The sequence below is a fragment of the Dama dama genome, chromosome 1 (assembly GCF_033118175.1).
Source record: "Dama dama isolate Ldn47 chromosome 1, ASM3311817v1, whole genome shotgun sequence".
NCBI classification, from domain to species: Eukaryota; Metazoa; Chordata; class Mammalia; order Artiodactyla; family Cervidae; genus Dama; species Dama dama.
In genome coordinates, this window is record NC_083681.1 from 77,787,162 (window position 1) to 77,931,340 (window position 144,179).

The 144,179-nt window shown below is 40.7% G+C and overlaps 2 protein-coding genes and 1 pseudogene across 3 annotated transcripts in view; 1 reads left to right on the plus strand and 2 right to left on the minus strand.

Annotated features, from left to right (window-relative positions):
* Nucleotides 1–129, plus strand: part of LOC133055940 (olfactory receptor 4C3-like) — an 861-nt gene extending 732 nt beyond the window's left edge. The window contains exon 1 of the mRNA XM_061141022.1: nt 1–129. This exon is cut by the window's left edge and continues 732 nt beyond it. Within this exon, the coding sequence (XP_060997005.1) occupies nt 1–129 (129 nt within the window).
* A 4,679-nt stretch (nt 130–4,808) lies between these two features.
* LOC133055949 (fatty acid desaturase 2-like protein FADS2B) lies at nt 4,809–47,343 on the minus strand. 2 transcript variants are annotated; one of them, XM_061141040.1, is made up of 12 exons: nt 47,023–47,343; nt 34,673–34,783; nt 24,217–24,414; nt 22,396–22,497; nt 18,907–19,032; nt 14,924–14,984; nt 12,132–12,208; nt 11,873–11,970; nt 10,154–10,250; nt 7,817–7,896; nt 6,262–6,387; nt 4,809–4,879 (listed from the first exon to the last, which is right to left on the minus strand). In XM_061141040.1, the coding sequence occupies exons 1-12, from the start codon at nt 47,341–47,343 to the stop codon at nt 4,819–4,821; spliced, it is 1,458 nt and encodes a 485-aa protein (XP_060997023.1). In that variant the 3' UTR covers nt 4,809–4,818. The 2 variants fall into 2 exon arrangements, with proteins under 2 accessions (XP_060997023.1, XP_060997015.1); XM_061141032.1 differs by having other exon boundaries at nt 11,873–11,985.
* A 6,704-nt stretch (nt 47,344–54,047) lies between these two features.
* On the minus strand, nt 54,048–111,617 carry LOC133066544 (fatty acid desaturase 2-like protein FADS2B; annotated as a pseudogene).
* Between the last annotated feature and the right edge of the window lie 32,562 nt (nt 111,618–144,179).

A 144,179-nucleotide genomic window follows, 5' to 3' on the forward strand; every position in this document is an offset into this window, starting at 1 on the left:
GTTGCCTTGTTCTTCGTGCCCTGTATGTTTACCTACATGCGTCCATCATCTACTTTGTCTATAAACAAAAACATGGCAGTGTTTCAGGGTATCCTGACTCCTATGTTGAATCCACTCATTACGCTCTGAGAAATGAAGAGGTAAAGAATGCCTTGACAAAGTTCTTCACACAGTAAGATCTTAAATGTAGCTAATAAGTTGGAAAGTAGGAAATAAAGTGACTTTACTTTGGAAAGAGGAACAAACCAAAACCTGTTCCTTATTGCCATATACATCTTAATCCATCTTATCCATTCTTTCATCTTCACAGACTTTATGATTTACTTAGACCTTCATATGAATGGCCTAATTTGATAATAAAACAACTATATGAAATGCATATGGCATGAATGATTATTATTCCTGTTTTAGAAATGAAGAAACCATATCTATTGATGTGGTTAATTGATTCATTAAAATTATCTAGGTTTGAACTGCCTGAAACAAAACTCAGAATCAGTTATTTTTGATCTGTCTTACCGATCTTTAAATGGCAATCTATGCTGACATCATTGGAGTTTGTGTGATAATCAATTGAGTTATAGAAATGAGAGGCAAAACCCTTAAAGCAAATAACTTCACTCACAGCCATATGTAGTAGTCTGTGTGCATGCAAGTCTGGCTTCTCTTCCTTCTCATCACCATTTACAGCGTCAGCAGTACAGTTACTACAATACAGCAGAGGGTGAGATCTCAGTTCTGGAGACAGACCCACCTGAGTTTGAGTCTCATTTCCCATACTTCTTCACGGCACAAACTAGAGCAAGTGACAAAACCTTTATAAGCCTCTGGTGCTTGTCTTGAAAATAGACATAAAATAAACATGCCCAAAGAATTATCATAAGAATTAAATTAAACAATCTATGTAAAGTTTTTAATCCAATTTATGGCACATATGGCCCCCTAAATTTAGCTGCTATTTCTACTTCAACCTTCTGTAACCTTCCATAAAGAGGCTGCTTTCTTTCACTTTTCTGTATCTATTTAAAGTTTGAAATACATACTTCATTTAGAACAGAAGGGCTTATTTTTCAACAAATGATGGAAAGTGACATTTCCTTATATATTTACTGACTCTTTCTCTTTCAAACTCTAAGGGATCCTAGTGTTCTGAAGTTTAAAACATGTACCCATGTTCATTTCATTCCTTTCGTGGAATGAGAGGAATGAAACTCTGACCATATCCATCCCAAGCTGCACCCTTTAGAAGTGTGGACTCCTATTGTTCTGCCCATAGTCCGGATCCCGATCGGGAAAGAAGACTCCTCGAGACAATGCAACTTGCAGTAGGGGAATTTATTTCTGACTCGAGCCAGGGCCTCCCGCCCTCACCAAGGGTGTGAGGGCGAAAAGGCCCTGAGCCCCAGTTCTCTCGGGTATTTATTGGGTACAATCGGGTAGTTGGCGCAAGTGGATTGGTTACACAGTTGCAAGGCAATTTTTATTGGCCCAATCCTTGTGGGCTTTCAGCTTTCCCCTGATAGGTTCCCTTTTTCTTGCTAGGCACATGTTGATTGGCTGGCTCCAGGTGGCCTGATAATTATGTTACCCCGGAAAACCAGGCCTACTCCTAATCTAGGCTGCCTGTCATGGCGTTAGCCGTGACAGCCTCACAATAGTCAAGAAAATCCTTTACAATATATTGTGTAAGCAACAAGTGATAGATTTGGCATGGTTTCCACTAAAGAGTTGTGCACTCACATGGTTAATTGGAAGTTAGTAAACTGGAGCCCACGGCTCACTATTCCTCTGGCTTGAGATCTGGCTGCTGGTTCCAGGGGACTGCGTAAAGTCAGAAGTGGAAGGTGACTCCCAGGTGTTACCTGTTGTGATAGGAGAAATCATGGTCTCACTTGTGCTCATAATCCTCTCATCGAAGGAAATGTGCCCTCTTCACCATTAAGATGGTTCAGTGTCTTTCTGTCCTGTGAATCTGCTTGACCTCGAAATTGCTCTTGATTTTGATGGTCCAGGATGGGAGGAACCCTCATTACATTAATAATAACAACCAGCATTTGAATGAGTGTTCCTGGCTTATGCAAGTATTCTATTTACCTTACTTTATTTGTCTGTCCAAACAATGCATTGATGCAAATAGGCCAGATAATATTATACACTCACCTATTTTAAGGATCGAGGCAATGTGTGACAGCCATGGCTAATTTCATGGTAGGGTACTGAGGAGCTGAAATTTGGACTGAGGTTCCTGACTTCTAATCCAATCATTCACCCTTATCTAATGCCGGACTGAAAATGTAAGCAATTTTTTTACTACATGATTTTATCGAAAGGAGGGAGGCTTTCAAGGAAATAGAGTATCAGAGAAAAGCCATAGGGAAAGTGAACTTTTCCCAGGTTGAATTCATGCTATGTTATCCCCAAATCTCAAATCCACTTCTCGATTCTGCTGAACAACAGCAACACTTACACACAGCTTTTTCTTCCTGCCTCCTCCCTCCCTCCCTCCCTCCCTTCCTCCTGTAGACTGAAAGAAAGGTGCAACATGAGAGCTGTGAGTTAAGTTTTGTTGGGGTAAAATGAGGACTTCATCCTGGGAGACAGCATTTCTGATAGCTCTGAGAAACTGCTCCAAAGAGCAACTGCTGCCTGACTTTCAGTTTTGTTCTTTTATCTCTGAAAACATTTCAGTGTCTTGTTAGGGGATAAGGTAAGTGTCATATATGATTTTAGTGAAGAGGGACCTGCAGCCATGCACACATTTTGGCAGAGGTTTGCTGCTAGTCATGAGGAGCAAATTCACCATTAATGAGTTTAGTGCTTTTCTGGATATGAACAGATGTAATAACTGGGCTCATAAAATCTCCTCCTGAAAATATCTAACTATCTGAAGACTTTTCCTGCAAGTTTTTCCAAGAGCACAGAGTGCCTTATTCCTGTTCTCCACTCTTAATTCCTTTCAGAGGGTATTGCATGTCAGCAGCTGCAGCAGCACTTGATTTATTCCTTGCAGAGTAGCTGTCACATGCCAATTTGTAGTTGACAAATTCCTTCTTTCCTTCTTTCCTTTCTCCCCTCCAGCTCCCTCCCTCCCTCCCTTCCTTTTTCATGTCTTCATTGAGTGTCTCTATAATGTCAGGCAGTCTCTACTCTTACGGATATTGCAAGTTACAGTGGAAGACTAAGGAATCACACAGATAGATGCAAAAATATACCTCTAGTAATTACTACAGAGTATATCACAAGGACACCCCACTCCAGTACTCTTGCCTGGAAAATCCCATGGACGGAGGAGTCTGGTAGGCTACAGTCCATGGGGTCGCTAAGAGTCGGACACGAATGAGCGACTTCACTTTCACTTTTCACTGGAAATGGTAACCCACTCCAGTGTTCTTGCCTGGAGAATCCCATGGATGGTGGAGCCTGGTGGGCTGCTGTGTATGGGGTCGCACAGAGTCGGACACGACTGAAGCGACTTAGCAGCAGCAGTAGCAGCATATCACAAGGAGGCCTTGAATTAACAGAGAGGCTTCCTTGAAATCTTTACCAAGCAAAGGGCTCACTGCTTGAAGCATGTAGAAACCAATACTATGGCAGCAGCTTTTGAGAAGAGTGTTTTGAGGCCAACTGGCAAGGAGATGCGGGAAGGGCTCAATCTGTGTCTTTGATCTGGGATTCGATCAAACATTATGAGTTGTGGAGGATGTATTAGTTGGCAGAAATGTTGGTGGAGCAGGTTTCAATTAGTGGGCTTTGGAACCTGTCCTTTTAGGATAAGATATGGTTGAAGCTTCAACATGGGATCTTCTAGGACGGAGAACCCTTCGCTTCTAAAAGGATTCTGGCATTCAAGTTCTAGTCACGTCCTGATCTTTTAGTTCCCTGAAGGTGGTATGGGGACTTAGTTTTTGGGTGTTATTTGAGGTCAGACATTCTTCCCTTGTGCCTGCTTTGGCTGCCTGGGCCTGAAGCTGAGGGAGGGAGTGGCACAAGGAGGGAGAGGGTTCTCGGAGGAAGGCCGGTGCTGGTAGTCTGCTGGCAATCACCAGGTTGCAGATTGCAACTTTATTCCAAGGGCAATGGGAATCCATTGAAGAATTTCAGGTGGAACTGTAACATAACTCTCATGAGTCATTTAGCTTAAATGGAAGTCTACCCAATTAAGCCGTCTTTATTCATGTGGCCAGTGAGCAGAGGTCAGACATGATCCACAGGATTGATCATCTGAATTCTAACGCCATGCTCAGTGATCTGGGAAATTGTGAAAGTAATAGACCTTGGTATCCTCCTATGGGAAGCTTATTGAACAAGCTATTAAACAAAAATTCAACAGAGTAAATTTAAAGATTTCATTGGCTTTATTCAATGACCTCTGAATCAAGCAATATCCCAGTTAGCAAGCAGAGGGGAATTCTGAGGGGTTGTGCAAATGGAAGGTTTTTATAGGAAGAAAGGAGGGGCAAGGAAGCCATCAGCAAAGTATATTGAGGGCAGACACCTTCTTTTTTTTGGGGGGGGGAGGAATTACAAGGGTTCTATCATGCAGATATATATATATATATATATATATATATATATATATATATATATATATATCTTCTTTCTCAGGGCAAGGGGCAGGAATGGAGAAGGAGTAAAACACAACAAATTGCCACCACGTCACCTACCCCAAAATTCCAGACTAGATGATTAAGATTACATTTCTGGGGAAGGCTGTAACTGCAATTATGTCAGGTATTGTAGAGGTTTGGTACCATGGGCTTTAGCACAAGTGACACTTTTGGGGCCTGTGGTTTTCTCTTTAGCACATGCACATCTGCATTATGTTTGTGGATGCATGCAGTATGCCTCCTTCCAGAGGGCTCCGTACTTCTTCAGGGCCCTGCAAGAGGAGCAGACAAAATCATGAGCGGGTGAGACTCAGGTCAAAGGAGCTACTTCATGGAACATTTGCTCTTTTACTTAATACTTTACAACATTGTCATTTTCAGCTATATCTGAAAAACCTCTTTCTATCTTGTCTGGCGGAGGGAGTCAAATACACTGATTTATATTTTAGAAGGCAAGCTCACATTTTCTATATGAAGGAGACTGATATTTTGTTTTATGCTTTTCTGTACTCCAAAGCATCACTTTCCTTTTCTCCAGTATTAAAAGAAAAAGCTCTGCTGAATCTCTGTAAGATAAACCATATGACTATAAACCAACTCATCCTGTAGCCACCTACCTCTCCTACTTTATAAAGTGAAACATTTTTCTAGGCTCTGGTGATACAGCACTGAATGGGAGTGATGAGAGTCTTGTCCACCTGGAGTTCCTGGTCTGCACTGGGAGACACATATTATCCAATATGCTATTTAATCATGATTGTGATAAAAGTCAGACATGAAGAGAAGCAAGCATGTGACAGGTTTAGTCTTGGGGGCAAGGGAGGACTGAGATGAAGAAAAGACCTTTCAGGTGAGCTTTGGAGAGGGAATGGAACTTGAGAAGGTGACAGGAGGGGGAAGGCAGGTTGGCAGATTATTCTAGGTAGAAGAAAAAGTGACCAAGGATGTGTCACGGGCAAGGGATAGGGAGTTATGTAGCAAGTGAAGTGAGGTCAGATATCGGGAGGGCAGGAAAGGAGGAGGGCAGTGGTAGAAAGTGAAGATGGATCACTGCTCAGGGGTCAGATCTGACCAGGTCTAGCCTTGATGGCTTATTTATTCATATTAATAAGGTACTGTTTTTCTTTTTCCTAATCTGAAAATAAAAAAAAATCAGCCAAGGTTTTGGCTGTTAATTTGATGGGCACAGGATTCTCTAGGGAGCTGTGCAAACTTTAGGATGAGTATGGATTCTCAGTACCTACAGGAAGAGTCACCCCTGCCTGTTCCAGCAGACCCTGCAAGAATCTTAGTTTTCAACCCCGATCCAGATGAATGGAGAGTCCTTCCAACTGGTTAAATTCTAAAGCATGTCAAGGTTTGTGGATGATACAAAGACAAATAATACAGAACCCTGGTTTATAAGAAGCTTGTAATTAAGTTTGGCACCAAGGTATTTTCACTAAGAAGTACCTAGAAGGCAGCAGGTAAATGGTAGGAATGACTGTTATCATTTCTCTGTTAGTGTTGTTCCTTATAGAGCCTCCTGTCCATGCTGGGCACATGAATGTTCCTTAATAAATAGCTATTGACTGTATGATTTATAAAGCTGTGAAGAGTCTGGGGACCAGCAGTGAAGGGAAATGAGAGCTGTGGGTTGGGGGACTGTTATTACCTGAGAGTATCTCCAAATGCCTTCAACATGGGCTTATTCACATACGGCAGTCCATGCTTGGCACACAGTGACTTCACCAGAGGTGCCACCTTGTGGTAATTATGGCGTGGCATTGTGGGAAACAGACTAGGGAAAAAGAGGATATATAAAACTTTTCAGACCTAAAGAGAAACCCAAAGCTCCCTTTCCCCTTTAACAAAATAAAATGGGATCAGCCACGCAGACCCAACCTTGACCTTGCACAATACTTTTGTTCTGGGAAGTTAAAGACTTGCTGGCAGACTCATCTTATCCCTTCAGTTCAGTTCAGTTCAGTCGCTCAGTCATGTCTGAGTCTTTCTGACCCCATGAACAGCAGCACGCCCGGCCTCCCTGTGCATCACCAACTCCCGGAGTTTACCCAAACTCATGTTATTGAATCGGTGACGCCATTTAACCATCTCATCCTCTACTGTCCCCTTCCCTCTTGACTTCAGTCTTTCCCAACATCAGGGTCTTTTCAAATGAGTCAGCTCTTAACCCTCTACAAGCCTTGTGGGTGGCAGGTGTTTAGGAAGAATTAAGAGAATATGTTTTAGCTCCATCAACTGTTGATTTTTGGCCTGATCAAATGAAAGTGTACCATTTAGAACTTTCTACCATTTAGAACTACCCAGAGATCTGGAGATACTCAATCTCCCACCTTGCCCCTACTAATCTCTGTCTTAGATTCTGTCTTTCTAACTTCCTTAGCAAGAATAGATGAATGTATATTAAGTCATGGTAAAGAGCTAACAGTCCCAAGAAAGGAATAAGAAGTGAGGAGAGATGGATTTTTAATCCCAAGTTTTCATTAGTCAGCCAGATGACAGTCTTGGATGTAAACCTCTCCTTTAACAAAACTATGAGGAGTAATTTTTTGCTGAAATTGTCGAGCCCTAATATGACAAATAGAATGAAAACAATTCCTTGGACAAATAAGGTCTTGTTCCTTCTTTGACTATCATAGACTCACATGGCTTAGACAAAGAGAATGTGCAAAGCCTCTCCCCTGATACTCTGGAGAAACTGACTCTCAATGTTTTAACTTGCATCAAGGCGTGAACTACCCATTTCCTCTGTGTAACTGGCCCATGGGTAAAGGATTTCCAGATACCATTTAGAAATTGCAGCAGGGACTCCACTTCATTTATTTTGTAACCTTGGCTCTAAAGACACAGATAAGTAAATATTTGAATTATAGCATAGTTAAGTTTGAACACAAGTTGGTTACCCAAGTGTCCTGATTTCTCTTAGGTTTTGCCAAGAAAGCAAATGCAAAGAGATTCCTAAGCCCATCGGATTCTGGAAACTGAGTCACTGATACTTTTCCAAGATTTCACTCCATGTACTCGCAATTGTGACACTTCCTTCATTTCTTTCTTCCTTTCCTTAACATTGTTGTTAATCCTTTAGAGAATCCTGGTTCATTTTTTTCCCTTAAGATTGTGGGTCTATTGCTCCGCTCTGGACTATATGGAGGGCAGTTACAAGTAACAGCCCTTGCCCTTTATCGTGAACTATTTCTCTTACTCACTGGTGCTCAATTTGGAAGTTCAAGTGCCCAGTGAACCAGTCGTTGAAAAAGGACTGTTCAACGTTACAGGTGGCCAAGACCTGCAAAGAAAAAGCTTACATTAGATGTAAATGAACTCATGATAAACAAGGGATTTAGTTACTCTGTTATTCATCCATCATTCAGCAAGTGCTGATGGAGTAAGCATTTTGTGTAACAAACCATGAGGGATAGAAATAAGTCCCAGGTCTCAGGGACCTGACAATTATAAAGGAAATAAGTCATTTTGCTAAGAAGTATAGATAAGGCAATAGATATGAAGAAGTAAATAGGATTTGAGAGGACTAAGTCACTATTTGCCCTCAAAATCAGAAGACTAAGCTGTCATGAGTAAGGAGTTTGGCAGATGGAAGTGGGATTGTAGGACTCTGGTAGAAATTATAGGAGTTTGAATGTTATTACCACAGAATAGACTTAAAGGACTTCTAAATGAGGAATAAAGCATACAAGGGCTTTAATCAAGGGTTTTGTGCATAGAAATACATTTATTAATATATACAAGTAGCTTCCTTTTTAATCTCATGTATTTTATTTTATTCAAAGACAGACTGAGAAGAAGTTCATAGGATTCTCCAGACTACTTAGAATGCTTATGAATGTGATTTTATTCAGTGCCTTTCTAAGATTTAATCCTTGTTAGGGTTGTTGCCATTTTGGATGTTATTTTTGCAGTTATTCTAAGTCACGGTTCCTCGAAGTATACTTTAGAGAACCTTGGGGTTCCCTAGGACACTTTCAGGGGATCTTTAAGGTCAAAATGATCCCCATAATACTTCTGAGACAGTATTTGCCTTTTTCATTCTCATTCATACATGCTTATAGCATGGGTTTTACCAGAGGCTATTAAACATGGGATGATGTCATCACTCTGATGTTAACCTTTATTGGCTTTATCTTGTTATTTTAAAATTAATAGATATTTTAAAACTCTCAGATTCAGTTTCAAATACAGTAAGTATCAGTGGATATAACTTCCACAAATGAAAGCTCTTTGATGTTCTCAATAAGTTTTAAGAGTAGTTTCTTGACCAAAAAGATTGAGAAGCACTACCGTGTGGAATGTCCACTGAATATGGAACTGGGCATGGAGGAGGAAGCAGTATGATGCCTGGATTCTCCACTTAATCATGGCACAGCCAGTGTTAGGCTTAGGAGGCAGTTGTATTTGCATGGGTCACCAATCTTTTAATCGTTAACAGCATGCTTGCAGAGAAGGCAGTCTCCTCTCTGGGCCCCAGCACCTATACAATGAAATGAGGGGGATTCCAGGGTTCTTCCTTCTGTTATTCTAGGAGTGTGAGATTCATTGAAAGACTGAAAGATTCATTGAAAGATTCATGTTGAGGCAGGTTTAGTAAACCTTGCCTGTAAAGTGCTACCCAGTAAATGTTTTAATTGTGCATCACAGCTATGCAGTTCTACTGTTTAAGAATGAAAGCTATCATAGAGAATAGGTAATGTATTAGTGTGACTGTGCTCTAATAAGACTACCAAAACACACACTGGGCTAGACTGGCCCTTTGGCTGTAGTTTATTAAGACTTGGTTAAGAGCAAAAACTCTTGAGAGTCTCTTGGACTGCAAGGAGATCCAACCAGTTCATCCTAAAAGACATCAGTCCTGGGTGTTCTTTGGAAGGACTGATGTTGAAGTTGAAATTCCAATACTTTGGCCATCTGATGCGAAGAGTTGACTCATTGGAAAAGACCCTGATGCTGGGAAAGATTGAGGGCAGGAGGAGAAGGGGACGACAGAGAATGAGATGGTTGGATGGCATCACCGACTAAATGGACATGGGTTTGGGTAAACTCCAGGAGTTCGTGATGGACAGGGAGGCCTGGCGTGCTGTGGTTCATGGGATCGCAGAGAGTTGGACATGACTGAGTGACTGAACTGAACTGAAGTGAAGAGCAAAGGTTCTGAAATCAAACTGCTGAGGTTTAAAACCTGCTTCTACGGAACTCCCGCTGGTCCACAGGTTAAGACTGTGTACTAAACACAGGTTTGATCCCTGGTAGGAGAACTAACACCCTGCATGCCACACAGTGTGGCCAAATAAATAACTAAAACCTGCTTCTACCAGTTAGCTGTGTGATCTTACACAAGTTATATAACTTATTCTACCTCAGTTTTATAATTTTTAAAGTGGGAATACTCTGAGCACATAGCTACATGTAGCTACATGCAAAAGAGTTGACAGTGCCTGGCCCCTGGCAAGCCTCTAATAAATATTATTTGAGGTAAGCAGATGGCAATCAGGATGCTTTGGTGGATGCTTTCCCAAGAACTGCATTATTACCTGAGTGCTGAACCAGTCCTGGTTCTCCTCGTTGCTCATTTTCATTGGTATGTGGCTCATCTGGGTAACATATGCCATCCACGGACCCTCAAGAAACCTTTAAGAGAATAAAAGGAAGATGTGATCACTCCTTGGGGAGTTTCAGTTCCAGTCACTGGGCTTGCATACCCACTTGCAGATCTGGCTGAGCATTAGAGGAAATGGCAGTAACTCAAAAGATCCAATAAAGTGGTGGTTATTTGTTTTCCATCTTTGTAGACTTTTAATATCTAAAGATGGCACACTAGGTAATCAGTCACAGTCCCTGTCTTGCAGCCTACTGTACCAGAGCAGTGTCCCCAGTATTTTCTGAAGGCGTTGGTGCAAGGCTCAGAAAATACCTAGATAACTGAAGGTCAGGCTTCCCTGCTGGTTCAGTGGTCAAGATTCCATCTGCCAATGTAGGAGATCTGGGTTTGATTCCTGGGTCAGGAAGATCCCCTGGACAAAGAACTGGCAACAAACTCCAGTATTCTTGCCTGTGAAACCCCCAGAGCAGAGGAGCCTGGCAGGCTACAGTCCATGGGGTCGCAAAAGAGTCAGACATGACTTGGCGACTAAAGCAACAACAACTTAAGCATATATGCAATGTGATTAAGAGCTTGGCTGTTGTCATCAGATAGAACTGGGTACAAGTTGTGATTTGGCACTGCTACTGGCCCTTATTTGCTCTTGAGTAAGTGATTTCATTCCTCTGAACTTTAGTTCTCTTACCAGAAAAATGAAATTGGTACTATCTACATTGCCTGGTTGTGCATTTTTTGATTACATCAAATAAGGTAATGCATGTAGAGTGAGTGAAATCGCTCAGTCGTGCCTGACTCTTTGCGACCCCGTGGACTGTAGCCCACCAGCTCCTGCATCCATGGAATTTTCCAGGCAAGAATACCGGCGCGGGTTGCCGTTTCCTTCTCCGGGGGATCTCCCCCACCCAGGGATGGAACCCGGGTCTCCCACAAGGCAGGCGGGCGCGTTGCTGTCTGAGCCAGCAGGGAGGCCCACCGTGAGCCCTCAGCAGCGGAGGTCCTGCAGCTGCTATGAGCAGGGACGCGAGTGATGAGGGAGGGATGCATCGCTAGGTGAATGGGGTGATTCAGTTTAAAGTGCTTTTGATGTGGGGAAAATCTCTAGTCATAAAATAACTTTTTAAAAAACTGGGCTCCTCTCCTACTATCTTTGGTAAGAATTATGATGTCCAGCTGGATTACAGTTTGAAGGACTTGGTGATCAGGCAGAATGCAATTGTCCTTTGAGAATCATGCAGGTCCACTTAAATGTGAATATTTTTAAGTAAACACACAGTACTACAAGATTAGTGCTTTCCTGAATCCACAGTTGAGGAACCACATACTGGATAGATGACTATGGAGCCTGAATATCTTTGGATTTCGGTGACTGAGGTGGGTCTAGGGACTAATCCTCCTCAGATGCTGAGGGATTACTATACTGCAATTGGGAATTAATCACGTGGGAAAAAAAGGCATTATTGGGAAATTCAGTTTCCAAGAAACTCAACTACTTCAGCTGCTTTACCCCACATTTTCTTGGAAACGTTTCAGTTACAAGAATGTGGTCTGGTGTCATAATCTGCTAATCATTGCTAATCATAAATAGCTCAGTTAAGGAAGGTAAGAGGACCATCCAGGTAATAAGAGTAGGAGAATATTAATGTTTCCTTACTTGATTAAATATATGAGCACCATGGTTCCGAAGATTCCATAGAAAGGGCCAAATGTGATGAAATAGCGGATATAAAAGCTGCTGACCCAGGCAATGTCCTGCGGAAAGAAGTGCTTGAAAGTTAAGCTAGTGGAAATAAAACTGGCTAAATCTTATATCCTGATACTCAGGGAAGCTACATCTGGAAAGAACCAAGCATTTATATTTTCCCTTTTCTCCCAGCCTGATCTAGCTTTAGAGAAGGAATCGAGTTACTCACCTTCCAGGCCCTTCTGCGGTACATTGCTAGAATCGATTTCATGTTGATATACACCAGCATGAAAAGGGGGGCCCCAACTGAAAACAAACAAACAAACAAAAAGTTCATAAACAAATGAGCTGATATGATTCCTGTGAAAGTTAATGGGAGTCGATCTCCTTAACATGTGAACAAATGAGCAGATATGATTCCTATGCAAGCTAGTGGGAGTTGATCTCCTTAACATGCTACCCCTGGAATATTGCCCCTGAGAAGGGATGCAAGGTGGAGATCCACAACCACATCCTGGATGCTGTTGGGCTTTTAGAGTCTCTGAGGCTGAACCAGGACTTTGGTTCAAGCTCCCTTAAGGAGACTAGGGAAGCTTTGAAGATCTGAGTCAATCCTGATGAAGGTATCCTGGAAGGGCTTCTGCTCTGAGCTTTCAAGTTTTCTCAAGGTCTCTGGAATCCTTCAGTCCTTCACACTCCTTCGTGTTGGGCCCTGTCACAATATGTCGAGGTGGCAGATGTAGAGCAGGCATACTGAGTCTGGCCAGATAGTTATTTACCTGCCCTTCCCCCAGGACCAGTGAAGTTGCCTGGAGCACATAGGAGTCATATGGAGACCCTTCAGACTTTCACAACTCTCTCCTTGATCAAACTTGAGTCAGATGCTCTGGATCCCTTTCCTGACTAGGCTTCACACTTGACCTGTAAACTTTCAAAGTCTGTGAATTGTCAGCCCAGATGATTTTGTCCACCCTACACACTAAGAGACTCGCACAAATGCTAGAAATAGTTTCTAAGAACAATTCAGGGCCATGCTCCTGGGATGACTCCAGCCCCCTTAAAATTCTTGCATGAGAAAGTTCAAGACTGTCCAAAGAACTTACTGCTTGTTCAGTAGGCTTCTGACCTCCTTTTTCTTTGATCATTTGTTAGAAAACTTACAATTATAAAATTCTTACTCTGTCCCTCTGGAATGGATTGTCCCTGATCCAGAAATGTCTTTCTCAAGGACTTGGGAGTCATCCCTTTGAAGTACAATCTTGCAGGATCGGGCTCTGTCCTGCAGCCTTTGGGAAGGTAAGGAGTTTGACTTTGATAAGCGCCAGTGAGGAGACACACATGGCTTAACCACACGACCAGCTTCCCCTCCCTTTATCCTCTTTCCCTAATTTCTTTTAGCATATCTCAGTGTTTTAAAAGTCTCCCAACTTTCTTTTCTGAGAGTTGAGCTCAGCTTGTAGTGAAGTACCTTTCCCTACTACAGGAATCTGCATGAAAGCTGTCTCCCCATCTTTATGAAATGTCAAGCTTCATCTCTCTTTGACGGGTTGAGTACGACTCATATGTACCTGTCATACTAAGTTGAAGACATTTGAAAGAAAATGACAAAATGAAACAGCTCCTGAGGACGATGTGGTTTGTAAGCTGGGCATTCTGCAGTGAAGTTACAATATTCACCCATTTGTCATAAGCTAAGGCTGTATTGTTTTACTACACACAGGAGGAGAGTTCAGACAAAAGACCCCAACAGTTTTTTCTTATGTGAATACACATCTGTCTGGGTTGGAGTAGTTCCCTTTCAAACAGGGGCACCAATGTCCTCCACACCCTTTTTGGTCCTGAAAGAGAATAACCGCATTAGGAGAAGTCCTCAGAATTCTAGCACTGGAAGAGGCTGCAGTGGTGGTTGAGCCTCGTGTCTCAGAAAATGGACTCACAGGCCATCCCGGTCAGGCAGGAGACAGATGACCACTGGTGGCCAGTGTTTGGGCGAGCCAGATCATCTGCAACCGCTTCTCAATCTTAACACTGTTGGCATCTTAGGGTCAGATAATTCTTTACTGTTCAGGGCTGTTCTGTGTCCTGTAAGGCATTTCATGACATCCCTGGCTTCTGCCCCGTGGATGTCAGTACCATTCTCCTGCTTTGTTGTGATAATCAAAAAAGTATCTATACGGTGTCAAACGTCCCACTGGGGGCAACTATGCTCTTAGGTGAGCACCACTGATCTACGGGAAATGTTTGGAATCTTCCTTCATTTGGGTTTCTTTTCAAAATGAGTAAGCATGTTTCAGACGAGCATATTTTGGGGTCCTAAACTTTTCTTTGTGAGCTCTCATAAATTTGACTTGGTTTAGAGCAAAACATTTTGCTTCTAATATTTTCATTGGTATTAGCATTATTCAGCTACCCTATTTTCTGTCAAGCCTAGAATATATCCAGATCTATCTTTCTATCTTATATGTGTATGTGTATGTGTGTGTGTGTGTGTGTGTGTGTGTGTGTGTATGTGTCCACTAAAATACCTTCTCCAGCTGTATGTAAGCTGTGGGAACAGTCAACTTTCTTCCACACAGAAGCTCTGCAGGTGACTTTTATTCATGAGGCTCTGCTTTTTCTGGCACCTATTGTCAGTGCTTGTGCATTCTTTTCCTGTTTTTCCTCCCTATCCATATGCCACTATCCTTTTCTTCTTCATAAGTATTGTATTTTTCCAGGACGAGAGTCACAGTTTCCAGACCCCTTGATTGGCATCCTGCCTCCCATCCTTCTTGGAACATCTCCTTCCCTGTACAGTAGCCAGAGTGATGAGATGCCCAATAAGAATGCCTAATTGCTTTTCTATTTTCCTTTTCAGATTTCACCCAGGTAAGTCTGAAATAAAGCATGCTGCTTTTCTGAGGCACAACTAGACATGGGATCGTCTCTCTGTGGGAGGATTTCAGTCATGCCCTCTGGTTTGACAACAGTTTGCTTCAAGGAAATGGGATGATAAGGATTGTGGCTCCCTGTGTGACTCACCCATGCAGAAGTACAGGTGCTGCTTCTCGTAGTTGATGAATTTGATTTTGTTCTTGCCATACTGAATGAAGAGAGAATAAAACTAAAGTAAGAACGATATAGACTTCTGTTATTATACTCAAGGTTGTGTGTGTGTGTGTGTGTGTGTGTGTGTAGAATCTCTATAGAAGAAGCCATCTTGTCAGAGTTCATTTACTGTCAAACTGAAGCCACTGAAGAACCAGAACTGAAGGGGGAGGACATATTGTGGTGCCTTTTTCTTTATTTCAGTTCACTTGTGTTCAGTTGCTCAGTCATGTCCAACTCTTTGCAACCCCAAGAATCACAGCACACCGGGCCTCCCTGTCTATCACCAGCTCCCGGAGTCTACTCAAACCCATGTCCATCGAGTCGGTGATGCCGTCCAGCCATCTCATCCTCTGTCGTCCCCTTCTCCCCCTGCCCCCAATCCCTCCCAGCATCAGGGTCTTTTCCAGTGAGTCAACTCTTCACATGAGGTGGCCAAAGTACTGGCGTTTCAGCTTCAGCATCAGTCCTTCCAATGAACACCCAGGACTGATCTCCTTTGCGATGGACTGGTTGGATTGCCTTGCAGTCCAAGGGACTCTTAATAGTCTTCTCCAACACCACAGTTCAAAAGCATCAATTTTTCAGTGCTCAGCTTTATTCACAGTCCAACTCTCACATCCATACATGACCCCTGGAAAAACCATAGCCTCGACCAGACACACCTTTGCTGACAAAGTAATGTCTCTGCTTTTTAATATACTGTCTAGGTTGGTAATAACTTTCCTTCCAAGGAGTAAGCGTCTTTTAATTTCAGGGCTGCAATCAGCATCTGCCGTGATTTTGGAGCCCAAAAAAATAAAGTCTGACACTGTTTCCACTGTCTCCCCATCTATTTCCCATGAAGTGATGGGACCAGATGCCATGATCTTAGTTTTCTGAATGTTGAGCTTTAAGCCAACTTTTTCACTCTCCTCTTTCACTTTCATCAAGAGGCTTTTTAGTTCCTCTTCACTTTCTGCCATAAGGGTGGTGTCATCTGCATGTCTGAGGTTATTGATATTTCTCCCAGCAATCTTAATTCCAGCTTGTGCTTCTTCCAGCCCAGTGTTTCTCATGATGTCTGTGCATATAAGTTAAATAAGCAGGGTGACAATATAGACCTTGGCATACTCCTTTTCCTATTTGGAACTAGTCTGTTTTTCCATGTCCAGTTCTAACTGTTGCATCCTGACCTGCATACAGGTTTCTCAAGAGACAGGTCAGGTGGTCTGGTATCCCATCTCTTTCAGAATTTTCCACAGTTTATTGTTGATCCACACAGTCAAAGGCTTTGGCGTAGTCAATAAAGCAGAAATAGATGCTTTTCTGGAACTCTCTTGCTTTTTTGATGATCCAGTGGATGTTGGCAATTTGATCTCTGGTTCCTCTGCCTTTTCTAAAACCAGCTTGAACATCTGGAAGTTCTCAGTTCACGTATTGCTGAAGGCTGGCTTGGAGAATTTTAAGCATTACTTTACTAGCATGTGAGATGAGTGCAATTGTGCAGTAGTTTCTTTATTTAAATGTGGGCAATTCTTGCAGGGATGGTTCATTCCATTTGACTTCAGGGATTGTTATCATTTATTATTATACCCATGGGAGCCATTTTGAGATTTGTCCTGGTGTGGAATGGAGTGATAATGGAGGAGAAATATTTCTGATAAGTTTTTAAGGTCTTCTTCAACCTATGTGCTTAGAATTCTGCTTGAAGCACAGTCTGCTTGTATCCATTCATCCATTTAACAGATATATGTTGAATGGTTGTGTTATAAAACACATAGTCATAACCTCTAGTATCTACTTCATCTTTCCTCCTTTAATTCCATCGTGGATCTCATGCTGTGATGTACTCATTTTAAGGCTTGATAATATATAATCTTACCACCGGGAATTTGAGTCATTTCCTAGGGGTCTTCTTAGTTAATTTAGTCTGTGCCCAAATGCAGAAAGGCAGCAAATATCTTGAGAGGAGGCATAGACGTAATGGTTTATCTGTATTACCTAAGAGACACTTAATAAATGTTTGGTTGAAGAGATTAATGAATGAATGATAATTCAGATCTCCTCTATAATTTTACCATATGTTCAGTCAGTTAAAACACTGTGAGCACTGTTTAATTTTTTGCTTTTCCCATTCTTTTGATACCTTCCCTTCTACATATTTCTTCTGTTCTTTGGATATTAGACTTGACCCTTCTATCTCTTACTATCATAAATCAAAATAAATGTCGCGGTGATAAAGTAATGATAGTTATTTGCAGTTACTCCCAAGCTTCTGGATATTTAAGTGGTAGGAAACTTGAAAGAGGGAGGCGGTGGGAAATTTTGGAGAGTTGGCAAATGTAGGTGAAGGATTGACTTTTGAGTATGGCTCTAAAGGAGAAGTCTAACTTTTCCAGAGTATGAGAACAGGACCTGGCCCTAGAGGATTTAATTAATACTTGTTAAAGGGATGAGTGTTTGAAGAAAGTGGTAGAAAGACTGACAGTAAAATAGGAAGAACAGAAACATTTAAGGCTTATCAGAATTAGTTTTGTTGCAAAACAATGAATTTTAGAGATTTAATGATTTTAAGTAATGTGCAGTTGCCTTGAAATTATAGTATACAGAACCTAAGGCTCGAGGGATATGTCTCTAGAATGTTGGAGAAGTGATGATGTCTCCATCCTCTGTGAAGAGGCAGCATGTGAACTGGATACAATTCTACAGAAAGCATTTCTGGAGGGGGTCAGGCTGCCTCATGAACTCCAGTGAGACAAATCTCCATTGCTGTGAGGGAATGAGGAGAGAAGTCAAAATGTCACAAGTTTAATGATCAGCTGAGTTCACAGGGATTCCCTGGTGGCTCAGACTGTAGAGAGTCTGCCTGAAATGTGAGAGACCCTGGTTGGATCCCTGGAGAAGGAAATGACAACCCACTCCAGTATTCTTGCCTGGAAAATCCCATGGGTGGAGGAGCCTGGTGATCTACATTCCATAGCGCCTCAAAGAGTCAGACATGACTGAGCGACTTCACTGCAGGAGTTTGCAAACTTCAGAGAGCTCTGACTTGTTTGTGGAGTCATTGTGAAGAACAACTGACTGAAGACTACAAGGTTTCTTTCTTTCTTTTTTTCTTTATATCTCGGCAGGAGACTTTTTCTCCTAATTGGAAGAAGGTTGTCTTCCCAAACTGGGAAAACGTATTTTGAGAAAGTTGAACAATTCTGGTTACCACAAAGTCCACACAGCAACTGACCAAGCTACACTCCTTTGTTTTTAGAAAGCTCCTAAATTCTTCCAGAAGCAGATAGAGCCTCTTCCTAAGCACTTAATTCTCAGGATCCATCATTTCCTCTCGAGGAAAGATACCTTTCTGTGGTTATCCTTATACCTTCTATGTTGAAAGCAGACTCAGAAAATCTTAATAATCCTTACATGCTGGTTTTTAAGCTGAGGTTTAAGAAAGTCAACAGCTGGGACATCCTGGAGTTTGCCATCCTTTTTCAGTTGCTTAAGAAGTCTGAGTTAGAGGCGAGGTCCTAAGTGTATTATGAGGCATTTGAGCTGAGTTTCATGTGTAAATGAACCAAAATGAACCTAAACTAAAAATAGCAGCTTAGTTTCTTCCAACAGCTAGAATTAGTTGACATAACTAGATAGGTAGGTGTTTCATGATTTAGCACTTGTTGAATGTTCTGCCATGCCTTCTATGAGTGATTTAGCCTGAATGACTTTTAAGATCATTTAGTCATTCATTCCACATTATTTTTTTTCTTACAACACCAGATTTACTTATTTCAAATCTATATCCTGGACTTAAAAGAAGAAGAGATGCTCTGAAAACATGCTTGAAGCCAGTATCTCCAGCCTGATGTCCTCAAGACAAAGGTGTAGACCTTTCCAAGAACAACTTGCTGAAACATTTCTCTAGTGCTTAGTATTTCTGAACATACCTTGACAGGTTGTAAATCTCCCATAACAAGAAATGGGCCTAGATTAACATCTGGGTCTTTGAGGTAGATGTTTGTTTTGACATGGTGTTGGAAGTGCTGCATATTCCACCATTTTGCAGATAGGCCCTGAGGAGAAGAGAACATTCATTAGCTGCAAGATTTCTCTCCTGAAATATCTTTCATTATCAGAGTTTTCCAAAACTAAAGAAAATCAACTGAAAATCATCTGAATATTCACTGGAAGGACTGAGGCTGAAGCTGAAGCTCCAGTACTGACCACCTGATGTGAAGAGCCAACTCACTGGAAAAGACCCTGATGCTGGGAAAGATTGAGGGCAGGAGGAAAAGGGGATGACGGAGGGTGAGATAGTTGGATGGCATCACCGACTCAACGGACATGAGTTTGAGCAAACTTTATGAATTGGTGAAGGACAGGGAAGCCTGGTGTGCTGTGTTCATGGGGTCGCAGTGAGTTGGACATGACTGGTGCCTGCATAGTAACAATCAGAGTTTTCTGCCTACATCTCCAAAGTTTAATTAGGATATGGATTCCTGGAACATGCCGTCCCCCATGCCTGGGTCACAGAATGATTTATTGGCTAGAGGCTCTAAAAGCCTACCAGCAAATAATTATCTTATCCAGGAGCACAAATTCCAGGCTAAAACAACTCCTGATAATGAAGAAGATTAAAAACCGTTTAAATGAAATGTTTTTGCATCTTTTTTCCCTTTTTTATTTTTTTGTCCTCCTTTTAAAAAGAAACATGAAATAGGTAAAGCAGAGAGTATACTTCTTATTTTATAAATAAAGAAACTTCAGTTCTAAAACTAGATATTTCTCGGGGAAAATGGCCCCAGGGTTCCTACTTCAATGAATATTTTAAAGAGTCATGGATCTGAAGTCATCTCCTATGGGGGCTTGCCTCTGATCATCACATTTTCAGGTTTCAATGATCTTTTTAAATATAAATGAGAATAAACATATTTTAGTTGATGCTGAGCTCATATAATCTCTGATTAAGTTGTTTGGGATTATTTTTTTCTCTTTCAGTGAGAATCTGAAAGTTTTAACAGAAAAAGATTTGGAAGTGCATCAACTTAGTTGCATCCACTGGATGTATAAACGCTCCTGTGTGGTTTAGGAAAATTATCTACCCTTTGATGTTTAATTTCATCTTCAGTAAATATAGTATAATATGATGACATTTACCTGCATGGGTTATTTGAGGAGACATGAGATGTTGTATGTAGAATGCTGGCATATTGAGATATTCAATTTCTTTTCCCTTCCCATATTACATTAATCATTATTAGAAGAATAAGCAATAGTCATAGCTTTTACTGCATTTTTAATATCTCTCAAATTGATTAATATGTATTTTAGATCTGCAGTGTTCAATAGAGTAGCCATTGTCTATGTGTGGCCACTGAGCACTTAATATGTGACCAGTCAAATTGAGGCAGGCTGTGTAAGTATATAATACATACTAGATTCAAAGCCTCAGAATGAAAAAAGAAATGTAAAATATATTAATAATTTTTATATTTCTTTCATGTAAAAATGAAAATATTTGGAATATATACAGGAGTGATAAAGTTGGAAGAGGGTGTTTGCTGTGACCAGTGTGTTCTCTTGGCAAAATTCTGTTGGCCTTTGCCCTGCTTCATCTTGTTCTCCAAGGCTAAACTTGCCTGTTACTCCAGGTGTCTCTTGATTTCCTACTTTTGCATTCCAGTCCCCTATGGTGAAAAGGACATCTTTTTTTGGCATTAGTTCTAGAAGTTCTCGTAGGTCTTCATAGAACCATTCAACGTCAGCTTCTTCAGCATTACTGTTTGGGGCATAGCCTTTGATTACTGTGATATTGAATGGTTTGCCTTGGAAATGAACAGAGATCATTCTTTCATTTTTGAGATTGCATCCAAGACTGTATTTTGGACTCTTTTGTTGATTTTGAGGGCTACTCCATTTCTTCTAACGGATTTTTGCCCACAGTAGCAGATATAATGTTCACCTGAATTAAATTTGCCTATTCTGGTCCATTTTACTTCACTGATTCCTAAAATGTCAATGTTCACTCTTGCCATGTTCTGTTTGACCACTTCCAATTCTCCTTGATTCATGGACCTAACATTCCAGGTTCCTATGCAATATCACTCTTGACAGCATCAGACTTTACTTTCACCACCAGTCACATCCATAGCTCAGCGTTGTTTTCATTTTGGCTCCATCTCTTCATTCTTGCTGGAGTTATTTCTCCACTCTTCTCCAGTAGCATATTGGATACCTACCGACTTAGGAGTTCATCTTTCACTGTCATATCTTTTTGCCTTTCATACTGTTCATGGGGTTATTAAGGCAAGAATACCGAAATGGAGTACAAAATGAAGCAGGGCAAAGGCTAGCAGAGTTAGCTAGACTTGGATTACTGTGATACTGAGTGGTTTGCCTTGGAAATGAACAGAGATCATTCTGTCATTTGGTTTCTCACCAAATCCTAGAACATCATAGAAAAGCTGAGATCCAGCTGAAGTCCTAATTTTAGGGATGAGAACTCTGAGAGCCAGAGATGGAATCTGACTTGTTCGGGGTTGCACAGTGAGCGTTATCAGAGCCAGGGCTGAAACTGGCTGTCATCAATCCTTGTACTGTTATCAGGTTTCCACTCATGGTTCCATTCCTCCATCTATCCCTTCATGCATTCCACACATGCTTATGGATGGCCTACTGCATTTTAGGCACTCTGCTAGGCGCTGCATTTCAGGGGTGCATAGGGCAGTGTGCCTGTCCTCCTGGAGCATATGTGAGGGGGATAAGATCAACTGCCCTGCTTTTTCCAGCAGTCTGGGTTTTGCAACCCTCAACTCTTAAACAGAGCCATCTAACTTTCCTTGATTTCTCTCTTTTGTTAAACTTTTCTCTATTCTGCATCTTTTCTTTTATTTATACATAGTCCTCCCAGGACTAAAACGTTTGGCTCCAAGAAACATATGTCCAGACCCCTACTCATGACTTTATATCCCTACTCATGACTTTATAGGGTATATCTCCTGAGAGGTGGTTCTTTAACCGTGTACCAGGGATTGGGCCAAATAGTTTATTGGCTAAAAAAAAAAAACAAAAAACAAAAACAGAACTTCTTAAATAAAAATAAACCTTTTCTTCTAAACATTTAAAATTCTAATTTTAGCATATATGTTATAATGTCATGTGTGTGTGTGTGTGTGTGTGTATGCTAAAAAAAAAAAAAAACAAACTTCTTAAATAAAAATAAACCTTTTCTTCTAAACATTTAAAATTCTAATTTTAGCATATATGTTATAATGTTATGTGTGTGTGTGTATACATATATGATCACTACATTGTTTGTATATTTACATTTACTTGTGGGGTGTGTAGTAACATTTTTTGCTAAGAAGCATATGTATAAACCACTGCTTAGTGAAATGACTTTCAGAATCCCATCAAACTCCTGGAACATTCTATACCTTGAGATGACCCATCACAAATATTTGCATCAGGTGGTTCCACTTTGCCTTCTTAAACATGGATAGGTGTGCCATGTCATGCTGCAGAAATGAACACTGAGCCTGGAAGAGACAGGGTTGCAGTCAGAGAGGTTGACAAGGAAAGAAGAAAGCAGTAAGTGGGCCCGCTGGTGGGTTCGGGACCCCATGAGAACAGTGGAGATCTCTGTATCTGTCACACTTGCTGAGTGCTTTCCCGTCCCTGCACCTTTGCGCAGGTGGCTCTCAAAGCCTAGAATGTTCTCTCTACTGTCAGAATCGTCCAGTGTGGAATGGAAGGAGGATGCCTTTGGAATCAGACTGACTAGAGCTCTGAACTGTCCTTCACCACTTTACAAGTTATACAACTCTTGCCAAGCTAGTCGGTGGCTCTGAGCTCAGTTCTTTGTCTGAGAAGCAGGGATTATAACATTATACCTTGCTCATTCAGCTGTCTTGCAGCCAAAATACATGTAAAATTCCTGATAATGCTAAGCAGTCAAATATTTGTTTCTTTCTTGATTCCAGAAGTTGCTTTTCAAAGAATAAAGCAAGTTGACTTTTCAAGAAAAAAATTAGCATATAAAATTTTGTAATTACCATTGATGTTAATTCTCCATGAAATCATCCCCAATTGCCTCAATTAGAATTAGATGCCTCTTTCTGCTCCAAGAGCACATGCTCGTTTCTTTCCCTTCTGCCTTATATAATGTCCAGATATTTAAATGACCATCTCCTCCACTGGATGACTGCTGCCCAAGTGCAGGGTCAGGTGCGTTTCCCTTTGTGTCCACAATGCAGTGTTGTGGGCATAGAAGGCCCTCTTCAGAAGTCTGTGCTTCATTCAAAGCATTTATCAATTGCCCTGCTACACACCAGTTGCTGATTGCCATTTCTGCAGAATCCATGATCCTATTATCATGGGATAAATAGACTCTCTTCATAGACTGGTGTATTGATAAGTATTGGTGAAATGAGGCTTTTGGCTAGGGTCTCAGGGAATTTTTTAAAAAAATACATATAACTTCTTTTTAGTAGAATATTTTATTATGGAACAGCATGTATAAATAGTGATATATATGTGTATATGTGTGTGTGTATATATATATAGACACACACACACACATATAGGTATAAACTAATGTGGGTCTTTCTTTCTTAATGGTGGCTAAGAGGGTATAGAATCTGCCTGTAATGTGGGAGATTCGAATTTGATCCCTGGGTCAGGAAGATTCCCTGGTAAAGGGAATGGCAACCTACTCCAGTATTCTTGCCTGAAGAAATCCATGGACAGAGGAGCCAGTTACAGTCCATGGGGTCTAAAAAAATTGGAAACAACTGAGCGATTAAAAAGAAAACAAAATAAGTTCACATATGTGCTTATAGTCTTTGTAAAATCATAAAACAACCATGAAAAATGTTGGTTGGATAATGAATGAAAGATATAGGTAAAGGTTACATGGCCCAGAACGGAACTTCAGTTACTGACATTGTGTGGATACTATTGGGCAAAGGGTAGCAACTGTCAAGGATATTTACCACATGCCAGTCTCTGTTCTAGGTACTCTACAGAGTAACTTGTTTAGTTCTCCTCAGAATATTTTCATAAAAAAAAAAATCATTACCCTGTGTTACAGATGAGAGAACTGGGGCCCAGTGGGTTTTGATAACTTGCTGGTGTCAGACACTGATGAGTAGCTTGCCAGGAAGTGCCAGGCAGCCGCTGACACCAGTGTAAAGAGGGAAGAAAAAATTCTGAGGCTTCCCATAGATCCGCTGCCTGGGCTTAGGACACCTACTTACCTGAGCAACCGTGAGAAGACAAGAAATAAACATTGTGACAAGCCAGCCACTGCCAAAATGCCACACTATTACCCAAGCCAGGGCTTCCAAAACCAAGATCTGGGCAAGGTGAAGGAAGAAGAACCCCAGGTTGGCATTGAACAAATTCATGGTCTCTAATGTCCTCCGCAGTTCTTGGAAATCTTCCACCAACTGGGACTGTGAGATAAACGTACAAGAAAGGAATTAGTTCCCTCAGTGGAGTGGCAGCACAGATGAACATAATTATTAATCCATTTTATCAATGTATGATACCTTAATTTTATGAATAGACATTTATTTATTGAATAAATATAATTAGGCATAATTTAAACAAAAAAATGAAACCTTAAAAAATTAACAAAAAGCAAAATGCTAAAAACAAGTTATGATAAATTTGTTTTCCAGGAGAACAGACAGATGAGTAGTGATTTGTAAATTGTCCTCAAATTGCTATGGGACTTCTAATTTAATTCTTTTTTGGGGGATGGGGGAGGTTCAGTGAACAGATACACAAGTCTAAAAATTCTCTTTTTTAAACTGATTGATTAAATTTTTTCTTTGATGCAGATCATTTCTTTTGAAGTCTGTATTGAATTTGTGGCAATATTGCTTTTATTTTATGTTTTATTTATTTATTGCTGTGAGGCATGTGAGATCTTGGTTCCCTGACGAGGGATCAAACCTGCGCCCCTGCACTGAAAGGAGAAGTCTTAACGGCCGGGCTGCCGGGGAAGCCCCCATAAGAAGTCTCCTCCTTTCAGACAAAGGCCGCGTTGACGTGTGGGCGACGAGCAGCGTCGCACTGCCGTCAGGTGCACAGCACGTGACCCACACGCACTGTTCCCTCAGAGCCCAGTCCCCGGGCGGCCATTGTGAGGTACCGAGTGTAGGTCCCTGCCGAACAGCAGGGCCTTGCTGGTTGTCCGCTTTATGTGTAGACGTGAGTATCTATTCATAACAGTCGCCTTTTTAGATCAATGTGCTGTTTGGTCTCTGATTATACTTTGGGGGACTTTGCTATCTATACGGATCTCTGTTACTTTCTATGTTATCAGCTATTTAGCGTGTGCAAAAGATTCCTTTACAAAAGATAGAGTTCACTTAGATTAGCTCAAATGCTCAGAAACTCTACAGGAATGAGAAATTTGAAATAATAATAAAAAAGAGCTATGAACATAATCCTAGAAGCAAGAAAATTCATTTCAAATTCACTGATACAACTTTTAAATGATTCAGTGCCTTGGAAAGGTTTGGATGGGCTCATCTCTAGAGGCCCCATGAACATCAGAATTCTGGTGGCCATAGATAACTTTAGTAGATCACACAGTGTGCTAGTCCACAAAAGAGTCTGAAATAGAGTACTTGGGTACAAAAATAAAAAATGAAAGATGATCTCTGTTCATTTCCAAGGGAAACCATTCAATATCAGAGTAATCCAAGTCTGTGCTCTGCTCACTAATGCTGAAGAAGCTGAAGTTGGATGGTTTTCTGAAGAATTACAAGACCTTCTAGAACTAATACCAAAAAACGATGTCCTTTTCATCATCAGTTCAGTTCAGTCATTCAGTCATGTCCGACACTTTGCAACCCAAAGGGAAGCATGCTAGGCTTCACTGTCCATCACCAACTCCTGGAGCTTACTCAAACTCATGTCCATTTAGGTGGTGATGCCATCCAACCATCTCATCCTCTGTGATCCCCTTGTCCTCCCACATTCAATCTACCCCAGCATCAGGGTCTTTTCAAATGAGTCAGTTCTTCACAGCAGGTGGCCAAAGTATTGCAGTTTCAGCTTCAGCATCAGTCCTTCCAATGAATACTCAGGACTGATCTCCTTTAGGATGGACTGGTTGGATGTCCTTGCAGTCCAAGGGACTCTCAAGAGTCTTCTCCAACATCACAGTTCAAAAGCATCAATTCTTCAGCGCTTAGATTTCTTTCATCATAGGGGATTAGAATGCAAACGTAGGAAGTCAAAAAGTACCTGGAGGAACAGGCAAGCATAGCCTTGGAGTACAAAGTGAAGCTGGGCAGATGCTAACAGAGTTTTGTGAAGAGAACACACTGGTCATGACAAACACCCTTTTCCAACAACATAATAGATGACTCTACACATGGACATCACCAGATGGTCAATACCAAAATCAGATTGATTATATTCTTTGCAGCCAAAGATAGAGAAGCTCTATACTTCAGCAAAAACAAGACCAGGAGCTGATTATGGCTCAGATCATGAAATCTTTATTGCAAAATTCAGACTTAAATTGAAGAAAGTAGGGGAAACCACTAGGCCATTCAGGTATGACCTAAAGTAAGTCCCTTGCTGTTATACAGTGGAAGTGAGAAATAGATTCAAGGTATAAGATCTGATAGAGTGCCTGAAGAACTATGGACAGAGGTTCATAACATTGTACTGGAGGTGGTGATCAAAATCATCCCCCCAGAAAATAAAGGCAAAATGGCAAAGTGATGCCTGAGGAGGCCTTAGAAATAGCTGAGAAAAGAAGAGATATGAAAAGCAAAGGAGAAGAAGAAAGATATGCACATCTGAATGCAGAGTTCCAAAGAATAGCAAGGAGAGATAAGAAAGCCTTCCTCAGTGATCAGTGCAAAGAAATATAGGAACACAATAGAATGGGAAAGACTGGAGACCTCTTCGAGAAAATTAGAGGTACCAAAGGAAATTTTCATACAAAGATGGGCATAATAAAGGACAGATACCATATGGACCTAACAGAAGCTGAAGATATCAGGAAGAGATGACAAGAATACACAGAAGAACGACACAAAAAAGATCTTAATGACCCAGATAACCATGATGGTGTTGTGATCACTTACCTAGAGCCAGACATGCTGGAGTGTGAAGTCAAGTGGGCCTTAGGAAGCATCACTAACAATAAAGCTAGTGGAGGTGATGGAATTCCAGCAGAGTTGTTTCAAATCCTAAAAGATGATGCTGTGAAAATGCTGCACTCAATACACCAGCAAACCTGGGAAACACAGCAGTGGCCACGGGACTTGAAAAATCAATTTTCATTCCAATCCCAAAGAAAGGCAATACCAAAGGATCTTCAAGCTTCTTCACAACTGCAGTCATTCCACACACTAACAAAGTAATGCTTAAAATTCTCCAAGCTAGGCTTCAACAGTACGTGAACCGAAAATGTACAGATATTCAAGTTGGGTTTAGAAGAGGCACAGGAACCAGCAATCAAATTGCTAACATCTGTTGGATCATAGAGAAAGCAAAGGAATTCCAAAAGACATTTACTTCTGCTTCACTGACTATGCTAAAGCCTTTGACCATGTGGATCACAACAAACTGTGGAAAATTCTTCAATAGCTGGGAATATCAGGCCACCTGACCTGTCTTCTGGGCAACCTGTATGCAGGCCAAGAAGCAACAGTTAGAACTGGACATGGAACAATGGAATGATTCCAAATTGGGAAAGGAGTACATCAAGGCTGTGTGTTGTCACCCTGCTTATTTAACTTCTATGCAGAGTGCATAATGAGAAATGTTGGGCTGGATGAAGCAGAAGCTGGAATCAAGATTGCCGGGAGAAATATCAATAACCTCACATATGCAGATGACACCACCCTTATGGCAGAAAGTGAAGAGGACCTAAAGAGCCTCTTGATGAAGGTGAAAAGGAGAGTGAAAAAGCTGGTTTAAAATGCAATATTCAAAAACTAAGATAATCACAACCGGTCCCATGATTTCATGACCAACAGATGGGGTAAACAATTAAAACAGTGACAGTCCTTATTTTCTTGGGCTACAAAATCACTGCAGATTGTGACTGCAGCCATGAAACTAAACTTTGCTTACTCCTTGGAAGAAAAGCAGTTACAAACCTAGACAGCATATTAAAAAGCAGAGACATTACTTTGCCAACAAATGTCTATCTAGTCAAAGCTATGGTCTTGCTGTAGTCATGTTTGGATGTGAGAACTTGACTATAAAGAAGTCTGAGCAGTGAAGAATTGATGCTTTTGAACCATGGTGTTGCAGAAGACTCTTGAGAGTCCCTTGGACTGCAAGGAGATCCAACCAGTCCATCCTAAAGGAGATCAGTCCTGGGTGTTCTTGGAAGGACTGGTGTTGAAGCTGAAGTTCCAACCTTTGGCCACCTAATAGGAAGAGCTGACTCATTGGAAAATACCCTGATGCTGGGAAAGATTGAAGGTACAAGGAGAAGGGGATGACAGAGAATGAGATGGCTGGATGGGCATCACTGACTCTGTTGATATGAGTTTGAGCAAGCTCTGGGAGATGGTGAAGGATAGAGAAGCGTGTCGTGCTGCAGTCCATGAGGTCACAATGAGTCAGACACAATCTAGTGACTGAACAACAGCAACAGGGCGTTTCCCTGATTTTACCATCACATTCATTAAAGTTCACTGGGTCACTAAAGCCCAGAAGAGAGGTTAATGTGAAATCCTCTGCAAGTATTGGAAGCTGTACTTTAGCCTGTACTACCTGACTTTCAGTTCTGTGCTCAAACAATAATTGTCTACATACGTATCTCTGGGTAATCACAGATGCACAAAGAAAGTTCATATCAGATCTTTACCCTCAGGGATCAGCACTGTTTTAGATAGTGAATAATTATAGCTCTCAGCCATGAATGGGATATTCTTTTCCTTAGAGAAAATATTTAGGAAAAACAACTAAACTCTGCACCATTTCCTCTTTTTAGCCTAGGGCATCCTGTGCTAAATGATTCTGTAAGTTTAGAGCCTTGTAAATTACTTGTGTGACTGTTGAGTTTATGATAATTACAATATCTAAAGTTTATTGGACACTTGCTACATTCCAGACACTGCTCTAAGCACTTTAAATGCCTTTAACTCTTTCAGTAATCGCCCAATAACACTTATGTGGTTGGTTCTATTGTTCCTATTTCACAGAGAGAGAAACTAAACCACAGACAGGTTTGGTAACTGGCCTAGACTCATATCCCACAGTCTCAAGCCTTTCAAAGTCAGGGTCCCAAGATGGAAGGGCCATGGTAGAAAGTTGTGACCAGATGTGGTCAGAAGGGAATGGCAAACAACTTCAGTACTCTTGCCTGAAGAATCCCATGAGCAGTATGAAAAGGCTAAAGCAATGGCACTGAAAGATTAGCCCCCCCGGTAAGTAGATATCCAATATACTTCTGGGGAAGAGTAGAGAAACAGCTCCGGAAAGAATATGAGACTAGGCCATGGCAGAAATGACGCACAGTTATGGATGTGTTTAATGGCAAAAAAGTCCAATGATGTAAACAACAATATTGCATAGGGACCTGGAAAGTTAGGTCCATGAATCAAGGTAAACTGGACGTGGTCAAGCAGGAGATGGCAAGAGTGAATCTCAGCATTTTAGCAATCAGTGAACTATAATGTATGGGAATGGGTGAATTTAATTCATATGACCATTGTATCTACTACTGTGGGCAAGAATCCCTTATGAGAAATGGAGTAGTCATCATAGTCAACAAGAGTCTAAAATGCAGTACTTGGGTGCAGTCTCAAAAATGAGAGTATGATCTCTGTTTGATTCCAAGGCAAACCATTCAGTATCACAGTGATTCAAATCTATGCCCTGAACACTAATGCTAAAGAAGCTGAAGTTGAATGGTTCTCTGAAGACCTACCAGACCTTCTAGGACTACAAGAGGCAACTATACACATGGACATCACCAGATCAATACTGAATCTGTCAATACTGAAATCAGATTGATTATATTCTTTGCAGCCAAAGATGGAGAAGCTCTATACATCAGCAAAGACAAGACAGGGAGCTGATTATGGCTCAGATCATGAACTCCTTATTGCAAAATTCATACTTAAATTGAAGAAAGTAGGGGAAACCACTAGGCCATTCAGGTATGACGTAAAGTAAATCCCTTGTGGTTATACAGTGGAAATGAGAAATATGTTCAAGGGATAAGATCTGATAGAGTGCCTGAAGAACTATGGACAGAGGTTCGGAACATTGTCCTGGAGGTGATGATCAAAATCATCCCCAAGGAAATGCATGGAAAAAGACAAAATGGTATCTGAGGAGGCCTTACAGATAGCTGAGAAAAGAAGACAAGTGAAAGGCGAAGGAGTAAAGGAAAGATATGCCCAACTGAATGCAGTTTTCCAGAGAATAGCAAGTAGAGATAAGAAAGTATTCTTATGTGAACAAAGCAAGAAGTAGAGGAAAATGATAGAATGGAAAAAAAAACTAGAGATCTCTTCAACAAAATTGGAGATGTCAAGGGAATATTTCATGCAAAGATGGGCACAATAAAGGACAGAAATGGTAAAGACCTAACAGAAAAGAAGACATTAAGAAGATGTGGCAAGAATAAATAGAATTATACAAAAAAGCTCTAATGATACAGATAACCACAATGGTATGGACATTCACCTAGAGTCAGATTTTGGAGTGTGAAGTCAAGTGGGCCTTAGAAAGCATTGGTATGATCCATGCTAATGGAGGTGATGTAATGCTAATGAAGGTGGTGGAATTCCAGCTGAATTACTTCAAATTCCAAAAGATAATGCTATTATAGTGCTACACTCGATGTGCCAACAGATTTGGAAAACTCAGCTGTGGTCACAGAACTTGAAAAATCAATTTTCATTCCAATCCCAAAGAAAGGCAATGCCAAAGAACATTCAAAGTACCACATAATTGCTCTCATTTCACATGCTAGAAAGGTAATGCTCAAAATCCTTCAAACTAGGCTTCAACAGTACATGAACTGAAAGCTTCCAGATATACAAGTTGGATTTAGAAAAGGCAGAGGAACCAAAAAGCAAATTACCAATATCTGTTGGATCATAGAAGAAGCAAGAGAATTCCAAAAAATAAAATTTAAAAAAAAAATCTGCTTCACTGACTACTCTACTATTCCTCTGCGTTTACTGTTTCTTCTGATCTTCTGTGGATCACAAGAAGCCATGAAAAATTCTTAACGAGATGGGTGTACTAGACCATCTTACCTGCCTCCTGAGAAACCTGTATGCAGGCCAAGAAGCAACAGTTTGAACCAAACTGGAACAATGGACTGGTTCAAAATTGGGAAAGGAGTACATCATGGCTGTATATTGTCACCCTGCTTATTTAATTTATATGCAGAGTACATCATGTGAAATGCTGTGCTGAATGAAGCAGAAGCTGAATCAAGATTGCTGGGAGAAATATCAACAACTTCAGACATGAAGATCATACCACTCTAATACCAGAAAGTTAACAGGAACTAAAGAGTCTGTTGATGAAGGTGAAAGAGAAGGGTAAAAAAATCTGGCTTCAAACTCAACATTCAAAAAATGAAGATCATGATATTCAGTCCAATCACTTCATTCAAATAGATGGGGAGAAAATAGAAACAGTGACAGACTTTATTTTCTTGGGCTCCAAAAATGACTGCAGCTAGTGACTGCAAGCCATGAAATAAAAAGATGCTTCCTACTTGGAAGGAAAGCAGTGAGAAACCTAGATAGCTTATTAAAAAGCAGAGACATTAATTTGCAAACAAAGGTCCATATAGTCAAAGTTTTGGGTTTTCCAGTAGTCATGTATGGATGTGAGAGTCAGACCAGAAAGAAGAATGAGCACCAAAGAATCATTGCTTTTGAACTGTGGTGTTGAAGAAAACTCTTGAGAGTCCCTTGGACAGCATGGAGATCAAACCTGTCAGTCCTACGGGAAATCAACCCTGGATTAAAGGATAGAAGAATGAAACTAGAACACTTTCTAACACCATACACAAAAATAAACTCAAAATGGATTAAAGATCTAAATGTAAGACCAGAAACTATAAAACTCCTAGAGGAGAACATAGGCAAAACACTCTCTGACATAAATCACAGCAGGATCCTCTATGATCCACCTCCTAGAATATTGGAAATAAAAGCAAAAATAAACAAATGGGACCTAATGAAATTTAAAAGCTTTTGCACAACAAAGGAAACTATAAGCAAGGTGAAAAGACAGCCCTCAGTTTGGGAGAAATTAATAGCAAACGAAACAACAGACAAAGGATTAATCTCAAAAATACACAAGCAGCATCTGCAGCTCAATTCCAGAAAAATAAATGACCCAATCAAAAAATGGGCAAAAGAACTAAACACATTTCTCTAAAGAAGAGAGATGTCTTCTAAAGAAGACATACAGATGGCTAACAAACACATAAAAAGATGCTCAACATCACTCATTATCAGAGAAATGCAAATCAAAACCACAATGATGTACCATGACACGCCAGTCAGGATGGCTGCTATCCAAAAGTCTACAAGCAATAAATGCTGGGGAGGGTGTGGAGGAAAGGGAACCCTCCTTGTTGGTGGGAATGCAAACTAGTACAGCCACTATGGAGAACAGTGTGGAGATTTCTTAAAAAACTGGAACTAGAACTGCCATATGACACAGCAATACCACTTCTGGACACACACATTGAGGAAACCAGATCTGAAAGAGACACGTGCACCCCAGTGTTCATCGCAGTACTGTTTATAACAGCCAGGACGTGGAAGCAACCTAGATGCCTATCAGTAGACGAATGGATAAGGAAGCTGTGGTACATATACACCATGGAATATTACTCAGCCTTTAAAAAGAATTCATTTGAATCAGTTCTAATGAGATGGATGAAACTGGAGCCCATTATACAGAGTGAAGTAAGCCAGAAAGATAAAGAACATTACAGCATACTAACACATATATATGGGATTTAGAAAGATGGTAATGATAACCCTATATGCAAAACAGAAAAAGAGACACAGAAGTACAGAACAGACTTTTGGACTCTGTGGGAGAAGGCGAGGGTGGGATGCTTCGAGAGAACAGCATCGAAACATGTATATTATCTAGGGTGAAACAGATCACCAGCCGAGGTTGGATGCATGAGACAAGTGCTCAGGGCTGGTGCACTGGGAAGACCCAGAGGGATCGGGTAAAGAGGGAGGTGGGAGGGGGGATCGGGATGGGGAATACATGTAACTCCATGGCTGATTCATGTCAGTGTATGACAAAACCCACTACAATATTTTAAAATAATTAGCCTCCAACTAATAAAAATAAATGAAAAAAAAAAAAAAAAAAAGAAATGGCTGATGGTTAAGCTGAAGCTCCAATACATTGGCCACCTGATGGAACAACCAACTCATTGAAAATGACCCTGGTGCCTGGAAAGCTTGAGGGCAGGAAGAGCAGAGGGCGACAGAGGATGAGATGTTTGGATGGCATCATGGACTCAATGGACATGAGTTCGAGCAAACTCTGGGAGATAGTGAGGGAACATGGAGGCCTGGCGTGCTGCAGTTCACAGGGTCACAGAGTCAGACGTGACTTACTGACCGAACAACAGCATCTCGGCTCCTACACCTTGTCACAGGAACCAGGCTCTGTGTCCAGGCTGTCTGCCTGAGGGCCCACTCATCTCAACACAGTGCATTGCTTCCTGAAACACAGCCTTGAGGGATGCACATGGGCCTAATGAGTCAGCCTAAGTATTCATCTTGGGCCTGCACGTAACCAGTCCTGTCTCCTCAGATTCCTTCTATCCCCTTGTGAGTTTGTTTCTTCATTTCTTAAAGTGGAATATACTTTTTTCTTTCTGCTTTACAGTGATATCTGGATCACTATTTTGTACAAAGTATTTCAAATGAATGGTACAATCGTAAGCTGTTGTAAAACATGAAGTGCAAAAAAAAAAAAAAAAAAAAAAATGGAGTGCTTAACATTAGCTAAAATCCCTTTAAGCTTTATGAGCAACCATTCTAGTGAATTCTAGTTTTATGGAGGCGCTGCCCTCTGAAGACAGTTTTTCAGTCAACCAAATTCTTGGTGAAAGAAAAGGGGTGCTTTTCATGGGGAATATCCAAAGGTTTGGAGCCAGAAAGAGGTGAACTGGAGTTCCCGTTCTTTGCTTTTCAGAAGGTAGTTTATTCTCTTGGAACTGTAATTTCTCCAATTGTAAAAAGAACTATAGTTAGGATATAGTCACATCATTGATTCAACAGCTATTTATGGAATTCCTACTACAAGTCCAATCCTGTGCCGGTAGGCACTGAGGACTCAGGGATGAGCAAAATTGACATAGTCTCTGCTCTCATGGAAACTGGTTCAATAGGGAACATCAAGCAATTATAAGCAGACATGGAAAAAGAAAGTTATGTGTAAGCTGCGTGGCAAGAAGTAGGTAGTTAGAAACAGGAATTACTGTTTGGCACAGGGCCAAGCATTTCATTCCTTTGTTTTCCAGAGGTTTAAGAATTCTGAGGATCTAAGAAGGATCACATTATTTTGAAATACTTGGAATCCTCTTATTTAAGCTATTGCAGGCCCTCCCAGACATGATGGCTGGTTTCCCACAGAAAATGATAAGTTGGCCCTGAAATATACCTCGTCCCCATCCCTCTGCATACTCTTGAGTCCTGAGATCTCACTCACATTTTTGTTCCTCTCCTGATTGGGCTCTTCTGGAGCAAGCTCTCCAATGAGCAGTGGTTTAAGGTACAACTGCACAATGTCAGGGTCCGGATGCATGGCTCTGAAGACGTCCTGTGAATCAGAGAGAACTGTTAGAGGCTTAAAAAGACATGCTTACAACACAGATATCTTCCCTTTCTTATTTCATTTTGTACCGACCTTAGGAATCAGCACAGGCTATGTTATAGAGCATTTACTTCTAACCCTAGGTTGACATTTCAAGTTCATTGATCAGAATTACCCTTGAAATTCCTCTATGAAAACCTCACAATGGCGATCCACCCACTGAGTGCATGCCTACTAGGCAAGTCCTGGATGGAAAGTTGATCCCCAAGCATTGGAAGAGATTGTTGTTTATTTTATTGAGCACTAGAAGAAGTAGTTGGCTTTGAGATTATGGGCTATGGCAAGTCTTTAGAGTCAAACCTCAGGCTTGGTGTGGAAGTTGCCCACATTATTTGGAGCATGCAGCAAACAAGACTGCCTATGCAAATCAGATCTGTCAGTGTTTCCCCTTTAGTTCTTGACCAAGGACCAGGGTACAGAGGCTCTTTCATTAAGTTATTTCCAAGGAAAGACAAGTTAAAGTTGATGATGATAACAAATGTCTAAGAGAGCATGGGAGCAAAGCCCTTAAATCCTTAGTTGTCTAAAGTAGCACTTTCTTGGCTAAGTTTATCACTGAAGAAGCCTTAACACTCTTTCTAAAACAAAACAAAACAGAAAAGCAAACAAAAAAACACCATAGCATTCTCTGTAGGGGCTTGAGACAGGCACAAAATAGAGTTGACCCTCTGTATTTTTCCAAATCCATTCCCATTTTAAGTAGTAACTCCAAGTGGCTATGAGAAGCAGTGTTGATTCTCATGTCCTGCTTAAGTTTAGAAATAAGAGATAGAGGTTTTTTTTTTTTTTTATTTTTTTTCTCCAGGAATTTAATTGGTTTGGGGGAAAGGAGGCTTCTCCAAGAGTAAGATACTGCACTTCTTGCTGTTATGACTTTGAGAATAGGAAGGATTTAGTATGAAGAGAAATAATCAAGGTTTTAATGTGAATGTGTGGAATCCATACAAAATACTTTGGAGTGGTGGTGTTGCATGGTGCTGATTAAGAAACTGGATCCCCGAGCAGCCTTCCTCCACCTAAGTTCATTGCTTGTGGTGTAATTGTTGACAAGTCTCTTGACCAGTCCATGCTCCTGTTTTCTCCTCCTTAACATGGGAGTGACAGTAATAGCTACTCAATATATAAAGTTATTATAAAAATTGAGTGAACTGATTAGAATCTGAGTGGCTTATAGTAAATTCTCAGACATATTAGTTCTCTTTCCTATGTGTATACCTCTGGGCTTCCTTGGTGGCCCAGATGGTAAAGAATCTGCCTGCAATGTGGTGGAGCCCTGTTAGATTCCTGGGTTGGGAAGATCCCCTGGAGAAGGGAAAGGCTACCCATTCCAGTATTCTTGCCTGCAGAATTCCATGGACAGAGGAGCCTGGTGGACTATAGTCCATGGCGTTGCAGAGTTGTACATGACTGAACGACTAAGACACACAGGGATAACAGCTACCTGCCTTCCTTCTCTTCGATGAAATATAACAGTTCGGAGATTTTCTTTCCATACTCCACTCAGAGTGAGCTCTGAATTGTTTTAGTGAATACAATGAACCCTCCATCTTCAAAATCTAAAGCAACTTTAGATATATCTAGAACTACATGCAAGCCTACACATAAAGCATTTACATATGTGTAGGTTGTATGTGTGTGTATATATATATATATATATATATATATATATATATTAATGTATATAAATGAATGGGGCTATTCAGAAGGGTGCAATATCAACTCTTTAGATTCACTTTTCTAGATTGACTGATGTAAGAAGGGATTTGTATCTCCTAGAACCAGTCCAGGATCTACTGTTCATTCTACCTTTGCACACATTCTCTGACCCCCTTGGGAAATGCTGCTTTCAAAGATGTGTTTTCGTGTCACATTCAATGACTCTAAAGTTAGTTTACCTAACAGGATGAAAGTCATTCGGTGATTACCAATGTGACTAAATGTTTCAGGATGGCCCATACTGAAAAATCCCATTCTGGCTGTTGTTAAGGAACAGATGAGGGTGAGAAACAGTCTGAGGGATCAAGATCAGAGTGTAGAGGAGGGTGAGGCCCTGGATTTGCATCTCACTCTGAGCAGTCATCCGGAGCCCTGGAACAGTGTGCTGATGCCAGTGTTCCTCTGGGTTCACTGTTTCTTCTGATCGTCAGCAAAATTCACAGGTCAATACTGTGACAACAGAGACTGAAGACCGCAGAGTTTTCCAGAAGAGTAAGAACTGCCTTGCTGTGTGGAACTCTTTTCATTGTATTAGTGGGCAGCACAAAAGTGGCTTAGGCAGTCTTAGAATATTCAATTTGAAGGAATTGCCTATTAGAGTCTAGATACAGAGTAAGTTGTGAGATTTCCTTCTCGAAAAACCATCAAAAATCAGGGTTTTTTTTTTAATTAACATTATTTGGCAAGTATGCTCCTCCTGAAGAAAGTCTGGACTAAATGAAGGGGAGAGGGAGTAACACCTTTCTTTTAGTGTTTTCTGTGTGCAAGGTGCTCTATGGGCCAACTCATCATCATCAACTTAGTTTTGTGAGGTTTCATCATTTTTGTTATACATATAAAGACTCCAGATCTCAGGACATTTCCACAGTAAGTGGGAGAGCCAGGATTTGAACTCAAGTCTATGTGGCTTTAATGCCAGGAAGCCATAAGGTCCATTCCAGCCTTAACATGAACAGTTCTTTTCCTGAAAGAATGGTGACACAAGGTTGTTTTGGGAGGATATTAAGACCAGTACATGCATGCTAGGCAGTTAGTAAAGTTGTTTCCCACCTTAGGTTTTAATCACGTGCATCACTTTGTCTGTGGCCCCAATCTACTTCTCCAGGTTTACCTCTCACCATACCCTTCAGGCCTCATCCTGTCTGATGTAAGTCTCCCTGTTCTATAAACATTCCGTGACCCTGTGTTGTTCTGAAGCTTTGTGATACATACGGCTCCCTTTGCCTTGACTGCTTTCCTCCATTTTTTCAACTTAAAAGTTCCTTCTCATTCTTGAACATCCAGATGAAATATGCCTTCCTAACATAGTCAGGAAAGTTACTTATGATCTCTTCTGGGCTCCCATGACCCTGTGCTCCTAAAGGTTTTCAAATGATGTTGCAGTGAAACTGTGTATTCACACAGGCCTTCTTAGTGGCTTTTGGCTTTTTTGAAGACTGAGACCAGGCACTATTGATTAAATTATACCTGATGTTTTTTTGCTGCTCCTGGAATATGACATGTGATCAAGAGATGTCTCATGAATAAGGGAAAGGGTGAATAAATAGAGCAGTATATGATTTATCTAAAAAGGAGAAAGTTGAGAAGCATTGAGTTCAAGGATATGGGTCTTAAGCACTGCTGTCTCTTCCCAACTCTCAGCATCTCTATTTTCTGACCTCTTAACTACTTTACCATCTCTCATTTTCATCTGGTATCTTTTGATTCACTTCTCAACCATCATCGCTATTTCCCAACCTAGTCATAAATTTACATTGTAGTTCCTCTTAAGACTGATTATTTCCAAAACAGTATCAACACAGAGGAAATGTGTGATTATCTTTGCTTTCACAGTGACTGGAAATCCTGCCGATTTTTTGCTGTTATTTAATGGGGAATGGAAAGCTGTCCTTTATTGGAAGAGCAGTATGATCCCTAGTGGGAGAGACAAGTATGTAAAGTGAGAAGGCCTGAGAAGAATCATGTCCTTACAATTTACCTACTGTATACAGGCTGTGCCCTGCATCAAAGCACTTGGCCTAGAGGGCATGTTTGGGTTAAAATCCAGGAGACACTCCATTTGCCAAATCTTGTTCTGCAATCAATCAAAGTGTGTGCCTATAAAATTTGTACCAAAATACAGTATAGGAAGCAGTGCAGTGTGTTGTTTATATTGGAAAAATTGCTTAATCGCTCAAGATTCAATTTGTTTTCTAACTTTGGATACTACTTAGTCTGTTCCATGGGCTCATTTACTCCTTCACTCATTTATTCAGTCATTATAAAACCTTGCTGAAGAGTTAGCTTAGATCAAAGAGCTTAAGCTTTGCAATCAGATGCCATTAAATGATGATATTTTTATATAATTATTATTTGGTTCATCTGAAGTGGGTTGAAATTTCTGCAAATTCAGGAAAAAAAAAAAAGCTCCCATAGTGAATATATGTACATAGTCACAAAATCAATGTAACTAGAACAAAGATTTTGATTTACTTATCTCAAAAAGCTCACCAGGGGACTTCCCTGTCAGTCTGGTGATTAAGACTCCATGCTTCCAATGGAGGGGTGTGGGGTCCATCCCTGTTGGGCAACTAAGGTCCCCCACGCCTTGCAGCACAGCCAAAAAATAAAAACTCACCAGAATATTCAATACCCAATGGAGGACATCCATTCCTACATCTTTGGGTAATTTCTCTTCTGGTTCCTTCTCAGATCTCACCTGTTTCAAGGCAAATGCTAAATCAAGGTCCCTCGTATTTCTGGGAGATCACCAGTTTTGAGTAGGCTGATATATGGGGAGAAAATACTCTTTGCTTTCGTTCTGGAAAAGAGCCACTTTGGAGTGGAGAATGTTTACATGAAGTCACCAAGATTCCCCCCCACCCACAGGGATAAACAGAGGGCTATTTTTTTTTTCTTTCTTTCTTTCTTTTTTTTTTTGTCATATCTCACTCTATTATTTGAGAACTTTCATTATTTGAGATTTTTTTCCTGTGATATATTTAACTGAGCTCCAGGCCAGACTCTCTCTCTCTCTCCAGTGTCCCCACCAAACCTGTTCAGCTTCCTGGCTTCATTACCTCATAATGGCAATTGCCACCCACTTACCTACATAAGACATCCATCAGACAGTTTAGACTCCTTACTCCTGCTTACTTACCCAGCCACTTATCCCCCATTATAAATTATGTCTCCTGGTTATCCATCCCCTCTTCTTAATTTCTGTTGCCAGTGCCTTATTCAGGACTTCAGCATGTTCCGTAGACTCCTTCCTTTGTTTTGACTCTTTAAAAAAAAGTTTTTTTATATGGGACCATAGCCTGTTGACAAGGCTGTGATAATTTCAGGCAGACAGCAAAGGGACTCAGCCAGACGGATACCTGTATCCATTCTGCTTTGAATAACTCTTCTTGATCTTCAACCTTTACTTAACCTCCAGGCTGGCATTTGAAAGAGTCCGTCTTCATTGTTGTTATCACCCATTAGCACTTTAACTGCACTTGTCTCTTTACTATCGTACCTATTTTTCAACTTGAACCATCATTCAAATGAGAATCAAATTAAAATTTAATTTTAAAGTAAAAAAAAAAATGTTGACAGCCCACAAAAATGCAGTTATTACTGATGACAACTTTCCTTTTACAAACAGCTCAGAATCCTGGTTGATTTCCTTGTAGGACTGGATGTAGGGAGGGATGCTGGGCTAGAGAAGTGTCATTACCTGCAGTGGGAGGAAAGGAAGACCTACAGTGATGGCAAAATCCAGAGTCCTTCACCCAGAGTTCTCCCCCTCCTCCTTCTCTTGTCTCTTTCTTTACCTCCTACACCCTTCATCCTCTCTTCTTCCTTCCCCTCTTCTCATCCTCAAGCCATCATATTGACCAGGATTGTGCTAAGCAAAGGATATGGCCAAGCCGGGACACCTATTCTGCTGGTGCTTACTCACGATGTGAACCTAATCTGTATCCCACCTCTGTACACATCTTCTCTTCCCCTGCCCCAGCCTTGCCTCTATTGATTCCACATGAGTGACTCTTTGGACCTGCACACAGCTCTATCCTCTTCCACCTCACAGTCTCCCAAGCAAATGAAATAAATTTTGCTATATTTCCTCTAGGCTTTTGTCATCTCTTTCCTGTCATATTGGATTGTTATTCTGATGAGGAGTTTGAGTTTCTCAATGTCCCTCTCAGAGCATTATGTTCAGACATAAGAGGGTGGCTGACCATGCACATTGGGAGATAACCCTGACTTCTTTGTTCTGAACATGCTGCTCTTGTGCACACCTCACAAGATTGTGTTTACTTCTGTTGTGGAGCCGAGAAATATTGATGACTTACTGATATAAAACTCGGGACTTCCCAGGAGGCACTAGCAGTAAAGAACCCAACTGCCAATGCAGGAGACATAAGAGATGCAGGTTCGATCCGTGGGTAGGGAAGATTCCCCTGGAGGAGGACAGGACAACCCACTCCAGTATTCTTTCCTGGAGAATCGCCAAGGACAGAGGAGCCTTGGGCTATAGTCCACAGGGTTGCCCAGAGTCAGACATGACTGAAGTAACTTAGCACAACTTAGCATGCAGCATGCTTCATATGGATGTATTGTAATCTATATAATTAATTTTTCTTTTTGGACTTATAAGTTGTTTCTGGCTTTTCATAGGTAAGCTTTTCCAGGTGAGGAAATCTAAGCCCTTATTTTATTTCTTAGCATTGTGGATTAATTTCAAATCATACAATTTGAAAAAAATCAGATAAACAATATGTGCAGTAACAGGAATTCATGCGCCTGTGCCTTGTATAATAGACTTACCCTCTTCCAACAACACAAGAGAAGACTCTACACATGGATATCACCAGATCGTCAACACCACAATCAGATGTATTATATTCTTTGCAGCCAGAGGTTGAGAAGCTCTATAGATCAGCAAAAGTAAGACCGGAAGGTGACTGTGGCTCAGATCATGAAGTCCTTATTGCCAAATTCAGACTTAAATTGAAGAAGTGGGGAAAACCAATAGATCTTTCTGGTATGACCTAAATCAAATCCCTTATAATTATACAGTGGAAGTGAGAAATAGATTCAAGGGCCTAGATCTGACAGAGTGCCTGATGAACTATAGATGTAGGTTCATGACATTGTACAGGAGAAAGGGAGCAAGACCATCCCCAAGAAAAAGAAATGTAAAAAAGCAAAATGGCTGTCTGAGGAGGCCTTACATATAGCTGTGAAAAGAAGAGAAGCGAAAAGCAAAGGAGAAAAGGAGAGACATACCCACTTGAATGCAGGGTTCCAAAGAATAGCAAGGAGAGATAAGAAAGCCTTCCTGAGCGATCAATGAAAAGAAATAGAGGAAAACAATAGAATGGGAAAGACTAGAGATCTCTTCGAGAAAGTTAGAGATACCAAGGGAACATTTCATGCAAAGATGGGCTCAATAAAGGACAGAAATGGTATGGAACAAACAGAAGCAAAAAATATTAAGAAAAGGTGGTAAGGATACATAGAAGAACTATACAAAAAAGATCTTCACAACCCAGATAATCACGATGGTGTGATCACTCACCTAGAGCCAGACATCCTGGAATGTGAAGTCAAGTGGGCCTTAGGAAGCATCATTATGAACAAAGCTAGTGGAGGTGATGGAATTCCAGTTAAGCTATTTCAAATCCTAAAAGATGATGCTGTGAAAGTACTGCACTCAATATGCCAGCAAATTTGGAATACTCAGGAGTGGCCACAGAACTGGAAAAGGTCCATTTTCATTCCAATCCCAAAGAAAGGCAATGCCAAACAATGCTCAGTACTGCACAATTGCACTCATCTCACAGGCTAGTAAATTAATGCTCAAAATTCTCCAAGTCAGGCTTCAATATTGCATGAACCCTGAACTTCCAGATGTTCAAGCTGGAGTCAGAAATGGTATAGGGACCAGAGTCCAAATTGCCAACATCTGCTGGATTATTGAAAAAGTGAGGGAGTTCCAGAAGAACATCTATTTCTGCTTTATTGACTATGCCAAAGCCTTTGAGTCTGTGGATCACAATAAACTGTGGAAAATTCTGAAAGAGTTGGGAATACCAGACCACCTGACCTGCCTCTTGTGAAACCTGTGTGCAGGTCAGGAAGCAACAGTGAGAACTGGACATGGAACAACAGACTGGGTCCAAATATGAAAAGGAGTGTGTCAAGGCTGTATATCATCACCCTGTTTATTTAACATATGCAGAGTACATCAGGAGAAACGGTGGGCTGGATAAAGTGCAAGCTGGAATCGAGATTGCTGAGAGAAATATCAATAACATCAGATATGCAGATAACACCACCCTTATGGCAGATAGTGAAGAAGAACTAAACAGCCTCCTGATGAAAGTGAAAGAGGAGAGTGAAAAAGTTGGCTTAAAGCGCAACATTCAGAAAACGAAGATCATGGCATCTGGTCCCATCAGTTCATGGCAAATAGATGGAGAAACATTGGAAACAGTGGCTGACTTTATTTTTCTGGGCTCCAAAATCACTGCAGATGGTGACAGCAGCCATAAAATTAAAAGACACTTACTCCTTGGGAGAAAAGTTATGACCAACCTAGATAGCATATTAAAAACAGAGACGTTACTTTGCCAATGAAGGTCCGTTTACTCAAGGCTATGGTTTTTTCCCAGTATTCATGTATGGATGTGAGAGTTGGACTATAAAGAAAGCTGAGTGCTGAAGAATTGATGCTTTTGAAATATGGTGTTGGAGAAGACTCTTTAGAGTTCCCTGGACTGCAAGGAGATCCAAGCAGCCCATCCTAAAGGAAATCAGTCCTGGATACTCATTGGAAGGACTATGTTGAAGCTGAATCTCCAATGCTTTTGCCACCTAATGCAAAGAAGTGACCCATTTGATAAGACCCTGATGTTAGGAAAGTTTGTAGCTGGGAGGAGAAGAGGACAACAGAGGATGAGGTGGTTGAATGGCATCACTGACTCAATGGACATGAGTTTAAGTAAACTCTGCAAGTTAGTGATGAACAGGCAGGCCTGTTGTGCTGCAGTCCATGGGATCACAAAGAGTTGGACACAAATGAGTGACTGTACTAGTTATAACTAGTTAGTTATAACTCTAGTAGAAATTCCTTGGAAAAAATGACAACTTATCTCAGAATACCTAAGTAATAATGGAGGTCATTTTTGAGTGTTTCATCTGTGCCAGGTATAAGAAGAAAACCTTTGTTTTATCTCCACTGACTTTGACAACCATACTAAGATAGAAGTATTATTATGCCACTTTCTAGATAAAAGAGCTGAGGTTCCAAGGATTTCAGCAAGGTTCTCAGGACATTCCTGGTAAGTGGTGCAGCCCAGATACAAACCACACCTCTTTCATTCCCAAATTTGTACTCTTAATCATTAGACTGGACACCTCAAAAATTTTTAGAATGATTCACCCCATGAATGAATGAATGAGTGAGTGACCCTATAGAAAAAATCAACTTGGTATCATTATATACTTTTCATGAGAAGGATGGAGGCTTGGCGAAGAGTTTCTATATAAATAAGGAAAGATGCCCCCCTCTGGGCAGGTGCAGCTATGGTCCAGGGCTTGTGCACAGAGATCATATTTGGTGCACATTTGCCTTTCAGGGCACAGCCTGCAAACACTTTTTAGGCTGTAGAGAGACAGCATTTGACCTCAGGTTCTCTGACTTCATGGTCTTCACTCCTTCCCTAGAGAGCATGCCGTTTCTCCACCACGTACTCCTCTGCTCCCAAAGAGTTGGCAACTAACAATCAGGACTTCTAAGCAGGTGGTAAACAGGAAATGTGAGTAATCTCTGAGGCTATGGATGCTGTGATATGAATAACAATAGCTATGGTTTAATGAAAGGTGCATCTGGTATTATGCTAAACCCTTTACAAGCTTTCGTCTCATTTACCAATTAGATGGATAAGGTCGTTCCCATTATGTAGATGATGAAGCTGAGTTCCAGAGCATTTCAGGGACTTTCCCAGGCTTATATAACCAGTGTACCAAAACTCAGACTCCACGTACTCTGAGTAGCCATGGAATACCATGGTTGTTCCAATTCTCCTGGCACCCTTCCATTCTTCTGTAGCCATCATCCCCTGGAGACTTTTCTCTGAACATTCTGGATCTGCCTTCTAAAAGTGTGGGGCACATGACTGACCATGCTCAGGGTGTTCATCCTCAAGACACAAATCCTGAGGTGTTATGCATATTTTCCCATAAGGTTCAATTCTTCCTTGTTGACTAGAATTGGATGCAGAATCGTGGTCTTTCTCTGACTTCTGGGAGATAAAACTCACCAGCAAATGACATATTCATCAGCTGAGCTGCTTGCTGCAAGCTACATCTACCAGTTATATTCAAGGTGGTTGAAGGTACATGTTTTTCTAACACATCCTCTGAGCTGATTCTGTGACTTGTGTTAGAAAAACATTGTCCATATTTTCTTTGTGTTGTGGAGATGAGATCTGTGGTATTTTTTCCTCTTTTTTGCCACTTTATTTTTTTAAGTGAAGTGTAATTTCTTTACAGAATTTTGTGGTTTTCTGTCATACATCAACAAGTATTTTTTCCCTTTATTTTCATTAATCTTTCCCCTGATTCTTGCACAAATGCCTGTCACTTGGCTTCTTCTATCCTCAGCTCTCTGGCTTCCTAGGGTCTTCCTGACACATGTGAGACTCCCATCATGGGCTACAAGCTCATGCACACTTTCCCAGGAAAAGGTTGAACTTTGTTTTAAAAATATCAAATCAGACCGGAGTGGTGGGGATGTGGAAGGGTCTGCTCAGAGAGGAATTCCTCTAACTGCAGAATCAAGACGCAAAGATGGTAGAAGACACTGACCAGACAGAGAAGTTGAGAAATTGGGGGTAAATGAGAATTGGGGAAAGAAGATGTTGCTAGTGTCAAAAAACAAAATCCTTCCTTCTTTGCAAACTTGCTGTGTGCTTCTGTATTCTGTTTTTATCAGTCGGGTAACACAGAACAGAGCTTCATGAATCAATATTTTTAATCCTATGCTTTGAAGCCAGTTGGAAAAATTATATACTAACATGAAAACAACAAGGGTAACATAAAAAAAAAAAAAAAACTTTAAATTTCTACTCTATAATATGCTAATTTTCTGATCTTGAATTAGTTTATTTAACACCTTTTATTCTGCATTTTTTCATGTGTATAATGTGGTGAAAATGTTCCTAATTGGGCTAAAATCAACTTTCTTATAGAATATTTTAGAATGGATTTCTAAATGCATTTAAAGATTGAGAAACCTCCCTCTTCAATATTAAATGGAAATTTTATTTTTAAGATCAGCTGTCAAGGCTTTATAGTAAAAAAAGGAACTATCTGATTTAAAAGTTTGTCACTGTTATTTGTGTGCTCTGAGACACATTATTTTCATGTTTTAGTATTAGTTTTTTCCATCTTTAATATGGGAATACCATTCACTTTCCTGATGATGAGGTTTAAGTGAGGTCATGCATTTGAATGTGTCTATGGTATCTTTGAGCTTCCCAAGTGGTGCTAATGGTAAGAACACTCCTGCCAATGCTCGAGAGGTAAGAGATACAGGTTCAATCCCTGGGTCAGGAAGATCCCCTGGAAAAGAGCATGGCAACCCACTCCAGCATTCATGCCTGGAGAATCCCAAGGACAGAGGTGCCTGGCAGGATGTGGTCCATAGGGTCGCAAAGAGTTGGACGCAGCTGAAGCGACTTAACACACATGATGCGTGGTATTTTAGGCAACCATTGAAAGTCTATTTTTTTCAGCTATTTTGGTGGAGGAGAGTTATGAGGAAAAACAGTGAAGGAAAGTGGTTAAGACTGAAAGTTAAGAAAGATAAGTGTTTTGAATCTGAGATCTGCTTGCTGGGTGAACTTGGGTCAGTCACTTAACCACTCTGATTTCAGTTACTTCTTCCATAAAAGTGGTTGTATTACCTGTATCACATTGAATGAACTACATGACAAAAAAGAACTCTACAAAGTCTAAAAGTCTGTGTCACTGTACGCCTTCAACATCGTTCAACATTTTGATGCTCGAGATGAATTGCTATTTCACGCACTCCAGTTGTAGGAGTCTGAGAAATTTCTACATGAGTGAAGACAATTTTTCCAGATTTTACTCACCTATTTGTAACTTTCTTCTTATAAGACAATGACTCCATTTCAAAACAAAACAAAACAAAAAAACATAATGCCAAGAACAAAAACCAAAACCTGAAATACACATAGTATCTACTGTCAGCACCTGAGCTCACCCCAAAACTAGTGTAAATAATAGCTAGACCTTGAGGCTTAATTAGCTTTTAATTTTTTGCGGGATAGGAATCCTGAAAAAATGGTTTGGGAGGAGATGAGTGATCATGGAGCTTGAACACATACTTGAAATGCTTTTGGAAAGACGGCCAAGGTTCCAGCCACCCAGAAGTTGGAAGAGAGAGAGAGGGCAGACTTTGAGTTCCTTACCGTGGAGTCCTCCCCAGCGTAGTGGCTGAGGACCTTGCGCCCACCGGGATGCCTGTCCGCCCAGCCAGTAACATTGTAGACCTTGCGATTGATCACCAGCCACTGGTCAGTCTCCTGATTGTGTCTCTGGATCTCCTGCCAGGTGTACATGCTGAGGCTTTTTCTGGGCAAGTAGCACTTGTCATTTGCCTCCTGCCTTGCAGAGAACTTGGCTTTCCCACTTGCTCCTGGCTTCCTGTTTGCCTGTTGCTTCACACCTAGGTACAGCTGGTTTTCGTCTATAAGGCTCCCATTGCCCTCAGGCTTTTCTTCAAACATCATTGTCCTGGTACTTTTAGAATTTCTGGCCTGACACCTGGAATTTCTAATTCTCACCTGATTGAACTACGGAATGATCTTTTCGCTATCCTTTTATTCAATGAAGTAAGAAGCCTACACAGAAAACTTTTTAGCCTACTTGACTCTTGGCAAAGCTGACAGTGAGATCTTTCCCAGCGTCTCACTTCTCTGTCCTGAGTCTTTTTTGTCCTGATGAAGACCGTACTACCTTTTCCCCGCACCCAAGAAGATTAGTCTACCTTTCTCTCTTCTCTCTCTCTGCTGGCTGATCGTTTCGCAGCGTTCTTATTCATCATTAAATGTCCCTTAGTCGAGAGCTGGAGCCAATCACAACCCAGAGGATGGTGTGGCCTGAACCCTGGAAGGAGGGGCTGGGCTCCTTCTCTGCTGACTGCCTACACTGGCATCATGCTGGGTCAGGTGCATTAGCTCTCCCCCATTGAAAGGAAGAGTTGTTTTAATTCAACACATTAGCAGAAGCTTTCAAAACCTCTGGGAGGATATGAACGCCTCCTGGAATTGGGAAATGTTCTTTTGTTGTTGTTGTTAAGATTGGAAATTTTCCTTTTATTCTGGTTTTCTCAGATTCCTTTTTTTTTTTTTTTAAACTAATTGAGAAACCTGTATGCAGGTCAGGAAGCAAAAGAACTGGCCATGGGACAACAGACTGGCTCCAAATAGGAAAAGGAGTATGTCAAGGCTGTATATTGTCACCCTGCTTATTTAACTTATATGCAGAGTACATCATGAGAAACTCTGGGCTGGAAGAAGTACAAGCTGGAATCAATATCGCCAGGAGAAATATCAATAACCTCAGACATGCAGATGACACCATCCTTATGGCAGAAAGTGAAGAGGAACTAAAAAGCCTCTTGATGAACATGAAAGAGGAGATTGAAAAAGTTGGCTTAAAACTCAGCATTCAGAAAACTAAGATCATGGCATCCGGTCCCATCACTTCATGGCAAATAGATGGGGAAACAGTGTAAACAGTGGCTTTATTTTTCTGGGCTCCAAAATCACTATAGATGAAATTAAACGGTGCTTGCTCCTTGAAAAGAAAGTTATGAGCAACCTAGACAGCATATTAAAAAGCAGAGGCATTACTTTGCCAACAAACCGGGTGCTGGTAATGGGCAAGGAGCCCTGGTGTGCTGTGGTTCATGGGGTCGCAAGAGTCAGACACGACTGAGTGACTGAACTGAACTGAATCTCCATATGGAACAGAGAGCATCAGGATTACAGCTGGATTCTAGGCAGCAATTACAAGGAGTTTTGGAATGCTTGTTAAGAGAAGAATGATTAATTATTCTTTAAAAATTATTGAATACCTGGTCAATGCCAAACATTGGACTGGGCCTGGTGATAAAATGGTAACAACATACAGGGTGGTCACTACCCTCATGGAGTTTTCAGTTTTCAGTGGTTGCACAGGCAGAAATAAATTGTTTAAGTGAGGCACACAGGACACAGAGCTCATGAAGGGAGATTTACCTAGTCAGTTAAATCTGGGAGAATTTCCCAGAGAAAACTATGCTTGTACAAATAATAGAAAATACTTTTATTATTTTTTATTGAAGTATCATTGATGCACAATATTATTTTTAGTTTCAGGTGTACATCATGATGCTCCAGCATTTTTACAGTTTATACCCCACTAAAATTATTACAAGATAATGGCTATAATTCCCTGTGCTCTATAATTTATCCTTGTTGCTTATCTAGAAAATTATTTTTGAATGACCCTGAAAAGTCAAGGCAAAATACACTGAAGAAATGAAGTTGAAGTAACATTGAGGGAAAAACTGGGACACTATTCCACTGTCATTCAGGCCTCCTGCTGTGTTCTTTGAACAGAAGCTTATTCCTGCCTTAGGGCCTTTGCACTTGGCTGATGCCACTGTTCCTTCGCTGCTCCTTCGAATCTGATTGCAGACTCTTTCATATTCTTCTTATGGTCGCTTTTCCATGACCCTCCTTATTTTGATTAGTCCCTGCTTATCACTCTCAAAACACCCTTTTGTTTTCTTCAGATGTGATGATTTTGGATTTTCTTCCATTTATATATATATATATTTATTTATTTTTTATACTAGATTGTAAGCTTCAAGAACCTGGGCTCCTGGGTCTCTGGGTCACATTAACTGGGCCGAGTCTGACACATGATAAGCGCTCAAAAAATATTGAAGTGCTCAATAAATAATGAAGGATAAATGTTTGCACAAGAAGGTTTGCACTGAATTAATTTATTTTGCACAATATTAACCATGTTATATTCCCTTCACGTTGCAAAACTCCAATAAAACTCCCTTAAAGGTGAAGCTGCTACACAATTCTTTATTGAAGATGAGAAATGAACTTTGTTATTTGCATAATCTGAGGTTTAGTTTCAAAAATAAGCCCCTGGAAATTTACTTTGAAGCACGTAAAAAGGATAGATTAATGGATATATAGACAGGTAGATGGATATATATAAAATAAAACAAGTTTACTAAAATGTAACTTCAAAATTTTGATTATGGCTAAACAGATAGATGTTCACTGGTAAATTCTTTCAACACAACTGTCTTTATGCAAATTTTCATAAATAAGTGTGTGCAAAAAAATGTACCTGGTTATATTCCTCCTCTGAGTAGAGTTAAGTTTAATCTATATTTTGTGTCCTTCAGGTCGATGATTAGCAGGAGAATAGTCAAGAAAATCCTTTACAGTATATTGTTTAAGCAACAAGTGATAGATTTGGTATGATTTCCACTAGAGCGTTGTGCACTCACATGGTTAATTGGAAGTTGGGAAAACTGGAGCTCATGACTCACTGTTCCTTTGGCTTGAGATCTGGCTGCTGGTTCCAGGGGACTGCGTAAAGTCAGAAGTGGAAGGTGACTCCCAGGTGTTACCTGTTGTGATAGGAGAAATCATGGTCTGACTTGTGACTCATAATCCTCTCATTGAAGGAAATGTGCCCTCTTCACCATTAAGATGGTTCAGTGTCTTTCTGTCCTGTGAATCTGCTTGACCTCGAAATTGCTCTTGATTTTGATGGTCCAGGATGGGAGGAACCCTCATTACATTAAAAACAACCAGCATCTGAATGAGTGTTCCTGGCTTATGAAAGTATTCTAATTGCCTTACTTTATTTGGTTGTCCCAGCAATGCTACGTTGCAAATAAGCCAAGTAATATTATGCATCCACGTATTTTACAGATTGAGGCAATGTGTGAGAGACATGGCCAATTTCATAGCAGCGTACTGAGGAGCTGAAATTAGGATTGAGATTCCTGATTTCTAATTCAATCAGTCACCCTTATCTAATGCCCGACTGAAAATGTAGGCAATTTTTTACTACCTGATTTTATTGAAAGGAGGGAAACTTTCAAGGAAATAGAGTGTCAGAGAAAAGCCACAGGGAAAGTGAACTTTTCCCAGGTTGAATTCATGCTATGTTATCCCAAAATCTCGAATCCAATTCTCTGTTCTGTTCTTCCATGCTTTTTGCAGTGTCTGTCCCTTCTGAAAGGTTAAATCTCTGCTTGAATCTCTCCCAGTGAATTCTTCTGAGTTGGATAATACTCTTTAAGGATTGGGGAGTAGAGACTAGCTAACAGGCATTCTTACGATGCTGCTGCTGTGCCTGTCATATGTTTCTTGTATCTTCCCCTCCCCGGGTGGCTCTTCTTAGTGAGGTGGAATGATAACTACTTTAATGCATATTCCATCAGCTCCTGGGAAACTATTAGTTCAAATGTGCCCACTGCTCATGACTTGTAATGCAACTTAATTCCCCTTTACTTTTGGTTTCTTGAATGTTAATGAATGTTGACTACAGAGTCAGACATCCCTGCATCTGAGACTATACTCAACTTACCTGTGCCATCAGGCAAGTTGCTTGGCCTCCCTTAAGTGTCATGTTTTCATTTATAAAATGAGATTAATTATAAAACTTGCCCTTTCTAACTGTGTGAGGACTAAATGGAATAATACTTATGAAGGGTGCAACTCAGTATTTACAGCTTAGGAGATGCTCATAACTGTTGCTAAGAATTTTAATAATTCAGTTAGAATATAGAAATGCTCCTTACAAGTTTGATAAAATTCATCTTACTCTCTAATTAGAAGGAATTACATTTACAGCATTTTGTCAACAAAGGTCCATATAGTCAAAGCTTTGGTTTTTCCAGTAGTTATGTACAGATGTGAGATTTGGACCATTAAGAAGACTGAGCTCCAAAGAATTGATGCTTTTCCATTGTAATGGAGAAGACTCTCAAGAGTCCCTTGGATAGCATGGAGATTAAACCAGTCAATCCTAAAAGAAATCAACCCTGAGTATACACTGGAAGGACTGATGCTGAAGTTGAAACTTCAGGATTTGGCCACCTATTTTGAAGAGCTGACTCATTGGAAAAGACCCTGATGCTACGAGAGACTGAAGAGAAGTGGGCGACAGAGTATGAGATGGTTAGATGGCATCCCTGACTCAATGGACATGAGTTTGAGCAAACCCCGGGAGACAGCGAAGGACAGGGAAGCCTGCCGTGCTGCAGTTCATTGGGTCACAAAGAGTTCAACACAGCTTAGCTACTGAACAACAGCAACACTTACACACAGCTTTTTCTTCCTGCCTCCTCCCTGCCTCCCTCCCTCCCTTCCTCCTGTAGACTGAAAGAAAGGCGCAACATGAGAGCTGTGAGTTAAGTTTTGTTGGAGCAAAATGAGGACTCCAGCCTGGGAGACAGCGTTTCTGATAGCTCTGAGAAACTGCTCCAAAGAGGAACTGCTGCCTGACTTTCAGTTTTGTTCTTTTATCTCTGAAAACATTTCAGTGTCTTGTTAGGGGATGAGGTAAGTGTCATATATGATTTTAGTGAAGAGGGGACCTGCAGCCATGCACACATTGTGGCAGATATTTGCTGCTAGTTATGAGGAGCAGATTCACCATTAATGAGTTTTTCTGGATATGAACAGATGTAATAACTGGGCTGAAAAAATCTTCTCCTGAAAATATCTAACTATCTGAATACCTGTCCTGCCAGTTTTCCCAAGAGCACAGAGTGCCTCGTTCCTGTTCTCCACTCTAAATTTCTTTCAGAGGGTATTGCATGTCAGCAGCTGCAGCAGCACTTGATTTATTCCTTGTAGAGGTAGCTGTCAAGTGCCAATTTATAGTTGACACTTCCTTCTTTCCCTCCTTCATTTCTCCCCTCCAGCTCCCTCCCTGCCTTCCTTCCTTCTGCAGGTCTTCTTTGAGTGTGTCTATCATCTCAGGCGGTCTCTACTCTTATGGATATTGCAGGCTACAGCGGAAGACTAAGGAATCACACAGATGGATGTAAAAATATACCTCTAGTAATTACTACAGATTATATCTCAAGGAGGCCTTGAATTAATGGGGAGGCTTCCCTGAAATCTTTACCAAGCAAAGGGCTCACTGCTTGAAGCACGTAGAAAGCAATACTATGGGACCAGCTCTTGAGAAGAGTGTTATTTTGAGGCCAACTGGCAAGGAGCCATGGCAAGGGCTCAAATCTGTGTCTTTGATCTGGGGTTCGGTCAGACATTATGAGTTTGTGGAGGATGTATTAGTTGGCAGAAATGTTGGTGGAGCAGGTTTCAATTAGTGGGCTTTGGAACTTGTCCATTTATGATAGGATATGGTTGAAGCTTCAACCTGGGATCTTCTAGGATGGACAACCCTTCGCTTCTAAAATGATTCTGGCATTCAAGTTCCAGTCATGTCCTGATGCTTTGGTTCCCAGGGGGTGGTATGGGGACTTATTTTTTGGGTGTTAATTAAGGTCAGACATTCTTCCCTTGTGCCTGCTTTGGCTGCCTGGGCCTGAAGCTGAGGGAGGGAGTGGCACAAGGTGGGAGAGGGTTCCTGGAGGAAGGCCGGTGCTGGGAGTCTGCTGGCAATCACCAGGTTGCAGATTGCAACTTTATTCCAAGGGCAATGGGAATCCACTGAAGAATTTCAGGTAGGACTGTTACATAACTCTCATGAGTCATTTAGTTTAAATGGAAGTCTGCCCAATTAAGCCATTTTTATTCATGTGGCCAGTGAGCAGAGGGCCGACATGATCCACAGGATTGATCATCTGAATTCTAACACCATGCTCAGTGATCTGGGAAATTGTGAAAGTAACAGGCCTTGGTGTACTCCTATGGGAAGCTTATTGAACAAGCTATTAAACAAAAATTCAACTGAGTAAATTTAAAGATTTCTTTGGCTTTATTCAATGACTTCTGAATCAAGCAATATCCCAGTTAGTAAGCAGAAGGGAATTCTGAGGGGTTGTGCAAATGGAAGGTTTTATTAGGAAGAAAGGAGGGGCAAGGAAGCCATCAGCAAAGTATTTTGAGGACAGACACCTTCATTTTTTCTTGGGGCGGGAGGAATTACAAGGGTTTTATCATGTATATATATATAGATATAGATATAGATATATAGATATATATAGATAAATATATATCTTCTTTCTCTGGGCCAGGGGCAGGAATGGAGAAGGAGTAAAACACAACAAATTACCACCACGTCACCTAACCAAAAATTCCAGACTAGATTACATTTCTGGGGAAGGCTGTAACTGCAATTATGTCAGGTATTGTAGAGGTTTGGTATCATGGGCTTTAGCACAAGTGACACTTTTGGGGCCTGTGGTTTTCTCTTTAGCACCTGCACATCTGCCTTATGTTTGTGGATGTGTGCAGCAAGCCTCCTTCCAGAGGGCTCCGGACTTCTTCAGGGCCCTGCAAGAGGAATAGACAAAATCATGAGCGGGTGAGACTCAGGTCAAAGGAGCTACCTCATGGAACATTTGTTCTTTTACTTAATACTTTACAACATTGTCATTTACAGCTATATCTGAAAGACCTCTTTCTATCTTGTCTGGCGGAGGGAGTCAAATACACTGACTTATGGTTTAGAAGGTGAGTTCCCATTTCCTATATGGAGGAGACTGATATTTTGTTTTATGCTTTTCTGTACTCCAAAGCATCACTTTCCTTTTCTCCAGTATTAAAAGAAAAAGCTCTGCTGAATCTCTGTAAGATAAACCATATGACTATAAACCAACTCATCCTGTAGCCACATACCTCTCCTACTTTATAAAGTGAAACATTTTTCTAGGCTCTGGTGATACAGCACTGAATGGGAGTGATGAGAGTCTTGTCCACCTGGAGTTCCTGGTCTGCACTGGGAGACACATATTACCCAATATGCTATTTAATCATGATTGTGATAAAAGTCAGACATCAAGAGAAGCAAGCATGTGACAGGTTTAGTCTTGGGGGCAAGGGAGGACTGAGATGAAGAAAAGACCTTTCAGGTGAGCTTTGGAGAGGGAATGGAACTTGAGAAGGTGACAGGAGGGGGAAGGCAGGTTGGCAGATTATTCTAGGTAGAAGAAAAAGTGACCAAGGATGTGTCACGGGCAAGGGATAGGGAGTTATGTAGCAAGTGAAGTGAGGTCAGATATCTGGAGGGCAGGAGAAGAGGAGGGCAGTGGTAGAAAGTGAAGATGGATCACTGCTCAGGGGTCAGATCTGACCAGGTCTAGCCTTGATGGCTTATTTATTCATATTAATAAGGTACTGTTTTTCTTTTTCCTAATCTGAAAATAAAAAAAAATCAGCCAAGGTTTTGGCTGTAAATTTGATGGGCACAGGATTCTCTAGGGAGCTGTGCAAACTTTAGGATGAGTATGGATTCTCAGTACCTACAGGAAGAGTCACCCCTGCCTGTCCCAGCAGACCCTGCAAGCATCTTAGTTTTCAACCCTGATCCAGATGAATGGAGAGTCCCTCCTACCGGTTAAGTTCTAAAGCATGTCAAGTCTTTGTGGGTGATACAAAGACAAATAATACAGATCCCTGGTTTATAAGAAGCTTGTAATTAAGTTTGGCACCAAGGTATTTTCACTAAGAAGTACCTAGAAGGCAGCAGGTAAATGGTAGGAATGACTGTTATCATTTCTCTGTTAGTGTTGTTCCTTATAGAGCCTCCTGTCCATGCTGGGCACATGAATGTTCCTTAATAAATAGCTATTGACTGTATGATTTATAAAGCAGTGAAGAGTCTGGGGACCAGCAGTGAAGGGAAATGAGAGCTGTGGGTTGGGGGACTGTTATTACCTGAGAGTATCTCCAAATGCCTTCAACATGGGCTTATTCACATATGGCAGTCCATGCTTGGCACACAGTGACTTCACCAGAGGTGCCACCTTGTGGTAATTATGGCGTGGCATTGTGGGAAACAGACTAGGGAAAAAGAGGATATATAAAACTTTTCAGACCTAAAGAGAAACCCAAAGCTCCCTTTCCCCTTTAACAAAATAAAATGGGATCAGCCACGCAGACCCAACCTTGACCTTGCACAATACTTTTGTTCTGGGAAGTTAAAAGACTTGCTGGCAGACTCATCTTATCCCTTCAGTTCAGTTCAGTTCAGTCGCTCAGTCATGTCTGAGTCTTTCTGACCCCATGAACAGCAGCACGCCCGGCCTCCCTGTGCATCACCAACTCCCAGAGTTTACCCAAACTCATGTCATTGAATCGGTGATGCCATCTAACCATCTCATCCTCTACTGTCCCCTTTTCCTCTTGCCTTCAATCTTTCCCAACATCAGGGTCTTTTCAAATGAGTCAGCTCTTAACCCTCTACAAGCCTTGTGGGTGGCAGGTGTTTAGGAAGAATTAAGAGAATATGTTTTAGCTCCATCAACTGTTGATTTTTGGCCTGATCAAATGAAAGTGTACCATTTAGAACTTTCTACCATTTAGAACTACCCAGAGATCTGGAGATACTCAATCTCCCACCTTGCCCCTACTAATCTCTGTCTTAGATTCTGTCTTTCTAACTTCCTTAGCAAGAATAGATGAATGTATATTAAGTCATGGTAAAGAGCTAACAGTCCCAAGAAAGGAATAAGAAGTGAGGAGAGATGGATTTCTAATCCCAAGTTTTCATTAGTCAGCCAGATGACAGTCTTGGATGTAAACCTCTCCTTTAACAAAACTATGAGGAGTAAATTTTTGCTGAAATTGTCGAGCCCTAATATGACAAATAGAATGAAAACAATTCCTTGGACAAATAAGGTCTTGTTCCTTCTTTGACTATCATAGACTCACATGGCTTAGACAAAGAGAATGTGCAAAGCCTCTCCCCTGATACTCTGGAGAAACTGACTCTCAATGTTTTAACTTGCATCAAGGCGTGAACTACCCATTTCCTCTGTGTAACTGGCCCATGGGTAAAGGATTTCCAAATACCATTTAGAAATTGCAGCAGGGACTCCACTTCATTTATTTTGTAACCTTGGCTCTAAAGACACAGATAAGTAAATATTTGAATTATAGCATAGTTAAGTTTGAACATAAGTTGGTTACCCAAGTCTCCTGATTTCTCTTAAGTTTTGCCAAGAAAGCAAATGCAAAGAGATTCCTAAGCCCATCGGATTCTGGAAACTGAGTCACTGATACTTTTCCAAGATTTCACTCCATGTACTCGCAATTGTGACACTTCCTTCATTTCTTTCTTCCTTTCCTTAACATTGTTGTTAATCCTTTAGAGAATCCTGGTTCATTTTTTTCCCTTAAGATTGCGAGTCTACTGCTCCGCTCTGGACTATATGGAGGGCAGTTACTAGTAACAGCCCTTGCCCTTTATCATGAACTATTTCTCTTACTAACTGGTGCTCAATTTGGAAGTTCAAGTGCCCAGTGAACCAGTCGTTGAAAAAGGACTGTTCAACATTACAGGTGGCCAAGACCTGCAAAGAAAAAGCTTACATTAGATGTAAATGAACCCATGACAAACAAAGGATTTAATTACTCTGTTATCCATCCATCATTCAGCAAGTGCTGATGGAGTAAGCATTTTGTGTAACAAACCATGAGGGATAGAAATAAGTCCCAGGTCTCAGGGACCTGACAATTATAAAGGAAATAAGGCATTTTGCTAAGAAGTATAGATAAGGCAATAGATATGAAGAAGTAAATAGGATTTGAGAGGACTAAGTCACTATTTGCCCTCAAAATCAGAAGACTAAGCTGTCATGAGTAAGGAGTTTGGCAGATGGAAGTGGAATTGTAGGACTCTGGTAGAAATTATAGGAGTTTGAATGTTATTACCACAGAATAGACTTAAAGGACTTCTAAGTGAGGAATAAAGCATACAAGGGCTTTAATCAAGGGTTTTGTGCATAGAAATACATTTATTAATATATACAAGTAGCTTCCTTTTTAATCTCATGTATTTTATTTTATTCAAAGACAGACTGAGAAGTTCATAGGATTCTCCAGACTACTTAGAATGCTTATGAATGTGATTTTATTCAGTGCCTTTCTAAGATTTAATCCTTGTTAGGGTTGTTGCCATTTTGGATGTTATTTTTGCAGTTATTCTAAGTCACGGTTCCTCGAAGTATACTTTAGAGAACCTTGGGGTTCCCTAGGACACTTTCAGGGGATCTTCAAGGTGAAAATGATCCCCATAATACTTCTGAAACAGTATTTGCCTTTTTCATTCTCATTCATACATGCTTATAGCATGGGTTTTACCAGAGGCTATTAAACATGGGATGATGTCATCACTCTGATGTTAACCTTTATTGGCTTTATCTTGTTATTTTAAAATTAATAGATATTTTAAAACTCTCAGATTCAGTTTCAAATACAGTAAGTATCAGTGGATATAACTTCCACAAATGAAAGCTCTTTGATGTTCTCAATAAGTTTTAAGAGTAGTTTCTTGACCAAAAAGATTGAGAAGCACTACCGTGTGGAATGTCCACTGAATATGGAACTGGGCATGGAGGAGGAAGCAGTATGATGCCTGGATTCTCCACTTAATCATGGCACAGCCAGTGTTAGGCTTAGGAGGCAGTTGTATTCACATGGGTCACCAATCTTTTAATCGTTAACAGCATGCTTGCAGAGAAGGCAGTCTCCTCTCTGGGCCCCAGCACCTATACACTACCAAAACACACACTGGGCTAGACTGGCCCTTTGGCTGTAGTTTATTAAGACTTGGTTAAGAGCAAAAACTCTTGAGAGTCCCTTGGACTGCAAGGAGATCCACCCAGTTCATCATAAAGGACATCAGTCTTGGGTGTTCATTGGAAGGACTGACGTTGAAGTTGAAATTCCAATATTTTGGCCATCTGATGCGAAGAGTTGACTCATTGGAAAAGACCCTGATGCTGGGAAAGATTGAGGGCAGGAGGAGAAGGGGACGACAGAGAATGAGATGGTTGGATGGCATCACTGACTCAACAGACATGGGTTTGGGTAAACTCCAGGAGTTGGTGATGGACAGAGAGGCCTGGTGTGCTGCAGTTCATGGGGTCGCAGAGAGCTGGACACGACTGAGTGACTGAACTGAACTGAAGTGAAGAGCAAAGGTTCTGAAATCAAACTGCGGAGGTTTAAAACCTGCTTGTAGGGAACTCCCGCTGGTCCACAGGTTAAGGCTGTGTACTAAACACAGGTTTGATTCCTGGTAGGAGAACTAACACCCTGCATGCCACACAGTGTGGCCAAATAAATAACTAAAACCTGCTTCTACCAATTAGCTGTGTGATCTTACACAAGTTATATAACTTATTCTACCTCAATTTCATCATTTTTACAGTGGGAATACTCTGAGCACATAGCTACATGTAGCTACATGCAAAAGAGTTGACAGTGCCTGGCCCCTGGCAAGCCTCTAATAAATATTATTTGAGGTAAGCAGATGGCAATCAGGATGCTTTGGTGGATGCTTTCCCAAGAACTGCATTATTACCTGAGTGCTGAACCAGTCCTGGTTCTCCTCGTTGCTCATTTTCATTGGTATGTGGCTCATCTGGGTAACATATGCCATCCACGGACCCTCAAGAAACCTTTAAGAGAATAAAAGGAAGATGTGATCACTCCTTGGGGAGTTTCAGTTCCAGTCACTGGGCTTGCATACCCACTTGCAGATCTGGCTGAGCATTAGAGGAAATGGCAGTAACTCAAAAAATTCAATAAAGTGGTGGTTATTTGTTTTTCATCTTTGTAGACTTTTAATATCTAAAGATGGCACACTAGGTAATCAGTCACAGTCCCTGTCTTGCAGCCTACTGTACCAGAGCAGTGTCCCCAGTATTTTCTGAAGGCATTGGTGCAAGGCTCAGAAGATCCTAGATAACTGAAGGTCAGGCTTCCCTGCTGGTTCAGTGGTCAAGATTCCATCTGCCAATGCAGGAGATCTGGGTTTGATTCCTGGGTCAGGAAGATCCCCTGGACAAAGAACTGGCAACCGACTCCAGTATTCTTGCCTGTGAAACCCCCAGAGCAGAGGAGCCTGGCAGGCTACAGTCCATGGCGTCACAAAAGAGTCAGACATGACTTGGCGACTAAAGCAACAACAACTTAAGCATATATGCAATGTGATTAAGAGCTTGGCTGTTGTCATCAGATAGAACTGGGGACGAGTTGTGATTTGGCACTGCCACTGGCCCTTATTTGCTCTTGAGTAAGTGATTTCATTCCTCTGAACTTTAGTTCTCTTACCAGAAAAACGAAATTGATACTATCTACATTGCCTGGTTGTGCATTTTTGATTACATCAAATAAGGTAATGCATGTAGAGTGAGTGAAGTCGCTCAGTCGTGCCTGACTCTATGCGACCCCGTGGACTGTAGCCCACCAGCTCCTGCATCCGTGGAATTTTCCAGGCAAGAATACTGGAGCAGGTTGCCGTTTCCTTCTCCGGGGGATCTCCCCCACCCAGGGATGGAGCCCGGGTCTCCCACAATGCAGGCGGGCACGTTGCTGTCTGAGCCAGCAGGGAGGCCCACCGTGAGCCCTCAGCAGCGGAGCCCCTGCAGCTGCTATGAGCAGGGACGCGAGTGATGAGGGAGGGATGCATCGCGAGGTGAACGGGGTGATTCAGTTTAAAGTGCTTTTGATGTGGGGAAAATCTCTAGTCATAAAATAACTTTTTAAAAAACTGGGCTCCTACTATCTTCGGTAAGAATTATGATGTCCAGCTGGATTGCAGTTTGAAGGACTTAGTGATCAGGCAGAATGCAATTGTCCTTTGAGAAACATGCAGGTCCACTTAAATGTGGATATTTTTAAGTAAACAGTACTACAAGATTAGTGCTTGCCTGAATCCACAGTTGAGGAACCACATACTGGATAGATGACTATGGAGCCTGAATATCTTTGGATTTCGGTAACTGAGGTGGGTCTAGGGACTAATCCTCCTCAGACGCTGAGGGATTACTATACTGCAATTGGGAATTAATCACATGGGAAAAAAAAGGCATTATTGGGAAATTCAGTTTCCAAGAAACTCTCAACTACTTCAGCTGCTTTACCCCACATTTTCTTGGAAACGTTTCAGTTACAAGAATGTGGTCTGGTGTCATAATATGCTAATCATTGCTAATGTAAGTGAAGAATAGATATATAACTTTTAAGAGAATCCAAATCTAGGGCTGAAAACTCCACATTGTGTTTTAGGGCAGCATTAACTTTCTCATGTCTTCAGCTCTGCCTATTCCTTCCCCCAAAAATCATGTGTCAGTATACAAATTCAGTTTGTGTGAGTCAGCATTTGGGTCTGTTCCACTGTGACATAGACCCAAGTCACCCTTGTGCAGCCTTTTTCAATTGACTGAGTAAAGGGTTCCGAGTTGCAGGCTTTAACAATTCCTTTCACTTAGGAGTGTTATTACTATTTATTTTTTAAATCTGGAATGTGAAGTAAAGGGGGCTTTAAAAAGCATCACTATGGACAAAGCTAGTGGAGGTGATGGAATCCCAGTTGAGCTAACTCAAATCCTGAAAGATGATGCTGTGAAAGTGCTGCACTCAATATGGCAGCAAATTTGGAAAACTCAACAGTGGCCACAGGACTGGAAAAGGTCAGTTTTCATTCCAATCCCCAAATAGGCAATGCCAAAGAATGCTCAAACTACCACACATTTGCACTCATCTCACACGCTAGTAAAGTAATGCTCAAAATTCTCCAAGCCAGGCTTCAGCAATACGTGAACCGTGAACTTCCAGATGTTCAAGCTGGTTTTAGAAAAGGCAGGGGAACCAGAGATCAAATTGCCAACATCCATTGGATCATTGAAAAAGCAAGAGAGTTCCAGAAAAATATCTATTTCTGCTTTATTGACTATGCCAAAGCTTTTGACTGTGTGGATCACAATAAATTGTGGAAAACTCTGGAAGAGATGGGAATACCAGACCACCTGACCTGCCTCTTGCGAAACCTGTATGCAGGTCAGGAAGAAACAGTCAGAACTGGACATGGAACAACAGACTGGTTCCAAATAGGAAGAGGAGTATGTCAAGGCTGTATATTGTCACCCTGCTTCTTTAACTTATATGCAGAGTACATCATGAGAAATGCTGGGCTGGAAGAAGCACAAGCTGGACTCAAGATTACAGGGAGAAATGTCAATAATCTCAGATATGCAGATGACTCCACGCTTATGGCAGAAAGTGAAGAAGAACTAAAGAGCCTCTTGATGAAAGTGAAAGAGGAGAGTGAAAAAGTTGACTTAAAGCTCAACAGTCAGAAAACTAAGATCAAGGCATCCAGTCCCATCACTTCATGGGAAATGGATTGGGGAAACAATGGAAGACTTTATTTTTTGCAGCTCCCAAATCACTGCAGATGGTGATTGCAGCCATGAAATTAAAAGACTTTTACTCCTTGGAAGGAAAGTTATGATCAACCTAGACGCCATACTAAAAAGCAGAGACATTACTTTGCCAACAAAGGACCGTCTAGTGGAAGCTATAGTTTTTCCAGTGGTCATGTATGGATGTGAGAGTTGGACTACAAAGAAAGCTGAGCACAAAAGAATTGATGCTTTTGAACTGTGGTGTTGGAGAAGACTCTTGAGAGTCCCTTGGACTGAAAGGAGATCCATCCTGTCCATCCTAATGTAGATGAGTCCTGGGTGTTCATTGGAGGGACTGATGCTGAAGCTGAAGCTCCAATACTTTGGCCACCTGATGCAAAAAGCTGACTCATGTGAAAAGACCATGATGCTGGGAAAGACTGAGTGGAGGAAGAGAAGTGGATGACAGAGGATGAGATGGCTGGATGGCAACACCGTCTCGATGGACATGGGTTTGTGTAGACTCCGGGTGCTGGTAACGGACAAGGAGTCCTGGTGTGCTGTGGTTCATGGGGTCGCAAGAGTCAGACACGACTGAGTGACTGAACTGAACTGAATCTCCATATGGAACAGAGAGCATCAGGATTACAGCTGGATTCTAGGCAGCAATTACAAGGAGTTTTGGAATGCTTGTTAAGAGAAGAATGATTAATTATTCTTTAAAAATCATTGAATACCTGGTCAATGCCAAACATTGGACTGGGCCTGGTGATAAAATGGTAACAACATACAGGGTGGTCACTACCCTCATGGAGTTTTCAGTTTTCAGTGGTTGCACAGGCAGAAATAAATTGTTTAAGTGAGGCACACAGGACACAGAGCTCATGAAGGGAGATTTACCTAGTCAGTTAAATCTGGGAGAATTTCCCAGAGAAAACTATGCTTGTACAAATAATAGAAAATACTTTTATTATTTTTTATTGAAGTATCATTGATGCACAATATTATTTTTAGTTTCAGGTGTACATCATGATGCTCCAGCATTTTTACAGTTTATACCCCACTAAAATTATTACAAGATAATGGCTATAATTCCCTGTGCTCTATAATTTATCCTTGTTGCTTATCTAGAAAATTATTTTTGAATGACCCTGAAAAGTCAAGGCAAAATACACTGAAGAAATGAAGTTGAAGTAACATTGAGGGAAAAACTGGGACACTATTCCACTGTCATTCAGGCCTCCTGCTGTGTTCTTTGAACAGAAGCTTATTCCTGCCTTAGGGCCTTTGCACTTGGCTGATGCCACTGTTCCTTCGCTGCTCCTTCGAATCTGATTGCAGACTCTTTCATATTCTTCTTATGGTCGCTTTTCCATGACCCTCCTTATTTTGATTAGTCCCTGCCTATCACTCTCAAAACGCCCTTTTGTTTTCTTCAGATGTGATGATTTTGGATTTTCTTCCATTTATATATATATATATTTATTTATTTTTTATACTAGATTGTAAGCTTCAAGAACCTGGGCTCCTGGGTCTCTGGGTCACATTAACTGGGCCGAGTCTGACACATGATAAGCGCTCAAAAAATATTGAAGTGCTCAATAAATAATGAAGGATAAATGTTTGCACAAGAAGGTTTGTACTGAATTAATTTATTTTGCACAATATTAACCATGTTATATTCCCTTCACGTTGCAAAACTCCAATAAAACTCCCTTAAAGGTGAAGCTGCTACACAATTCTTTATTGAAGATGAGAAATGAACTTTGTTATTTGCATAATCTGAGGTTTAGTTTCAAAAATAAGCCCCTGGAAATTTACTTTGAAGCACGTAAAAAGGATAGATTAATGGATATATAGACAGGTAGATGGATATATATAAAATAAAACAAGTTTACTAAAATGTAACTTCAAAATTTTGATTATGGCTAAACAGATAGATGTTCACTGGTAAATTCTTTCAACACAACTGTCTTTATGCAAATTTTCATAAATAAGTGTGTGCAAAAAAATGTACCTGGTTATATTCCTCCTCTGAGTAGAGTTAAGTTTAATCTATATTTTGTGTCCTTCAGGTCGATGATTAGCAGGAGAATAGTCAAGAAAATCCTTTACAGTATATTGTTTAAGCAACAAGTGATAGATTTGGTATGATTTCCACTAGAGCGTTGTGCACTCACATGGTTAATTGGAAGTTGGGAAAACTGGAGCTCATGACTCACTGTTCCTCTGGCTTGAGATCTGGCTGCTGGTTCCAGGGGACTGCGTAAAGTCAGAAGTGGAAGGTGACTCCCAGGTGTTACCTGTTGTGATAGGAGAAATCATGGTCTGACTTGTGACTCATAATCCTCTCATTGAAGGAAATGTGCCCTCTTCACCATTAAGATGGTTCAGTGTCTTTCTGTCCTGTGAATCTGCTTGACCTCGAAATTGCTCTTGATTTTGATGGTCCAGGATGGGAGGAACCCTCATTACATTAAAAACAACCAGCATCTGAATGAGTGTTCCTGGCTTATGAAAGTATTCTAATTGCCTTACTTTATTTGGTTGTCCCAGCAATGCTACGTTGCAAATAAGCCAAGTAATATTATGCATCCACGTATTTTACAGATTGAGGCAATGTGTGAGAGACATGGCCAATTTCATAGCAGCGTACTGAGGAGCTGAAATTAGGATTGAGATTCCTGATTTCTAATTCAATCAGTCACCCTTATCTAATGCCCGACTGAAAATGTAGGCAATTTTTTACTACCTGATTTTATTGAAAGGAGGGAAACTTTCAAGGAAATAGAGTGTCAGAGAAAAGCCACAGGGAAAGTGAACTTTTCCCAGGTTGAATTCATGCTATGTTATCCCAAAATCTCGAATCCAATTCTCTGTTCTGTTCTTCCATGCTTTTTGCAGTGTCTGTCCCTTCTGAAAGGTTAAATCTCTGCTTGAATCTCTCCCAGTGAATTCTTCTGAGTTGGATAATACTCTTTAAGGATTGGGGAGTAGAGACTAGCTAACAGGCATTCTTACGATGCTGCTGCTGTGCCTGTCATATGTTTCTTGTATCTTCCCCTCCCCAGGTGGCTCTTCTTAGTGAGGTGGAATGATAACTACTTTAATGCATATTCCATCAGCTCCTGGGAAACTATTAGTTCAAATGTGCCCACTGCTCATGACTTGTAATGCAACTTAATTCCCCTTTACTTTTGGTTTCTTGAATGTTAATGAATGTTGACTACAGAGTCAGACATCCCTGCATCTGAGACTATACTCAACTTACCTGTGCCATCAGGCAAGTTGCTTGGCCTCCCTTAAGTGTCATGTTTTCATTTATAAAATGAGATTAATTATAAAACTTGCCCTTTCTAACTGTGTGAGGACTAAATGGAATAATACTTATGAAGGGTGCAACTCAGTATTTACAGCTTAGGAGATGCTCATAACTGTTGCTAAGAATTTTAATAATTCAGTTAGAATATAGAAATGCTCCTTACAAGTTTGATAAAATTCATCTTACTCTCTAATTAGAAGGAATTACATTTACAGCATTTTGTCAACAAAGGTCCATATAGTCAAAGCTTTGGTTTTTCCAGTAGTTATGTACAGATGTGAGATTTGGACCATTAAGAAGACTGAGCTCCAAAGAATTGATGCTTTTCCATTGTAATGGAGAAGACTCTCAAGAGTCCCTTGGATAGCATGGAGATTAAACCAGTCAATCCTAAAAGAAATCAACCCTGAGTATACACTGGAAGGACTGATGCTGAAGTTGAAACTTCAGGATTTGGCCACCTATTTTGAAGAGCTGACTCATTGGAAAAGACCCTGATGCTACGAGAGACTGAAGAGAAGTGGGCGACAGAGTATGAGATGGTTAGATGGCATCCCTGACTCAATGGACATGAGTTTGAGCAAACCCCGGGAGACAGCGAAGGACAGGGAAGCCTGCCGTGCTGCAGTTCATTGGGTCACAAAGAGTTCAACACAGCTTAGCTACTGAACAACAGCAACACTTACACACAGCTTTTTCTTCCTGCCTCCTCCCTGCCTCCCTCCCTCCCTTCCTCCTGTAGACTGAAAGAAAGGCGCAACATGAGAGCTGTGAGTTAAGTTTTGTTGGAGCAAAATGAGGACTCCAGCCTGGGAGACAGCGTTTCTGATAGCTCTGAGAAACTGCTCCAAAGAGGAACTGCTGCCTGACTTTCAGTTTTGTTCTTTTATCTCTGAAAACATTTCAGTGTCTTGTTAGGGGATGAGGTAAGTGTCATATATGATTTTAGTGAAGAGGGGACCTGCAGCCATGCACACATTGTGGCAGATGTTTGCTGCTAGTTATGAGGAGCAGATTCACCATTAATGAGTTTTTCTGGATATGAACAGATGTAATAACTGGGCTGAAAAAATCTTCTCCTGAAAATATCTAACTATCTGAATACCTGTCCTGCCAGTTTTCCCAAGAGCACAGAGTGCCTCATTCCTGTTCTCCACTCTAAATTTCTTTCAGAGGGTATTGCATGTCAGCAGCTGCAGCAGCACTTGATTTATTCCTTGTAGAGGTAGCTGTCATGTGCCAATTTATAGTTGACACTTCCTTCTTTCCCTCCTTCATTTCTCCCCTCCAGCTCCCTCCCTGCCTTCCTTCCTTCTGCATGTCTTCTTTGAGTGTGTCTATCATCTCAGGCGGTCTCTACTCTTATGGATATTGCAGGCTACAGCGGAAGACTAAGGAATCACACAGATGGATGTAAAAATATACCTCTAGTAATTACTACAGATTATATCTCAAGGAGGCCTTGAATTAATGGGGAGGCTTCCCTGAAATCTTTACCAAGCAAAGGGCTCACTGCTTGAAGCACGTAGAAAGCAATACTATGGGACCAGCTCTTGAGAAGAGTGTTATTTTGAGGCCAACTGGCAAGGAGCCATGGCAAGGGCTCAAATCTGTGTCTTTGATCTGGGGTTCGGTCAGACATTATGAGTTTGTGGAGGATGTATTAGTTGGCAGAAATGTTGGTGGAGCAGGTTTCAATTAGTGGGCTTTGGAACTTGTCCTTTTAGGATAGGATATGGTTGAAGCTTCAACCTGGGATCTTCTAGGATGGACAACCCTTCGCTTCTAAAATGATTCTGGCATTCAAGTTCCAGTCATGTCCTGATGCTTTGGTTCCCTGGAGGTGGTATGGAGACTTAGTTATTGGGTGTTATTTGAGGTCAAACATTCTTCCCTTGTGCCTGCCTTGGCTGCCTGGGCCTGAAGCTGAGGGAGGGAGTGGCACAAGGTGGGAGAGGGTTCCTGGAGGAAGGTCAGGGCTGGTAGTCTGCTGGCAATCACCAGGTTGCAGATTGCAACTTTATTCCAAGGGCAATGGGAATCCACTGAAGAATTTCAGGTAGGACTGTTACATAACTCTCATGAATCATTTAGTTTAAATGGAAGTCTGCCCAATTAAGCCATCTTTATTCATGTGGCCAGTGAGCAGAGGTCAGACATGATCCACAGGATTGATCATCTGAATTCTAACACCATGCTCAGTGATCTGCGAAATTGTGAAAGTAATAGACCTTGAATGTCCTCCTCTGGGAATCTTATTGAACAAGCTGCTAAAAATTCAATTGAGTAAATTTGAAGACTTCATTGACTTTATTCAGTGAACATCAACTTTATTCAATGAATCAAGCAACATCCCAGTTAGTAAGCAGAAGGGAATTCTGAGGGGTTGTGCAAATGGAAGGTTTTAATAGGAAGAAAGGAGGGGCAAGGAAGCCATCAGCAAAGTATATTTAGGGCAGACACCTTTTTTCCCTGCCAGGGGTGGGTGGGGAGAGGGATTACAAGTGTTTTATCATGCAGATTTCTCTGGGCCAGGAGCAGGAATGGAGCAGGAGTAAAACACAACAGATAACCACCACATTGCCTACCCAAAAATTCCAGACTCGTTGATTAAGATAACATTTCTGGGGGAAGGCTGTAACTGCAATTATGTCAGGTATTGTAGAGGTTTGGTATCATGGGCTTTAGCACAAGTGACACTTTTGGGGCCTGTGGTTTTCTCTTTAGCACCTGCACATCTGCATTATGTTTGTGGATGTGTGCAGCAAGCCTCCTTCCAGAGGACTCCGGACTTCTTCAGGGCCCTGCAAGAGGAGTAGACAAAATCATGAGCGGGTGAGACTCAGGTCAAAGGAGCTACCTCATGGAACATTTGCTCTTTTACTTAATAGTTTACAACATTGTCATTTACAGCTATATCTGAAAGACCTCTTTCTATCTTGTCCGGCGGAGGGAGTCAAATACACTGACTTATGGTTTAGAAGGTGAGTTCCCATTTCCTATATGGAGGAGACTGATATTTTGTTTTATGCTTTTCTGTACTCCAAAGCATCACTTTCCTTTTCTCCAGTATTAAAAGAAAAAGCTCTGCTGAATCTCTGTAAGATAAACCATATGACTATAAACCAACTCATCCTGTAGCCACCTACCTCTCCTACTTTATAAAGTGAAACATTTTTCTAGGCTCTGGTGATACAGCACTGAATGGGAGTGATGAGAGTCTTGTCCACCTGGAGTTCCTGGTCTGCACTGGGAGACACATATTACCCAATATGCTATTTAATCATGATTGTGATAAAGGTCAGACATGAAGAGAAGCAAGCATATGACAGGTTTAGTCTTGGGGGCAAGGGAGGACTGAGATGAAGAAAAGACCTTTCAGGTGAGCTTTGGAGAGGGAATGGAACTTGAGAAGGTGACAGGAGGGGGAAGGCAGGTTGGCAGATTATTCTAGGTAGAAGAAAAAGTGACCAAGGATGTGCCATGGGCAAGGGGCAGGGAGTTCTGTAGCAAGTGAAGCGAGGTCAGATATCTGGAGGGCAGGAAAGGAAGAGGGAAGTGGTAGAAAGTGAAGATGGATTACTGCTCAGGGATCAGATCTGACCAGGCTTAGCATTGATGGCTTATTTATTTATATTAATAAATATTTTTTTCCTAATCTGAAGATAAAAAAATATTCAACCAAGGTTTTGGCTGTTAATTTGATGAGCACAGGATTTTCTAGGTAACTGTGCATGCTTTAGGGTGAGTATGGCTTCTCAGCTCCTACAGGAATAGTCACCCCTGCCTGTCCCACCAGACCCTGCAAGCATCTTAGTTTTCAACCCTGATCCAGATGAACGGAGAGTCCCTCCTACCGGTTAAGTTCTAAAGCATGTCAAGTCTTTGTGGGTGATACAAAGACAAATAATACAGAACCCTGGTTTATAAGAAGCTTGTAATTAAGTTTGGCACCAAGGTATTTTCACTAAGAAATAGCTAGAAGGCAGCAGGTAAATGGTAGGAATGACTGTTATCCTTTCTCTGTTAGTGTTGTTCCTTATAGAGCCTCCTGTCCATGCTGGGCACAAGAATGTTCCTTAATAAATAGCTATTGACTGAATGATGATTGATAAAGCAGTGAAGAGTCTGGGGACCAGCAGTGAAGAGAAATGAGAGCTGTGGGTTGGGGAACTGTTATTACCTGGCAATATCTCCAAATGCCTTCAACATGGGCTTGTTCACATACGGCAGTCCATGCTTGGCACACAGTGACTTCACCAGAGGTGAAGACTGTGATAATTATGATAATTGTGATAATTATGATAATTGTGATAATTATGGCATGGCATTGTGGGAAACAGACTAGGGAAACAGAGGAGATATACAACTTTTCAGACCTAAGGAGAAACCCAAAGTTCCCTTCCTTCTTTTAGAAAATAAAATGGTGTCAGCCACAGAGACCCAACCTTGACCATGCACAATTCTTTAGTTCTGGAAAGTTAAACAACTTGCTGGCAGACTCATCTCATCCCTTCAGTTCAGTTCAGTTCAGTCACTCATTCATGTCTGAGTCTTTCCAACCCCATGAACAACAGCAGTGAACTACCTGTTTCCTCTCTGTAACTGATCCTTTGGTAAAGTATTTCCAGATACCTTTTAGAAATTGCAGCAGGGACTCCACTTCCTAAGTTATTTTGTAAACTTGGCTCCAAAGACACAGATAAGAAAATATTTGAATTATAACATAGTTAAGTTTGAACACAAGTTGGTTACCCAAGTGTCCTGATATTTCTTAGGTTTTGCCAACAAAGCAAATGCAAAGAAATCACCAATTCCTAAGCCCATAGGAATCTGGAAACTGAGTCACTGATACTTTTCCAAGATTTCACTCCATTTACTCACAATTGTGACACTTCCTTCATTTCTTTCTTCCCTTATCTATCATTGTTGTTAATTGAAAAATAGCATCCTTTAGAGAGCCCTAGTTCACTGTTTTCTCTTAAGATGGTGAGTCTTCTGCTCTGCTCTGGACTATATGGAGGGCAGTTATTAGTGATAGCCCTTGCCCTTTATCATGAACTGTTTCTGTTACTCACTGGTGCTCAATTTGGAAGTTCAAGTGCCCAGTGAACCTGTCATTGAAAAAGGACTGTTCAACATTACAGGTGGCCAAGACCTGCAAAGAAAAAGCTTACATTAGATGTAGATGAGCCCGTGACAAACAAGAGATTTAGTTGCTCTTTTATTTATCCGTCATTCAACAAGTGCTGATTGAGTATGCATTTTGTTTCACAAACCATGAGGTATAGAAATAAGCCTCAGGTCTCAGGGACCTTAAAATTATAAAGGAAATAAGACATTTTGCTAAGAAGTATAGATAAGGCAATAGATATAAAGAAGTGAATAGGATCTGAGAGGACTAAGTCTCTATCAGCCCTCAAAATCAGAAGACTAAGGTATTGTGAGTAAGGACTTTGGCAGATGGAAGTGGGATTGTAGGACTCTTGTAGAAATTATAGGAGTTTGAATGTTATTACCACAGAATAGACTTAAAGGACTTCTAAATGGGGAATAAAGCATGCAAGGGCTTTAATCAAGGGCTTTGTGCCTAGAAATACATTTATTAATATATTAATATATACAAGTAGCTTCCTTTTTAATCTAATGTATATTATTTTACACAAAGACAGACTGACAAGAAGTTTATAGGATTCTCCAGACTATGTAGAATGCTTATGAATGTGACTTTTATTCAGTGCTTTTCTAAGATTTAATTCTTGTTAGGGTTGTTGCCATTTTTAACGTTATTTTTGCAGTTGTTCTATGTCAGGGTTCCTCGAAGTGTACTTTAGAGCACCTTGGGGCTCCCTAGGACACTTTCAGGGGATCTTCAAGGTCAAAATGATCCCCATAATACTACTGAGAAAGTATTTGCCTTTTTCATTCTCGTTCGTGCATGCTTTTACCATGGGTTTTTCCAGAGGCTACTAAACATGGGATGATGTCATCACTCTGATGTTAACCTTTATTGGCTTTATCTTGTTTTTTTTTAATTAATTAATACATATTTTAAAACTCTCAGTTTCAATTTCAAATACGGTAAGTATCAGTGGATACAACCTCCACAAAAGAAAGCTCTTTCATGTTCTCAATAAGTTTTAAGAGTGGTTTCTTGATCAAAAAGATTGAGAACCACTGCTGTGTGGCGTGTCCACTGAACTTGGAAATGAGCATGGAGAAGGAAGCAGTATGATGCCTGGATTCTCCAGGTAATCACAACACAGCCAGTGTCAGGCTTAGGGGGCAATGGTATTCTGCATGGGTCACAAGTCTTTTAATTGTTAGCAGCATTCTTGCCGAGAATGCTGAGTCTCCCCTCTGGGCCCCACTATCTATACAATGAAATGAGGGGGATTGCAGGGTTCTCCATTCTGTTATTCTAGGAGTGTGAGATTCGTTGAAAGACTGTATCATGTTGAGGCAGGTTTAGTAAACCTTGCTTGTAAAGTGCCGCACAGTAAATGTTTTAATTCTGCATCACAGGTACATAGTTCTGCTGTTTTAGAATGAAAGTTATCAGAGAATATATAATGTATAAGTGTGGCTGTGTTCCAATAGAACTACAAAAACACAGACTGGACTAGATTGGCCCTTGGACTATAGTTTATTAAGCCTTGGTTAAGAGCAAAGTTTCTGAAATCAAACTGCTGAGGTTTAAAACCTGCTTCTAGGGATTTCCCACTGGTCTACTGGTTAAGACTGTGTGCTTAACACAGGTTTGATCCCTGGTAGGAGAACTAAGACCCTGCATGCCACACAGTGTGGCCAAATAAATAAATAAAACTTGCTTCTACCACTTATTACCTGTGTGATCTTACACAAGTTATAGAACTTCTTCATACCTCATTTTTATCATTTGTGAAGTGGGAGTACTCTGAGCATGTAGCTACATGCAAAACAGTTGACAAAGCCTGGCCCCTGTAAGCCTCCAATAAATATTATTTGAGGTAGGCGGATGGTAATCAGGATGCTTTGGTGGATGCTTTCCCAAGAACTGCATTATTACCTGAGTGCTGAACCAGTCCTGGTTCTCCTCTTTGCTCATTTTCATTGGTATGTGGCTCATCTGAGTAACATATGCAATCCACGGACTCTCAAGAAAACTTTAAGAGAATAAAAGGAAGATATGATCATTCCTTGGGGAGTTTCAGTTCCAGTCACTGGGCTTGCATACCCACTGGCAGATCTGGCTGAGCATTAGAGGAAATGGCAGTGACTCAAAGGTTCCAATAAAGTGGTGGTTATTTGATTTTCATCTTTGCAGACCTTTTATATCTGAAGATTACACACTAGGTATCAGTCACAGTCCCTGTCTTGCAGACTACTGTACCAGAGCAGCATCCCCAGTATTTTCTGTAGGCCTTGGTGCAAGGCTCAGAAGATCCTAGATAACTGAAGGTCAGGCTTCCCTGGTGGCTCAGTGGTCAAGATTCCATCTGCCAGTGCAGGAGATCTGGGTTTGATTCCTGGGTGAGGAAGATCCCTTGGACAAAGAAATGGTAACCCACTCCAGTATTCTTGCCTGTGAAATCCCCAGAGCAGAGGAGGCTGGCAGGCTACAGTCCATGGGGTCCCAAAAGAGTCAGACATGACTTAGCGACTATAGTGACAACAACTTAAGCATATATGCAATGTGATTAAGAGCTTGGCTGTTGTCATCAGATAGAACTGGGGACGAGTTGTGATTTGGCACTGCCACTGGCCCTTATTTGCTCTTGAGTAAGTGATTTCATTCCTCTGAACTTTAGTTCTCTTACCAGAAAAACGAAATTGATACTATCTTCATTGCCTGGTTGTGCATTGTTTATTACATCAAATAAGATAATGCACGTAAAGTGAGTGAATTCACTCAGTCATGTACGACTCTTTGCGAGCCCGTGGACTGTAGCCCACCAGCTCCTGCATCCATGTAATTTTCCAGGCAAGAATACTGGAGCAGATTGCCGTTTCCTTCTCCGGGGGATCTCCCCCACCCAGGGATGGAGCCCGGATCTCCCACAATGCAGGCAGGCGCGTTGCTGTCTGAGCCAGCAGGGAGGCCCACCGTGAGCCCTCAGCAGTGGAGCCCCTGCAGCTGCTATGAGCAGGGACGCGAGTGATGAGGGAGGGATGCATCGCGAGGTGAACAGGGTGATTCAGTTTAAAGTGCTTTTGATGTGGGGAAAATCTCTAGTCATAAAATAACTTTTTAAAAAACTGGACTCCTACTATCTTCGGTAAGAATTATGATGTCCAGCTGGATTACAGTTTGAAGGACTTGGTGATCAGGCAGAATGCAATTGTCCTTTGAGAAACATGCAGGTCCACTTAAATGTGGATATTTTTAAGTAAACACACAGTACTACAAGATTAGTGCTTGCCTGAATCCACAGTTGAGGAACCACATACTGGATAGATGACTATGGAGCCTGAATATCTTTGGATTTTGGTAACTGAGGTGGGTCTAGGGACTAATCCTCCTCAGATGCTGAGGGATTACTATACTGCAATTGGGAATTAATCACGTGGGAAAAAAAGGCATTATTGGGAAATTCAGTTTCCAAGAAACTCAACTACTTCAGCTGCTTTACCCCACATTTTCTTGGAAACATTTCAGTTACAAGAATGTGGTCTGGTGTCATAATCTGCTAATCATTGCTAATCATAAATAGCTCAGTTAAGGAAGGTAGGAGGACCATCCAGGTAATAAGAGTAGGAGAATATTAATGTTTCCGTACTTGACTAAATATATGAGCACCATGGTTCTGAAGATTTCATAGAAAGGGCCAAATGTGATGAAATAGCGGATATAAAAGCTGCTGACCCAGGCAATGTCCTGCGGAAAGAAGTGCTTGAAAGTTAAGCTAGTGGAAATAAAACTGGCTAAATCTTATATCCTGATACTCAAGGAAGCTACATCTGGAAAGGACCAAGCATTTACATTTTTCCTTTTCTCCCAGCCTGATCTAGCTTTAGAGAAGGAATCGAGTTACTCACCTTCCAGGCCCTTCTGTGGTACATTGCTAGAATCGATTTCAGGTTGATATACACCAGCATGAGAAGGGGGGCCCCAACTGAAAACAAACAAACAAACAAAAAGTTCATAAACAAATGAGCTGATATGATTCCTGTGAAAGTTAGTGGGAGTCGATCTCCTTAACATGTGAACAAATCAGCAGATATGACTCCTATGCAAGCTAGTGGGAGTTGATCTCCTTAACATGCTACCCCTGGAATATTGCCCCTGAGAAGGGATGCAAGGTGGAGATCCACAACCACATCCTGGATGCTGTTGGGCTTTTAGAGTCTCTGAGGCTGAACCAGGACTTTGGTTCAAGCTCCCTTAAGGAGACTAGGGAAGCTTTGAAGATCTGAGTCAATCCTGATGAAGGTATCCTGGAAGGGCTTCTGCTCTGAGCTTTCAAGTTTTCTCAAGGTCTCTGGAATCCTTCAGTCCTTCACACTCCTTCGTGTTGGGCCCTGTCACAATATGTCGAGGTGGCAGATGTAGAGCAGGCATACTGAGTCTGGCCAGATAGTTATTTACCTGCCCTTCCCCCAGGACCAGTGAAGTTGCCTGGAGCACATAGGAGTCATATGGAGACCCTTCAGACTTTCACAACTCTCTCCTTGATCAAACTTGAGTCAGATGCTCTGGACCCCCTTCCTGACTAGGCTTCACACTTGACCTGTAAACTTTCAAAGTCTGTGAATTGTCAGCCCAGATGATTTTGTCCACCCTACACACTAAGAGACTCGCACAAATGCTAGAAATAGTTTCTAAGAACAATTCAGGGCCATGCTCCTGGGATGACTCCAGCCCCCTTAAAATTCTTGCATGAGAAAGTTCAAGACTGTCCAAAGAACTTACTGCTTGTTCAGTAGGCTTCTGACATCCTTTTTCTTTGATCATTTGTTAGAAAACTTACAATTATAAAATTCTTACTCTGTCCCTCTGGAATGGATTGTCCCTGATCCAGAAATGTCTTTCTCAAGGACTTGGGAGTCATCCCCTTGAAGTACAATCTTGGAGGATCGGGCTCTGTGCTGCAGCCTCTGGGAGGGTAAGGAGTTTGACTTTGATAAGCACCAGTGAGAAGACACACATGGCTTAACCACACGACCAGCTTCCCCTCCCTTTATCCTCTTTCCCTAATTTCCTTTAGCATGTCTCAGTGTTTGAAAAGTCTCCCAACTTTCTTTTCTGAGAGTTGAGCTCAGCTTGTAGTGAAGTACCTTTCCCTACTACAGGAATCTGCATGAAAGCTGTCTCCCCATCTATATGAAATGTCAAGCTTCATCTCTCTTTGACGGGTTCAGTATGACTCATATGTACCTGTCATACTAAGTTGAAGACATTTGAAAGAAAATGACAAAATGAAACAGCTCCTGAGGACGATGTGGTTTGTAAGCTGGGCATTCTGCAGTGAAGTTACAATATTCACCCATTCGTCATAAGCTAAGGCTGTATTGTTTTACTACACACAGGAGGAGAGTTCAGACAAGAGACCCCAACAATTTTTTCTTATGTGAATACACATCTGTCTGGGCTGGAATAGCTACCTTTCAAACAGGGGCACCAATGTCCTCCACACCCTTTTTGGTCCTGAAAGAGAATAACCGCATTAGGAGAAGTCCTCAGAATTCTAGCACTGGAAGAGGCTGCAGTGGTGGTTGAGCCTCGTGTCTTAAGAAATGGACTCACAGGCCACCCTGGTCAGGCAGGAGACAGAGGACCACTGGTGGCCAGTGTTTGGGCGAGCCAGATCATCTGCAACTGCTTCTCAATCTTAACACTGTTGGCATCTTAGGGTCAGATAATTCTTTACTGTTCAGGGCTGTTCTGTGTCCTGTAAGGCATTTCATGACATCCCTGGCTTCTGCCCCATGGATGTCAGTACCGTTCCCCCGCTTTCTTATGATAATCAGAAAAGTATCTATACGGTGTCAAATGTCCCACTGGGGACATCAGTGCTCTTAGGTGAGGACCACTGATCTACAGGAAATGTTTGGAATCTTCCTTCATTTGGGTTTCTTTTCAAAATGAGTAAGCATGTTTCAGACGAGCATATTTTGGGGTCCTAAACTTTTCTTTGTGAGCTCTCATAAATTTGACTTGGTTTAGAGCAAAACATTTTGCTTCTAATATTTTCATTGGTATTAGCATTATTCAGCTACCCTATTTTCTGTCAAGCCTAGAATATATCCAGATCTATCTTTCTATCTTATATGTGTGTGTGTATGTGTGTCTGTGTATGTGTCCACTAAAATACCTTCTCCAGCTGTATGTAAGCTGTGGGAACAGTCAACTTTCTTCCACACAGAAGCTCTGCAGGTGACTTTTATTCATGAGGCTCTGCTTTTTCTGGCACCTATTGTCAGTGCTTGTGCATTCTTTTCCTGTTTTTCCTCCCTATCCATATGCCACTATCCTTTTCTTCTTCATAAGTATTGTATTTTTCCAGGACGAGAGTCACAGTTTCCAGACCCCTTGATTGGCATCCTGCCTCCCATCCTCCTTGGAACATCTCCTTCCCTGTACAGTAGCCAGAGTGATGAGATGCCCAATAAGAATGCCTAATTGCTCTTCTATTTTCCTCTTCAGATTTCACCCAGGTAAGTCTGAAATAAAGCATGCTGCTTTTTTGAGGCACAGCTAGACATGGGATCATCTCTCTGTGGGAGGATTTAAGTTATGCCCTCTGGTTTGACAACAGTTTGCTTCAAGGAAACGGGAAGATAAGGATTGTGGCTCCCTGTGTGACTCACCCATGCAGAAGTACAGGTGCTGCTTCTCGTAGTTGATGAATTTGATTTTGTTCTTGCCATACTGAATGAAGAGAGAATAAAACTAAAGTAAGAACGATATAGACTTCTGTTATTATACTCAAGGTTGTGTGTGTGTGTGTGTGTGTGTGTGTGTGTAGAATCTCTATAGAAGAAGCCATCTGGTCAGGGTTCATTTACTGTCAAACTGAAGCCACTGAAGAACCAGAACTGAAGGGGGAGGACATATTGTGGTGCCTTTTTCTTTATTTCAGTTCACTTGCGTTCAGTTGCTCAGTCATGTCCAACTCTTTGCAACCCCAAGAATCACAGCACACCGGGCCTCCCTGTCTATCACCAGCTCCCGGAGTCTACTCAAACCCATGTCCATCGAGTTGGTGATGCCGTCCAGCCATCTCATCCTCTGTCGTCCCCTTCTCCCCCTGCCCCCAATCCCTCCCAGCATCAGGGTCTTTTCCAGTGAGTCAACTCTTCACATGAGGTGGCCAAAGTACTGGCGTTTCAGCTTCAGCATCAGTCCTTCCAATGAACACCCAGGACTGATCTCCTTTGCGATGGACTGGTTGGATTGCCTTGCAGTCCAAGGGACTCTTAATAGTCTTCTCCAACACCACAGTTCAAAAGCATCAATTTTTCAGTGCTCAGCTTTATTCACAGTCCAACTCTCACATCCATACATGACCCCTGGAAAAACCATAGCCTCGACCAGACACACCTTTGCTGGCAAAGTAATGTCTCTGCTTTTTAATATGCTGTCTAGGTTGGTAATAACTTTCCTTCCAAGGAGTAAGCGTCTTTTAATTTCAGGGCTGCAATCAGCATCTGCCGTGATTTTGGAGCCCAAAAAAATAAAGTCTGACACTGTTTCCACTGTCTCCCCATCTATTTCCCATGAAGTGATGGGACCAGATGCCATGATCTTAGTTTTCTGAATGTTGAGCTTTAAGCCAACTTTTTCACTCTCCTCTTTCACTTTCATCAAGAGGCTTTTTAGTTCCTCTTCACTTTCTGCCATAAGGGTGGTGTCATCTGCATGTCTGAGGTTATTGATATTTCTCCCAGCAATCTTAATTCCAGCTTGTGCTTCTTCCAGCCCAGTGTTTCTCATGATGTCTGTGCATATAAGTTAAATAAGCAGGATGACAATATAGACCTTGGCATACTCCTTTTCCTATTTGGAACTAGTCTGTTTTTCCATGTCCAGTTCTAACTGTTGCATCCTGACCTGCATACAGGTTTCTCAAGAGACAGGTCAGGTGGTCTGGTATCCCATCTCTTTCAGAATTTTCCACAGTTTATTGTTGATCCACACAGTCAAAGGCTTTGGCGTAGTCAATAAAGCAGAAATAGATGCTTTTCTGGAACTCTCTTGCTTTTTTGATGATCCAGTGGATGTTGGCAATTTGATCTCTGGTTCCTCTGCCTTTTCTAAAACCAGCTTGAACATCTGGAAGTTCTCAGTTCACGTATTGCTGAAGGCTGGCTTGGAGAATTTTAAGCATTACTTTACTAGCATGTGAGATGAGTGCAATTGTGCAGTAGTTTCTTTATTTAAATGTGGGCAATTCTTGCAGGGATGGTTCATTCCATTTGACTTCAGGGATTGTTATCATTTATTATTATACCCATGGGAGCCATTTTGAGATTTGTCCTGGTGTAGAATGGAGTGATAATGGAGGAGAAATATTTCTGATAAGTTTTTAAGGTCTTCTTCAACCTATGTGCTTAGAATTCTGCTTGAAGCACAGTCTGCTTGTATCCATTCATCCATTTAACAGATATATGATGAATGGTTGTGTTATAAAACACATAGTCATAACCTCTAGTATCTACTTCATCTTTCCTCCTTTAATTCCATCGTGGATCTCATGCTGTGATGTACTCATTTTAAGGCTTGATAATATATAATGTTACCACCGGGAATTTGAGTCATTTCCTAGGGGTCTTCTTAGTTAATTTAGTCTGTGCCCAAATGCAGAAAGGCAGCAAATATCTTGAGAGGAGGCATAGACGTAATGGTTTATCTGTATTACCTAAGAGACACTTAATAAATGTTTGGTTGAAGAGATTAATGAATGAATGATAATTCAGATCTCCTCTATAATTTTACCATATGTTCAGTCAGTTAAAACACTGTGAGCACTGTTTAATTTTTTGCTTTTCCCATTCTTTTGATACCTTCCCTTCTACATATTTCTTCTGTTCTTTGGATATTAGACTTGACCCTTCTATCTCTTACTATCATAAATCGAAATAAATGTCGCGGTGATAAAGTAATGATAGTTATTTGCAGTTACTCCCAAGCTTCTGGATATTTAAGTGGTAGGAAACTTGAAAGAGGGAGGCGGTGGGAAATTTTGGAGAGTTGGCAAATGTAGGTGAAGGATTGACTTTTGAGTATGGCTCCAAAGGAGAAGTCTAACTTTTCCAGAGTATGAGAACAGGACCTGGCCCTAGAGGATTTAATTAATACTTGTTAAAGGGATGAGTGTTTGAAGAAAGTGGTAGAAAGACTGACAGTAAAATAGGAAGAACAGAAACATTTAAGGCTTATCAGAACTAGTTTTGTTGCAAAACAATGAATTTTAGAGATTTAATGATTTTAAGTAATGTGCAGTTGCCTTGAAATTATAGTATACAGAACCTAAGGCTCGAGGGATATGTCTCTAGAATGTTGGAGAAGTGATGATGTCTCCATCCTCTGTGAAGAGGCAGCATGTGAACTGGATACAATTCTACAGAAAGCATTTCTGGAGGGGGTCAGGCTGCCTCATGAACTCCAGTGAGACAAATCTCCATTGCTGTGAGGGAATGAGGAGAGAAGTCAAAATGTCACAAGTTTAATGATCAGCTGAGTTCACAGGGATTCCCTGGTGGCTCAGACTGTAGAGAGTCTGCCTGAAATGTGAGAGACCCTGGTTGGATCCCTGGAGAAGGAAATGACAACCCACTCCAGTATTCTTGCCTGGAAAATCCCATGGGTGGAGGAGCCTGGTGGTCTACATTCCATAGCGCCTCAAAGAGTCAGACATGACTGAGCGACTTCACTGCAGGAGTTTGCAAACTTCAGAGAGCTCTGACTTGTTTGTGGAGTCATTGTGAAGAACAACTGACTGAAGACTACAAGGTTTCTTTCTTTCTTTTTTTCTTTATATCTCGGCAGGAGACTTTTTCTCCTAATTGGAAGAAGGTTGTCTTCCCAAACTGGGAAAACGTATTTTGAGAAAGTTGAACAATTCTGGTTACCATAAAGTCCACACAGCAACTGACCAAGCTACACTCCTTTGTTTTTAGAAAGCTCCTAAATTCTTCCAGAAGCAGATAGAGCCTCTTCCTAAGCACTTAATTCTCAGGATCCATCATTTCCTCTCGAGGATAGACACCTTTCTGTGGTTATCCTTATACCTTCTATGTTGAAAGCAGACTCAGAAAAATCTTAATAATCCTTACATGCTGGTTTTTAAGCTGAGGTTTAAGAAAGTCAACAGCTGGGACATCCTGGAGTTTGCCATCCTTTTTCAGTTGCTTAAGAAGTCTGAGTTAGAGGCGAGGTCCTAAGTGTATTATGAGGCATTTGAGCTGAGTTTCATGTGTAAATGAACCAAAATGAACCTAAACTAAAAATAGCAGCTTAGTTTCTTCCAACAGCTAGAATTAGTTGACATAACTAGATAGGTAGGTGTTTCATGATTTAGCACTTGTTGAATGTTCTGCCATGCCTTCTATGAGTGATTTAGCCTGAATGACTTTTAAGATCATTTAGTCATTCATTCCACATTATTTTTTTTCTTACAACACCAGATTAACTTATTTCAAATCTATATCCTGGACTTAAAAGAAGAAGAGATGCTCTGAAAACATGCTTGAAGCCAGTATCTCCAGCCTGATGTCCTCAAGACAAAGGTGTAGACCTTTCCAAGAACAACTTCCTGAAACATTTCTCTAGTGCTTAGTATTTCTGAACATACCTTGACAGGTTGTAAATCTCCCATAACAAGAAATGGGCCTAGATTAACATCTGGGTCTTTGAGGTAGATGTTTGTTTTGACATGGTGTTGGAAGTGCTGCATATTCCACCATTTTGCAGATAGGCCCTGAGGAGAAGAGAACATTCATTAGCTGCAAGATTTCTCTCCTGAAATATCTTTCATTATCAGAGTTTTCCAAAACTAAAGAAAATCAACTGAAAATCATCTGAATATTCACTGGAAGGACTGAGGCTGAAGCTGAAGCTCCAGTACTGACCACCTGATGTGAAGAGCCAACTCACTGGAAAAGACCCTGATGCTGGGAAAGATTGAGGGCAGGAGGAAAAGGGGATGACGGAGGGTGAGATAGTTGGATGGCATCACTGACTCAATGGACATAAGTCTGAGCAAACTTTATGAATTGGTGAAGGACAGGGAAGCCTGGTGTGCTGTGTTCATGGGGTCGCAGTGAGTCGGACATGACTAGCGCCTGCATAGTAACAATCAGCGTTTTCTGCCTACGTCTCCAAAGCTTAATTAGGATATGGATTCCTGGAACATGCCGTCCCCCATGCCTGGGTCACAGAATGATTTATTGGCTAGAGGCTCTAAAAGCCTACCAGCAAATAATTATCTTATCCAGGAGCACAAATTCCAGGCTGAAACAACTCCTGATAATGAAGATTAAAAACCGTTTAAATGAAATGTTTTTCCATCTTTTTTCCCTTTTTTTTTTTGTCCTCTTTTTAAAAAGAAACATGAAATAGTTAGAGCAGACCATATACTTCTTATTTTACAAATAAAGAAACTTCAGTTCTAAAACTAGATATTTCTGGGGGAAAATGGCCCCAGGGTTCCTACTTCAATGAATATTTTAAAGAGTCATGGATCTGAAGTCATCTCCTATGGGGGCTTGCCTCTGATCATCACATTTTCAGGTTTCAATGATCTTTTTAAATATAAATGAGAATAAACATATTTTAGTTGATGCTGAGCTCATATAATCTCTGATTAAGTTGTTTGGGATTATTTTTTTCTCTTTCAGTGAGAATCTGAAAGTTTTAACAGAAAAAGATTTGGAAGTGCATCAACTTAGTTGCATCCACTGGATGTATAAACGCTCCTGTGTGGTTTAGGAAAATTATCTACCCTTTGATGTTTAATTTCATCTTCAGTAAATATAGTATAATATGATGACATTTACCTGCATGGGTTATTTGAGGAGACATGAGATGTTGTATGTAGAATGCTGGCATATTGAGATATTCAATTTCTTTTCCCTTCCCATATTACATTAATCATTATTAGAAGAATAAGCAATAGTCATAGCTTTTACTGCATTTTTAATATCTCTCAAATTGATTAATATGTATTTTAGATCTGCAGTGTTCAATAGAGTAGCCATTGTCTATGTGTGGCCACTGAGCACTTAATATGTGACCAGTCAAATTGAGGCAGGCTGTGTAAGTATATAATACATACTAGATTCAAAGCCTCAGAATGAAAAAAGAAATGTAAAATATATTAATAATTTTTATATTTCTTTCATGTAAAAATGAAAATATTTGGAATATATATAGGAGTGATAAAGTTGGAAGAGGGTGTTTGCTGTGACCAGTGTGTTCTCTTGGCAAAATTCTGTTGGCCTTTGCCCTGCTTCATCTTGTTCTCCAAGGCTAAACTTGCCTGTTACTCCAGGTGTCTCTTGATTTCCTACTTTTGCATTCCAGTCCCCTATGGTGAAAAGGACATCTTTTTTTGGCATTAGTTCTAGAAGGTCTCGTAGGTCTTCATAGAACCATTCAACGTCAGCTTCTTCAGCATTACTGTTTGGGGCATAGCCTTTGATTACTGTGATATTGAATGGTTTGCCTTGGAAATGAACAGAGATCATTGTTTCATTTTTGAGATTGCATCCAAGACTGTATTTTGGACTCTTTTGTTGATTATGAGGGCTACTCCATTTCTTCTAACGGATTTTTGCCCACAGTAGCAGATATAATGTTCACCTGAATTAAATTTGCCTATTCTGGTCCATTTTACTTCACTGATTCCTAAAATGTCAATGTTCACTCTTGCCATGTTCTGTTTGACCACTTCCAATTCTCCTTGATTCATGGACCTAACATTCCAGGTTCCTATGCAATATCACTCTTGACAGCATCAGACTTTACTTTCACCACCAGTCACATCCATAGCTCAGCGTTGTTTTCATTTTGGCTCCATCTCTTCATTCTTGCTGGAGTTATTTCTCCACTCTTCTCCAGTAGCATATTGGATACCTACCGACTTAGGAGTTCATCTTTCACTGTCATATCTTTTTGCCTTTCATACTGTTCATGGGGTTATTAAGGCAAGAATACCGAAATGGAATACAAAATGAAGCAGGGCAAAGGCTAGCAGAGTTAGCTAGACTTGGATTACTGTGATACTGAGTGGTTTGCCTTGGAAATGAACAGAGATCATTCTGTCATTTGGTTTCTCACCAAATCCTAGAACATCATAGAAAAGCTGAGATCCAGCTGAAGTCCTAATTTTAGGGATGAGAACTCTGAGAGCCAGAGATGGAATCTGACTTGTTCGGGGTTGCACAGTGAGCGTTATCAGAGCCAGGGCTGAAACTGGCTGTCATCAATCCTTGTACTGTTATCAGGTTTCCACTCATGGTTCCATTCCTCCATCTATCCCTTCATGCATTCCACACATGCTTATGGATGGCCTACTGCATTTTAGGCACTCTGCTAGGCGCTGCATTTCAGGGGTGCATAGGGCAGTGTGCCTGTCCTCCTGGAGCATATGTGAGGGGGATAAGATCAACTGCCCTGCTTTTTCCAGCAGTCTGGGTTTTGCAACCCTCAACTCTTAAACAGAGCCATCTAACTTTCCTTGATTTCTCTCTTTTGTTAAACTTTTCTCTAGTCTGCATCTTTTCTTTTATTTATACATAGTCCTCCCAGGACTAAAATGTTTGGCTCCAAGAAACATATGTCCAGACCCCTATTCATGACTTTATATCCCTACTCATGACTTTATAGGGTATATCTCCTGAGAGGTGGTTCTTTAACCATGTACCAGGGATTGGGCCAAATAGTTTATTGGCTAAAAAACAAACAAACAAATAAAAAAAAAAAAAAAAAAAACAGAACTTCTTAAATAAAAATAAATCTTTTCTTCTAAATATTTAAATTTCCAATTTTAGCATATATGTTATAATGTTATGTGTGTGTGTGTGTGTGTGTGTTTGTGTGTATACATATATGGTCACTACATTGTTTGTATATTTACATTTACTTGTGGGGTGTGTAGTAACATTTTTTGCTGATAAGTGTATGTAGAAACCACGGCTTAGTGAAATTACTTTCAGAATCCCATCATACTCCTGGAACATTCTGTACCTGGAGATGACCCGTCACAAATATTTGCATCAGGTGATTCCACTTGGACTTCTTAAATATGGATAGGTGTGCCATGTCATGTTGCAGAAATCCACTCTGAGCCTGGAAGAGACAGGGTTGCAGTCAGAGAAGTTGACAAAGAAAGAAGAAAGCAGTAAGTGAGCAGCTGGTAGGTTTGGGAACCCATGAGAACAGTGGAGATCTCTGTATCTGTCACACTTGCTGAGTGCTTCCCAGTCCCTGTACCTTTGCACAGATGGCTCTCAAAGCCTAGAATGTTCTTCTCTCTACTGTCAGAATTGTCCAGTGTGGCATGGAAGGAGGATGCCTTTGGAATCAGACTGACTAGGGCTCTGAACTGTCCTTCACCACTTTACAAGTTATATAACTCTTGCCAAGCTAGTCGGTGGCTCTGAGCTCAGTTCTTTGTCTGAGAAGCAGGGATTATAACATTATACCTTGCTCATTCAGCTGTCTTGCAGCCAAAATACATGTAAAATTCCTGATAATGCTAAGCAGTCAAATATTTGTTTCTTTCTTGATTCCAGAAGTTGCTTTTCAAAGAATAAAGCAAGCTGACTTTTCAAGAAAAAAATTAGCATATAAAATTTTGTAATTACCATTGATGTTAATTCTCCATGAAATCATCCCCAATTGCCTCAATTAGAATTAGATGCCTCTTTCTGCTCCAAGAGCACATGCTTGTTTCTTTCCCTTCTGCCTTGTATCGTGTCTAGATATTTAAATGACCATCTCCTCCACTGGATGACTGCTGCCCAAGTGCAGGGTCAGGTGTGTTTCCCTTTGTGTCCACAATGCAGTGTTGTGGGCATAGAAGGCCCTCTTCAGAAGTCTGTGCTTCATTCAAAGCATTTATCAATTGCCCTGCTACACACCAGTTGCTGATTGCCATTTCTGGCAGAATCCATGATCCTATTATAATGGGATAATAAATAGACTCTCTTCATAGACTGGTGTATTGATAAGTATTGGTGAAATGAGGCTTTTGGCTAGGGTCTCAGGGAATTTTTTTAAAAAATATATATATATAACTTCTTTTTAGTAGAATCTTTTATTATGGAACAGCATGTATAAATAGTGATATATATATGTGTGTATATATATATACATCTATATACACACACACACACACACACACACATATAGGTGTAAACTAATGTGGGTTTTTCTCTCTTAATGGTGGCTAAGAGGGTATAGAATCTGCCTGTAATGTGGGAGATTCGGATTTGATCCCTGGGTCAGGAAGATTCCCTGGTAAAGGGAATGGCAACCTACTCCAGTATTCTTGCCTGAAGAAATCCATGGACAGAGGAACCAGTTACAGTCCATGGTCTGTAAAAAGTTGGAAACAACTGAACGATTAAAAAGAAAACAAAATAAGTTCACATATGTGCTTATAGTCTTTGTAAAATCATAAAACAACCATGAAAAATGTTGGTTGGATAACGAATGAAAGATATAGGTGAAGGTTACATGGCCCAGAATGGAACTTCAGTTACTGACATTGTGTGGATACTATTGGGCAAAGGGTAGCAACTGTCAAGGATATTTACCACATGCCAGTCTCTGTTCTAGGTACTCTACAGAGTAACTTGTTTAGTTCTCCTCAGAATATTTTCATAAAAAAAAAAATCATTACCCTGTGTTACAGATGAGAGAACTGGGGCCCAGTGGGTTTTGATAACTTGCTGGTGTCAGACACTGATGAGTAGCTTGCCAGGAAGTGCCAGGCAGCCGCTGACACCAGTGTAAAGAGGGAAGAAAAAATTCTGAGGCTTCCCATAGATCCGCTGCCTGGGCTTAGGACACCTACTTACCTGAGCAACCGTGAGAAGACAAGAAATAAACATTGTGACAAGCCAGCCACTGCCAAAATGCCACACTATTACCCAAGCCAGGGCTTCCAAAATCAAGATCTGGGCGAGGAGAAGGAAGAAGAACCCCAGGTTGGCATTGAACAAATTCATGGTCTCTAATGTCCTCTGCAGTTCTTGGAAATCTTCCACCAACTGGGACTGTGAGATAAACGTGCAAGAAAGGAATTAGTTCCTTCAGTGGAGTGGGAGCACAGATGAACATAATTATTAATCCATTTTATCAATATATGATACCTTAATTTTATGAATAGACATTTATTTATTGAATAAATATAATTAGGCATAATTTAAACAAAAAAATGAAACCTTAAAAAAGTTAACAAAAAGCAAAATGCTAAAAACAAGTTATGATAAATTTTTTTTTCCAGGAGAACAGACAGACGAGTAGTGACTTGTAAACTGTCCTCAAATTGCTGTGAGACTTATAATTTAATTCTTTTTTGGGGGGATGGGGGAGGTTCAGTGAACAGATACATAACTAACAATTCTCTTTTTTAAACTGATTGATTAAATTTTTTCTTTGATGCAGATCATTTCTTTTGAAGTCTGTATTGAATTTGTGGCAATATTGCTTTTATTTTATGTTTTATTTATTTATTGCTGTGAAGCATGTGAGATCTTGGTTCCCTGACGAGGGATCAAACCTGCGCCCCTGCACTGAAAGGAGAAGTCTTAACGCCGGGCTGCCGGGGAAGCCCCCATAAGAAGTCTCCTCCTTTCAGACAAAGGCCGCGTTGACGTGTGGGCGACGAGCAGCGTCGCACTGCCGTCAGGTGCACAGCACGTGACCCACACGCACTGTTCCCTCAGAGCCCAGTCCCCGGGCGGCCATTGTGAGGTACTGAGTGTAGGTCCCTGCCGAACAGCAGGGCCTTGCTGTTTGTCCGCTTTATGTGTAGACGTGAGTATCTATTCATAACAGTCGCCTTTTTAAATCAATGTGCTGTTTGATCTCTGATTATACTTTGGGGAACTTTGCTATCTATACGGATCTCTGTTCCTTTCTATGTTATCAGCTATTTAGCGTGTGCAAAAGATTCCTTTATGAAAGAAAGAGTTCACTTAGATTAGCTCAAAGAATGAATTTCCTGTGAGATGCTGAGAAGCTCTACAGGAATGAGAAATTTGAAATAATAATAAAAAAGAGCTATGAACATAATCCTAGAAGCAAGAAAATTCATTTCAAATTCACTGATACAACTTTTAAATGATTCAGTGCCTTGGAAAGGTTTGGATGGGCTCATCTCTAGAGGCCCCATGAACATCAGAATTCTGGTGGCCATAGATAACTTTAGTAGATCACACAGTGTGCTAGTCAACAAAAGAGTCTGAAATAGGGTACTTGGGTACAAAAATCAAAAAGAAAGATGATCTCTGTTCATTTCCAAGGGAAACCATTCAATATCAGAGTAATCCAAGTCTGTGCTCTGCTCACTAATGCTGAAGAAGCTGAAGTTGGATGGTTTTCTGAAGAATTACAAGACCTTCTAGAACTAATACCAAAAAACGATGTCCTTTTCATCATCAGTTCAGTTCAGTCATTCAGTCATGTCCGACACTTTGCAACCCAAAGGGAAGCATGCTAGGCTTCACTGTCCATCACCAACTCCTGGAGCTTACTCAAACTCATGTCCATTTAGGTGGTGATGCCATCCAACCATCTCATCCTCTGTGATCCCCTTGTCCTCCCACATTCAATCTACCCCAGCATCAGGGTCTTTTCAAATGAGTCAGTTCTTCACAGCAGGTGGCCAAAGTATTGCAGTTTCAGCTTCAGCATCAGTCCTTCCAATGAATACTCAGGACTGATCTCCTTTAGGATGGACTGGTTGGATGTCCTTGCAGTCCAAGGGACTCTCCTCCAACATCACAGTTCAAAAAACATCAATTCTGCAGCGCTTAGATTTCTTGCATCATAGGGGATTAGGAAGGAAGTAGGAAGTCAAACATAGGAAGTCAAAAGGTACCTGGAGGAACAGGCAAGCATAGCCTTGGAGTACAAAGTGAAGCTGGGCAGATGCTAACAGAGTTTTGCGAAGAGAACACACTGGTCATGACAAACACCCTTTTCCAACAACATAATAGATGACTCTACACATGGACATCACCAGATAGTCAATACCAAAATCATATTGATTATATTCTTTGCAGCCAAAGATAGAGAAGCTCTATACATCAGCAAAGACAAGACCAGGAGCTGATTATGGCTCAGATCATGAAATCTTTATTGCAAAATTCAGACTTAAATTGAAGAAAGTAGGGGAAACCACTAGGCCATTCAGGTATGACCTAAAGTAAATCCCTTGCTGTTATACAGTGGAAGTGAGAAATAGATTCAAGGTATAAGATCTGATAGAGTGCCTGAAGAACTATGGACAGAGGTTCATAACATTGTACTGGAGGTGGTGATCAAAATCATCCCCCCAGAAAATAAATGCAAAATGGCAAAGTGATGCCTGAGGAGGCCTTATAAATAGCTGAGAAAAGAAGAGATATGAAAAGCAAAGGAGAAGAAGAAAGATATGCACATCTGAATGCAGAGTTCCAAAGAATAGCAAGGAGAGATAAGAAAGCCTTCCTCAGTGATCAATACAAAGAAATATAGGAACACAATAGAATGGGAAAGACTGGAGACCTCTTCGAGAAAATTAGAGGTACCAAAGGAAATTTTCATACAAAGATGGGCATAATAAAGGACAGATACCATATGGACCTAACAGAAGCTGAAGATATCAGGAAGAGATGACAAGAATACACAGAAGAACGACACAAAAAAGATCTTAATGACCCAGATAACCATGATGGTGTTGTGATCACTTACCTAGAGCCAGACATGCTGGAGTGTGAAGTCAAGTGGGCCTTAGGAAGCATCACTAACAACAAAGCTAGTGGAGGTGATGGAATTCCAGCAGAGTTGTTTCAAATCCTAAAAGATGATGCTGTGAAAATGCTGCACTCAATACACCAGCAAACCTGGGAAACACAGCAGTGGCCACAGGACTTGAAAAATCAATTTTCATTCCAATCCCAAAGAAAGGCAATACCAAAGGATCTTCAAGCTTCTTCACAACTGCAGTCATTCCACACACTAACAAAGTAATGCTTAAAATTCTCCAAGCTAGGCTTCAACAGTACGTGAACCGAAAATGTACAGATATTCAAGTTGGGTTTAGAAGAGGCACAGGAACCAGCAATCAAATTGCTAACATCTGTTGGATCATAGAGAAAGCAAAGGAATTCCAAAAGACATTTACTTCTGCTTCACTGACTATGCTAAAGCCTTTGACCATGTGGATCACAACAAACTGTGGAAAATTCTTCAATAGCTAGGAATACCAGGCCACCTGACCTGCCTTCTGGGCAATCTGTTCCCCTTCCCTATGCAGGCCAAGAAGCAACAGTTAGAACTGGACATGGAACAATGGAATGATTCCAAATTGGGAAAGGAGTACATCAAGGCTGTGTGTTGTCACCCTGCTTATTTAACTTCTATGCAGAGTGCATAATGAGAAATGTTAGGCTGGATGAAGCAGAAGCTGGAATCAAGATTGCCGGGAGAAATATCAATAACCTCACATATGCAGATGACACCACCCTTATGCCAGAAAGTGAAGAGAACCTAAAGAGCCTCTTGATGAAGGTGAAAAGGAGAGAGAAAAAGCTGGTTTAAAATGCAACATTCATGACAAAACCCACTGAAAAATAAATAAATAAATAAAGGAGAAAAATAAATAAATAAATAAAATAAAATGCAACATTCAAAAATGAAGATAATCACAACCGGTCCCATGATTTCATGACCATCAGATGGGGTAAACAATTAAAACAGTGACAGTCCTTATTTTCTTGGGCTCTAAAATCACTGCAGATTGTGACTATAGCCATGAAACTAAACTTTGCTTACTCCTTGGAAAAAAAGCAGTTACAAACCTAGACAGCATATTAAAAAGCAGAGACATTATTTTACCAACAAATGTCTGTCTAGTCAAAGCTATGGTCTTTGCTGTAGTCATGTTTGGATGTGAGAACTTGACTATAAAGAAGTCTGAGCAGTGAAGAATTGATGCTTTTGAACCATGGTGTTGCAGAAGACTCTTGAGAGTCCCTTGGACTGCAAGGAGATCCAACCAGTCCATCCTAAATGAGATCAGTCCTGGGTGTTCTTGGAAGGACTGATGTTGAAGCTGAAGTTCCAATCCTTTGGCCACCTAATAGGAAGAGCTGACTCATTGGAAAATACCCTGATGCTGGGAAAGATTGAAGGTACAAGGAGAAGGGGATGACAGAGAATGAGATGGCTGCATGGGCATCACTGACTCCGTGGATATGAGTTTGAACAAGCTCTGGGAGATGGTGAAGGATAGAGAAGCATGTCGTGCTGCAGTCCATGAGGTCACAATGAGTCAGACACAATCTAGTGACTGAACAACAGCAACAGGGCGTTTCCCTGATTTTACCATCACATTCATTAAAGTTCGCTGGGTCACTAAAGCCCAGAAGAGAGGTTAATGTGAAATCCTCTGCAAGTGATGGAAGCTGTACTTTAGCCTGTACTTCCTGACTTTCAGTTCTGTGCTCAAACACTAATTGTCTACATACATATCTCTGGGTAATCACAGATGCACAAAGAAAATTCATATCAGATCTTTACCCTCAGGGATCAGCACTGTTTTAGATAGTGAATAATTATAGCTCTCAGCCATGAATGGGATATTCTTTTCCTTAGAGAAAATATTTAGGAAAAACAACTAAACTCTGCACCATTTCCTCTTTTTAGCCTAGGGCATCCTGCCCTAAATGATTCTGTAAATTTAGAGCCTTGTAAATTACTTGTGTGACTGTTGAGTTTATGATAAATACAGCATCTAAAGTTTATTGGACACTTGCTACATTCCAGACACTGCTCTAAGCACTTTAAATGCCTTTAACTCTTTCAGTAATCTCCCAATAACACTTATGTGTTTGGTTCTATTGTTGCTATTTTACAGAGAGAGAAACTGAACCACAGACAGGGTTGGTAACTGGCCTAGACTCATATCCCACAGTCTCAAGCCCTTCAAAGTCAGGGTCCCAAGATGGATGGGCCATGGTAGAAAGTTGTGACCAAACGTGGTCAGAAGCAAGTGGCAAACAACTTCAGTACTCTTGCCTCAAGAATCCCATCAGCAGTATGAAAAGGCTAAAGCAATGGCACTGAAAGATGAGCCCCCCAGTTAAGTAGATATCCAATATGCTACTGGGGAAGAGTGGAGAAATAGCTCCAGAAAGAATATGAGACTAGGGCATAGAAGAAATGACGCACAGTTATGGATGTGTTTAATGGCAAAAAAGTCCAATGATGTAAACAACAATATTGCATAGGGACCTGGAAAGTTAGGTCCATGAATCAAGGTAAACTGGACGTGGTCAAGCAGGAGATGACAAGAGTGAACCTCAGCATTTTAGGAATCAGTGAACTAAAATGTATGGGAATGGGTGAATTTAATTCATATGACCATTGTATCTACTACTGTGGGCAAGAATCCCTTATGAGAAATGGAGCAGTCATCATAGTCAACAAGAGTCTAAAATGCAGTACTTGGGTGCAGTCTCAAAAATGAGAGTATGATCTCTGTTTGATTCCAAGGCAAACCATTCACTATCACAGTGATTCAAATCTATGCTCTGAACACTAATGCTAAAGAAGCTGAAGTTGAATGGTTCTCTGAAGACCTACCGGACCTTCTAGGACTACCCAAAAAAAAAAAAAAAGATGTCCTTTTCATCATAGGGAACTGAAATGTAAAAGTAGGAAGTCAAGAGATACCTGGAGTAATAGGCAAGCTTGGCCTTGGAGTACAAAATGAAGCCAGGAAAAGGAAAATGAATTTTTGCCAAGAGAATGCACTGGTCATAGCAAACACCCTCTTCCAACAACACAAGAGACAACTATACACATGGACATCACCAGATCAATACTGAATCTGTCAATACTGAAATCAGATTGATTATATTCTTTGCAGCCAAAGATGGAGAAGCTCTATACATCAGCAAAGACAAGACTGGCAGCTGATTATAGCTCAGATCATGAACTCCTTATTGCAAAATTCATACTTAAATTGAAGAAAGTAGGGGAAACCACTAAGCCATTCAGGTATGACGTAAAGTAAATCCTTTGTGGTTATACAGTGGAAATGAGAAATATGTTCAAGGGATAAGATCTGATAGAGTGCCTGAAGAACTATGGACAGAGGTTCGGAACATTGTCCTGGAGGTGATGATCAAAATCATCCCCAAGGAAATGAAATGGAAAAAGACAAAATGGTATCTGAGGTGGCCTTACAGATAGCTGAGAAAAGAAGACAAGTGAAAGGCGAAGGAGTAAAGGAAAGATATGCCCAACTGAATGCAGTTTTCCAGAGAATAGCAAGTAGAGATAAGAAAGTATTCGTATGTGAACAAAGCAAGAAGTAGAAGAAAATAATAGAGTGGAAAAAACTAGAGATCTCTTCAACAAAATTGGAGATGTCAAGGGAATATTTCATGCAAAAATGGGCACAATAAAGGACAGAAATGGTAAAGATCTAACAGAAAAGAAGACATTAAGAAGATGTGGCAAGAATAAATAGAATTATACAAAAAAGCTCTAATGATACAGATAACCACAATGGTATGGACATTCACCTAGAGTCAGATTTTGGAGTGTGAAGTCAAGTGGGCCTTAGAAAGCATTGGTATGATCCATGCTAATGGAGGTGATTTAATGCTAGTGGAGGTGGTGGAATTCCCTCTGAACTACTTCAAATCCCAAAAGATAATGCTATTATAGTGCTACACTCGATGTGCCAACAGATTTGGAAAACTCAGCTGTGGTCACAGGACTTGAAATATCAATTTTCATTCCAATCCCAAAGAAAGGCAATGCCAAAGAACATTCAAAGTACCACATAATTGCTCTCATTTCACATGCTAGAAAGGTAATGCTCAAAATCCTTCAAACTACATGAACTGAAAGCTTCCAGATATACAAGTTGGATTTAGAAAAGGCAGAGGAACCAAAAATCAAATTACCAATATCTGTTGGATCATAGAAGAAGCAAGAGAATTCCAAAAAATAAAATTTAAAAAAAATCTGCTTCACTGACTACTCTAATATTCCTCTGTGTTTACTGTTTCTTCTGATCTTCTGTGGATCACAAGAAGCCATGAAAAATTCTTAACGAGATGGGTGTACTAGACCATCTTACCTGCCTCCTGAGAAACCTGTATGCAGGCCAAGAAGCAACAGTTTGAACCAAACTGGAACAATGGACTGGTTCAAAATTGGGAAAGGAGTACATCATGGCTGTATATTGTCACCCTGCTTATTTAATTTATATGCAGAGTACATCATGTGAAATGCTGTGCTGAATGAAGCAGAAGCTGAATCAAGATTGCTGGGAGAAATATCAACAACTTCAGACATGAAGATCATACCACTCTAATGCCAGAAAGTTAACAGGAACTAAAGAGTCTGTTGATGAAGGTGAAAGAGGAGGGTAAAAAAATCTGGCTTCAAACTCAACATTCAAAAAATGAAGATAATGACATTCAGTCCAATCACTTCATTCAAGTAGATGGGGAGAAAATAGAAACAGTGACAGACTTTATTTTCTTGGACTCCAAAAATGACTGCAGCTAGTAACTGCAAGCCATGAAATTAAAACATGCTTCCTACTTGGAAGAAATGCAGTGAGAAACCTAGATAGCTTATTAAAAAGCAGAGACATTAATTTGCAAACAAAGGTCCATATAGTCAAAGTTTTGGGTTTTCCAGTAGTCATGTATGGATGTGAGAGTCAGACCAGAAAGAAGAATGAGCACCAAAGGATGGCTGCTTTGGAATTGTGGTGTTGGAGAAAACTCTTGAGAGTCCCTTGGACAGCATGGAGATCAAACCTGTCAGTCCTACGGGAAATCAACCCTGGATTAAAGGATAGAAGAATGAAACTAGAACACTTTCTAACACCATACACAAAAATAAACTCAAAATGGATTAAAGATCTAAATGTAAGACCAGAAACTATAAAACTCCTAGAGGAGAACATAGGCAAAACACTCTCTGACATAAATCACAGCAGGATCCTCTATGATCCACCTCCTAGAATATTGGAAATAAAAGCAAAAATAAACAAATGGGACCTAATGAAATTTAAAAGCTTTTGCACAACAAAGGAAACTATAAGCAAGGTGAAAAGACAGCCCTCAGATTGGGAGAAAATAATAGCAAACGAAGCAACAGACAAAGGATTAATCTCAAAAATACACAAGAAGCACCTGCAGCTCAATTCCAGAAAAATAAATGACCCAATCAAAAAATGGGCCAAAGAACTAAACAGACATTTCTCCAAAGAAGACATACAGATGGCTAACAAACACATGAAAAGATGCTCAACATCACTCATTATTAGAGAAATGCAAATCAAAACCACAATGATGTACCATGACACGCCAGTCAGGATGGCTGCTATCCAAAAGTCTACAAGCAATAAATGCTGGGGAGGGTGTGGAGAAAGGGAACCCTCTTACACTGTTGGTGGGAATGCAAACTAGTACAGCCACTATGGAGAACAGTGTGGAGATTTCTTAAAAAACTGGAACTAGAACTGCCATATGACACAGCAATCCCACTTCTGTGCACACACACTGAGGAAACCAGATCTGAAAGAGACACGTGTACCCCAGTGTTCATCGCAGTACTGTTTATAACAGCCAGCACATGGAAGCAACCTAGATGCCTATCAGTAGACGAATGGATAAGGAAGCTGTGATACATATACACCATGGAATATTACTCAGCCGTTAAAAAGAATTCATTTGAATCAGTTCTAATGAGATCGATGAAACTGGAGTCCATTATACAGAGTGAAGTAAGCCAGAAAGATAAAGAACATTACAGCATACTAACACATATATATGGGATTTAGAAAGATGGTAATGATAATCCTATATGCAAAACAGAAAAAGAGACACAGATGTATAGAACAGACTTTTGGACTCTGTGGGAGAAGGCGAGGGTGGGAAGTTTTGAGAGAACAGCTTCGAAACATGTATATTATCTAGGGTGAAACAGATCACCAGCCCAGGTTGGATGCATAAGACAAGTACTCAGGGCTGGTGCACTGAGAAGACCCAGAGGGATCGGGTAGAGAGGGAGGTGGGAGGGGGGATCGGGATGGGGAATACATGTAACTCCATGGCTGATTCATGTCAGTGTATGACAAAACCCACTACAATATTTTAAAGTAATTAGCCTCCAACTAATAAAAATAAATGAAAAAAAAAAAAAAAGAAATGACTGATGGTTAAGCTGAAGCTCCAATACATTGGCCACCTGATGGAAGAACCAACTCATTGAAAATGACCCTGGTGCCTGGAAAGATTGAGGGCAGGAAGAGCAGAGGGCGACAGAGGATGAGATGTTTGGATGGCATCATGGACTCAATGGACATGAGTTCGAGCAAACTCTGGGAGATAGTGAGGGAACATGGAGGCCTGGCGTGCTGCAGTTCACAGGGTCACAGAGTCAGACGTGACTTACTGACCGAAAAACAGCATCTCGGCTCCTACACTTTGTCACAGGAACCGGGCTCTGTGTCCAGGCTGTCTGGCTGAGGGCCCACTCATCTCAATACAGTGCATTGCTTCCTGAAACACAGCCTTGAGGGATGCACATGGGCCTAATGAGTCAGCCTAAGTATTCATCTTGGGCCTGCACGTAACCAGTCCTGTCTCCTCAGATTCCTTCTATCCCCTTGTGAGTTTGTTTCTTCATTTCTTAAAGTGGAATATAGTTTTTTCTTTCTGCCTTTCAGTGATATCTGGATCACTATTTTGTACAAAATATTTCAAATGAATAGTACAATCGTAAGCTGTTTTAAAACATGAAGTGCAAAAAAAAAAAAAAAATGAAGTGCTTAACATTAGCTAAAATCCTTTTAAGCTTTATGTGCAACCATTCTAGTCAATTCTAGTTTTATGGAGGCCCTGCCCTCTGAAGACAGTTTTTCAGTCAACCAAATTCTTGGTGAAAGAAAAGTGGTGCTTTTCATGGGGAATATCCAAAGGTTTGGAGCCAGAAAGAGGTGAACTGGAGTTCCCGTTCTTTGCTTTTCAGAAGGTAGTTTATTCTCCTGGAACTGTAATTTCTCCAATTGTAAAAAGAACTATAGTTAGGATATAGTCACATCATTGATTCAACAGCTATTTATGGAATTCCTACTACAAGTCCAATCCTGTGCCGGTAGGCACTGAGGACTCAGGGATGAGCAAAATTGACATAGTCTCTGTTCTCATGGAAACTGGTTCAACAGGGAACATCAAGCAATTATAAGCAGACATGGAAAAAGAAGTTATGTGTAAGTTGCGTGGCAAGAAGTAGGTAGTTAGAAACAGGAATTACTGTTTGGCACAGGGCCAAGCATTTCATTCGTTTGTTTCTCAGAGGTTTAAGAATTCTGAGGATCTCAGGAGGATGACATTATTTTGAAATACTTGGAATCCTCTTATTTAAGCTATTGCAGGCCCTCCCAGACATGATGGCTGGTTTCCCACAGAAAATGATAAGTTGGCCCTGAAATATACCTCGTCCCCATCCCTCTGCATACTCTTGAGTCCTGAGACCTCACTCACATTTTTGTTTCTCTCCTGATTGGGCTCTTCTGGAGCAAGCTCTCCAATAAGCAGTGATTTAAGGTACAACCGCACAATGTCAGGGTCCGGATGCATGGCTCTGAAGACGTCCTGTGAATCAGATAGAACTGTTAGAGGCTTAAAAAAAGACATGCTTACAACACAGATATCTTCCCTTTCTTACTTCGTTCTGTACCGACCTTAGGAATCAGCACAGGCTATGTTATAGAGCATTTACTTCTAACTCTAGGTTATTTCAAGTTCATTGATCAGAATTACCCTTAAATTCCTCTACGAAAGCCTCACAATGGTGATCCACCCACTGAGTGCATGCCTTACTAGGCAAGTCCTGGGTGGAAAGTTGATCCCCAAGCATTGGAAGAGATTGTTGTTTATTTTATTGAGCACCAGAAGAAGTAGTTGGCTTTGAGATTATGGGCTATGGCAAGTCTTTAGAGTCAAACCTCAGGCTTGGCGTGGAAGTTGCCCACATTATTTGGAGCATGCAGCAACCAAGACTGCCTATGCAAATAAGATCTGTCAGAGTTTCCCTTTTAGTTCTTGACCAAGGACCAGGGTACAGAGGCTCTTTCATTAAGTTATTTCCAAGGAAAGACAAGTTAAAGTTGATGATGATAACAAATGTCTAAGAGAGCATGGGAGCAAAGCCCTCAAATCCTTAGTAGTCTAAAGTAGCACTTTCTTGGCTAAGTTTATCACTGAAGAAGCCTTAACACTCTTTCTAAAACAAAACAAAACAGAAAAACAAACAAAAAAAAAACCACCATAGCATTCTCTGTAGGGGCTTGAGACAGGCACAAAATAGAGCTGACACACTATATTTTTCCAAATCCATTCCCATATTAAGTAGTAACTCCAAGTGGCTATGAGAAGCAGTGTTGATTCTCACGTCCTACTTAAGTTTAGAAATAAGAGATAGAGGTTTTTTTTTTTATTTTTTTTTCTCCAGGGATTTAATTGGTTTGGGGGAAAGGAGGCTTCTCCAAGAGTAAGATACTGCACTTCTTGCTATTATGACTTTGAGAATAGGCAGGGTTTAGTATGGAGAAAAATAACCAAAGTTTTAATTTGAATGTGTGGAATCCATACACAATACTTTGATGTGGTGGTGTTGCATAGTGCTGGTTAAGAAACTGGATCCCCGAGCAGCCTTCCTCCACCTAAGTTCATTACTTGCGGTGTAATTGTGGACAAGTGTCTTGACCAGACCATGCTCCTGTTTTCTCTTCCCTAACACAGGAGTGACAGTAATAGCTACTCAATATATAAAGTTATTATAAAAATTGAGTGAACTGATTAGAATCTGAGAGGCTTATATTAAATTCTCAGACATATTAGTTCCCTTTCCTATGTGTATACCTCTGGGCTTCCTTGGTGGCTCAAATGGTAAAGAATCTGCCTGCAATGCAGGAGAGCCCTGTTAGATCCCTGGGTTGGGAAGATCCCTTGGAGAAGGGAATGGCAACCCACTCCAGTATTCTTGCCTGCAGAATTCCATGGACAGAGGAGCCTGGTGGACTACAGTCCATGGTGTTACAAAGAGTTGTACACGACTGAATGACTAAGACACACAAGGATAAGAGCAACCTGCCTTCCTTCTCTTCGATGAAATATAACAGTTCGGAGATTTTCTTTCCATACTCCACTCAGAGTGAGCTCTGAATTGTTTTAGTGAATACAATGAACCCTCCATCTTCAAAATCTAAAGCAACTTTAGATATATCTAGATCTACATGCAAGCATAAAACATTTTCATATGTGTAGACTTGTGTGTGTGTGTATATATATATATATATATATATATATATATAAAATGAATGAGGTTTTTCAGAGGGGTGCAATATAAACTGTTTAGACTCACTTTTCTAGATTGACTGATGTAAGAAGGGATTTGTATCTCCTAGAACCAGTCCAGGCTCTACTGTTCATTCTGCATTTGCACACTTTCTCTGACTCCCTTGGGAAATGCTGCTTTCAAAGATGTGTTTTCGTTGTCACATTCAATGACTCTAAAGTTAGTTTACCTAACCAGGGTGAGAGTCATTCAGTGATTACCAATGTGACTAAATGTTTCAGGGTGGCCCATACTGAAAAATCATGTTCTGCCTGTTCTTAAGAAACAGATGAGGGTGAGAAACAGTCTGAGGGATCAAGATCAGAGTGTAGAGGAGGGTGAGGCCCTGGATTTGCATCTCACTCTGAGCAGTCATCCGGAGCCCTGGAACAGTGTGCTGATGCTAATGTTCCTCTGGGTTCACTGTTTCTTCTGATCTTCAGCAAGATTTACAGGTCAATACTGTGACAGCAGAGACTGAAGACCCACAGAGTTTTCCAGAAGAGTAAGAACTGCCCTGCTGTGTGGAACTCTTTTCATTGTATTAATGGGCAGTACAGAAGTGCTTAGACAGTCTTAGAATATTCAATTTGAAGGAATTGACTATTAGAGTCTAGATACAGAGTAAGTTGTGAGATTTCCTTCTCAAAAAACCATCAAAAATCAGTTGTTGTTTTTTTTTAATTAACATTATTGGACAAGTATGCTTCTCCTGAAGAATGTCTGGGCTAAATGAAGGGGAGAGGGAGTAGCACCTTTTTTTTAGTGTTTTCTGTGTGCAAGGTGCTCTATGGGCCAACTCATCATCATTAACTTAGTTTTGTGAGGTTCCATCATTTTTGTTATACATATAAAGACTCCAAATCTCAGGACATTTCCACAGTAAGTGGGAGAGCCAGGATTTGAACTGAAGTCTATGTGGCTTTAATGCCAGGAAGCCATAAGGTATATTCCAGCCTTAACATGAACAGCTCTTTTCCTGAAAGAAGGGGGACACGAGATTGTTTTGGGAGGATGTTAAGACCAGTACATGCATGCTAGGCAGTTAGTAAAGTTGTTTCCCACCTTAGGTTTTAATCACGTGCATCACTTTGTCTGTGGCCCCAACCTACTTCTCCAGCTTTGCCTCTCACCATACCCTTCAGGCCTCATCCTGTCCGATGTAAGTCTCCCTGTTCGATAAACATTCCGTGACCCTGTGTTGTTCTGAAGCTTTGTGATACATACGGCTCCCTTTGCCTTGACTGCTTTCCTCCATTTTTCAACTTAGAGGTTCCTTCTCATTCTTGAACATCCAGATAAAACATGCCTTCCTAACATAGTCAGGAAAGTTGTTTATGATCTCTTCTGGGCTCCCATGACACTGTGTTCCTAAAGCTTTTCAAATGATGTTGCAGTGAACCTGTGTATTCACACAGACCTTCTTAGTGGCTTTTGACTTTCTTGAAGACTGAGACCAGGCACTATTGATTAAATTATACCTGATGTTTGTTTCTGTGCCTGGAATATGACATGTGATCAAGAGATGTCTCATGAATAAGGGAAAGGGTGAATGAATAGAGCAGTATATGATTTCTCTAACAAGGAGAAAGTTGAGAAGTACTGAGTTCAAGGATATGGGTCTTAAGCACTGCTGTCTCTTCCCAACTCTCAGCATCTCTATTTTCTGACCTCTTAACTACTTTACCATCTCTTATTTTCATCTGGTATCTTTTGATTCACTTCTCAACCATCATCACTATTTCCTAACCTATTCATAAATTTACACTGTAGCTCCTCTTAAGACTGATTATTTCCAAAACAGTATCAACACAGAGGAAATGTGTGATTATCTTTGCTTTCACAAGTGACTTGGGGAATCCTGCTGATTTTTTGCTGTTATTTAATGGGGGATGGAAAGCTGTCCTTTATTGGAAGAGCAGTATGATCCCTAGTGGGAGAGACAAGTATGTAAAGTGAGAAGGCCTGAGAAGGATCATGTCCTTACAATTTACCTACTGTATACAGGCTGTGCCCTGCATCAAGGCACTTGGCCTAGAGGGCACGTGTGGTTTGAAATCCAGGAGACACTCCATTTACCAAATCTTGTTCTGCAATCAATCAAAGTGTGTGCCTATAAAATTTACACCAAAATACAGCATAGGGAGCAGTGCAGGATGTTGTTTATATTGGGGAAATGCTTAATCTATCAAAATTCGATCTGTTTTCTAACTGTGGATGCTACTTATTCTCCCACTTGGGCTCATTCATTCCTTCATTCATTTATTCAGTCATTGCAAAACCTTGCTGAAAACTTAGCCTAGCAACAAAGAGCTTAAGTTTGGGTATCAGATGCTATTAAATGATATTTTTATATAATTATTATTTGGTTCATCTGAAGTGGGTTGAAATTTCCACAAATTCAGAAAAAAGACAGCACCCATCGTGAATATATGTACATAGTCACAAAATCAATATAACTAGAACATAGATTTTGATTTACTTATCTCAAAAAGCTCACCAGGAGACTTCCCTGTCAGTTTGGTGATTAAGACTCCATGCTTCCATGGAGGGGTGTGGGGTCCATCCCTGTTGGGCAACTAAGGTCCCCCATGCCTTGCAGCACAGCCGAAAAAAAACAGAAACTCACCAGAATATTTAATACCCAACCACAGACACCCATTCCTACATCTTTGGGTAATTTCTCTTCTGGTTCCTTCTCAGATCTCACCTGTTTCAAGGCAAATGCTAAATCAAGGTCCCTCATATTTCTGTAAGATCACAAGTTTTGAGTAGGCTTATTTATGCATAGAATATACTCTTTGCCTATGTTGTGGAAAAGAGCCACTTTGGAGTGGAGAATGTTTACATGAAGTCACCAAGATTCCCCTCCACCCACAGGAATAAACAGAGGGCTATTTTTTTTTTTTTTTTTTGCCATAACTCACTCATTATTTGAGATTTTTCCCTGTGATATATTTACTGAGCTCCAGGCCAGATTCTCTCTCTCTCAAGTGTTCCCACCAAACCTGTTCATCTTCCTGGCTTCATTACCTTGTAATGGCAACTGCCACCTACTTACCTACATAAGTCATCCATCAGGCAGTTTAGACTCCTTACTCCTGCTTACTTACCCAGCCACTTATCCCCTATTATAAATTATGTCTCCTGGTTATCCATCCCCTGTTCCTCATTTCTGTTGTCAGTGTCTTATTCAGGACTTCAGCATGTTCCAAGAACTCCTTCCTTTGTTTTGACTCTAAATTTTTTTTTTTTATTATGGGACCATACCCTGTTGACAATGTTGTGATAGCTTCAGGCGGACAGCAAAGGGACTCAGCCATATGGATATCTGTATCCATTCTGCCTTGACTAAGTCTTCTTGATCTTCAACCTTTACTTAACCTCCAGGCTGGCGTTTGAAAAAGAGTCCCTCTTCATGGGCATTTTCACCCATTAGCACTTTAACTGCACTTGTCTCTTTACTCTTGTACCTATTTTTCAACTTAAACCATCATTCAAATGAGAATCAAATTAAAATTTAATTTTAAAGTAAAAAAAAAATGTTGACAGCCTACAAAAATGCAGTTATTACTGATAACAACTTTCCTTTTATAAACAGCTGGAATCCTGGTTTGTTTCCTTGTAGGACTGGGTGTAGGGAGGGATGCTGGGCTAGAGAAGTGTCATTACCTGCAGTGGGAGGAGAGGAAGACCTACAGTGATGGTAAAATCCAGAGTCCTTTGCTCAGAACTCAAGACCCTTTCTCCCCGTCCTCCTTCTCTTGTCTCTTTCTTTACCTCCCACACCCTTCATCCTCTTTCTCCTTCTCCTCTTCTCATCCTCAAGCCATCATGTTGACCAGGATTGTGCTAAGCAAAGGATGTGGCCAAGCCGGAACACCTATTCTGCTGGCGCTTACTCATAATGTGAACCTGATCCGTATCCCACCTCTGTACACATCCTCTCTTGCCCCGCCCCAGCCTTGCCTCTGTTGATTTCACATGACTGACTCTTTTGGACTTGCATGCAGCTCGTTCCTCTTCCACCTTGCAGTCTTCCAAGCAGTTGAAACAAATTTTGCTCTTTCCTCTAGGCTTTTGTCATATTTTTCCTGTCATTTGGATTTTTACTCTGATGAAGAGTTTTCGTTTCTCTGAACATCTCAGAGCATGATGTTCAGACACAAGGAGGTGGCTGACCATGCACATTGGGTGATAACCCTGACTTCTTTGTTCTGAACATGCTACTCTTGTGCACACCTCACAAGATTTTGTTTACTTCTTTTGTGGAGCCCAGAAATATTGATGACTTACTTATATAAAACTTGGGACTTCCCAAGTGGCACTAGTGGTAAAGAACCCTCCTCCCAATGCAGGAGACATAAGAGATGCCCATTTGATCCCTGGGTAGGGAAGATCCCCTGGAGGAAGGTAGGACAACTAATTCCAGTTTTCTTGCCTGGAGAATCGCCAAGGACAGAGGAGCCTAGTGGGCTATAGTCCATAGGGTTCCCCAGAGTCAGACATGACTGAAGTAACTTAGCACAACTTAGAATACAATGATGCTTCATATGGACATGTTGTAATCTATATAATTAATTCTTCTTGTTGGACTTATAGGTTGTTTCTGGCTTTTCATAGGTAAGCTTTGTCAGTTGAGAAGATCTAAGCCTTGATTTATTTATTAGCACTGTGTATTAATTTCAAATCATACAATTTGAAAAAAATCAGATAAACAATATATGCAGTAACAGGAGTTCATGTGCCTGTGCCTTGTATAATAGACTTACCCTCTTCCAACAACACAAGAGAGGACTCTACACATGGACATCACCTGACCGTCAACACGGAAATCAGATATATTATATTCTCTGCAGCCAAAGGTTGAGAAGCTCTATAGAGGCAGCAAAAGCAAGACCGGGAGCTGATTGTGGCTCAGATCATGAAGTCCTTATTGCCAAATTCAGACTTAAATTGAAGAAGTGGGGAAAACCACTAGATCTTTCTGGTATGACCTAAATCAAATCCCTTACAATTATACAGTGAAATTGAGAAATAGATTCAAGGGACTAGATCTGACAGACAGAATGCCTGATGAACTATAGATGTAGGTTCATGACATTGTACAGGAGAAAGGGATCAAGAGCATCCCCAAGAAAAAGAAATGCAAAAAAGCAAAATGGCTGTCTGAGGAGGTCTTACAAATAGCTTTGAAAGGAAGAGACATGAAAAGCAAAGGAGAAAAGGAGAGATATACCCATCTGAATGCAGAGTTCCAAAGAATAGCAAGGAGAGATAAGAAAGCCTTCCTCAGTGATCAATGAAAAGAAATAGAGGAAAATGATAGAATGGGAAAGACTAGAGATCTCTTCGAGAAAGTTAGAGATACCAAGGGAACATTTCATGCAAAGATGGGCTCAATAAAGGACAGAAATGGTATGGAACAAACAGAAGCAAAAAATATTAAGAAAAGATGGCAAGGATACATAGAAGAACTGTACAAAAAAAAAAAAAAAAAAAATCTTCAAGCCCCAGGTAATCACGATGGTGTTGTCACTCACCTAGAGCCAGACATCCTGGAATGTGAAGTCATGTGGGCCTTAGGAAGCATCACTATGAACAAAGCTAGTGGAGGCGATGGAAATCCAGTTGAGCTCTTTCTTTTTTTTTTTTTTTATTATTATTATATGTATTTTTTTTTCCCAGTGGGTTTTGTCGCAAATCAATCAATGTAATACACCACATTAACAAATTGAAAGATAAAAACCATATGATTATCTCAATAGATGCAGAGAAAGCCTTTGACAAAATTCAACACTCATTTATGATTAAAATTCTCCAAAAAGCAGGAATAGAAGGAACATACCTCAACATAATAAAAGCTATATATGACAAACCCACAGCAAGCATCACCCTCAATGGCGAAAAATTGAAGACATTTCCCCTGAAATCAGGAACAAGACAAGGGTGCCCACTCTCACCACTACTATTCAACATAGTGTTGGAAGTTCTGGCCACAGCAATCAGAGCAGAAAAAGAAGTAAAAGGAATCCAGATAGGAAAAGAAGAAGTAAAACTCTCACTGTTTGCAGATGACATGATCCTCTACATAGAAAACCCTAAAGACTCTTCCAGAAAATTACTAGAGCTAATCAATGAATATAGTAAAGTTGCAGGATATAAAATTAACACACAGAAATCCCTTGCATTCCTATATACTAACAATGAAAAAACAGAAAGAGAAATTAAGGAAACAATACCATTCACCATTGCAACAAAAAGAATAAAATACTTAGGAGTATATCTACCTAAAGAAACAAAGGACCTATACATAGAAAACTATAAAACACTGATGAAAGAAATCAAAGAGGACACAAACAGATGGAGAAACATACCGTGTTCATGGATTGGAAGAATCAATATTGTCAAAATGGCTATTCTACCCAAAGCAGTCTATAGATTCAATGCAATCCCTATCAAGCTACCAACGGTATTTTTCACAGAACTAGACCAAAGAATTTCACAATTTGTATGGAAATACAAAAAACCTCGAATAGCCAAAGTAATCTTGAGAAAGAAGAATGGAACTGGAGGAATCAACCTGCCTGACTTCAGGCTCTACTACAAAGCCACAGTCATCAAGACAGTATGGTACTGGCACAAAGACAGAAATATAGATCAATGGAACAGAATAGAAAGTCCAGAGATAAATCCACGAACCTATGGACACCTTATCTTTGACAAAGGAGGCAAGGATATACAATGGAAAAAAGACAACCTCTTTAACAAGTGGTGCTGGGAAAACTGGTCAACCACTTGTAAAAGAATGAAACTAGAACACTTTCTAACACCATACACAAAAATAAACTCAAAATGGATTAAGGATCTAAATGTAAGACCAGAAACTATAAAACTCCTACAGGAGAACATATGCAAAACACTCTCTGACATAAATCACAGCAAGATCCTCTATGACCCACCTCCCAGAATATTGGAAATAAAAGCAAAAATAAACAAATGGGACCTAATGAAACTTAAAAGCTTTTGCACTACAAAGGAAACTATAAGTAAGGTGAAAAGACAGCCCTCAGATTGGGAGAAAATAATAGCAAATGAAGAAACAGACAAAGGATTAATCTCAAAAATATACAAGCAACTCCTGCAGCTCAATTCCAGAAAAATAAATGACCCAATCAAAAAATGGGCCAAAGAACTAAACAGACATTTCTCTAAAGAAGACATACAGATGGCTAACAAACACATGAAAAGATGCTCAACATCACTCATTATTAGAGAAATGCAAATCAAAACCACAATGAGGTACCATTACATGCCAGTCAGGATGGCTGCTATCCAAAAGTCTACAAGCAATAAATGCTGGAGAGGGTGTGGAGAAAAGGGAACCCTCTTACACTGTTGGTGGGAATGCAAACTAGTACAGCCGCTATGGAAAACAGTGTGGAGATTTCTTAAAAAACTGGAAATAGAACTGCCATATGACCCAGCAATCCCACTTCTGGGCATACACACTGAGGAAACCAGATCTGAAAGAGACACGTGCACCCCAATGTTCATCGCAGCACAGTTGAGCTCTTTCAAAACCTAAAAGATGATGCTGTGAAAGTGCTGCACTCATTTTGCCAGGAAATTTCGAAAACTCGGTAGTGGACACAGGACTGGAAAAGGTGAGTTTCATTCCAATCCCAAAGAAAGGCAATGTCAAAGAATTCTCAAACTACTGCACAATTGCACTCATCTCACATGCTAGTAAAGTAATGCTCAAGATTCTCCAAGTCAGGCTTCAATATTGCATGAACCATGAAATTCCAGATGTTCAAGCTGGATTCAGAAAAGGTATAGTAACCAGAGACTAAATTGCCAACATCTGCTGGATTTTGAAAAAGCAAGGGAGTTCCAGTAAAACACCTATTTCTGCTTTATTGACTATGCCAAAGCCTTTGACTGTGTGGATCACAATAAACTGTGGAAAATTCTGAAAGAGTTGGGAATACCAGACCACCTGACCTGCCTCTTGTGAAACCTGTATGCACGTTAGGAAGCAACAGTTAGAACTGGACATGGAACAACAGACCGGTTCCAAATAGGAAAAGAAGTGTGTCAAGGCTGTATATTGTCACCATGCTTATTTAACTTCTATGCAGAGTACATCATGAGAAACTCTGGGCTAGAGGAAGCACAAGCTGGACTCAAGATTGCTGGGAGAAATATCAATAACATCAGATATGCAGATGACACCACCCTTATGGCAGAAATTGAAGAAGAACTAAAGAGCCTCTTGATGAAAGAGAAAGAGGAGAGTGAAAATGTTGGCTTAAAGCCCAACATTCAGAAAACTAAGATCATGGCATCCAGTCCCATCACTTCATGGGAAATAGATGGGGAAACATTGGAAACACTGAGAGACTTTATTTTTGGGGGCTGCAAAATCACTGCAGATGGTGGCTGCAGCCATGAAATTAAAAGACACTTACTCCTTGGGAGAAAAGTTATGACCAAGCTAGAGAGCATATTAAGAAGCAAAAATGTTACTTTGCCAACGAAGGTCCGTCTACTCAATGCTATGTTTTTTTACCCAGTATTCATGTATGGATGTGAGAGTTGGACTATAAAGAAATGTGAGCACCAAAGAATTGATGCTTGTGAAATATGGTTTTGCAGAAAACCTTTTAGAGTTCCTTGGACTGCAAGGACATCCAACCAGTCCATCCTACAGGAAATCAGTCCTGAATATTCATTGGAAGGACTGATGTTGAGGCTGAAACTCCAATGCTTTTGTCACCTGATGCAAAGAGCTGACTCATTTGATAAGACCCTGATGCTAGGAAAGATTGTAGGTGGGAGGAGAAGAGGATGAAGAGGATGAGGTGGTTGAATGGCATCACTGACTCAATGGACATGAGTTTAAGTAAACTCTGTACATTGGTGATGGACAGGCAGGCCTGTTGTGCTGCAGTCCATGGGGTCACAAAGAGTTGGACATGATGGAGCGACTAACTTACTCTAGCAAAATTCCTTGAAAAAAAATGACAACATATCTCTGAATAACTAAGTAATAATAAACACCATTTTTGAGTGTTTATCTGTCCCAGGGATAAGAAGAAAACCTTTATTTTATCTCTACTGACTTTGACAACCATACTAAGATAGAAGTATCATTATCCCACTTTCTAGATAAAGGAGCTGAAGTTCCAAGAATTTCAGCAAGCTTCTCAGGACATTCCTGGTAAGTGGCGCAGCCAAGATACAAACCACACCTCTTTCATTCCCAAGTTTGTACTCTTAATCATTAGACTGGACACCTCAAAAAGTTTAGAATGATTCACCACATGAATGAATGAATGGGTGAGTGACCTTATGGAACAAATTACCTTGGTATCATTATGTAATTTTCATGAGAAGGTTGGAGGCTTGGGGAAGAGTTTCTATATAAATAAGGAAAGATGCTCCCCTCTGGGCAGGTGCAGCTATGGTCCAGGGCTTGTGCACAGAGATCATATTTGGTGCACATTTGCCTTTCAGGGTACAGCTTGCAAACAGTTTTTAGGCTGTAGAGAGAGAGCATTTGACCTCAGGTTCTCTGACTTCATGGTCTTCCCTCCTTCCCTAGAGAACATGCTGTTTATCCACCACCTATTCCTCTGTTCCCAGTTGGCAACAATCAGGACTTCTAAGCAGGTGGTAAACAGGAAATGTGAGTCACATCTCTGAGGCTATGGATGCTGTTATATGAATAACAATAGCTATGGTTTAATTAAAGGTGCATCTGGTATTATGCTAAACCCTTTACAAGCTTTCGTCTCATTTACCAATTAGATGGGTAAGGTCGTTCCCATTATGTAGATGATGAAGCTGAGTTCCAGAGCATTTCAGGGACTTTCCCAGGGTTATACAACCAGTATACTGCACCTCAGGCTCCATGTACTCTGAGTGGCCATGGAATACCGTGGTTGTCAGAATTCTCCTGGCACCCTTCCATTCTTCTCTAGCCATCATCCCCTGGAGACTTTTCTCTGAACATTCTAGATCTGCCTTCTAAAAGTCTAGGGCACATGACTGACCATGCTCAGGGTGTTCATCCTCAAGTCACACATCCTAAGGTGTCATGCGTATGTTCCCATAACATTCAATTCTTCCTTATTGACTAGAATTGGATGCAGAAACATGGTCTTTCTCTGCGTTCTGGGAGATAAAACTCACCAGCAAATTACAAATTCATCAGCTGAGCTGCTTGCTGCAAGCTACATCTACCAGTTATATTCAAGGTGGTTGAAGGTACATATTTTTCTAACACATCCTCTGAACTGATCCTGTGACTTGTGTTAGAAAAGCCTTGTCCATATTTTCTTTGTGTTGTGGAGATGAGATCTGTGGTATTTTCTTCCTCTTTTTTGCCACATTATTTTTTTAAGTGAAGTGTAATTGCTTTATAGAATTTTGTTGTTTTCTGTCATACATCAACAAGTATTTTTTCCCTTTATTTTTGTTAATCTTTCCCCTGATTCTTGCACAAATGCCTGTCACTTGGCTTCTTCTATCCTCAGCTCTCTGGCTTCCTAGGGTCTTCCTGACACATATGTGAGACTCCCATCATGGGCCACAAGCTGATGCGCACTTTCCCAGGAAAAGGTTGAGCTTTGTTTTAAAAATATCTGATCAGACTGGAGTGGTGGGGATGTGGAAGGATCTGTTCAGAGAGGCATTCCTCTGATTGCAGAATCAAGATGAGAAGATGATAGAAGACCCTGATTAGATAGAGAAGTTGAGAAATTTGAGGGAGATGAGAATTGGGGAAAGAAGATGTTGCTAGTGTCAAAAATCAAAATCTTTAATTTTTTTTGCAAACTTGCCATACGCTTGTGTATTCTATTTTTATCAGTCAGGTAACACTCACAGAGCAGAATTTCATGAATCAATATTTTTAATCCTATGCTTTGAAGCCAGTTGGAAAAATTATATACCAACATGAAAACAACAAGGGTAACATAAAAAAAAAAAAAAAAAAAACCTTTAAATTTCTACTCTATAATATGCTAATTTTCTGATCTTGAATTAATTTATTTAACACCTTTTATTCTCCATTTCTTCATGTGTATAATGTGGAGAAAACGTTCCTAATTGGGCTAAAATCAACTTTTTATAGAATGTTTTAGAGTGGATTCCTAAATGCTTTTAAGGTTTGAGAAACCTCCCTCTTCGATATTAAATGAAAATTTTATTTTTAAGATCAGCTATAAAGGGCTTTATGGTAAAAAAAAAAAAAAAAAAAAAAAAAAAAAAACCTATCTGATTTAAAAATTAGTCACTGTTATTTGTGTGGTCTGAGATACATTATTTTCATGTTTTAGTATTAGTTTTTTCCATCTTTAATATGGGAATACCATTTACTTTCCTTATGATGAAGTTTAAGTGAGGTCACACATTTGAATGTGTCTATGGTGTCTTTGGGCATCCCAAGTGGTGCTAATGGTAAGAACACTCCTGCCAATGCTGGTGAGGTAAGAGATACAGGTTCGATCCCTGGGTCAGGAAGATCCCCCGGAAAAGAGCATGGCAACCCACTCCAGTATTCATGCCTGGAGAATCCCAAGGACAGAGGTGCCTGGCGGAATGTGGTCCATAGGGACACAAAGAGTTGGACGCAGCTGAAGCAACTTAACACACATGACGTGTGGTAGTTTAGGCATCCGTTGAAAGTGTTTTTTCAGCTATTTTGGTGGAGGAGAGTTATGAGGAAAAACAGTGAAGGAAAGTGGTTAAGAATGAAAGTTAAGAAAGATAAGTGTTTTGAATCTGAGATCTGCTGGCTGGGTGAACTTGGGTCAGTCACTTAACCAGTGATTTCAGTTACTTCTGATTTCAGTTACTTCTTCCATAAAAGCGGGTTATAGTACCTGTATCACATTGAATGAACTACCCAACAAAAAAGAACTCTACAAAGTCTAAAAGCCTGTGTCATTGTACACTTTCAACATCGTTCAACATTTTGATGCTCGCCTGATGTATAGCTGTCTGTTTCACGCACTCCAGTTGTAGGAGTCTGAGAAATTTCTACTTGAGTGAAGACAATTTTTTCCAGATTTTACTCACTTATTTGTAACTTTCTTCTTATAAGACAATGACTCCATTTCAAAACAAAACAAAACAAAACATAATGCCAAGAACAAAAACCAAAACCAGAAATACACATAGTATCTACTGTCAGCATCTGACCTCACCCCAAAACTAGTGTAAATAATAGCTAGACCTTCAGGCTCAATTAGCTTTCAAGTTTTTGCTGGATAGGAATCTTGAAAAATTGATTTGGGAGGAGATGAGTGATCATGGAGCTTGAACACATACTTGAAATGCTTTTGGAAAGACAGCAAAGCTCCCAGCCATCCAGCAGCTGGAGCAGAGAGAGAGAGAGGGCAGAATTCGAGTTCCTTACCGTGGTGTCTTCCCCAGCATAGTGGTTGAGGACCTTGCGCCCACTGGGGTGCCTGTCCGCCCAGCCAGTAACATCGTAGACCTTGCAATTGATCACCAGCCACTGGTCAGTCTCCTGATTGTGTCTCTGGATCTCCTACCAGGTGTACATGTTGAGGCTTTTTCTGGGCAAGTTGCACTTCGCATTTGCCTCCTGCCTTGCAGAGAGCCTGGCTTTCCCACTTTCTCCTGGTTTCCTGTTTGCCTGTTGCTTCGCACCTAAGTACAGCTGGTTCTCATCTACAAGGCTCCCATTGCCCTCAGGCTTTTCTTCAAACATCATTGTCCTGGTACTTTTAGAATTTCTGGCCTGACACCTGGAATTTCTAATTCTCACCTGATTGAACTACGGAATGATCTTTTCCCTCTCCTTTTATTCCATGAAGTAAGATGCCTACACAGAAAACTTTTTAGCCTACTTGACTCTTGGCAAAGCTGATAGTGAGCTCCTTCCCAGCGTCTCACTTCTCTGTCCTGAGTCTTTTTTTTTTTTTTTCCTGATGAAGACTGTACTACCTTTTCCCCCACACCCAAGATTAGTCTACCTTTCTCTCTTCTCTCTCTCTGCTGGCTGATTGTTTAGCAGTGTTCTTATTCATCATTAAATGTCCCTTAGTCGAGAGCTGGAGCCAATCACAACCCAGAGGATGGTGTGGCCTGACCCCTGGGAGAAGGGGCTGGACTCCTTCTCTGCTGACTGCCTACACTGGCATCATGATGGGTCATGTGCATTACCTCTCCCCCATTGAAAGGAAGAGTTGTTTTAATTCAACACATTAGCAGAAGCTTTCAAAACCTCTAGGAGGATATGAACACCTCTTGGAATTGGGAAATGTTCTTTTGTTGTTGTTGATAAGATTGGAAATTTTCCTTTTATTCTGGTTTTCTCAGATTACTTTTTTTTTTTTTTTAATTGAGAAACCTGTATGCAGGTCAGGAAGCAAAAGAACTGGCCATGGGACAACAGACTGCCTCCAAATAGGAAAAGGAGTACATCAAGGCTGTATGTTGCCACCCTGCTTATTTAACTTATATGCAGAGTACATCATGAGAAACTCTGGGCTGGAGGAAGCACAGGCTGGAATCAAGATTGCAGGGAGAAATATCAATAATATCAGATATGCAGATGGCAGCACCCTTATGGCAGAAAGTGAAGAAGAACTAAAAAGCCTCTAGATGAAAGTGAAAGAGGAGAGTGGAAAAGTTGGCTTAAAGCTCAACATTCAGAAAACTAAGATCATGGCATCCGATCCCATCACTTCAAGGCAAATAGATGGGGAAACTGTGTAAACAGTGGTTGACTTTATTTTTTTAGTCTCCAAAATCACTGCAGATGGTGATGCCATGAAATTAAAGAACGCTTACTCCTTGGAATGAAAGTTATGACCAACCTAGACAGCATATTAAAAAGCAGAGACATTACTTTGCCAACAGAGTTTCATCTAGTCAGGCTACGGTTTTTTCCCAGTATTCATGTATGGATGGAGTTGGACTACAAAGAAAGCTGAGTGGTCAAAAATTGATGCTTTTGACCCGTGGTGTTGGAGAAGACTCTTGAGAGTCCCTTGGCCTGCAAAGAGATCCAACCAATCCATCCTAAAGGAGACCAGTCCTGGGTGTTCATTGGAGGGACTGATGCTGAAGCTGAAACTCCAATACTTTGGCCACCTGATGCGAAGAGCTGACTCATTGGAAAAGACACTAATGCTGAGAAGGATTGGGGACAGGGGGAGAAGTGGGCGACAGAGGATGAGATGGCTGGATGACATCAACGACTCGATGGACGGGCGTTTGTGTGAACTCCAGGAGTTGGTGATGGACAGGGAGGCCTTGTGTGCTGTGGTTCATGGGGTCTCAAAGAGTCGGACATGACTGAGCAACTGAACAGAACTGAATTTATTTTTTGAACTGCAGGATAATTGCTTTACAGAATTCTGTGGCTCTCTGCCATACATCAGCAAGAATCAGCCGCGGGCACGACCACACCCCTCGCATCTCCCCTCCCCCTTCTGGTTGCCACGGAACCAGGTGTGAGCGCCCGAGTCACACAGCGGAGTGCACTTCTGACCGCTGGGCTTTCTCCCCAAGGGTTTACATTTCTGAAGAAAGCATTGTGACTTTAAAATGTTTGTAACACCCTATTGAGGTTACCTTGGTTTATAACATTATACAAATTTCAGGTGTGGAAAATTGTATTTCAACTTCTGAGACACTACAGCATGCTCACCACCAAATGTTTTATTTTCCATCAGTCACCATACAGTTGACCTTCTTTTTTTCCCTCTCTCTCTCATCTTTTTCTTTTTAATTTATTTATTTTAATTGAAGGCTAATTACTTTGCAGTCTTGTAGTGGGTTTTACCATACATTGACATGAATCAGTCATGGGTGTACACGTGTTCTGCATTCTGAACCCCCTCCCACCTGCCTTCCCATCCCATCCCTCAGGGTCATCCCAGTGCACCAGCCCTGAGCACCCTGTCTCATGCATCGGATCTGTACTGGTGATCTGTTTCACATATGATAATATACATGTTTCAGTGCTATTCTTTCAAATCATCCCACCCTCGCCTTCCCCCACAGAGTCCAAAAGACTGTTCTATACTTCTATACTGTGTCTTTTCAGTTCTCTCACATATAGGGCCATTGTTACCATCTTTCTAAATTCCTTATATATGTGTTAATATACTGTATTGGTGCTGACCTTCTTTACCCATTTTACCATCCTCCCAACTCTTTCCATTCGAGTAACTACTGCACTGTACTTTATGTTTGTTTTTAAATTATTTTATTTTTGTATCCACAAAGGAATTAAATCATATGGTATCTGTCTTTCTCTGATTGATTTTTTTCATTTCGGATAATATTCTCAAGAAAGTGAAGTTGCTCAGTCATGTCTGACTCTTTGCAACCCCATGGACTGCAGCCTACCAGGGTCCTCTGCCCATGGGATTGCCCAGACAGGAATACTAGAGTGGGTTGCCATTTCCTTCTCCAAGGGATCTTCCCAACTCAGGGATCAAACTCGGGTGTTCCTCATTGCTGGCAGATGCTTTGCCATCTGAGCCACCAGGGAAGCCCAAATTCTCAAGGACCATCCTTATTTCTAAAAGTGTTAAGATTTCAGCTTTTAATCATTTCAATTATCTTTTAACTATTTCTGATAATTTTTGTCTGTTTTGCTTTCTTTGATTTATTCATCAGTTGGCACTCTGCTTTGGTTTTGTTTCATGCTTTGTTTGTTTAGCTTTTTAAAATTGTTTGATTTCCTTTTTGGTTTCTTTAGTTTATCTGGTTGTTCTCTTGAGTTTTGTTTTCTTTTTGGTTCTGTTTTCATTTCTTTTTTGTGTGTATATGCTACTTTGTTCTTGTTTCTATTTACAATTTGAGGTTTTGTCTTTTCTTTCTTTCTTTTTTTTTTTTTTTCTTTAATCCTCATTGTGGTTTTGATTTGCATTTTCCTGATGGCTAACAATGTTGAGCATCTTTTCATATATCTGTTGGCCATCTGCATATTTTCTCTGGAAAAATGTCTATTCATTTCTTCTCCCCATATTTTAACTGGGTTGTTTGGTTTTTGGATGTTGAGTTGTATGAGTCATTTATGTTGAATTGTTTGGATCCCTTTTTGCTCATATCATTTGCAAATATTTTCTTCCATTCAGTAAGTTGTCTTTTTTGCTTTATTAGTGGTTTCCTTTGCTGTGGAAAGCTTTTAAGTAGGTCTCATGAGTTTATTTTTATTTATGTATTTATTTTCTTTTTCACTGTGCTTGGTCTTCATTGCTGAGCAGGGGCTTTCTCCAGTTGCAGTGAGCAAGGGACAGTCTTTGTTGAAACAGCCTCCTTGCTGTGCAGTGTGGACCCCAGGCTCACAGGCTTCAGCAGGTGTCTTGTTGGCCCTAGAGTGTGGGCTCAGTAGTTGTGTGCAGTTGCGGCTTAGTTATTCCATGGCATGTGGGATCCTCCTCGACAAGGGATTGAATTTGTGTCCCTGGCATCGGCAAGTGAACCCTTAACTGCTAGACCACCAGGGAAGTTTCTTATGTGTTTATTTTTTTCTTTTATTTCTTTTATTTCATGTTGTTCAGTTGCTCAGTCCTATCCAACTCTTTGTGACACCATGGACTGCAGCATGCCAGGCTTCCCTGTCCTTCAACATTTCTTGGAGCTTGCTCAAACTCCTGTCCATTGTACATGTGTGTACATGGATGTTCACCCAAGTTCATATGCAAGTTCAAGAAGAATGAAAGCGGAGAAGCCAGTTAAGAAGCTCTTGCAGTACACCTCTCCAAGGGAGAGGTGATGATGGATTACACATGAGGAGTGGCAGTAAACGTGGAGAGATTGTGCAAATGAACTTATTCTTTAAGATTCTTCTCTGATATATTGCTTTTCTAACAAGGAAAAAAGTCAAATTTTTAAAAACCAGGTCTTTAGTCCATGCAAATATTTCCCAGTACTCCGACAATACCCAATGACTAATCCCATCAGAACCCTCATCATTTGGAACCACACAGAATCGCTGCTTTTTAAATGTCAAGCCAAATACAATTCGTGTCCTGTGGGTCAGTGCAGGGAATAAAACCCGTCTGAACACGCGCATGCTGAGCGTCTGCGTGCGCTGGCTTTGTGCTGGTTCCTACAATGTCCTTTGTGTTCATTCTAATCATCTGACTTTCACCCAGGGACACTTACTGAGGACCATGGCCTTTATATCTGCATTCTAACCACCTAGACAGTGACTGGCAAATAGAAAGAGCCCTATTTGTACGGAAGAAGCAAAGGTGGGGTCCTCAGCAAAGCTGGAAATAAGAGACTCAACAAAGATAGTGGCTTGGGGATAGATTTTTCTGGTTCAAAATGATATTGCCCTCATGGTTGGTAACTGACAAAGAGATAAAGGATTGGCAGGAATAGAAACAATTCTCTATCTCCTACTAAAACCTAAGGGAGTATTGGTCACAGCCCTTGAGCCAAAGTCCTAAGAATTCACAGGAAATAATTGTGAACTTGAAATTTAGCTGTCTCTGTGGTGTGGTGTTGTGTTTTTGAGATTGGTTCATGCTTTGGAACATTATTCTGAAAGAATGAAGTTGGATCCTGGTTTATAGACTCCATGCTGGGGACTGGGCTGAATGACAGGTATTGTCAGTAGAATTCTTTTATGAAACCAAGTAGAATTGGTAATTCTTGGTGGGAGTATATGATTGCATAAAAGCAGCATGTGTTTTTTTGAAGAATGGAATTTCCTCAGCTAAGTCTTTGACATCTACCATGACCTCATCAGCAACCTAATGTACATGATCTTTGAACTTACTCCTTTGCACCCTGGGCCACACCCAAACCACAATATTTGTGGTATGATGATAAACAAAATGGGCTCTCCTCTCAGGAGTAAAAGAAACACCCCCAGGAATAGCACATTTGTTTGAAATAATGGTGATGATGATTTGACAGTGATAACAATAATCAAACATTTATTAAGCACCAAAGATGCACCAGCAGTATTCTAAATGCTTCACATGCATTAGAAAAGTTAATCCTCACAACAGCCCTATGGGACAAGCACTAAAAGCTTTAGTAACTTGCTCGTATGCACACAGCCCACAGTGGCAGGACTGGCAAATCACTTCCACAATGACTAGTCTTCTAGCCATAGTTACTTCTCGATCGTGAAACTTCCTTCTGCCGCACAAATCTTTGTTTCTATAGTCTGCTTTGTTTGGGAACCTTCTCACTTTACCTGGTCAGGAAAATGTCTATATATTCATTAAAACTCATTTAAGGTAATGTGAAGATTTCTTTAACTCTCTTGTGTTTTCTTCATACTTAGTATATTTTGCTACCTACTAATGTTCATTATGGAGACGGCAATGGCACCCCACTGCAGTACTCTTGCCTGGAAAATCTCATGGACAGAGGAGCCTGGTAGGCTGCAGTCCATGGGGTCACACAGAGTCGGACACGACTGAAGTGACTTAGCAGCAGCAGCAGTAATATTCACTATGTGCCTGTTTGGTGGCTCAGACGGTAAAGCATCTGCCTGCAATGTGGGTGACCTGGGTTCGATCCCTGGGTTGGGAAGATCCCCTGGAGAAGGAAATGGCAACCCACTCCAGTACTCTTGCCTGGAAAATTCCACGGACAGAGGAGGCTTGTAGGCTACAGTCCATGGAATCGCAAAAGATTCGGACATGACTGAGCGACTTCACTTTACTTTGCCGTCACTGCTAATCTCTACACAATTCTTGCTTCTTTTTATCCTTGGGATCAGGTCAATGCATAATAAATGCTTTATGAGTAAATAATGAAAGAATGACTATAAGGGCTTAATTATTTGAGCAGAGCCAAAATTCAGACAGTAAGCAGCATAAACGAATTGTCCTCAGAGAAGTGCTTTGGGAATGTATATAATTGTCTATCCATCATCTTTTTCTAATAGAATTGCCCATCCTCTTATGATGTAGTTCAATTGGAGCAACTATGTCTCTGTAACGTGACCCTTCTCCTCTAAACCACAGAGGCTGATTTAGGAGAGTTACTCAGCTCCAGCTGAGCCAGAGAACTTCTTTTGGAATTAGCTATTATCTTGAATGGAGGATATGTAAATTTAAGAGCTATTGACCACAGTTGCTCTCCACCACTTGGGCCAGGAAGCCCACAGGCTTGTCTGTAGCAAGTGGAAAAATTGAGGAAATACCAGTAAAAAAAAGTCAAGATTCTAAATTCAGGAAAATTTCCTGAATAGATCTCTTGTAGTATTCCAGTGACTGAGAGCAATAGGCTCCGTGAGAAAATAATCATTTTTATTGTGTCCACTATCATATTTTCAATTCTAGCAGAATAGGCACTTAAGAATTATTTGTTTAATGAATAAATATGCAAGGTCCTAAAAAGAAGAAATATCTGGAGGAAGGAAAAGGACAGCAGATCTAGTTCTTATATCTCATGTAGGATTATAATTGATTGCCATAGTTGATGCCATCATTTGAACTTAGAATCTTCATTTCTGAAAATTGTTGCAAAAATTTACTTGGGTGGATTAGATAATTATGAGTTATCTGGAAAGCTTTTGTAAATGTAGAATTCCAGGTGTCAGCCTGTGGAAATTCTGATTCCATTAATTCAAGATGGAGTTTCCAGATTCTTCATTTTTTGAAAGTCCCCCAGATGATTTTACTGAACAAATAAGTTTTTAGAATTTCTTGAATTCCCACACCCTACAGTTCATTCATCTCCCACTTCTAGTACAAGGCTTTTTATTCCATTAAGTGTGTTTTAGATAACATTAAATTGCCATTCATTCAGGGACTACTGATGAAAGGATCAAATGTATGTAAAGAACAGCACAAACTAATTGCTCTGCTTTTAAAATTTCCCGGTGAAAAATCAGTTACCACCATCTTTCAATGAACAAAACAACAATTCTTACTTTTGACTCAGAAGTTTCAAGATACTATCTAATCAGACCGTAAGACAAACCCCTCTTTTATGTGTGAAGGCATGAATCAGTAATATGACAAGGCCAGAGAATGTGGGATTTTTAAAAGCCCCCTGTTTATCATTGTAAGTTGGCCTCATTTATCCTGACCCTTTCTGTTTGCTTTCCACAGACTTAGTTTTAGTTCAAGATAAACTGGAAGCTGAAACTCTGAGCATAAACATAAATTGTACCATTGTGAATTATGAATGGTCTGTATTTAAAGATCCTGAAAGTCGTGATACTGGTAGCTGCCTATTCAAAGAGGTGGTGCCTAAACTGTGATAAACAGATTCCCTTGGGCTGCAAGGAGATTCAACCAGTCCATTGTAAAGGAGATCCATCCTGGGCGTTCATTGGAAGGACTGATGTTGAAGCTGAAACTCCAAAACTTTGGCCACCTGTTTCGAAGAGCTGACTCATTTGAAAAGACCCTGATGCTGAAAGAGATTGAGGGCAGGAGGAGGAGGGGACGACAGAACATGAGATGGTTGGATGGTATCACCAACTCAATAGACATGGGTGTGTGTGGACTACAGGAGTTGGTGATGGACAGGGAGGCCTGGTGTGCTGCAGTTCATGGGGTCGCAAAGAATCAGACAATACTGAGAGAATTCAGTTTCACTTTTCACTTTGATGCATTGGAGAAGGAAATGGCAGCACACTCCAGGGTTCTTGCCTGGAGAATCCCAGGGATGGGGGAGCCTGGTATGCTGCCATTTATGGGGTCACACAGAGTCAGACACGACTGAAGCGACTTAGCAGCCGGGGCAGCAGCATGTCCATTGGGTCAGTGATGCTATCCAAACACCTCATCTTCTATTGCCCCCTTCTACCTTCCTCAATCTTTCCCAGAATCAGGGTCTTTTCCAATGAATCAGCTCTTCACATCAGGTGGCCAAAGTATTGGAGCTTCAACTTCAGCATCAGTCTTTTCAATGCATATTCATGGTTAATTTCCTTTAGAATTTACTGGTTTGATCTCCTAGCTGTCCAAGGGACTCCCAAGAACCTTCTCCAACACCACCGTTCAAAAGCAGCAATTCTTCAGTGCTCAGCTTTCTTTACCATCCAAATCTCACATCCATATACAACTACTGGAAAAACCATAGTTTGACTATATGGACCCTTGCTGGCAAAGTGAAGTCTCTGCTCTTTAATATGTTCTTTAACAGGTTTATCATTGCTTTTCTCCCAAGGAACAGTGTCTTTTAATTTCACGGCTGCAGTCATCATTTGCAGTGATTTTGGAGCCCAAGAAAATAAAATCTGACACTGTTTCTAGTTTTTCCTCCTCTATTTACCATGAAGTGATGGAACTGGATGCTATGATCTTTGTTTTTTGAATGTTGAGTCTTAAGCCAGCTATTTCACTCTTCTTTCCCTTTAATCAAGAGGCCCTTTAGTTCCTCTTCACTTTCTGCCATAGAAGTGATATCATCTACATGTATGAGGTTGTTATTTCTCCTGGCAGTCTTGATTCTGGCTTGATTCATTCCGCCTGGCATTTCACATGACGTGCTCTGCATAGAAATAGCTCAACTGGTATTCCATCATCTCAAATAGCTTTGTTCGTAGTGATGCTTCCTAAGGCCTACTTGACTTCACATTCCAGGATGTTTGGCTCTAGGTGAGTGATCACACCATTGCAATTATCTGGGTCATGAAGATCTTTTTTGTACAGCTCTTCTGTGTATACTTGCCACCTCTTCTTAATATCTTTTGCTTCTGTTAGGCCCCTACTGTTTCTGTCCTTTGTTGTGCCCGTCTTTGCACGAAATGTTCCCTTGGTATCTCTAATATTCTTGAAGAGATCTCTGGTCTTCCCCATTCTACTTTTTTCCTCTACTTCTTTTCATTGATCGCTGAGGAAGGCTTTCTTATCTCTCCTTGCTATTCTTTGGAACTCTACATTCAAATGGGTATATCTTTCTTTTCTCCTTTGCTTTTCACTTACATTCTTTTCACAGCTATTTGTAAGGCCTCCCCAGACAACCATTTTGCTTTAATGTATTTCTGTTTCTTGGGGATGGTCTTGATATATGATTCCTGTACAATGTCATGAACCACCATCCATAGTTCATCAGGCACTCTGTCTATCAGATCTAGTCTCTTAAGTCTATTTCTTACTTCCACTGTATAAGGGATTTGATTTAGGTCATACCTGAATGGTCTAGTGGTTTTCTCCACTTTCTTCAGTTTCAGTCTGAATTTGGCAATAAGAAGTTCAAGATCTGAGCAACAGTCAGCTACCAGTCTTGATTTTGCTGACTGTACAGAGCTTCTCAATCTATGACTGCAAAGAATACAATCAATCTGATTTCTGTGTCGTTCAATTGTGAAATTCGGTGTTAACACTGTGAAAGTGCTGCACTCAATATGCCAGCAAATTTGAAAACTCAGCAGTGGCCACAGAACTGTAAAAGGTCAGTTTCATTCCAATCCCAAAGAAAGGCAATGCCAAAGAATGCTTAAACTATGGCACAATTGCACTTATCTCACACACTAGTAAAGTAATGCTGAAAATTCTCCAAGCCAGGCTTCAGCAATATGTGAACCGTGAACTTCCAGATATTCAAGCTGGTTTTAGAAAAGGCAGAGGAACCAGAGATCAAATTGCCAATATCTGCTGGATCATCAAAAAAGCAAGAGAGCTCCAGAAAATCATGTATTTCTGCTTTATTGACTATGCCAAAGCCTTTGACTGTATGGATCACAATAAAATGTGGAAAATTCTGAAAGAGATGAGAATACCAGAGCACCTGACCTGCCTCTTGAGAAACCTGTATGCAGGTCAGGAAGCAACAGTTAGAACTGGACATGGAAAAGCAGACTGGTTCCAAATAGGAAAAGGAGTATGTCAAGGCTGTATATTGTCACCCTGCTTATTTAACTTATATGCACAGTACATCATGAGAAATGCTGGGCTGGACGAAGCACAAGCTGGAATCAAGATTGCCAGGAGAAATATCAATAACCTCAGATATGCAGATGGAGAAGGCAACGGCACCCCAATCCAGTACTCTTGCCTGGAATATCCTATGGATGGAGGAGTCTGGTAGGCTGTAGGCCATGGGGTCGCTAAGAGTCGGACACAACTGAGCGACCTCGCTTTCACTTTTTACTTTCATGCATTGGAGAAGGAAATGGCAACCCACTCCAGTGTTCTTGTCTGGAAAATCCCAGGGAGGGGGAGCCTGGTGGGCTGCGGTCTATGGGGTCGCACAGAGTCAGACACAACTGAAGCAACTTAACAGCAGCAGCTGCTGATATGCTGATGACACCACTGTTACGGCAGAGAGTGAAGAAGAACTAAAGAGCCTCTTGATGAAAGTGAAAGAGGAGAGTGAAAAAGTTGGCTTCAAGCTCAGCATTCAGAAAACTAAGATCATGGCATCCGGTCCCATCACTTGTGGCAAATAGATGGGGAAACAGTGTAAACAGTGGCTGACTTCATTTTTCTGGGCTCCAAAATCACTGCAGATGGTGATTGCAGCCTAGAAATAAAAGATGCTTACTCCTTGGAAGGAAAGTTATGTCCATACTAGACAGTATATTAAAAAGCAGAGACATTACTTTGCATACAAAGGTCCTTCTAGTCAAGGCTATGGCTTTTTCAATAGTAATGTATGGATGTGAGAGTTGGACTATAAAGAAAGCTGAGCAGTGAAGAATTGATGCTTTTGACCTGTGGTGTTGTGAAGACTCTTGAGAGTCCCTTGGACTGCAAGGAGATCCAACCATCCATCATAAAGGAGATCAGTCCTGGGTGTTCATTGGAAGGACTGATGTTGAAGCTGAAACTCCAATACTTTGGCTATCAGATGTGAAGGGCTGACTCATTTGAAAAGACCCTGATGCTTTGAAAGATTGTGGGCAGGAGGAGAAGGGGATGACAGAGGATGAGATGGTTGGATGGCATCACGACTCAATGGACATGAGTTTGGGTAAACTCCATGAGTTGGTGATGGACAGGGAGGCCTGGCGTGATGCAGTTCATGGGGTCGCAAAGAATCGGACACGACTGAACAACTGAACTGAACTAACTAACATACAGATTTCTCATGAGGCAGGTAAATTGGTCTAGTATTCCCATCTCTTTAAGAATTTCCCAGTTTTTGTGATCCACACAGTCAAAGGCTTTAGTGTAGTCAATGAAGCAGATGTAGACGTTTTTCTGGAATTCCCTTGCTTTATCTATGATCCAATGGAGTTTGATAATTTGATCTCTAGTTCCTCTGCCTTTTCTAAATGCAGCTTGTATATTTGGAACTTCTTGGTTCACATACTGCTGAAGACTTGCTTGAAGGATTTTGCGCATTACCTTGCTAGCTTGTGAAATGAGTGCAATTGCAGGGTAGGTTGAACATTTCTGATTAGCTGGATGCATTGCACAACCATTTTTCTGTTTGGGGTCTCCATGTCCTCATCTCACAATGATTGCATTAATGTTGTTCTCAAGGACTCAATGATCCCAAATAATACTGAATTAGAAATCAAAAGCTATTTTTTGGCTGATCATTGAACATTGCATTGGATGACATCTGAGATTTTTTTTCCCAGCTCTTAGATAAAAAGAAACCCCATCTCGTTTCCTTTCTCTGGTAAAGTCAGGTCTTCACTGTTTTCCCTTAACCATAGACAAAGTATACTTCTGATTCTGCTCTATTGCTTATGGGATTAAATCTTCAGATAATGCAATATTTCATAATAAATACTTGTCTCTATTACATATCAGATTAAATCTTCAGATAATATGATATTTCATAATAAATATTTATCTCCTGTGAACATATGTGCCAAACATCCTACTAGGCATTCTCAGGTGACACACAGGAAAGGCCGCGTGTGTGACCTCTGCTCACAGTGGTTTCCCGTCCCCACCCGCTCACACCTTCTGCACTCCTGTTAAGGTCTATGTGTGACGTCACAAAGTCACCATGCCTATGTTAGTCCACACCACCCTGCCTTTCTAGAGTACTCCTGCTCATTCTTCAGAATTCAGTTTAAGCAAACACTTGTATTGTTTCAAGCTCAAGCTTGATAGAGCTGAAACTCTTTCTTTGTGTTCTCACGATTCCTTCGGCACGGTGAGATTATTGCTTTGGTCACGTCTTGTTTGGGTTTCTGTCGCCATTGTTGTCTGTTTCCTCCTCTAGCTCATCAATTGTTTGAAGGCAGGGAGCATGCCTTTTTCACTTCTGCATTTTTCAAACCAGGGACTAACTCTCGTGTTCAGTATTTGCTTACAGAGTGAAGGACTGGTACAATGGATAGCTAAGACCCAGAGTTGTGCACACTCTACTCTGTCATATATGCTTTCTGTGATGGAGGTGAGGGGGTGAGTGCAAGCCCCACTTAACCCTCCAGCTCCTGTCTCACCTTAGCAGTGCCAAGCCTTGTGACTGATTTCAGTGAGATCCCTGCCTGCTCTTTCTCACCTGGTCAGAGTGTCCTTAGGTCTTTAATTCTTGGTGCACTCATTTATCTTTGGATGTGCTGTTTACATTCTTGTATCATTTACATACTCTTTAAGTCTGAAGATAGTTGAAAAGTCTGCTAAGCAAATTCTTATGAAGGGCAAAAGGTGATTTCTGAAGGCCTAACAAACTCTTCAGGTGATAAACTAAAGACCCAAACTGTGGTGTTCTAAGAAGCATTTGCTGTTGCAAGTGGCAGATTCATGCCTTTGCATTCAGTACTGCAGTTGATCTTCTGATTCTTGTAGTTGTTTTTATCTTTTATTGCACAACTGCTGTGTTTCAAAATGTTAATTGCAATTTCTCAGTCAGTCTTAACAGTTGATCCTTAGCCCCATTTTGCAGATGAGTTTCAGAATAGATATGAACTCTTCAAAGTCACATAGCTGGAAAGTGACTCAATTAGGATTTAAACTTAGTGGTAGTTGGCTTCATAGCTGAAGCTCTTTCTGTTTTACACAGTGTTATTCCACTATGACTAATTTTGTTACATATCAGTTTATTGTCAAGCTTCATCCTAATGACCCTCCAACTTTCCCCCTGAGTTTGAGCAGAGCCATTAGATATTTCAAGAAGGAATCTTCAATTTCTGACATCTATGGGGGAAAAGAAAAGTAAAAGTAGAGCTACCACATTAACCATCAGTTTCACTCCTAGGTATATATCCAAGGAAAACAAAAACACTAATTCAAAAATGATATATGCACCAGAATTTATAATTGTCAAGCTGTGGAAGCACCTATATGCCCATCCATACATAGACGGAGAGATACAGATGTAGCAAATAGGGGGAGTTTTATAATCACAGTTTCAATTTCAATACTGGTGATTAGTCTGTTTACATTTTCTGTTTCTTCATGCTTCAGTCTTGGGAGATTCTTCATTTCTAAGAATTTGTCCAGTTATTCCAGGTTGTCCATTTTGTTGGCATGCTGTTTGTAGTTGCTTGTAATAGTCTTTTACGATGCTTTTTATTTCTAGGGTGTCTGTTGTAACTTCTTTTTCATTTATCTCTTTATCAACTTGAACCCCCTTCCTTTTTTTCTTGATGAGTCTAAGTAGAGGTTTATCAATTTTGTTTATCTTCTAAAAGAACCGCTTTTAGTTTCACTGATTTTTTTCTATCGTTTTCTTCATTTCTATTTCATTTACCTTTGTTCTGATCTTTTTTATTTCTCCCCTTCTGCTAACTCTGAGTTTTGCTTGTTCTTTCTCTATTCGCTTTAAGTATAATGTCAGGTTGTCTTAGGCTGCTTGTGATTTTTCTTCCTTCCTGAGGTAAGACTGCGTCACTGTAAACTCTCTTCTTAGATCTCTTTTTGCTGCATCATTTAGGTTTTGGATGATTGTACTTTCATTTTCATTTGTCTCCAAGTGATTTTTGATTTTCTGTTTTATTTCTTCTGTGATCCACTGGTTGTTTAGTAGCATATTATTTAGCCTCCACCTATTTTACAGTTTGTTTTTTTTTTTTTTTTTTTCCTCTTGTGGTTGATTTCTAATCTCACAGTGCTGTGGTTGGGGAAGATGCTTGATGTGATTTTGATTTTTCTTAAATTTACTGAGGTTTGCTTTGTGGCCCAGCATGTGGTGAATCTTGGAGAATGTTCCCGTGTGCACATGAGAAGAATGTGTATTCTGCTACTCTTGAGTGGAATGCTCTATAAATATCAACTAAGTCTATCTGACTTAACATGTTATTTAAGGTTTGTGTTTCCTTATTTGTTTTCTGGATGATCTGTCCATTAATGTATTACTGTCATTTTCCTGTCTTTTTTTGGCTGTATTTCACTTATGTATTGAGATGCTCTTATGGTGGGTGTGTATATGTTTACAATTATTACATCTTCTTCCTGGGTTGATCACTTGATCATTATATAGTGTCCTTCTTGTCTTTTACACTAGTCTTTATTCTAAAGTCTATTTTGTATCACATGAGTTTTGCTACTGCCACTTTCCTTTGATTTACACTTGCATGGGATCCCTTTTTCCATCCATACAGACTTTCAGTCTGAATTTGTCCCTATATCTGAAGTGGATCTCTTAAGGACAACATACATACAGGTCTTGTGTATTATCCACTCAGCCAGTCTGTGTCTTTTGGTTGGAGCATTTAATCCATTTATGTTTCAAGTAATTATTGATAAGCATGTTCTTATTGCCATTTTTGGTAACTCTTTCGGATTTGTTTCTGTAGGCCTTTTTCTTACTTTCCTCTTTTGTCCTCTTGTGATTTGATGGCTAAGTTTAGTGTTGTGTCTGAGTTCCTTTTTCTTTATCTGTATGTGTATCTGTTGTATTGGGTTTGCCAAAGTGTTCATTTGGGTTTGTCTGAAGATCTGAATGAACTCTTTGGCCAACCCAACAGATTTTTGGTTTCAGGTTATCATGAGGTTTTAATAGAGTAGTCTGTATGTAAACAAGATTGCTTTAAGTTGTTGGTCTTTTAATTTTAAATGCATTTCCAGTATACTGCGTTTGTGCTCTTTATCACAGTTGCTGCTTCTGATGTTATACTTGTGTGCCAATGGTGTCCCACCTTTCCAGTAGTCATGTACGAATGCGGAGTTGGGCCATAATGAAGGTTGAGTGCCAAATTGATGTTTTCAAACTGTAGTGTTGGAGAAGACTCTTGAGAGTCCCTTGGACATCAAGGACATCAAACCAGTCAATCCTAAAGGAAATCAACTCATTGGAGGGGAATTGAGAAGAAATTATAAAAGAAATCTCTCATTGGATGGACTGATGCTGAAGTCTAAGGTCCTAAGCTCCAATACTTTGGCCACCTGATGCAAAGAGCCAAGTTGTTGGAAAAGACCCTGGTGCAGGGAAAGATTGAGGGCAGGAGAAGAAGTGGGAACAAAGGATAAGATGGTTGAATGGCATCATTGACTTAATGGACAGGAGTTTGAGCAAACTCTGACAGATAGTGAAGGACAGGGAAGCCTGGCATTCTGCAGTCCATGAGGTCACAAAGAATCAGGCACAACTTGGCAACTAAAGAATGACAGCAACTCTATATTTGCCTTTACTGGTGAGCTTTTCCATTTGTAATTTTCTTGTTTCTGGTTGTGGTTCTTTTTTTTTTTTTTTTTCCCCTGCTTAGAGAAGTTCCTTTAATATTTGTTTGCAAAGCTGTTCTGGTGATGCTGAATTGTCTTAGTTGTTGCTTGTCTGTAAATCTTTTGATTTCTCCATCAAATTTGAGAGTGAGCCTTGCTGGTTAGAGTATTCCTTCTTCTAGGGCCTTTCATTTCATTATTTTAATATGTCATGCCACTCCCTTTTGACCTATAGAGTTTCTGCTGATAAATCAGCTGATAATCCTATGGCATTTCCCTTGTATATTATTTGTTGCTTTTCCCTTGTTGCTTTTAATAATTTTTCTTTGCCTTTAATTTTGGTCAGTTTGCTTGCTATGTGTCTCAGCGTGTTTCTATTTGGGTTTATTCTGCTGGGGACTCTGCCGCCTGGACTTAGGCGAATGTTTCCTTTCTCATGTTAGGGAAGTTTTCAGCTATTATCCCTTCAGATACTTTTTTTCAGGTCCTTTCTCAGGTTATTTGTTTAGCCTTAGCAGCATGACTTACCTCATATAGGAAGCATTTGGAGTTGTTGTTCAGTCACTTTTGAAGAAAGAATTAAATAAAATTTCAAGACTTTTTCAAAGAAAGGCCACTTTCCTGCTCCCTAGATTGACCTTCTACATTTAATAAGACGTTCAGTGTTTCCCCAGTCGCATTACAGTCTCACTCTGGTTTTGTTCCACAACAGACAGAAACCAAAGAACCTTGTCCTCTCTAAGGTGCAAGCTCAGGGGGAAAGCAGCTCTGCAGCTGCTTGCTCCTTGGTGTCAGATAATCACTCACAATCCATCTGCATAACTTATCAGAAAGGAGTCTAATTATCTTCTCCCTCTACAAATTCTCTGGAGAGAAAACTTCCCCCCCCCCTCCCTAAGAAAAGTAATATCTTCAAGCTTAATTTCACTTGGGGAAGCAGAAGAGAGAGAGAGGAAAAAAAAAAAAATGTAATTTTTCTTTCTTCATGTAAATAGTTTTTTTTTTTTTTTTTTTTAAACCCTGGTTTTCTGATTTTATAGATAAATATTTAAAGTACTTAGACCCTAAACACAATATGCTATCAGGGAAGCTGAATATGTGTGCAGTGGTGTAAATTAAACTCTAATTCACATATTTCTTCTGTTGCACTCCATTTCTCCCCTTCTAAGCTGACTGGGGCCAGGGGGAGGCTTAACTTATGTTGTATATTATGATGTCATATTAGATAACATTTCATGTGTGGGTTTGTGTGTGTGTGTGTGTAATAGCTTTAGCATAATGAGGTGGACAGCACTTTTTTCCAGTCATTTGCCTAATGTCACCAGCTTAGATGAATAATTCAGGCCACTCAATGGCAAATTTTCAAGTGTTCATTATCTGGTTGATTACTTCAGCTTCCCACTGCACAGATGTAGACTAAATTAATGAAGTGTACAAACTACAATACAATATTGCAGATATTGTACAAAGAAGTCTTTAAAGATTCTGCTTTGTACCTAAGAGCTTACCAGAAATGTCCAAGATGTGAGTTTGGAGAGATATTTGCTTTCTGTGACATCCATTTCCATCCCTATGCATGTGTTATATTTCTCATCTACCTGGTGTTTGAGGAAATAAAGTTTTGTGCAGGTGTTGCTTTCATGGGTCAGGCAATTGGAGATGATCAAGTGATTCATTTCAAGGTAAGAGACTGAAATCAAACCCTGTGATTGTCCTCAATTGGAATCTTTTCTTTCCCCCAGCATGAAGAAAACTGATTTCTGATAAGCCAGAGCAGTAAGCAGAGAGAAAATCAGGCGAACCTGGAGCATTACTGCATTAGATTGTTAAAAGCACACGGCAGGCAATGCGCCTTGTTCAAATTTGTATCTTGCAGTACCATACAGTGGAAAATCAACTGATGGCATTTTTCAGTATCTTTATAGCAATGACTTCAGTTTAAAAAGCACTTTGCAATGCACCAGTGTCTTTAATATTTATTACTTAATACAAATGCTACTAGACCAAAGCTTGGTATATGGTCCATATTTTGCAAATAAGGAAACAGACCCTGATAATTTAAGAAATTGCTCCAAGTCACAGGTCGGTTCAGTTCAGTTGCTCAGTTGTGTCCGACTATTTGCGACCCAAAAGACTGCAGCACGCCAGACTTCCCTGTCCATCCCCAACTCGTGGAGCTTGCTCAAATTCATGTCCAAGTCACCAATGCAATCCAACCATCTCATCCTCTGTCGTCCCCTACTCTTGCTACCTTCAAAGTTTCCCAGGATCAGGATCTTTTCCAATGAGTCAGTTCTTCACATCAGGTGGCCACAGGATTATAGTTTCAACTTCAACATCAGTCCTTCCAATGAATATTCAGGACTGATTTCCTTTAGGATTGACTAGTTGAGTCTCCTTGCAGTCCAAGGTACTCTCAAGAGTCTTCTCCACCACCACAGTTCAAAATCATCAATTCTTCATGACTACTGGAAAAACCATAGTATGACTATATGGGACTTTGTTGGCAAAGTAATGTCTCTGGTTTTTAATATGCTCCCTAGGTTGGGCATTGCTTTTCTTTCAAGTAGCAAGCATCTTTTAATTTCATGGCTGCAGTCACTATCTCCAGTGATTTTGGGGCCCAAAAAAGTAAAGTCCCTCACTGTTTCCATTATTTCCCCATCTATTTGCCATGAAGTGATAGGACTGGATGCCATCACCTTAGTTTTTTGAATGTTGAGTTTTAAGCCAAGTTTTTCACTCTCCTCTTTCACTTTCATCAAGAGGCTCTTTAGCTCTTCTTCACTTTCTACTATAAGGGTGATGTGCTCTGCTGTCGGGGACCAGCACACGAGATCCCACCATGACAAGGTCGTGAGGAGAAGACCTGACAAGCAAGGCAGATCAGGACTTCATGGATTTCGAAAAGCTGCCACGGCGCTCACCTTAAAGATGATCTCTGTCTTTCTGATGCTTGATGTATTAGATTACTCCCTAATTTCTGTGACACAGGCAGAAGGCCTTCCCGGATCTCTCTCCAAACAGAATCAACTTAGAATTTTAATCAGTATGTCCCCCAGACGGTGGTATCCTATAAGATTATCCAGGATGAAAGGAGTGTTTCAATTTAGACCCCTTTGCTGGCATTCTAGCCTGCTTGGCAAATGCGTACTAAGGCACATGACTGCTCACAACACCTTAATCATAAACAGCATAAAGAACCTGAACACATAAAGGCCCTACTAGGCACAGAGCCCTTCGGGGGTGAGGAAGCCCTATTAGAGAACACAAAAGTATTATTCTAGAAGTGGTTATAGTTAAAGATTTAGAAAAATAAGAGTTTAGAATTGTTCATTTTAACCAGGAATGCTAAACAGGGGCTGCCTCACCAGAGCTGCAGAGTCTTTGTGTGGTAAACCTTTTAGATAAATTGAACTGACAACTACTGCAAAAGGACTGACCTTTGTGTTCATTAAAGAATAGATTACAGAAAAAAGCTTTGCATTCAGTAGGTCAAAAACTGTCAATAGGCCCCGAGGACAGAAGATAATGTTCAAGACTCTCACAAAGAAGTATGCGGAAAACACCCTGGTTTCGTGAAGGATAAGCCGATGTAATATTAAACTATCTTCCCCTTAAAAATGTACTAACTTAGAATGTAAAAGCTACAGTAAAAAATAAATAAAGATTTGCCAGGCCCTGCTGCACCTCCCCCCCCCCCCCCCCCCCCGCCCCGGTCTGGTCACTCTCTCTCTCTCTGTGTCTCTCTCTCTCTCGCCGATGCGTTCATCCTGAAGGTACACCTGGATCCTGCTGAGGATGGACCCCAGCACTCTGCATTTCTGAGGTTATTGATATTTCTTCCAGCAATCTTGATTCCAGCTTGTTCTTCCTCCAGCCTGGCATTTCACATGATGTACTCTGCATATAAGTTAAATAAGCATTGTGACAATATACAAATAAGTATCCTTGCTGAACTATCCTAAATTGAAACCAGTCTGTTGTTCCATGTCCAGTTCTAACTTGTTTCTTGACCTACATACAGATTTCCCAGGAGGCAGGTCAGGTGGTCTTGTATTCCCATCTCTTCAAGAATTTTCCAGTGTATTATGATCCACACAGTAAAAGACTTTGGCATAGTCAATAAAGTAAAAGTAGTTGTTTTTCTGGAACTCTCTTGCTTTCTCAATGACTGTTCTGCCCGTAGACCGAGTCCCTGGTCAGGAAAGAAGACTCCTCGAAACAATGCAACTCGCAATAGGGGAATTTATTACTGACTCGAGCCAGGGCCTCCCGCCCTCACCAGGTGTGTGAGGATGAAAGGCCCCGAGTCCCAGTTCTCTCGGGTATTTATTAGGTCAAAAAAAGCAGCAGGTAGTTGGCGCAATCGGATTGGTTACACAGTGGGTAGTTGGTGTAAGCGGATTGGTTACACAGTTGCAAGGTAATTTTTGTTGGCCCAACGTGGGGCTTTCAGCTTTCTCCTGATAGGTTCCCTTTTCTCTGGCTAGGCATATGTTGATTGGCTGGCTCCAGGAGGCCTGATAATTATGTTACCCTGGGAAACCAGGCCTACTCCTAATCTAGGCTGCCTGCCATGGCGTTAGTCATAACAGCCTCACAATGACCAATAGATATTTGCAATTGGATCTCTGGTTCTTCTCCCATTTCTAAATCCAGCTTGCACATCTGGATGTTCACAGTTCACATACTATTTAAGCCTCTCTTGCAGAATTTTGAGGATTACTTTGCTAGCATCTGAGATCAGTGCAATTGTGTAGTAGTTTGAACATTCATGGGCATTGCCTTTCTTTGGGATTGGAATGAAAATTGACCTTTTCCATTCCTGTGACTACTGCTCAGTTTTCCAAGGCACAGAGTAGGTATTTATTAGTGCCTCTGAGGGCTGGCAACAGCTCTTCCATATTTCAATTTATTCTTTTTGTTCTGCTTCTGCTGCTTTCATTTTTTCTAATGTTTGAAAGAAATATGAGTGAATGAATGAATGATGGATGGGGTAATATACCATGTCTCCAGATTGGAGAGATTACCCTGGCAACCTTATTTAAGTTCTGCTTAATTATTAACACCCTGCTTATCACTTAATGGGAAATAGATGGGGACACAGTGGAAACAGCTGCTTATCTGCTTATCTAACTTCTATGCAGAGTACATCATGTGAAATGCTAGGCTGTACCTTTCACCCTCATTTGACTTCTATGCAGAGTACATTAAGTAATATGCCAGGCTGGATGACTCACACGCTGAAATAATGTTTGCCAGGAGAAATAATAACAGCTTCAGATATGCAAATGATACCACTTACATGGCAGAAGGTGAAGAGGAACCAAAGATCCTCTTGATGAAGGTGAAAAAGGAGAGTCAAAAAGCTGTCTTAAAACTCAGCATTCAAAAAATGAAGATCATGTCATCTGATCCTATCAGTTTCAGTTCAGTCGCTCAGTCATGTCTGACTCTTTGTGACCCCATGGACTGCAGCACGCCAGGCCTCCCTGTCCATCACCAAATCCCGGAGTTTACTCAAACTCATGTCCATTGAGTCTGGGATTGCTTCCAGCCATCTCATCCTCTGTCTTCCCCTTCTCCTCTAGCCTTCAATTGTACCCAGCATCAGGGTCTTTTCAAATGAATCAGCTCTTCACATCAAGTGGCCAAAGTATTTGAGTTTTACCTTCAGCATCAGTCCTTCCAATGAACATTCAGGACTGATCTCCTTTATGATGGACTGGTTGGATCTCCTTGTAGTCCAAGGGACTCTCAAGATTCTTCCCCAACACCACAGTTCAAAAGCATAATTTCTTCAGTGCTCAGTGTTCTTTAGAGTACAATGCTCACATCCATACATGACCACTGGAAGACCCTAGCGTTGACAACATGGACCTTAGTTGACAAAGTAATGTCTGATTTTTAATATGCTGTCTAGGTTGGTCATAAGTTTTATTCCAAGGAGTAAGTGTCTTTTTATTTCATGGCTGCAGTCACCATCTGCAGTCATTTTAGAGCCTGAGAAATAAAGTCTGCCACTGTTTCCACTGTTTCCCCATCTATTTGCCATGAAGTGATAGGAATGGATGCCATGACCTTTGTTTTCTGAATGTTGACCTATAAGTTAACTTTTTCTCTCTCCTCTTAAACTTTCATCAAGAAGCTCTTTAGTTCTTCGCTTTCTGCCATAAGGGTGGTGTCATCTGTATAGCTCTCCCGGCAATCTTAATTCCAGCTTGTGCTTCTTCCAGTCCAGAGTTTCTCATGATGTACTCTGCATATAAGTTAAGTAAGCAGGGTGACAATATACAGCCTTGACGTTTTCCTTTTCCTATTTGGAATCAGTCTGTTGTTCCATATCCAGTTTTAACTGTTGCTTACTGACCTGCGTAGAAATTTCTCAAGAGGCATGTCAGGTGGTCTGGTACTCACATCTATTTTAGAATTTTCCACTGTTTGTTGTGACCCACACAGTCAAAGGCTTTGGCATAGTCCATAAAGCAAAAATAGATGTTTTTCTGGAACTCTCTTGCTTTTTTGGTGATCCAGCAGATGTTGGAAATTGATCTGTCATTCCTCTGCCTTTTCTAAAACCACCTTGAACAGGTGAAAATTCATGGCTTGCAGTGTTGAAGCCTGGATTGGAGAATTTTGAGCATTAGTTTACTAGCATGTGAGATGAGTGCAATTGTGTGGTATTTTGAGCATTCTTTGACATTGCCTTTCTTAGGGATTGGAATGAAAACTGACATTTCCAGTCCTGTGGCCGCTGCTGAGTTTTCCATATTTGCTGGCATAGTGAGTGTTGCACTCTCACAGCATCATCTTTTAGGATTTGAAATAGCTCCACTGGAATTTCATCCCCTCCACTAGCTTTGTTCATAGTGATGCTTCCTAAGGCCCACTTGAATTGACATTCCAGGGTGTCTGGCTTTAGGTGAGTGATCACACCATCATGATTATCTGGGTGTGAAGATCTTTTTTTGTACAGTTTTCCTGTGTATTTTTGCTACCTCTTCTTAATATCATCTGCTACTGTTAGGTCCATACCATTTCTGTCCTTTATTGAGCTCATATTTGCATGAAATGTTCCCTTGGTATCTCTAACTTTCTTGAAGAGATTTCTAGTCTTTCCCATTCTATTGTTTTCCTCTATTTCTTTGCACTGATTACCGAGGAAGGCTTTCTTAACTCTCCTGGCTATTCTTTGAAACTCTGCATTCAAATGGGTTATATCTTTCCTTTTCTCCTTTGCCTTTTGCTTCTCTTCTTTTCACAGCTATTTGTAATGCCTCCTCAGGCAGCCATTTTGCTTTTTTGCATTTCTTTTTCTTGGGGATGGTCTTGATTCCTGTCTCCTGTGCAGTGTCAGAAACTTTTGTCCATAGTTCATCAGGCACTCTGTCAGATCTAATCCCTTAAATCTATTTCCCATTTTCACTGTATAACCATAAGAGATTTTATTTAGGTCATACATGCATGATCTAGTGGTTTTACCTATTTTGTTCAATTTAAATCTGAATTTTGCAGTAAGGAGTTCATCATCTGAGTCACAGTCAGCTCCCAGTCTTATTTCTGCTTACTGATAGAGCATCTCCATCTTTAGCTGCAAAGAATATAATGAATCTAACTTCAGTGGTTACCATCTGGTGATGTCCATGTGTACATTCTTCTCTTGGGTTTTTGGAAGAGGGTGTTTGCTATGACCAGTGTGTTCTCTTGTCAAAACTCTGTTAGCCTTTGCCCTGCTTCATTCTGTACTCCATTCTGTTGTTTTTGCTTTGTCTTTGTCTCTTCATTCTTTCTGGAGTTACTTCTCCACTGATCTCCAGTAGCATATTTGGCACCTACCGACCTGAGGAGTTCATCTTTCAGTGTCCTATCTCTTTGCCTTTCCATCCTGTCCATTGGGCTCTCAAGGGAAGAATACTGAAGTGGTATGCCATTCCCTTCTCCAGTGGACCACATTTTGTCAGAACACTCCACCGTGACCCATCTGTCTTGTATAGAATACGGGCATGGCTCATCGTTTCACTGAGTTTGATAAGGCTGTGGTCCCTGTGATTAGATTGGTTAGTTTTCTGTGATTGTGGTTTTCAGTTTGTCTGCCCTCTGATGGAGAGGGATAATAGGTTTATGAAAGTGTCCTGATGGGAGAGACTGACTGGAGGGGAAAGTCGATTTTGTTCTGATTATGGGGTCATGCTCAGTAAATCTTTAATCCACTTTTCTCTTGATTTGTGTAGCTATGCTCCCTCCCTGGCATCTACCTGCCTGGAAATCTGTATGCAGGTTGCAGGTCAGGAAGCAACAGCTAGAACTGGACATGGAACAGCAGACTGTTTCCAAATAGGAAAAGGAGTACATCAAGGCTGTATATTGTCACCCTGCTTACCTAATTTATATGCAGAGTACATCATGAGAAATGCTGGGCTGGAGGAAGCACACGCTGGAATCAAGATTTCTGGGAGAAATATCAATAACATCCAATATGCAGAGGACACCACCCTTATGGCAGAAAGAGAAGAAGAACTAAAGAGCTTCTTGATGCAAGTGAAAGAGGAGAGTGAAAAAATTGGCTTAAAATTCAACATTCAGAAAACTAAGATCATGGCATCCAGTCCCATCACTTCATGGCAAATAGATGGGGAAAGAGTGTCGGACTTTATTTTTGGGCGGCTCCAAAATCACTATAGATGTTGAATGCAGCCATGAAATTAAAAGATGCTTACTCTTTGAAAAGAAAGTTATGACCAACCTAGACAACATATTAAAAAGCAGAGACATTCCTTTGTCAACAAAGGTCCATTTGCTCAAAGCTATGGTTTTTCCAGTTGTTGTTTATGGATGTGAGTTTTGTACTATAAAGAAAGCTGACAGCTGAAGAATTGATGCTTTTGAACTGTGGTGTTGGAGAAGACTCTTGAGAGTCCCTTGGACTGCAAGGTGATACAAGCAGTCCATCCTAAAGGAGATCAGTCCTGAGTGTTCATTGGAAGGACTGATGCTGAAGCTGCAACTCCAATACTTCAGCCACCTGATGTGAGGAGCTGAATCATTTGAAAAGACCCTGATTCTGGGAAAGATTGAGGGCAGGAGGAGAAGGGGACAGAGGGTGAGATAGTTGGCTGCCATCACCGACTCAACGGACATGAGTTTGGGTAAAGCTCAGTAGTTGGTGATGGACAGGGAGGCCTGCCGTGCTGCAGTCCATGAGGTCACAAAGAGATGGACATTACTGTGTGACTGAACTGAACTGAAATTACGGTGGAAGTAATGAAGATAATGGTTATCTCCTTCAAAAAATCCCATGCATGTACTGATACACTCAGTGTCCCCTATTCTGTAGCAGGCCACCACCAACCCACACGTCTGCTAGAGACTTCTGGACACTCACAGGCAAGTCTGGGTCAGTTTCTTTCAGAGGCACTGCTCCTTTCTCCTGAGTCCTGGTACACAAGTTTCTGTTTGTGCCTTCCAAGAGTCTATGTCCCAGTCCTGTGTAAGTTCTGGCAGCTCTGTGGTGAGGTTAATGGCGACCTCCTCCAAGAGGGCTTATGTCATGCCCAAGTCTGCTACACTCAGAGCCCCTGTCCCCGTGGAAATCCACTGCTGACCCGCACCTCCACAGGAGATGCTCAAACACAGTTTTGTCTCAGTCTCTGTGGGGTCCCTGGGTCCAGGAGTGCACAAGGTTTCTCTGAGACCTCTGAGTGTCTCTGGCGGGAATGGGGTCTTAATTGGGTTTCTCTGACCTTGAATGTGGTTGTCTTTCAGGTGAGATGGGAGCCACTAAGATCTTGAGAAGAAGAGTGACTTGTTCTGACCTCTTTCTTTGTTTCTTTCTTTCTTTCTTTTTAAAACAATAACCTGCCTGATCACAGTGCTGAGATCCTAGTCTACTACTCTTCCGGGGAAGGTGGAAGCAGAAAATCCACTTGGGACGCTGTCATAATAATCTCAATGAGAGAGTTAGTAGTATCTTGAACCAGAGTAATATCAAGGAAAAGAATAAGAAATAATTGAATATGGACATAGTATTTTGTATCAGAACCAACAATATTGTTGAATGGAATTTATGTGGGGCAGAATAGAGGGAAGAAAATCAGGGTGACTTCAACATCTTTGGCTTGAATAACTAGAAAAATGAAAATATTGTTAAATAATATGTGGCTCCTCTCTGCATGGGATTCCCCAGGAATGAATACTGGAGTGGGTAAGCCATTCTCTTCTCCAGGGTATCTTTCTGACCCAGGGATTGAACCTGGTTCTCCTACATTGCAGGCAGATTCTTTACCATCTGAACTTCCAGGGAAGCCCAATAAGTGGAAGGCTGTAGATGGGTCAGGTTAAGAGGGGATGATCAAGAATTTGATTTGGGATATGTTAATTTTGAGATGCCTATAAAATATCCAATAATATTTGCTGAACAGGTGTGTGGAGTGTGTGTTTACGAAGACTTCTACTAGATATATGACTTTGAGAGTCAAACCCATATCACAATGAAATTAGATGAGCTAATCAAGGGACTAAGTATAGACAGAAACCAAACTTAATAACACAACAGAGACCTTTCCCAGCATTCCAGACCCTTAAATCCAACTTTGTACTGGATGTCTCTCTAGATATCCTGCAAAAATCTCAAATTCAACATGTCCAAAACACGGTGCATGTTTTGACCCATCCCAAAGCTTGCTAAGTAATCACAGTGCTAATATGTAGTTCAATTATTTTAATAATACTATTCTTATTATGTATCTGGAATAGTAAAGAATCTTCCTGCCATGCAAGAGATCTGGTTTTGATCCTTGGATGGGGAAGATCCCCTGGAGAGGCACTGGCTACCCACTCCAGTATTCTTGCCTGGAAAATGCCATGGACAGAGATGTCTGGTGGGCAGTCCAAGGGGTTGGACATCACTGAGTGACTAGCACTTTCACATGCATTATTTTAACCCTACAATGCCATTTGGAGAATATTACTATTTTCTTTCTATTGAAAATAAAGAAAAGTGAGGTTAGGAAGTTTTAATAAATTAATCAGTGATGCACAGCTAGTTAAGTGAAGCAGTTCAGTGAAGATTCCAGCTCTCCTGTATCCATAATTGATATTCATAACCAACATGTTATGTAGTATCTTGATATTCAAAAGAAAGTGTCTGGAGATTCTTATGAATCCTCAAAATCATGATTTATCACATTGTTTTGGATCATGGGGTCTTTTGGAAAATGTCACATAAATTCCCTAGAAATATACACATTTGCAAAGAGATTCAATATTTTGTGTACAGTTTCAAAGTTTGGAAGACACTCTAAAATCTATGCAAGAACCATCACCACTTAAATATCAAAGACCTCTGAAAAAGAGTTTTTACATTCTGTCCCTCATATTTTCTGTCATAAACTACAATAAACACTTACTAAAAAAAATGAAGTGATTCAGACTTTATTTATATTTTAGGATATTGGATTCATATAGGTCATAAATAAATACTATGCAGCTTATTTCCAACTTCATTTCTACCTCTAGTCCTTCTCATGTAGCAATACCTCATATTTGCACAACAACTTCTATTACTCTCTTGAGTCTCTATTGAGAGTCTAATAGAAACACAACCATGAATGCAGTTATTTGTCCCTGCATCAATCTCTTTCTTATATGAAGGTAATGAAGCAGAAGATATTAAGAAGAGGTGGCAAGAGAACAGAGAACTATACAAAAAAAGATCTTCATGACCCAGATAATTAAAATGGTGTATTCAGTCACCTAGAGCCAGACATCCTGGAATTTGAGGTCAAGCAGGCCTTAGGAAGCATCTCTTTGAACAAAGCTAGTGGAGGTGATAAAAATCCAGTTGAGTTACTTCAAATTCTAAAAGATGATGCTGTGAAAGTGTTGCACTCAATATACCACAAATTAGACAACTCAGCAGGGGCCACAGGACTGGAAAAGGTCAGTTTTCATTCCAATCCCAAATAAAGGCAATGCCAAAGAATGTTCAAACTGCAGCACAATTGCACTCATCTCACATGCTAACAAAGTAATGCTCAAAATTCTCCAAGCCAGGCTTCAACAGTACATGAACCGTGACCTTCCAGATGTTCAAGTTGGATTTAGAAAAGGCAGAGGAACCAGAGATCAAATTGCCAACATCTTCTGGATCATCCAAGAAGCAAGAGAGTTCCATGAAAAACATCAACTCCTGTTTTATTGACTGTGCCAAAGCCTTTGGCTATGTGGATCACAATAAACTGTGGAAAATTCTTTAAGAGATGGGAATACCAGACCACCAGACCAGTCTCCTGAGAAATCTGTATACAGGTCAGGAAGCAGCAGTTAGTACTGAACTTGGAAAAACAAACTGGTTCCAAATTGGGAAAGGAGTATATCAAGTCAGTATGTTGTCACTCTATTTATTTAACTTATCTGCAGAGTACATCATGCAAATTGTCAAGCTAGATGAAGCACAAGCTGATATCAAGACTGCCGGAAGAAATATCAATAACCTCAGATACGCAGATGTAACCATCCTTATAGCAGAATTCAACGAAGAAGAACCTCTTGATGAAAGTGAAAGAGGAGAGTGAAAAAGTTGGCTTAAAAGTCAACATTCACAAAACTAAGATCACGGCATCCAGCCCCAATACTTCAAGGTAAATGCATGGAGAAATAGGGGAAACAGTGAGAGACTTTAATTTTCGGGCTCCAAAATTACAGCAGATAGTGACTGCGGCCATGAAATTCAAAGACGCTTGCTCCTTGGACTCATCAATTGCACTCATCTCACACGCTAGTAAAATAATGCTCAAAATTCTCCAAGCCAGCTTCAGCAATATGTGAACCGTGAACTTACAAATGTTCAAGCTGGTTTTAGAAAAGGCAGAGGGACCAGAGATCAAATTAGCAACATCTGCAGGATCATCGAAAAAGCAAGATTTCCAGAAAAACACCCACTTCTGCTTTATTGACTAGGCCAAAGCCTTTGACTGTGTGGATCACAATAAACTGTGGAAAACTCTGAAAGAGATGGGAATACCAGACACCTGACCTGCCTCTTGAGAAATCTATATGCAGGTCAGGAAGCAACAGTGAGAACTGGACATGGAACAACAGACTGGTTCCAAATAGGAAAGTGAGTATGTCAAGCTGTATACTGTCACCCTGCTTCTTTAACTTATAAGCAGAGCACATCATGAGAAATGCTGGCCTAGAGCAAGCACAAGCTGGAATTAAGATTGTGGGAGAAATATCAATAACCTCAGATAGGCAGATGACACCACCCTTATGGCAGAAAGTGAAGAAGAACTAAAGAGCCTCTTGATGAAAGTGAAATAGGATGGAAATAGAACTGCCATATGACCCAAGAATCCCACTGCTGGACATACACACTGAGGAAACCAGAACTGAAAGAGACTCATGCACCCCAATGTTCATTGCAGCACTGTGTATAATAGCCAGGACATGGAAGCAACCTAGATGCCCATCAGCAGAGGAATGAATAAGAAAGCTGTGCTACATATACACTATGGAATATTACTCAGCCAATAAAAGGAATATATTTGAATCAATTCTAATGAGGTGGATGAAACTGGAGCCCATTTTACAGAGTGAAGTAAGCCAGAAAGAAAAATACCAATACAGTATACTAACGCATATATATATATATATGGAATTTAGAAAGATGGTAACAATAACCCTGTATGTGAGACAGCAAGAGAGACACAGATGTATTGAACAGTCTTTTGGACTCTGTGAGAGAGGGCGAGGGTGAGATGATATGGGAGAATGGCATTGAAACATGTAAATTACCATATGTGAAACGAATTGCCAGTCCAGGTATGATGCATGATATAGGGTGCTCAGGGCTTATGCACTGGGATGACCCAGAGGGATGGGAAAGGGAGGGAGGTGGGAGGGGGTTTCAGGAGGGGGAACACATGTACACCCATGGTGGATTCAAGTCAATGTATGGCAAAACCAATACAATGTTGTAAAGTACAATCAATAAATAAATTAATTGAAGAATAAATAATAAAAAAATGAAAGTGAAAGAGGAGAGTGAAAAAGTTGACTGAAAGCTCAGCATTCAGAAACTAAGATCATGGCATTCAGTCCTATCATTTCATGGCAAATAGATGAGGAAACAGTGGAAACAGTGACTGACTTTATTTTGGGGGGCTCCAAAATCACTGCAGATGGTGATTGCAGCCATGAAATTAAAAGACACTTACTCCTTGGAAGGAAAGTTATGACCAACCTAGACAGCATATTAAAACGCAGAGACATTACTTTGTCAACATAGGTCCATCTAATCAAGACTATGGTTTTTCCAGCAGTCATGTATGCATGTGAGAGTTGGACTATAAAGAAAGCTGAGCACCGAAGAATATATGCTTTTGAACTGTGGTGTTGGAGAAGACTCTTGAGAGTCTTGTGGACTCCAAGGAGATCCCACCAGTCCATCCTAAAGGAGATCAGTCCTGGGTGTTCATTGGAAGGACTGATGTTGGAGCTGAATCTCCAATACTTTGGACACCTGATGGGTAGAGCTGATTCATTGGAAAAGACCCTGATGCTGGGAAAGTTTGAAGGCAAGTGGAGAAGGGGACAACAGAGGATGAGATGGTTGTATGGCATCCCGGACTCAATGGACATGAGTTTGTTTAAACTTCGGGAGCTGGTGATGGACAGGAGGCCTGGCGTGCTGTGGTTCATGGGATCACAAAGAGTTGGACACGACTGAGGGACTGAACTGAACTGAACTGTTAGGAATAATTCTTGGCATTGATTAGTTAAACCTGAGAGTATATTGCTCAATCAAAAAGCCAGGTTGCTTACTTTTGAGCTTCTAAGTGTTATTATATTGTGATTGGAGAAGGGCATGCTACAATGGTTTTTCACGTCAGGAGCTGAATTGTTAATTTGTCCTTTGAATCCTAGTTATTGTCCACCTTGATAAACACTGTCTCAAAGAGATAAGTCAATCTGTCAGAGAAGCAGCAGTTTTAGTGGATTTGAGTTCATCAGCAGCAACATAGGAGAGGACCTTGCAAGCAAACCTTCACAGAGATATTATAGGCACTGCTTGCTTTATGTTTTAACTTGACTTAAAATCCTTTTCATTTCAGCTGCTGGCGAGTTCACCAAGTGACGTCCTTTAATCTGAGTAGAGAACAACTTTCAACAGTGGTGCTGAGCTTATATGTGGCCAATCCCACATTAGCAGCCAAGGTTCAGAGTATCCAGTCTTAACTGGTGGGAAGAAAGCAGTGATTCTCCCTTTTGTGTCTGAGAACATCATTGAGGCTGGAAAGAGATTCTTCTATCTCTGGCAACAGAGATGAGAGTAGTCAACCATCAGTTGGATGTATTAATAGTTTTGGATGTACTTAGTGGCAACCCAGTCTGGCCCCAGGAAGAAAAGCAGGTCCCAGGCTCAGTTGCACCCAGTGGCCAAGAAGATTTCAGGGATCTTCTGAATGCTAGCCAGGGCTGAAAGGGAAATATTTGAATAGGGATAGTTAGGGATGAGTTATAGAGATGGATTCAAAAGATATTTCCTATCATTGTTTTAGCACTTCATTTTTAATTGTCATCTCGTGGCCTGAGGAAGTGCAGGTTACATATGTGTGTACCAAATTAATCTCAGCTGATTTGTTAGAATTCTGTGCATATTTCTGGGACACCTGGATCCAAGGTGCTAATCCTGGCTAACCCAGGATGAAGTCAACTAGCTAGTGATAAATATTCCTGTGCCAGGGTCTGAGAGAGACATGGTACACAGTCTGTGCTAGTTTATTAATGTTGGTCATAAGAACAAACAAGCAAAAAAACACTGGTTTCTCTGGTAGCTCAGAGTTTAAGAACCCACCTGCCAATGCAGGACACATGGGTTCAATCCCTGATTCGGGAAGATACCACATCCCATGGAGCAACTAAGCCCATGAACCTCAACTTTTAGGCCTCTGCTCTAGAGACTGGGAGCCACAAAAAGAGAAGCCACCACAACGAGAAACCCACTTACCACAACTAGAGAGTAGCTCCCACCTGATGCAGCTAGAGAAAACCCCACATAGCAATGAAGACCCACAGATAAAAATAAATAAAATTATTAAAAAAAAAAAAAAGAAAACCCACAAAGAACGATACTGATAGATGGTTTGCACCCAGTTTCTGTAATTGTACCCAAACAGGACCCTATGTGCCCTTCCAGGGACCAGCCTTCCCCTGTATTATGTGCTTCAGCATCTCTCCAGAAGTGTCTATTGTATAGATAACAGTATCAGATAGGCTTTTCCCAACTTGTTTTACAGATGGGGAAAAAACCCTTACCAAATAGATATTAACTACTTGATGATCATGAGCATATAGCCCCAGGCCTCCTACAGCCTAAGAACTGATAGAGTTAACCTCTGGGACATCACCCTGCTCCGCACCATCAGCCAGTTGGAGAATAGGGCATGTGCTGATCAGCAAAACCTTCCCTGGACCCGCCCCTCCCACACCCGACTTTTAAAGATGCTTGGCCAAACCCTTCAGGGAGCTTGAGGCTTTTTAGGTCATGAGCCACCTGTCTCCTTGATTGACTCTGCAATAAACTTTTCTCTGCTCCAAAGTTGGTTTGTTTGGCTTCTCTGTGCATCGAGTACATGAACTTGATCTCACATTAAGCTTTCTTGGTTTCTTCGGTTGCTCTTGGTCAGGCAGCCTAATTTTGGCCACCCAGCCTTCCCTGGACATTACTGTGGCTCTGCTAAGTCCAGGCTTTGTATGCATCTTGGTAATTCCTGATTCAAAATACAAAGAGCATCATATGCCCCTGAGGAAGGATC

Coding starts and splice junctions, on each gene's coding strand:
- LOC133055949 (XM_061141032.1), bottom strand. CDS start 47,343: ATGATGTTTGAAGAAAAGCCTGAGGGCAATGGGAGCCTTATAGACGAA. Junction 22,498..24,216: donor GTCTTCTCACGGTTGCTCAG/GTAAGTAGGTGT, acceptor TGTCTCTTCCAG/GCTCAGTGTTCATTTCTGCA. Junction 14,985..18,906: donor GAGATTTACAACCTGTCAAG/GTATGTTCAGAA, acceptor CTCTTCATTCAG/TATGGCAAGAACAAAATCAA.